Here is a 144,179-nt window from a genome sequence, read left to right as displayed (position 1 = left end):
AATGGCCTTACAATAGCCCTGCCTGTTGCCTTTACAGCCGCAGTGAGGCCAACCGGGGAAAGTCTTAATCTCTGCTTCAAATTAAAGGGACTCCTCTGAATTAATTATGTTGCCAGGAATGCACTGCCTGATACGAGGGGATGTATAGCACTCTTCAGCCCTCAGCAGCTGTGATTAGCTGGGGCTTGAAGTGTCCTGTCACAATATTTCATCCTGCTCCCCCGCTGCCCCCTCCCCACCGGCAGGGTTGCCACATGGCCTGTCTTGTGCTGCCTTTTCAAGCCCTGTGCCAATCATGCAGCAAAGATGCCCCAGATAGGGTGACAGATGGAGCCGGGGTAGTTCGAGGCTAGACTGGAGCCTGGAGCACTCACTTATGGCTCAATTCACCACAGATTTACCATACGGAGCAGCAAGGCAAGAGAAGGATCTCCCAGCTGGGCTCCCTGCACCGGGCAGGGCAGCCCACCTGTATCCCAGCCCCACGCATGCACGGGCACATCCCGACGGAATCTGCTCGGTGGCCTGATTAGAAACCTCTGACAGTGAGCCTCAGGGGTGCTGTGAATGAAGAAAGAGCCTGTCCTGTGAGAGTGAGGTTTTCCTCTGCTGTGAGGGGTAGGTTTGCAGATATGTAAGGAAAAACATATGCTTGTTAGAGGGTCATCGGCATCCCCACGCCTACGCAGTCATGAGATTCTTCTAGCCTTGAACATAAAGGCAGTTCCAGCCTGGCAACCTCTTCCCAGCCAGAAAATTTTTATTCCAGTAACAGGAGAGAGAGCTACAAATGAAAGAAGATAATAGCTCTATTTTTTGTTTGATAACATTCCAATGTGAAGACAGAAAGATTACTGCCAAATTTATTGCAAATAGATTAATCAAGGCATATTGTTGAGAGGCAGCACAGTGTAAAATGGAAATCTCCTAAACTAGGCAATTCCAAAGTCTGTGCTAGAGAATTCCTGGAAAAGAGAAACCCTTCAACGTCCCCACTGACGTCCATGGCATTGCAGCTAGCACTAACTCTGCACAAGGTCCAGTTTTGCCCTTGGTGCAAGACTGAGCTCCTCTATAGCCTGCCAGTCACTGCTGAGGACACTGCCAGGGCGTTGCCACCCTGTTTTCAACAAATGTCCCCTTAATGGTCACATGCATGATAAATTTTTCTCCCTGAGCAGTATGAGAGACAAATCCTTTTGGCTGCTCCAATCTTTGTGTTTGTCCAGCTGCCCAGTGTTAGAAGCTGCAACTCCCACATGGACAAATAAGATGTTTTCTGCCTTTGCTGGATACCTGGACTGCTTTAACAAAGGCTGGTGTTGCTTCTGTGAGATCTTGCTATGCAAATTACCTAGTGCAAATTACATCTCCTGATACTTCTGCATGCTATTCCTGCTCTATAAATCTCACAGAACTTTGCACTAAAAATACAGAAGCTTAATGGACTGGTTTGCATATAGAAAAAGTGAGTCATGGGCCAGCAGAATCAGCAACAAATGAATGGTTGGATCTTGCAGGCCATTCTTCAGGCTCATGCTTGCTAAACCCTTATAAGCATTAAAGTTTCATGCATTCTCTTTCTACTTGATGCCTACTATTTTTATTTTGAGACATCTGTTTTTGACTGCATGTTGCTTCCTGCCCTTATTGGTACTACATGGGGGTAAGTCAGGATGGCACTTATATTTGCCCAAGTGATATTAAAACACATCTCTTTGTGCTTTCTCTGAGTACTTTAGGAAAATCCTGACTACATCCCAATGATTAATGCTGACATTCCCCACTCAAAGCACGTTTGGATTTGTTGAAGATCCCTGTTCACCAGGGCAAGGCTATTAGGATCCCCGAGGTGTCTGTATGTGAGTAGGTCTCCGCGATGTGGTGCCTCCTTTGTTGGTTAAGCCCATTGCTTTCTACAGATTTGCTAATCTTGGAAAAACTGTCAGGATACTGTCAGGATACAGATCACCGTGGCCTCCGTCCAGCATGCAAATGCATGGATATGTTTTTGCCCTCTGGCCAGGAGTGCTGTATCAAGCAGCCTGTGACGCTCACAGTGTGCTCAGCAGGTGCTAAGCATGGGTCAGGTGTACCATATGCCATATGGTCTGCTTAGAACAGTGTATCTTTCAAGTTCTTTAAATTGTAGGCAAGGTAAGATAAAGTGAGTAAAAACGCGTGTACAGAGCAGGCTGGGGAATATGCACCAGTAACACAGAAGTTATTCCTTATCATGTGAAATGACTGAGAGTGGTGAAGTAAACCCAGGACTGTCTACTTGACTCCAAAAAGGTTATGGTGGTGAAAGGTTTGGGAGTGAGGGGTGTTTGCTCCTTTGCTTGGAGAGGAAACTATGCAAGAGATCTGTGCAAAAGCAACAGATGAGACAGTTCCTTTTTAAATGCTTAGCCTTTGGGAGCCACCGCGTGTAGAAATCAATCAAATTCCCATTTAATGATTAGCCAGAAGGCTGGTGAGAGGAATATATGCATACTTTAAAGCAATCTACATGGGAAAAGGAAATGAAACAGTTTTAAGTGTTTGAGGTTTTTATACATCCTCTCCACAACACATACGTTTGCAAAATGGATTTCCTTAAGAATCTCTGTGTTTTGTCAGGAGCTAATGTGAAGTACAGAGATATGATTTTTGTAAAGTTACATGCACCATGGTACATGGGAAGAGGCAAGCATATTTACAGGACCAATGGGGATTTGTAACTACTATGTTTGTGGGCTCACTTGTGGCAACTGCACTGGCAAATGACTGCATGTGCAATTTATCATTTGTGTGCATATTTGCTGTCATTGCAGGCAGAAATTTGGCATGCAACTGTGCTTGTTTGTGCAGACACAACTATGCCTTGCCTTTCTATGGTACTAAAACACCACTCTTTTCTTCATCTTGATCTGAAGTGACTGTCCCGTGCACATTAAGGTAGTGAGATCACCGGTCCAGCCACGTACACCTTAGGACACTTTATATACATACGTGTGTAAAGTCCCTGCTTTACTCAGAAATGTAGGCCTTCTTCACCACACAGGGAAAAAGGTAAAATCGTGATGTATTGGTCTTTTCTGCCCCTCCAGATTGTTTACGCTGCTCTCCCTCCAGGACAAAACTCTGAAACGACTGGTGTGTAAAAGAGGAGAATGGGCGAACCACGTGCCAGGCTACTGGAGGCCTCTCCTTTTCATACCCTGTAATTTTGCAGGGGATTGTTTCAGCAGCGAAGGTATAATGCAGCCATCCGGGGAGTCCTGCCCTTTGAAGTCGGGTGTTTTGTTCTGAAATCAGCCAAAGTTCAAGCTCATACGTGTGCGGAGCAGCGGTGGGGGAGGCAGGGGCGGCCTTTCTGACAATGCCGCATTTCAGAGCACGCGCTGCCAACTGTTGCCAAAGGCACACATATATGTCGATATCGCTGCTCCTCGGCCCCGGCGCTGCCTTCCTCATTGTTCCGTGCAGGCAGGCGGCAGGCCCCAGCTGACAGCTGTGCATTGCGTGTATCGCTAACAGCTGCCTTTTCCTGGGGGGAAATTAAAAGATTAGGGGGATGTGGGCACGTGCTGGCTTCTGGAGATGGAGACAATGCTTGATTTAGGGTGGAACTTGTCTGCAACGGCCGACAAAGGAGGGAGGCTGGAGGGAGGCGAAGGGTCAGAGGGGCTCTTGCTTTGCGGGCGACAAAAGGAGGGAGGAAGGAGAGGAGGAGGAGGAGGAGGAGGAGGAGGAGGAGAAGTGAAAAGCGGCTGCGGCAGGGCTCTGAAAAGGCTGCCTTGGTCCAGCAACAGCTGCTCCCACACAAGAAATTTGAGACGGTCCTTTCACAAACACAACGGCTGGCAGAAGAATAGGGAGGCCACACTTCACCAAAAATGAATCGTTTGCAATTGAAAAGGGGGACTGAGAGCTCCTAGTGTTTTTAAAGGTCTGCATCTAGATGACTAAGAAATGATTAGTCAAAGTACACCACAGAACAGCAGAAAAGTGTGCCACAGACCAGAAGGGGAAGTAAATCCCTGCCCTGCTATTAAAAGTTTATGCAACAGCTATGCTCCACAATAAGCATTATGGAGGAAAGCATCCACGTACGTATTTGACTATGTATATATCAACTGTGGCATTTTGCCAGGCTGCTGGCCTTGAGCTGGAATTTAGTTTGTTGGTACGGTTGGAGCAGTTTGTTTGAAATCACTATGACATGCACCTGCTTGAGAAATGACAGGACCACTCGCATCAGGAGACAGCAGAGCTGCACTGAACCTGGTGCTGATTTCCCTCCCTGTATGATCACTGCCCCAGATACTGCTTGCAAAAATTCCTGCCAGGAGGGGCTTCTCATAACTTTATCAATACTTCTGTGTTGGCTAAGAAAACAAAACAAGCCCCCGCACAGGGAGTGGAAATACGTTCACACAAGAAAGGCCTCTCAGAGCATCATCCTTATTGCTTCCCAAGGTCAGGGTATGCCCTCTCTGTGCTAGATATTAGCTTTAATTAATGACAAATAAATATTAGTGCAGTCCTTTTCCAGATGGTTTCAGCTAGTCAGTAAAATTGGCAGGTACTCTTTTTACTTTACCATTACCCTCCTTCCCCATGAGGCTTTTTGGCAGTGTGGTGCTTGAATATCACTATGAAATCTGTGAGTATGTGTTTACTAAATTTATGGAGAGAGTGATGCAGATTTTTAAGGTCAGCCTCTGCAGCAGCACTCAAGCTTTCTGCAATAGAGTCAGCAGCCTTTGCACAATTCAGTGGCAAGTTGTTATGTGGTTGACTTTGTGATGGGTCATGTTATGGTCAAAGAAGGAAGTAACTGAAAGAGATAATGCTGTACATTAGAGATGGTAATTTGAAGAATATGGGCCAGGCAGCAAAAGAACAAAAATGGTAGGGAATTTGTGAGTGCTTTGTACTTTAAAGATTACTTTGCAATTGACAAAAGCAAAAGAAAAAAAAGCTGGCTGATGATGGCCCTGTAGTTATTAACACACCTCCAGGTAGCTAAGGTAATTTACTTGAAATCTGTGGTGCTTTGAATACAGAAGAGTGACTGAAATAGAGTGGGATGCCAGTTTGTGGTGTATTGTTCATGGTCTGGCTGCTGACAGGGACAGCTCCTTGGCTCTGTTCTGTTCCATTGCGCAGAGAAAGGTGTGGTTCACTGGACAGCCCACTCTTCCCCAAAACTAATTTTCTGTCTTTTTTTTTTTGGGGGGGGGGAAACACTGGGAATGATATAGACTGGTTTAAACTGGTTAGATGACACTGATCTAAAAGGCCCCTTTTAACAGCAGATGTTGGATTGTCATTGGTGTGATATAGTGTGACACCTTCAGGGCAGACATTTTTGTAGTCACCGTGTAGAACAGGATTACAGTCCTGCCTGGAAGGTGTAGAAAGGACTGGCATAAGTGTAAGAATTCTGTATATCATGTTGACACATCCAACATATCAGGAAAAAAAATATTTTTGTTTCATGGGATTACCTTTTTGTTATCAAATAGAAGCAATTGTTTTATTTACAGCACATATTCAAGCCCTCCAGTTGCACTTTAGACTTTTCCCAGTTTTCTGTAAAAAAATTCAATATAGGTTAACCCAGGAAAAACACATACATTTTTTTCATTTGGATTATGCCTTTTTTTTTCTCTGAGCAATTTTCACTTTTTCAAAGTTTAAAACGTGGGATTGGTGCTAAAATATCAGAGAAACCATATTCTACCTAATTATTATAATCTTCTCCCCAGAACAGAAGGACAGAAATTTAGATGATAAAACAACATGGGACCATGTCTGAAAAAATGGAATATAAAGTACAGAAAAATGTGCAAAGGATGGAAAAATAATGCACAGAGAAACTCTGTAAGGATATACATCTTGATCTTATTTGAACTAGAAATGCAAGAATGTCCTTTGATAATTATATAGCACAGGCTTCTCTTTAGCCAAAAAGTTACAGCTGGTGAGACAGCAGTGATGGCAGTGGAAACAACCCAATGTAAAACAGGTGTAAGATGATAGTCTGGACCATAGTCATTGTGTAGTAAAACTTGAATCACTCTTGGGCATACAGCACAGGTGTCAAACTAATCTTTGGCAGCTTGCCAGAAGCACAGCTATGTCAGATTTTTGTCATAGGGGATATAATCTATCATTTCAAACAAGCAAAGAAAATAGTTCAAGAGTTAAGAGGTTAATCTTCATGAAGTTAACCTGGGGAAATACTGGTTGTGCTAGTGTCCTACCTAGCTGTCAAGGGCTGAGGCTGTACTTTGCCATCCTTGGTGCCTGCACACTGTTCCTGTGCTGTCCTGCTCAAAGAACACACAGGCAACTTCTCAAAAGTTAAAGCAGGGGCCAGTCTTCTGCAAAACATTAGGAGGAGAAAAAAACCTGCTTAAATAACACAAGCTGCAGAAAGGACAGGGGATTTAGAATATGATGAAAATTGTCTGATTTAGTAGTAAGTGTAAAAAATGCAGTTAGCCAAATGCCTTGCTCTTACCTAGCAAGGGACTCCTGTCTGGGACATTGTGTAGCAGTCACACCTCCTTGTTTGGTTACAACAATAATCACTCACACCCCACACCACCCCACAAAGAAAACCCCCCAAAAACCCAACCCAAAACCAACCTAAATGAAGAATTCACAGAGAAAAATATGGAGAACAAAAACATTGCTGGCATTTATGAGGACTCTTTTGCCATTTAGAGGGAAAAAAAGGGATAATAGAACTGTTTCTATACAAAAGTAAGTGGTAATGCCAGTTCACAAGGCAGCATCTTTTAATTGGTTGCTTACTGGATTTTATGACAGTGTGTTGTTCATAAAGTGCAACTTGAACAACTGCTCAGATTGTACTGTTCACCTTGTACAATATGAAGGGGCATGAAATGCAAGCCCAAAGCTGCTACCTTTGGAACAATTAGTTTTTGAAAAAGGAATGAGGAGTCTCACTGTGTTTACTGCTGTCTCTATACAACAGATCAAGTTAAACCCTCAGTACCAGCAGTCCATGTTCAGCCAGAAAAGAAGGTGGGAAGTGAAAAATGGTAACAATTTCATTAAAACTTAAAAATTACTATTAGGTGTTCTTTTTAGAAGAACTGTGTCAGGATGAGAGTGTGCAGGTTGGGGACTGGAACTAATGTACACATTGTACACAGCTACGTTTTGTGTCTTGTCTCCAGAAGTGCTTTCAGCTACTTAATTCTTTTTGAAGTACCAGTCTCAAGTCCCCAGGTCACTTCTTTGCTTTGTTCCCAGGGCTGCCCATTAATCTATGATGATCTGCAACAGAACCTCTGTTTTGATGTGTTCAAACATACTGTACGTCTGTACTTTTACTTTCCCCTTTCTAATGATACACACCACACATACCAGTCTCGATTTAAGGAGCTTGAGGTACAAACTGCAATCACCATGCAATATTTCCTCCATATGCTACTACATGAAAAATGTAGAGAAGCCTTTGTTTCATGTGAAGTTAATTTTCCTATGGACTAGGTTAACTCCTTAGTAGATGACATTACTGCATTACTGCCTCAAAAGCAGTCCTGGTAATTAGGAGCAGACAGTTCTTTACAACGTGCTGCAGAGACAGCAGCAATTCATCAGAGACATTTGCAAATTGTGGCACTGTGTGCTCTTTGCACAAAAGGCACAGCTGCCTGCAGATAACATCAGTTCAGCAGCGATGGGGTCCCATTTGTTTTTCCCTCTGTCTCCTGCTGTCTCGTTTGGGGTGAATATCAGCTGGCTCAATCTGCTCAATCTCCAGGCTGGTTTTCTGGGAGGCACAATTCATTGAGCTGAGGAGCAGTGCACTTGTTTGTCTTGCTGATTTGGGCAAGCATTGCCTGAAGGGAATTCACCTACATCTTAGCTACAGGCTCTGGAGAGCTGTGAAAAACAGTGGCACACACATGCACAGAACCTTTCAGGGATGCCTCAGTGTCTCACATTACTCATACTTGCAGGTACTTGCAGCCGTGGATTGAGCATTTGTTACGGCTAGGGCCATAGACACTATGAACCTTCAGTGGTGGCTGCCAAGGTAGTGAGAATTGCTTAATGTGTGGTCTTCCCTGGATTTTTTGCTTTCAATATATGTCACATAATGTGACAGAATGCATTGTTATGTGGACTTTGCCTGGTGCTTTGTGGGTAGTTACAATGGCCACATCTGTGAAGATCCTTGCATGCTACCTTTGTTCTTTTCAGCTTGAGGAGAAGACGAAAAGTCAGAAAGGAGGAAAGCAAGTTGAAACGTGTGTGGTTTTGGCAGTGCAAATTATTCTGTTTTCCAGCTGGATTTGTGCATGTTTGGGATAGCATGTTGTACAGCAGTGGTTGTCCTCAGGACAACAGAGTAGTGAACATTCAAAACAGAAAATACCAACTTTACAGCAAATCTAGCCTGATGCTACATTTCCCAGCACAGACAACAGAAGTGAGTGCAGACTCCTTCCCATTCTTCTATTCTTCTTTGGAAAGGTGAGTGGGGACTCTGGGACCAGGCAAGCACATTCCACTTATGCTGAGTCTACTGGATGCTGAGAACATGTGTTATCTGACATCAAATATCACTGTGCATTTTCACACTGGTAGCTTCTTTCTTTAAATGTCCAAAAGCCAGAATTTGATCTGTGACCAAAACAAACCAGCCTGGAGGGCACGATGCTGCTCACTGGGACTTGGTATCCCAGGGCAGTGGAAGGCACAGACTGAGGTCTGGCCCAGGACAGACCCGGTTCTGTGCTTGCCCACCCAGTGCCACACTGCTGCAGTGTAAGCTGCACACTCACTCAAGTGCTTCTGGTTGTGTAGTACCCTGATCTGTCCTTTGAACACCCACTGTCCATAATACTTTTTCAGTGAGTCTGGAGGAACTCTGATGACTCAGTTTCAGTGGAAACTAACTAACTGTTGTAACTATGATAAGCATCTTTATGAGTATAGTACCTGCTTGAACTTGCTACAGGTACAACTACCCACTTCTACTCAATCATGGATAAGAAAGAAAGATCCCTCAAAGAGAAAACCCAGTACTCATCCTGCAAAAACCAGATGCCAGTTATAACATATGCAGAACTACTGTGCGCGGAAGTGATAAATCATCTCTGGTGAGGCAAGCTTTGGGGTTTCCGTGAGTTTCCCCACAAGAAACCCTGCAGTTGCTATACGACCATGGGGAGAGGGGGGAAAACCAACCCATATTCAATAATAATTTTCTACTTCTGGATCATGTAACACCAGTTTATATGTTTTATGGCAATGTGACAATAGGACCTGTCATCCTGTATCTACTGTACAGCAGTATCGTGTCCTCAGCTTACTGCATTTCAGCAAGGTGATGGGGTGGCTCAATGATCTGATTTAAAAGACTTTTCTTTGGTGACAGAATTCTAGTTGTGACTCAAATAACCAGTCAGCCCCCAGATTTATTTACCAAAATTTTGTGTTGACTTTTACATATCTAAAACATTGTATGTGAGACATATCAGTGGGCTGCGCTGCTAAATTTTTGAATAAGGAAGGAAGAAAAGAGCAGGTGAGAAAAAAAAAACAAGTTTACAGTTGTGATAAGGAAAAAAAATGTGTAATCCCCAGCTCTCAAATGTGGACCAAATGTACTGGGAAACACCAAACTCGTTTTCATCACCCCCTCCTGCTGGGAAAAGGAGATGGTGGCTGACATTCTCTGCATCCTCTGAAAGGCATTGAGATCCTTACTCTTGTGAGTCTGAAGAAGATGAGGCCTCAAGTGAACTGTGTGTGCTGTGTCAGACAGCTCAGTTAGCTCCACGTACAGCTGCTGGAAAATCCTTCCTCTATCCTGACTTAAATATGACTCCTTGGATGAGCCTGAACACTTGACACGGGCTCAAAGGACTTTGTGTGGGAAGACAAAATCCCCTGCCTGGGTACTACTAGGCTAGGGACTTGCCCAGGATTTCCTGCCTTCATTTTCCATGAGTGCATGACCTAATAAATACATTGCACATGTGTATATCCTGATCTCTTCCCTCAATCCCTGCCCCAGGTCAATTTCAACACTTTCTGAAAGGAAATATTGACAATGTCTTGGTAAGCATGAAAAATTGTTTTCTTTCTGAAATTTTGCTCTTGTCTTTCCAGAATCCAGAATCAGGGTTAAAAAAAAAAAAAAGTACAGCATTCTCTCAACTTATGCAATGCTTGGAATAAAATTTCTCTCCTCTGGTTTTGTCAGAAGAAAAAACTTTTGTGTCCATTGTCCCAAACCTGCTGCAATGTTTTGTTTTTTTCTCTGCAGAAGCTTAAGCACAGGTGTGAGAAACTGTTCATTACTGAATGAACTGTGGCTTAAGTGAAGAAGAGGAAAAGCAAAGATGAGGAATGTGCAGAAGAAAAGGCACAAACTCTGTCTTGGATAATTTGAACTTGCCCTGGTCATCCTGCTGTTTGCAGCAGGCCTGGTGACCAAGTGTGTTGGCTGCATTTCAGTTTGTGGGCCAGCAGCAGTTTTGTCCCTTCCCTCTTCTCATGTGTGGCCCTGGTGCAGTGTGACAGTGTGACTATCCATGCTAGCTTTTGTGTTCCCAGTGTGTGTGTGTGTGCGTGTGCAGGTGGAGTGTGTGTGCATGTAGTGAGGTGGTGCCTGCAACTGAGCAGAGGAAAGACAGATGAAAGTGGTTATGGGCACTCCTCTGACCCTCCAGAACCCTGCTGTGCTGCTGCACTGCCTCCGTGGCTGGGATCCAGCAGAGCTGTCCTGAATGCCCTTTGCCTCCAGTGTGTGGTGGCTTGCATCTCTGCTCTGCAGGAATGCTTCAGCCTGCAGCCCTGGGGCTCTGCTGGCAGGCAAAGCTGGAGCACAGGAGGAAGGAAGGCTAGCACAAGCTGTTGGGAGGAGAGGGGAAAGCATACTCTGAGGTGCTGTCATGATGGCTGTGTACACCCTGGAAAAGTGGGAGAAAAAAAAAGTGGAAAAACTGGTGACGGGGAAGGGAGCTTGCACACTCCCATATGCAAACGTATGTTTGGTAAAGCTCAGGGAATGTCAAGTTCAGAGATTGCAACATTATCCGAATACAGCCACATACACATAGTAGTATGCCCTAAAACAACATGAGAAATGACTTATCATTAATTACCATTACAGACCAGGAATGAATGACTCTACATATCTGGGAATTCCCTTTTTTCTCCAGAGTCGTCCCTACATTTCCTTCAGCAGCTCAGCGTGTCCTTCCTTCACTTGCCCCAAGTACTTTTCCATGAACTTGAAAGTCCTGCTCAGTAATTGCTCTGTCTGGTTGGGCAAGGCAGCTCTGCAGAGCCCCAGGCCTGTGAGTGGTGGAGGTTTGTGGGGTGGTGCTCTGCAGCAGGGGTTGCATTAGCTGTGTTTGTAGCACGCCACACCCTGTCTAATCCAGCGGGGACAAGCAAAGCTTGGGGCCCCTGGACAGCAGCCTCTGACCCTGCAGCACTTTCTGTGTTACTGGGGTAGTAAACAAAGTCACACTAACATCAATTTCTGCACATCAGAAGTTGATGTCTCTGCTCCCGCTAAGCTGTGGGTTCAAGCCTGTTCATTGCTGGCAGTCAGCAAACTGATGTTTTTCTTCCCACTTTTTTTACACACCTGAAAGATCTGCTACTTTTTAGCTGAGGTGTAGCCCTCTTTCAATGTGAGCGACACAAATCCTCACCAGGCCATGACACAAATCCTCGCCAGGCCGCGCTGAGGTTTCCAGATTAGTGTTAATGCTTTCCATAGGAGTGCCGTGTTCCGGGGTGGGTAGGGGAAGACCTGTTAGTGCACTGTTTTTCTTAGTCACTTTCAGAAGACAGGGCTGAAACTAGGTAAAGGTTCACGCTTGGACCAACCCTTGAGGCTGGAGCTCCTCTCTGACTGTGTCAATGCCCGTGAGTCACCCTTGAAGCGGTGCAATCCTTGTTCTCAGGGTGTCACAGGATCTTGCCTGCACTTAGATTTACTGACAAATGGACCTGAATCCTGCCCCAGGTAGGGAAAACAATTTTTAGCCACACTTCTGGTTCACTGAAGGGAAGGACTGATTGCAGTGAAACTGGGATGCCGTCAATTTTTTTCTGGCCAAAGGCTGAGCTCTGACATGAGTGAATATCCGCCCCAGGTGGAGGGCATGGCAGCCTGAGCCTCCTTTGTTGCAAGTGCTGTGAGTGAGGGCAGCAAGACCTAAAAGGAAATGGTCTGATCTGGCTTTGCCTTTGTTTCTGCCCAGAGCTGTGAGTCAGAAACTAAAAGCTTGGTCTGGTTGTAAAACAGAATGTGTTCTGTGTAAAGATACAGCTCCCAAACACTTTGTGTTTAGCCATAGAGAACTGCCTGACTAGAAAACTGAAGACAGGTTTGGGAATAGGAGCTACAAGAGGAAGTATTAGTGAGACATTGTGGGTTTACACATGTCAGGACAGTGGCAAAGGCAGGGATATTGGCTGAAAAGCAAATGCATGCAGTACTAGTGGAGCAACAGTGGACATACACAAACAAGGAGTCCTTTCCATGTATGATTCAAGCAATGTAGATGATGCCTTTTCCCTGGTCTTAAAAAACTGAGAGCCAGCCGTGGTTAGGGGATAAGGATTTTTACCTCAGTATTTAATAAGGATCCTTATTGGTGCACCATGTCACCAAGGTGGGATGCACTGCAATGCACACACACAATATATCGTGTACACAATTTATAGACTCACAAATTAGCATACCTAACAGAGATGCCTGCCTGGATGAATGGTGTGATATTCCACTATCCATGGAATTCCCCACTGGATGCACCAAATCTCTGGTTTGCAGGTTGTGTTCTAGAGAGGACCTTGGTTTCCCAGGAGTCCTCAAGTAGTGTAGGGGTTTCCAGCCTCCTACTACAAGGCCTCTAGGATGTTTGGTCTCCTGGCCTAACAAAATACTAGGGATATGCTAAGTTATCAGACTTAAGGAGTTGCAAAAGTATGCATGCTAAGAATACTAAGGATACATGAAAGTTATATAAAAGGTATATAATAGAAATGGCAAAAAACTAACCTTGGCATCATAGAGATCTCCCTTCTTTTGCTGACCTGTTTAATACTCCTGAGCCTTCCCTCTTTGCAGTGAACTCAAAACCAGTGTGTGGGTGATGACCAGTACTGTCCCCACGAGAGGGTTCACAGAAGAGATGGAGAAGGGGCAGAGATATCCTCAGCATCCAGGAAAAAAAATTTGAGCTTTCTTAGTAGAAAAGCGGAGGTCATGGAAGAATAAAAGGAGCTGCATATAATAGAAGAGCGCCATGATGTTATGTGGTATTTAAGAAAAATGATCACAGCATCTGTCTTCTTCGATAGAGTGGAGCATAGGAGATATGGAAATCAAGAGTAGCTAGAGAGGCCTATGATGTAGACAGAAAGAAAAGGGGTCTGAGTGACAGGCTTAGCAGCAGAGCATTGGAGAGGTCCTTGCATTTACCTCTTAATGTTACAGCAATGGCCAGACCCCTCAGGGAAGGCATTTGGACAGGAGAGGTGAGGCAGGTCAGTGAAACATCACTGCAGCATGGTAGATGACAGCAGAACTTTCCTAGTCCCACACAGGCAGCATTTGACATTAATGTGGCATTTCCCCTCCTGGATGGGGCTACCGCACTGCCTGGGGAGTGAGGACCAAGAGGTCTTTTGACTTTCTCTCCTGATGATCTGTCTGCCCCCACAGCACCCCATGCTTACTTTCAGAGTGTGAAGAGATTGAATATGCAGTGTAGGTGCAAGGTACTGGAGAGAGAAGGGCTGGGAGTGGGGCCCAGAAAGAAAGTTCCATGCCCTCCCAACCTCTGCCCTGTACTCTGTGTATCAGAATACAGGTGTCTTTTCTTTTCTTTTTCTTTTCTTTTCTTTTCTTTTCTTTTCTTTTCTTTTCTTTTCTTTTCTTTTCTTTTCTTTTCTTTTCTTTTCTTTTCTTTTCTTTTCTTTTCTTTTCTTTTCTTTTCTTTTCTTTTCTTTTCTTTTCTTTTCTTTTCTTTTCTTTTCTTTTCTTTTCTTTTCCTTTCCTTTCCTTTTTTTTTTTCTTTTCTTTTCTTTTCTTTTCTTTTCTTTTCTTCTTTTTTTCTTTTCTTTTTTTTCTCTTCTCTTCTCTTCTCTTCTCTTCTCTTCTCTTCTCTTCTCTTCTCTTCTCTTCTCTTCTCTTCTCTTTTCTCTCTTTCTTTCTTTGATTGTTATTTTTTTGTTTTGGTTTTGGTTTTAGTTTTTGGTCTTTGGTTTGTTTTTGGTTTTAGTGGGATGTGGGGGTTTTTGTGTGTTTTTGTTGTTGTTGTTGTTATAATTCTACCAGGCAACTCATTGTCATGTGTTGTAGTTTCCAGTTCATCCTTTGGAGAGAGAACTGCTTTACACCAGTGAGGCAGTTTGATAACCTTGAGGTGTTCTCCATGTCAGCCTCCAGATCTTCAAATCCCTGTGAAAATAAAACAGTGAGAGGAAGGTTGTGCGTGGGATAAGGTAATAGAATATTTTCAGAGTTGCTGAAACCAGCTTCCCTAGCAGCAGAAACTTTGTGGAGTTTTCTGTAGTTGATGGTTGTTCATGAGGTAATGCAATGGTATATTTATTTGTAAAAGCAGATAAGGACAAACATTTTAAATCTCTTGTATATTAATTGTTTTGCCAAATGTAATGTGCTTCAAAGCAGAAGAGTGACTAAAGTGTCAGGTGCAGCCCTTATTAGTTGGCATATTAATTATAAATTATCCTTGAGAAGGAGAGTGTGTTTGGCAAGGAGTGGCCTCAGTTTGGTCACATCCTCATCTTATGAATTCACCAGCACTGCTATGAGCTGAGGAGAACATTAATAAAGCAGGAAGCCTCCTCTGCTTTGAGATCCAGAATGTACTTCAAGGACATTTTTAAATCAAAATGCCAGTATGAGTCATATTTTCATCAGCCAGGCATTCATCACCAGGGTTTACCCTGAAGTACTATTAGTTATAGTTGGAAACACTACCAATTTAATAATAAATTACATTCCTTATGATGAAATTCTAAAGAGCACAGTAATTTTCTTCAGAATACTTGGATGAAATATTATTTTCCATCAATAGGTTCCTACCTTTTTCAGAGTTAGTATGTCTTCATCCTCCTTGTTTCCATATAATAGAGCTGTAAAAATAGACAAATGCTGCTTGGTACGCCCGACTGCAGCCAATGTTTTACAAAATCACTACAGACTTAGAATGACACATAAACTTCTACTGTTATGCAAGAGATGTTTTGATGAAACATTTAAGAGTGAACTGAATGTTCAGGGCTAAGAAATGTCCACCAAAGGACCGACTTTAGAACACAGTTTCTTATATAATTACTTTAATAAGAGGGAACTATGGGTTCCAGCTGAGGACTAAGCTTTTAGCCACACTAGATAACACTGGGGTATTGTCCTCAGTAGTAAAGGGTGCTTGGTTCAGTGATACAAAATATTGCAGATTGCTAAACATCATTTTGGGCTGCTTTGTTCAAGATTCAGACTCACCTTAAAATATACCCTAATAACTTAAGGGGCTTAACAAAAACTCAGAGCAAAGCCAATAAAAATTCCTAGGATGCCAGCTGAGTAAGAATTTGAAGTTGATTAATATTTCTTTAGAAGGACACATTTTTTCCCACACAGTGGTAGAGCAGCAGCCTATCAATGTAAAATCATGAATGCCATTATCCTTTGGAAACTACAGTTATCACCCACTAAAAAAAGAGAAAGATTCTATGTGGTAGTACTGAGATTGAATTTGTAATAAATGATATACATATTTGTTTGAAGTGATCTCAGAAACTACCAAGCATATCCTGGCATGATGTATTAAATTCTGCATTTCAGAGAAAGTTGAAACATACCAGTAAGAGGTTCTCCATTTCCTTTCTTTTATCACCTGCTAATGGTTTGAGGTAAGACCTTATTGAGGTGAATCATAGGAGAACACATCTCTCAAGTTGTTTTTAAGGTTGTTTACAGACCTAGCATTAATTGTGGTATTGATTTGCTCCCTCTTCTTTCCTTAATGCTGTCTATATAGTCTAGAGACTGAAGAAGCAGCTTTATTTAAGTTAAAGCTTAGCTTTTAAGTGGAATATGTTGTTTATCAGAAGATCATCACCATGTTTTTTTCAGTGAATGTGCTTACTGCAGGCCTTAGGAATGTGCAGATACATGGAAGCAAAATCCATGTGTGCCTTTGTTTTGGCCAACAAAGGCATTATCAGCCTCTCTTCTGCAAAAATATTCTGAAATCTGTATCAGAGGAGTAAAAGGCAGAGGTGCTAACCACATTTATTTTGTGGGATTTTTTTGTTTTGTTTTTATGTTTTTGGTTTTGGTTTTGTTTGTTTGTTTGGTTTTGGTTGGTTTTTTAAAATCTCTTGTAATGTATGGATCTTTGTGTAATTATGTTATTATTACTAAAACACTTGCAAAAATTCCTGATCTTGGTCAGGCTAAAAGCAGAGTGGTGCATGAAAGCTTTTTATTCTCTTTTGCACTCACATATTTCTCCATGCAACTCCCCCCCCCCCCCCTTTTTTTTTTTATAGCCTTTGTACAATGGTAACTGTGCTGCTTTCCATCTGAGGTGGGCCATGCCATATTTGGCCTTGTTCTACTCTGTTTGAATGCCTCAATAATGTGGTACAAGAATATTGCTAGGAGTTGCCTGGGAAGCAGTTCTGTGACTCTTTTCCCATCTTGTTCACAAATATGTCACAAATACCCCAAAGGATTTCATAATTGTTTTCAAATAGATGCACAATTATGGTTCTAACACAATCATTAGATTACAATAGTTTATTGTCAAGGTGTTAGTTTATAAAGCAAATATACCAGGTTTGTGATTAAACTCCACCTTTGCAGTCAGATCTGGGCTGTAACACTGACAGGTTAAATGCCCAGAGACCTCCTGAAAGGTGATTTGGTACATAATGGTACAAATGAAGACCTACCTAACTTTGCCATCAGGAGTTTAACTGCTGTTATATCAGTAGCAGTGCTCTTAATCTCACATCTAGTTGCAGACAGAGACATAGTTTCTCACCACCCCTGTTGTGGAGTTGTGTCAGAGGCAGTGTATTTTACTGGCAGAACTCCAGGTGAACTCTGCTGGTTATCAGGATCTGCTTCTGGAGCAGTGCACTAGCAGTATTCTGATCCCTTTTGTGCTCCTCTCAATGCCCAGTCAAAACCCTCTGTTGTACATAACATGTGATTCTCTCACACATAGTCATATAAATGTTGTTTTTCCAAGCTTGACATTTCACACTGCTGAGGAGAGTCAGGGGGACAAAATATGTTATCCACTCCGCATCCCTATAAAATCTCATTTTAGCTTTGAGGAATTGTCTGCTTTGTCCTGTTGGTTTATCTCTATTGCTCCAGAGTGAGGGTGATCAGCAGAGAGACTGCTGTGTTCCAGCACTGCTCACTCTTTATGGGTTTCCACTTCCTTTGCATTGTTTTTCCCTTGGAGCTTAAAGTGTACAGGTTTTTTTTTTTTTTTCTTTCTTAGTTACTTGCAGCCTATTTCTACATTGATTTCAAGAAATAGGGAAAAATGCTAAATAATCACCAGAAAGAAAAGTCCTTTGTGATTTTTTTCTTCATGTAATAAAATTTAAATTGCATGCAATATGTTGCTGCATAGCTTAATTTTTATATGTATTAAGCACAAAATAGATGAGTCATTTTTTTAGGACCCTCAGAATGCCAGAAACATGCTTGTGTCCCTCACACAATCTCCCTGGCTAAGCATAGGAGGTGTTGCAGTGGTGGGGCTCATCATCCTTGGAATGATCAGGTGCTGGGATGCTTTGCTATGACCTTCAGTCTCCTGGGCAGGCAGTGGAGAAGATGATGTGAAAAGCAGCAGTGCACTGCTGGCAGCCAGGGTACCTGCAAAAAAGAAGACCTGTGAAAGGAGAATCTTCCCAAGGACTTTTTTTATTCCTGCTTGTTGCAAGAGTCCCTGCCTGCTTGGAAAACCAGCTTCTGGTGTACAGGCCTGGAAATGTTTGCCCTGGGATGAGATCTGCAGGGCCTGGAGCATAGAACCTTGCTTAACACATTAATTTTTTCTTTCATGGCATGAAGAAAAGAAATACCTGTGATTGCTGGTGACTGCTGAGAGTTCCTGTTAATTTCAGTCTACAAGTCATACTATGAGAGAACCTGATGACATCTCCCATTCCTTAAGTATAGTATTATTAAAGGTCAAAAGGATAGCAGTTTTAGCTTGGACTTCACCAAAGGGAAATATTACAAGATCTTATATGAAGAGCAAAGGTTTCCAATCATTAAAGGGAAGAAAGAAGAGAACAATTTTAAAATAGTGTCTACACGGTTGGGGGAGAAAAAGAAAATCAACTCTTTACTTGATGTTCATTAGAAATGATAAGTAACTCTAATGGGAAAATAGGAGGTTCATCATCTAGCTCCATCAAGTAGAGAGTTTGGTCATGCCTATTTCCTCTCCTTGAGTGGTCCATCTGTGAATAGTTTACTTGCTGGTGATTAAACTTAAATAGGAGAAGTGAGTGATCTTGTGGAAGTGAACATGCTCAGCTCCTCCCCTAGGGCATGCTGAATTGTAGTATATTTCATTTTGGTGTAAGAAAGAGAGCCAAAGAAGTAACATAAATAAATCCACACTGTACCCCACTTCAGCATTAAGACCTGCAGTGGTGGGGACAGATGTTCTTGTCCTTTGCTTTGCTGTTATAAGAAGTTTTAAAGGTTAGTCTGGGATGGAGTACTGAGGCATCTAAACTCACTGTGGGCAGAGGCTACAGCAGAGTAGGGCTGCAGATGATAGCCTACTCCTTCCTGGAGGCATTGGAAGGACCAGGACAAGGGTGCCCCTCCTGGACCTGTCCACTGAAAGGGACTTCAGCAGTGATTGCTACAAGCAAGACCTCTTGCAGATTTTGGCAGTCTCTTGCTGTAGGAGGCCTGGGTGAGATTTGTTTCAACAGCTGATGTACATAACCCTTAGCAGAGACACAGGCCCAAGTGACTTCTGTTTCTGTCTTTGCCAAGGTTCCTGCTTGCTTAACACAGCAAGTGACTTTTCCTCCATGCCTTCCTTGATTAGGCTTTACTGCTGAGACATTTTGCCAGCCAACTGCCAAACTTCAACTTCTTTCTCTAATCTTTCAAATTCCTCTGTAATCAGCCTTGGAGATCTGTTCATAAGCAACTTTGGATTTTTTGCAGCACAAAAAGGAGACTCCAACCCTCAACACAATTCCCTTCATTCAGAAAACTTCAGTTGTTTGATGTTAGCTGAAGAGGTTGCTTAGCATTTTCTTCCCAAACAAGTTGCTTTTCTCTCCCTCTCTGCTTATTTTTCATAATAAAAAATGGGCAAGTGTCACTGACAAAAGACTGAGGGTAAAAATAGTGCTGGGACTGAACTGTATAATGAGTGAGTGAGGCATACACTGGTATCTGAAGTTACAAGTTGCCTTGGGTATCTCTTCCAGGAAAGAAGAATTTAAGTTTCCCCACTTCTGAACTTTGCTCTTATGTAAGCACTGATTTCCCACAAAAAAGGAAATTCATGAAATGAGAAAACCTCAGATGTGACGGCTGTGAAGAGCCGGAAGCACTGTTACTAGAAATCTGATGAGTGATAACAGCACAAGGGTCGAATGCTTGGGGTAGGCGTGCTCAGTGTTACGCTGGTTTTATAATTTCTCTGAGTGGAACTGGGGAATTGATGCTGCTCTCATCTCTGTAGTGTCTGTATGCTTCAATTTGCTCTTTCTGTGGGTGTGGGGGAGCTCCTCTGTGAAGAGGACAGTTGTGCTATGTTTATTAGCATTGCCTGAATGTGAAAGAAGCGTGGGGCTGCTTGCTGGGTCTGGGAGCTGGTGCAAACTCAGTATTGCTACTCCAATGAATCATGCTGTGCACTGGAGCTGTTACCATGCTGGGAATAATTTATACAGATCAGGTAGAAAGTTGTGTTTTGTGTTAGTTACTGACTTGTGAAGTGCATTTGGCCAGGGGATTTTCTTTTTTTTTTTTCCCCCAAGCTGAAAATAGTTGCGGTTATATTAGGGCTGTGTAAACTTTCTCAGATTTCTCTGATCCGTAAAAATTAATTCTGTTGGCTTGTGTGTCCACAGCTGTTAGGCAGGCCCTCTTTGGCATGGATTTAGTGGTTTGCTTGAATAAACCAGCAAGGCAGGAAACAGGCATTTGAAGCAGTGGTTTACTGACAGTGAATGCTGTTGAGGGGGAAGAAGAGAGGAGCAAAGATGCAAGCTTTCCAGAAGTGGCTTTCCTGCGCAGACTTATCATCCCCTGAGAGCAGGACTGTAGTCTGTAGTTTCAGGCTGACTGTCTTGCAGTATGGGCTTTAACAGGCAGTTTTTAAAACTCTGGCATGGAGCATTGCAGTCTCTGAATACAACTCATTGGGAATAGATTTTATGTTTGTTTGTTAGCTTCTTCTTTTCTTAGTAATCCTGCCATTCGCCTAGACTCGCTCCATAAAAATCAGGGACATGGCACAGTCCCATCCAAAGCAAAAAACTTCAAATATGTTGTTTGGGACTCAGAGACTTAAATCTGAACCAGACGTGATCTTCTATAAAAAATTTCTGCAGATCTTTAATTACTCAGTTTAGATTGATAGTATCTGTTTGTGTCATATGTGAGGTTTAGCTCAACTAAATAGAACAAGCCCAACAATTTTAGACAAACGCAGTGCTAAATGAACATCTTGTCCATTCAATTTTTTTTCTTTTATTGTTTGTTATTCTAGACACAAGCACTGGAGTGAAGGTTACAAAATCACTCAGGACATGCCAAACAATTATAGTCTAATCATAGTAGAATAGCTGGGCAGTGGTGTTCATCAGTTAAACAAATGAAACAACATTTTCACTTGCACGTTCAAGTAAAAATTTGTTATAGACACTGAGATCTTGTCTGAAGGGCAGAAAAAGCAGGTGTCTTTCTTTTTTTTTTCTTTTGTACAAATGAACAAAACAAGACTAAATTCCTCTGAAAAAATTAAAGATTATAGAAACAAACACACAAATCATTTTAGTACACTGTGTTCTTTTTTATTTTCTTCATTTCAAACATAGTTATCATGCTTGTCTTTACTCATAACTAATGGGCATCTACATTTGTTTTTCTCAAATAGGTTTCCTTTCAATGTAACCTGCTGCACTGTGTAGATTTTTTTTCCTCAGATTGTCTCCTGCACCTTTTCTGGTTTGAGGCAAAAATTTACATAACTCTTTGATTCTGGAAAGAAGTAGTTTTTGCAAAATTACTAATGATCCCTGATAGAATATTATTCAAGTAATGCTTGGATTGAATCTTCTGCAGGGATGTAGTTGTTACTTTAATGACATCTTCAAAACATAAATGATGTGAGAGCCCTGCCTACTGTGAAGACTGTCTCCTTTCAAGATATACACTGTCTTTGGCATTCATTAATATGCACTTGCACTTGCAGATGAAATGTTTAAATGTTTGATGGTAGTCCTCTGTATATTTGGAGCAGTTTTTGTGGATGTATATTTAGCATGTAACTGAATTGTTGATATTTGCATTTTAAAAGAACGTATTTGGATGGTGCTTTTCTCATCAGTTAAAATATTAACTTTGTATTGGTATGAGAACATTTTCTAGTACCTTCTTTTTGTGCTGTACCTTAAATCACCTTTTCTCTCCCACATCACAGTGACATTTGATAGATATGACACTGTGCATAGCGTAGAGTACTTGGGGAGAGGTTTTGGGGGACTGCTGAGTTAATAAATGGTGTCCAGGGAGGACACATTCCCCCAGCAGAACCTTGTGGAAGAGGCTGTTTTGTGTTCACAGCTCCACAGCCCAGGAATCCAATGGGGATGAAAAGTCCCAGAGATCCCAGAGGAGGAAGGGCTCCAAACCCAGCCCAGGGTGCTCTGGGGAGGAAAGACCCACCCTGTGCTGGGAAGGCAGCTGAAGATTTAGCCAGAGCTTGGACCTGGTGGTCCATGAGCAGCTTCATGATGGGGAGAAGCCCCACAAGTGCTTGGAGTGTGGGAAGAGCTTCAGCCAGAGCAACAACCTGATCTGCCACCATCACATCCACACTGGAGAGAGGCCCTATGAGTGTGGGCAGTGTGTGAAGGGCTGACCTGACTGTCCACCAGATGATCCACACTGGACAGAAGCCCTATGAGTGTCCTGAGAGTGGGAAGAGGTTTTGGAGCAGCCCAAATCTCCTCCTGCAGAAGTGGATTCACACAGAGGAGAAGCCCTTCTGCTGCCCCAGCTGTGGGAAGGTTTTCCAGCAAAACTCCAAACTTGTCACCCACCAGCACATCCAAAGCTGAGTGGACCTCCCCCCAGCCCACGGAGTTTCTGACCCTTTGAAACCCATGGGACCGCAGGGCTATGCTGGGCCAAAGGGGGATTTTGGCCCCAGTGGGCTTTTCTGTTGCTGTTGGTGGCTGGAACAAATAAAGGGCTGAAGCTGACCCAAAAGCTGGATGGGGGGCAGGGGGGGAAGCTGTGCTGGGTTGCGACCCTCCCCGAGGGCACAGCTGGATCTTGGCAGGTTCATTAATGCTGATGAGCAGAGCTGGCGTGGAGGGGGCTGTCCTACTGTTTATTGGCCATGGAGATGGCAAAGGCACTGGGATGGGACACATGGCCCAGCACCACTGGGGTCCCCTGAATGATACTGAGTCCTGTCAGTGAATGGCAGTCCTGTTGGTGACAGGAGGTTTGGTTGGTGACACTGGGTCCCATCAATGACACAAGACATGCTCGGTGACACTGGGTCCTGTCAGTGTCTGGTGGTTTGACAGGAAATATGTTTTCTGGGATGCTGTGGTTAGGCCAATGGATGCTCAGATTTCAATATTGGCACCTAATGTGGCCATTGGGACATTGGATCCACCTCTGAGCACACGGGGTTAAAGCAGGGCTCTCCCCTGGGAGGCTCTCTTGGGTTCCGGTCGGTGAAGGGTTCAGAGCTCCCCTGCCCGGCTGCGGGCTGGGCGGGGCAGGGGAAGCCATGCGGCCGGGTGAGGTAGGCCCAGGGGCCCTGGACAGAAAGGAGGGGAACGCCCCTGCAGGATGGAAGGGTGCACAGTGACACAGGATTTGTCTGGGGTGACACTGAGTCCCGTTGGTGGTATGAGGTTGACACAAGGTCCCTTCAGCAACACTAGGTCCTGTCAGCGACACTGGATCCCTTCTGGGGATACCTGGGTCTGGTTGGTGACACTGGGTGAGTGCTGCCATCTCCTCACATCCCTTCCCACGAGGAGCAGGCCAAGTCCCCACCAGTGCCACCAGTGCCACACTGTGTCCTTGCTGCTGTGTCCCCACTAAATACCCTTAGCAAGGGCAAAGGATCCCAGTGATGGCGCGGCTCAGGATCAGCATGTGGATGTCATGCGTGCCTGCGGGGCTCACCGTACCTCAGCCTGTACCCCAGAACACCCCAGGATCCCCCAGGGAACCCCCAGTCCCCCTCCCTGCTGTACACTTGTAGGTGTTGATGGCCTCGAGGTTCATGAGGTGCTGGATCACGTGGAACTTGTAGCAGATCCTCTTGCCCCCAGCACACTCTGCACATCCTCTGCCATGTGCAGCGCGTTCCTGCACGAGTTCTGTTTCAGCCCTGTGGGGACACAGACAGGGACACACTAACCCTCTCCAGACTCCCCAGTAACCCTGGGGACAGTTCCACTCACCTGCCCTTGTTCTTGATGCAGCCAAGGTACAGGCAGGTATGTAGCCGCAGTGTGATCTCTATCACCATGTCTGCCAGCTTCCTCTGCACCAGCTGGTTCCGGGCCAGCGGCCCCCAAACAGCTTCCTGCAGGCCTGGGCAGGGGGGCAGTGAGGTTTGGGGGGCTGAGGGGTGGTGGGACGGCTCAAAGCACCTCCAGACCCCCGTTATCCATCGAGCACGTATTGCTGCACAGTCTCCAGAGTCCAGGGAGGGACACCCTTAATCGGGAGGGTTGCCTTTCTGTGTGGGTGGGTACTGTGGCCTCTTCACCTTATCAGTGGGATGATCAGGGGCCAGGTGGCACAGCCAACAATGTGTCTGGCAGCACACACAGCTCCCTCCTGTGCTGGTGCTGTGCCAGCGGATTGCCCTGCTCGATGAGGAGCCTGGCATCCCGCCCTGCAGAGCTGTGGGACAAAGTCCCTAAGACTGGAAAGCAAGACCTACTGCTGTGACACAATTTGAAGACTGCTGTTTTCTGTGATAGTTTCTTTCCCAGGGGTATTTCTAAGGTGCTGTCTCAATTTAAATTGATTTCCTTAACTGTCCCAAAGTTTTATAAACTGTGATTAGCAAATCCTCTCATCCTGGCAGGCAGTGATATTGCAGCAGAAGAAACTGATGGTGAAGGAAGTGATTTGCCCAGGGTTACAATGCCAGTGTCAGAATTTGTGTGTGAATTTGGACTCTGCAAACCACCTCCTCCCACTGAGGATGGCCAAGTAGAGATAGCATCTGTGCCTTAGGAACAACATTACTTTCCCAGTAGCAGGGCTGGGATCTGGGCTAAGTACATCCCAAGTGATACACTTTGCTTCAGGCCCATTTTGCCAGGGGATGAGTTTCCTTCTTAGTGTGACCACCTCTATTCTGCTTGACATGTCTTTTAAATCAAAAGAGGGAAGAAGAATGAGATTTCTCTTGTGGCACAAAGACGTGAGTTTCAGAACTTGTCAGAAAATATCTTTTGCCCCAAACTCTAAAGATACATCATTTTGCAGCTGTTTCAAGAGATTAGAGCAAATGTTTTGTGGGAATGTCTACTTAGATATGGCATTTCAAATGAAACCTAGAATGTCCTCTTTGATAATTTTAGCTTTTGTCTTCCCATCTGGAAAATGCAATTTCTCAGTGGTATTAACTGCAGTTGCACGAAACTCACTGGACTGGTGTTGACTTGCATTTACTGAAGATGTCTGGATTAATATTCAAGGAGTAGCTGAAAGTGTGACTTTTTTATTTTGTTGCCGTGTACATTGGTAAGATTTGTCTGGATAGCTGTATTTGCAGACTTGTCTTATTTCTGTATATCTTTAAAGACGCATTACTTTTATAACTTAAATGGGGAAAAACTCACAGAGTGGATTTTTCTGGCGTATCTAACTGTATAATAAACCAGGTGTTTTCCTGTTGCATGGTTATCATCACAAGTTGCTCCCCTTGCTGACACAATGGCACTGGCAAAAGTTTTGATGTGCAGCCTTTTTTTGCACCCAGCCTTTTTTGCCCTTGCCTGCTCTCTGCGTGAAGCAGCAGATCAGCTCATATCACATTGAAGACAGTCAGACTCCTGCTCTGGCAGCTGTCAGATGTCTACTGGTTTTACTGGATCCAGCTGTCAGATAAAGGCAATTAATTATTCTTAAGTGGTTAAATGACAACTGTAGTCCCTTGTCCCACCTGCTGTATGAAGCTTTCTGTTTAGGAAAAATTATTTCATTAATTTGTTCTGTGCAGCATAGAGAAATCTGGGGTGTAAGTACTGCTGTGTTGTGTAATTCACACAGATAATGCAATGTTCTTAGGGAATCCTTACTGGTGAGGTCATGCCATGGAAGAAAGCAAAAGTTAAATGGGGTTGCCTCACCTCTGTTCCTTCCATGGGAAGGCCATGGAAGAAATCCTCTATAGCTGTGCTGAGGCACATGGAGGACAGGGAGGTGATTCAAGGCTGCCAGCATGGCTTCACCAAGGGCAAGTCCTGCCTGACCAACTCCGTGGCCTCCTGTGATGGAGTGGCTCCATCAGTGGACAAGTGAAAGGCCACAGATGTCATTTATCTGGACTTCTGTAAAGACTTTGACACATTCCCCCTTGACATCCTTCTCTGTAAACTGGAGAAGTGGAGAGAGATGGATTTGATGGGTGGACTGTTCGGTGGATGAGAAATTGATTGGACAGTCACATCCAGGGGGTAGTGGTCAATACCTCAGAGTTCTAATGGAGATTACTGACAAGTGGTATCCTTAAGGAGTCTGTATGGGGACCAGTGCTATTTTATCTCTTCATCAATGACATGGACAGAGGGATTGAGTGCACCCTCAGCAAATTTTTAGATTACACCAAGCTGAATGGTGCAGCTGAAGGATGACACACCTGAAGGATGGGATGCCATCCAGAGGGACCTGGAGAAGCTGAAGAAGTGGGCCCATGAGAATCTCCTGAGGTTTAACAAGACCAAGTACAAGGTGCTGTACCTGGGTTGTGGAGACCCCCAGTATCAGCACAGGCTGGGACAGATGGAGAGCAGCCCTGGGGAGAAAGACTTGGGGGTGCTGGTGCGTGAGAGGCTGCACATGACCCAGCCATGGGCACTCCCAGCCCAGAGAGCCAAACGTGTCCTGGGCTGCATCCAGAGCAGCGTGGGCAGCAGGGGAGGGAGGGGATTCTGCCCCTCTGCTCCCCTGTGCCCCTACCTAGAATGCTGTGTGCAGCTCTGGGGCTCCCAACATTAGAAGGATATAGATGTGTTGCAGCAGGTTCAGAGGAAGGGTCACAGAAATGATCAGAGGCCTGAAACAGCTTCGCTGTGAGGAAAGGCTGAGAGAGTTGGCATTGTTCAGCCTGGAGAAGAGAAAGCTCTGGGGAGACCTTGTTGTGGACTTTCAGTATTTTAAGGGGGCTTATGTGAAAAATGGGGTGAAGCTTTTCAACAGGACTTGTAGCAGTAGGCCAAGGGGTAATGGTTTTAAACTAAAAGACGGTAGATTTGTATAAGTTGTAAGGAGGAAATTATAACTATGAGAGTGGTAAAACACTGGAACAGGTGGTCCAGAGTGGTGTCAGATGCCACATCCCCTGGGAACATTTCAGGTCAGATTGGATGGGGCTCTGAGTGAGCTGAAAGTGTCCCTTCTTATTCCAGGGGGGCTTAAAGATCCCTTAAAAGATCCCTTCCAACTGAAAGTATTATATAATGCTATGAGTCTGTGTTTTGTTATTTTTCACTATAAACATTGAATACCATATCTGAAGCCTGCCTTGAATATGAAAAGTTTGATTTTGTCAGAAAATATCTGGGGACTGGGTGTCCCAGCCCACTGCTGCATCAGAGCTAGCAAACCTAAGATAATTCACACACATTTTACAGGCAGTTTCCTGAAAAATGGTGGAGAGAGGTTTTCTGTTGTGTACTGCATCTAGCTGAACACTTGCAGATTGATTAAAATCTTCCCCTTGGAGATGACACTGCATATGAGACTCCCTGTCTGCTTCTGCTTTGAAGGTAACTGCTCAAACCTGCTTTATTTAAAAATGAGGATTTGCTCTGGGCAACATTAGAATGTAAGTGTTTTTTCTAACTCCTGAAATGTAATCCATTTGCTTTTAGCCATCAGTTGAATCCTGCTGCTCACTGTGTAGAGATGATGAACTTAAATGCAGGAAATGAATGTGCTGGTACCAGACCACTTTTAGTCCTGACATTTTTTTAAAAATACCTATTCCAAGTAGTTTCCTGCTGTCTCCTTTGTTTTCTGAACCCTGACACAGAGTTCACTATAAGATGTATTCTCTAATAAGAGATTGATTAAAAGTCTCTCTCTCTGCAGGAACAAAGACAAGTAGTTTATTTTCCTCTGGACCATTTCTGTCCTGTCCGTCAGTATTTGATAGCTTTCATGCCTGGGAGCTGTGCTGCTTTGGAGGAGAGTAGCTGCAAGCTGGTTTTGACTCTGGGGGATTTTCTCCACCCTTCCCTGCAGAAGGAGTGAAGGGGGTCTGTGCTCCTTGCTGGAACTTCTCAAACTGTGCAGGAAATGATTCCTCTTCCCCTTGAGTGCAGCTCTCTGATGTGGGTAGGGGGCTCTTGTTTTCCTAGTGCTGTTTTGCTGCTAAGACATCTTGATAAGAGGGAAGGAGAGGGGAAGCTTCAGAAAGAACAACACCACAGCAACAACCAACAACCAACAAAACCAACAATAATAGTAATTATAAAAAATCTTCCTAAGCCTTCTAATTTTTCTCTTTTAATATAACAAAAATTCTCATGGTAGTTGTTTGTTTCCTGCTTTTTCAGGAAATAACTTGTTTGTATGCTTGTGACTCTTTATACTTGTGGCTCTTTGTACATGCCACTGTATGGTTTCTAGTGTTCTTTATGATATACAATCTATTATTTATCATGATTACATTTCTAGTCTTTATTCTCTTCTTTTTTACACTGATTCATCAAGATACCTGTACTTCCTGTATGTTCTATTTCAAGCCTCTTCCAGAAATACCGGCATGCTCTTCAATACATAGGCTAGATTATGTCCTGATGATACTGAAGTAAAAACTGAGTTGTTTTCACTTCCCACTTGAGCAGAACAGCAGGTGACCTCTGGTCATACTGTTCTCCAGTTCTGTATTAGGGAAAAAATATAGTTATTAGCACTTGGGGCAGGCAGTTTAAAATCAAATGTGTATAATTAAGGTCAGCACTGAGTCAGCCTTGAAGGCTGTGATTCAGCTGTGATGCCCTGTGCCTTGCAGAGTGCAGCCCCATGCCGAGCTATCCCTCTCTGTGGCTGCCAAGCTGAGCCCCTGTGGGGGTGAGGGCAGGGCACAGCTATGCGTGGTGGCTGTGTCTGCATTTGTGAGCTATACAAGGAGTATATGTAAGGAATGCTCCCAGGAGCTGGAACCTGGCAATCTCTGAAATTGCTAAAACACTTGGAGTTTCAACCCCTGTCAGAGAGAACTCTCCTAGAAAATTGCCAGGCACTTAACTTGAAATTTCAAATTTGGCACTTTGTGCTGAAGATTGGCCATTCACATGCTTGATTTAATCAAGTAGCTGCAGCTACTGTCTTTTGCCTTTTGCTGATAAACAGGCAGGCCCAATACTGGTGGCAAAGTGTCAGGAGATCTGAGATGCCCTCCAATAGCACGTTCTTTGTCAGAAATGCACACACCACAGCTCTCTAATTAGTTAGGAAGATTAGGGAAAGGCAGTTTGACTTCCTCATAAAATCCAAAATAAAAATCGGGCAGGGATAGGGAAGTGTCTGTTGCCTTTTAGACACAAGAGCCACTGCCACAGGGCATGGTGGGACACAGCAGACACAGGGCAGTGCCCTGTAGAGGGCCCCATGGCCCTCTGTGCAGGGTGGGGTGGGACCTGGCCAAGGGGTCACCGTGGGGCCTTTCAGGAGCACAGGCAGTGTACAGGCACAGGGGTAAGGCAGGTGGGATCACTGCCTTGGAGCAGATTTTGGCTGCGCTGGACATCCAGCAGGGGAAATCCAGCAGGGACACTCCATCAGAGAGTTTTAATGATGCCGCTGCCATCAGCAGCATTTCCTGTGAGTGCGCTACCTGACTCCCTGCATCTGGGCGAACCAGCTGTCTTTCCTCCTCCTTTCTGGGGCTGTTTTGTTGACAGTGATCTCTGATGAGTATGGTACTCATGAGGCTACAGTCAGTCCATCTGCTTTAATGAAGACCATCTTCCTTTGTCCTCTTCTGAACATTATCAACCTCTTTCCCATGGTGAAATGGCTTTCTTTTGGGTTTTCTCTTGCTCGGCAGGGGAGGGAAGATCTACGCATGCATCAGAATTTTTCTCAGTTCCAAGTGAAATATGACCACTGGTGAATGTCTTTTGCCTTATAGAAGTTCATTGTGCGGGTACATTGTACATAAATACAGGATGAATACATAAAAGTGCTGGAGAACTACAGCCCAAATAAATAAGGTCCATCCAAACAAATGGTCTTTGGTTTGGATGGGCTTTATATGTGCCCTGTCCATGATGGAGAGTATTCTTGGTGTAATAATGAAAAGAGCAACATCAAGAGTAATGTGGCAGTGAATGGTATGCCTTGTGGTTAGAATTCAATTTACAGTGTTTGTATTTTGTTTGGCATGAAAAAAAGAAACAGAAGGCTGCTTTGGGTATTCCAGTACAAGTTGGAAAGTAAGCAGGCTACACTTCCTACCCAAAACAAACAAACAAAAATACCTGCAAAAATAAAGAGGTTTTCTATGAGATGCCACAGAAAACCAGTCTAACTTTTTGGAAGCTGAGCTATTTAAATCAAATTACTTTTGGCAGTGTCATAGCTATGTATGAAACTGCCAATAAATGACAGAAAAAAACCCACCCTGAGTTAATTTTGCTTTTATAAAGTTTATAAATATGTGTAATGGTTTAAGTTGCAAAGCTCTTGCTGTTGTCAGCTGTTTGTTCCTCAGTGCATAAATTTTACTATAATTAACACATGAATTTTTATCTCATTACACTTCAACATAAGTGTAAAATCTTGGTTTTCTGTAATGTTTTGTTCCTGGAACATATAGTTCTTTCAACACTTTCATTATAATATAATTGGTTACTTACTGTTGCAATAGAATTTCATAGTGCTTAGAAATGGGGTAAATCATCAATAACTTTTGAGAGAACCTGATTTAAAAATAATCTGTTAAAAAACTTTACTAAGTATGTTAATAGGCTTTCCCTAGTGGATGACTGTTTTTTTCTGTTTTGTCACACTTACCTGAATTTTTCTAGCTACAGAAACACTCAATCTCCTACCAGTTAGAGACCATTATAAATACTATCTTCTAGAAAAATAGCCTGTGAACAGATTCTGTCATAGAATAGACAGGAATATGGATTTTCTCCTGTATGGATTGAAAGAGGCTATGTTCTAACTCACTGGTTTATTACAGTCTGACTTTTTATAAGAGGATTTCTTGGATGTAACCTATCGTTTTTATTCTCTTTTCCTCCCCCTTTACTCTTTTCCAACCTTCAGGCAATATTGAATGAAAAAACTTCTTCTTTCATGTGTGTTTTTGCCAGCCCTGACACTGAACTCTGGTTTTCAATGGTTGTCTTGCAGCTATAACTGGTATAGAGACTACAGAAGGTGATATTTTGGTGGTTTGTTTGTTTTGTAGTTTTGGTTAGTTTTGTTTGGGTTTTTTCCCCACTTGGTTCATTTGCAGTGTCTTGAGCTCCCAGTATCAAGCAGTGGCCTCCCTAAATGTGGGAAACCCTTTATTGATAGTATACATGCTGCAGAAACACTGATAAAAACATTACCCAAGCACTGATTCAGGGTGTACCCACTTACTGTTTAGTCTTTGTAGTATTGAGAGTATTGAGCTTTTGAGATGATGTAGTGCAGCTAGACCTATCTGTCTGTAGTTCCTATAGGGACTCATCTGTCCCTTTTGAGAATCCAGACACAGTACTGTGTGCCTTCACTGGCCATCAAAATACTATAATCAAGGATAGGGGTAAGCAGAAAGCTCACTGATGGTGCTCTGTTACAAAAAAAAAAAAAAAAAAAAAATTTTTTTTTGTTTAATTTTTTTTCTTAAAATAAACGTGCTTTTATTTGCTTGTTGACTGGTACATCCTAAGCAAAACTGAAGGCTTTTGAAAAATAAGGTAAATATATTAGACTGCTCTTCAAGAGGGTATTTATTAATAAATTGCTAAAAGCTTTTAGGGAGAAACTGTACTAAGCTACTAATGACTTTTCAGAATTCTCTTGTGACATTTTTCTTGGTAATAGTTTTCCCTCTCTCTTTCTTTCCGCTCCACAGTAAAGTAGTTTATTTGAGAGCTCCCCTTGACATTATGCCTTTACCATATTTGAGAGCCCATCACACACAATCTGGGGGCAAGCTCTGCTAGGGGTGGTCACTCAAAGGCACAGTCCCTCTTGCTGTGTTTCAAGCATTGCAATATGCAGACTGCTGTCCCAGTTTAGGGTGCTCCATGCAGATGGGGAAGGGGAACTGTGAGGTTGAGTTTTTGTCTTACCAATTTCCAGTCTAAACAGGAGAGCAGAGGGTGGTGCTCTAAGGACTAGTGCACTTACCCTTGAGCAGAAGAAGAGGAAAGATGGTGAAAGAGAGCATTTTATCTCAGAGTGCAGGTTTGGAACTATTTATAACTACTTTAGGAGTGGATAAGCAAGAGGGGATGATAAGACCCTAAAAAACTCTGCTCCAGGTGCTGTGATAATAAAACCCCAAACAGGATATGTGGCAAATATAGGGGAAAAAACCCTCCAAACCAACAAACCACAAACTGGAGACTAAAAGGTAAGTTTCAGTGGCAACAGTTCCTGTAAGAAGAGATAGCAACACACATGACACATGTAGATAGCAGGTTTTATGGACTAGAAAAAGCTTTGAAGGAAACACCAAAAAAAATATAAAAGGGCGGGGGGAATAAATAGAGAGAAAAAAGACCTTATTTGATTCCTAAGTTCCTTAAGCAGTAACCACATCCTCTCTCTCTCCCAGCTGCTTTTCTTTAACCACCCAGCCAGTGCTGCTCATATGGGCAGCGCTCACACTGAGAGTGAGAACTTGTCACTTGGCCATGATGAGGAAACACTTCCTCCTGACCTTTCCCTTTGTGTGTTTTCATAATTTATGGCTGCAAAGTTTGTTCAGCTGTTAGACTGGGGTCAGTGTACCACCTTCTAGTTCAGTTATGTCTTAAATCTGGCAGACCGAGGACAGACCTGATGTATGCAAGAAGCCAGGACAGGGAACATTGCCCTCCTCATCCACCCACACAAGTGGTTTTGGGCATAAGATGAAGAAAAAGAGTCCTTAGAGCTGAGTTGTGTGCTGGTCTTTCCAGGTACAGGGCGGGCCCATGAAAAGCTTTCTAATCGCCAAAATTGTTAAAGTCAATATGCCACAACATCCCCTCTGCTCCCTTAGAAGTGTCCGCTGGAAGAAAGGACTACAATCAGACCACAGGTGCAGGTGTTGTGAGTGAAGGCAAATACTTTGAAGATGAGGGTCTGCCCCTGGGAAGGGAGGGTCTGCTGGCAGCAGCATCCTCTGGGCAGCCTCTGCTCACCCTGCAAGATCCTCCCTGAGAGGAGCACTGCTAGTGCTGGGGTTTGTATTTTGGAGACTGTCAGAGGTTCTATCCCAGGTATGAGAGAGAGACAGCAGCTGTAGATCTTGCACAGAAAATCCCATAAGGATAGGACCCTGCTTCCCTGGATTGAAACTGGTGATTGCTCTAATTAGTAGAAGAAGCCAGTGCCAATTTGTCACCTTAAATGGGTCTTCAGCAAGTGGTGTTATTTGCAGCTGAATTGGTTAAAGTTCCTTCCTTTGCTCTGCTGAGAACTGAGAATTGAGTTGGCTACCCAATGCAGCTAACTTTTTAAGGGATTTGCACAAATGCCTAGTAATGCAACCAGAAAAATTGTCTGAAAGGTGACAAAATTAGATGACATATTTGTTTGCAGAAATGTATGGGAACTTAGAGCATCTTTTAGGGAAAAAATATATAACATCCCCCCCTGCCTTTTGTTGTTTCTACTCAGCTTATTTTACTTTCTTGCGAATGTTCCTTTACCTCTTAGTAATTTTCCCTTTACCCTTCTTTGTTACAATATTTGGTCTGATTATCTTCTTAAATAATAGTTTTAAAACACAGCTAAGTAAAGGATATTTTCTGTATTGTCAAGGAATAGACAAGATTGAGATAAAATGATCCAGGAATCATATGAAAAAAAAGCTAGATATTTTCCAAGGTTGCCCCCTTGCAAGTCAGTTTTTAAGTGCTAGTTTCAGGATCTGCTGTGTACTTAGATTGCCTGCATTTGGGGAGGAGAGGACTGCTGTTGTTCAAAGGGAATCTATTGGGTAATATACGTGGAAAACCCACCACAATACATCTTTTTCCCTACCAAGATGAGAAGGAGGGGGTTACAGCAAATATCACGGAAGGAGCTTGCTGCTTGTATGAGACAAAAGAGAACCAGCTGGGATGCTGGAGCTTGGAGGGTGCAAGTGGCAAATCTAATTGATGTGGCATGGCAAAAAGCAAATGCCTACATGAACAATGGCTTGTGCCCTGGTTGATGTCAGAAAGTTTGCATCAGTGTTAGCACTAGTGGGAAATATGTAGCTAATTTCTTTCGTCAGGATGGAATCAAAGCCTACAGAAATCTGGGTTTGGAATCCAGAGAAAATGCTGTTATTTTTAGGGGAGTGGGGTTCAACTGAGAGCGTGAAAGCTTAGCAGTGTCCTCACAGGTTATCCAAGCATCTGATAGAAAAGTGGCTGTCATGCCCTCTGTACAGGGTAACCTTTGTCTCAGATGTGCTTTTGTTAAACAGTAATTGTGGATGAAACAAAAACAAACCTCTGCATTCTCCTCTCTCTATCTATTGGTTCTGTCACATGCCCAAACAGGTAAAACAGTGCTTAGCAAGCTGGCTGCACTTTGATTTTGCTGCACTTACCCAGGATCTGAGAAAACACATAACAGTTTTGACTGCAAAGGTCAGTTGCATATTTCTGGGAATACTGCTTTGGTTTTAAAATGCAGCCTTTCCAAGTGGGTCAAGCAAAAATATCTTTGATGGAGCAAATCACTCCCAGATACACTTGTGACTGGAATTTATTCACTGCAATTTAAGGTTTTTGAATAAGTTGAATAATTTTTTTTAATAAGTTGTGTGGGATATTAGTAAAATACTAGTTAAAAAATAAAAATGTGATCAAGCTTCACAGATTAATAACATCCTGAAAACTTTTCCTTCTAACTCCCCTTTTTTAAAGTAACAAGTTCCTCTGTGATATTTGTAATAAAACCCACAAAACCCCATGAATATTTAGCCCTGATGAATAATCTTCCCACAGAAGGGGATTTTCTCTTGTGTTTTTTTCAATAGATTCTCAGTCTGTTTTTTTTAAACACCTCTGCAAGTTTTTCTTTTAAGTCTGAAGATTTTTCATGAGCTTGCAGGTGGTTTAGAAAAGACAGTGCTCTGCTTTTAGGTTTTTTTTCCTGTTTCTAACATGAAAAAGTCTCTAGGATATTCTTTAACTAGTTTTCTTGTAACTAAGGAGAGGTTTGTGTGAGAAATAAAGAACATCAAAAGGAAGCAGAAGCAGAACAGGACAATCCCCTCTCTTGCCCAGCTGTGATGCTGTGCCTGATGCACCCCAGGACAGAGTTGGCCCTCCTGGCTGCTGGGGCACTGTTGACTTGTGTTCAACTTGCCCTTGATCAGGACCCCGAGGTCCCTTTCCACTCCACTGCTCTCCAGTCTCTCATTCCCCAGTCTGTCCATACAACCAGGGTTGCCCTGTTCCAGGTGCAGAATCTGGCTCTTGTTTTTGTCAAACTTCACATGGGTGATGATTGCCCAGCTCTCTGCAGGGCCTCTCTGTCTTCAAATATCATTGTCAAATTTACTGTACTTTTGAGTGCTATGTCCAAGTCATTTATGAAGATGTTGAAGAGCAGAGGGCTGAGGATGAAGCCCTGTGGAACCCCACTAGTGACAGGTCACACCAGTCTGATGTCACCCCATTCACTGCAGCCCTTTGTGCCTGACCCATGAGCCAGCTGCTCACCCACTACATGATGTGTTTATCCAGCTGTGGGCTGGACATTTTCTCCAGAAGGGTCCTGAGAGGGACAGTATTGAAAGTTTTACTGAAATCCAAAAATACTACATCAGCTGGCTTCCCTTCATCAACTAGGTGGGCTACATTGTCAAAAAAGCAAATTGAGTTGTCAAGTAGGACTTCCCTCTCTTGAAGCCATGCTGGCTGTGACTGATGACTGCATTGTCTTCCAGGTGTTTTTCAATAACTACCAGAATCATTTTCTCTATGATTTTACCAGCCACTGAAATGATATTGCTCTCTTTATGTTGAAGCTTTTCTGGAAGTTTCACTCCTGTCACCAGAGATTTTTAAACTAGTCTTTTTGGTGAGCACTGTGATCAAGAGAGTCAGCAATTACCACTTCACTCATGAGACCTCCTGTATTAACAGGAAGCAAATCAAGGAGGGCAGCTTTCCTTATGGGTTGTCTCCCATAGCACCTGTACCATGAAGTTATCATATGTTTTAGAAACGTTACCAAGTGTTTTAGAAATCTTCTGGTCCTGTTTGTGCCAGCTGTGTGGTGCCAGCTGCCTTAACATATGACAAGTTGAAGTCTTCCATAAGGACAAGGGTCATTGATTTGGAGGCAACCTTCAGTTTCTTAAAGAGTAATTCATTGGTATTACTGTTGTGCCTGGGTGGCCGATAGTAAACTGCCAGTTTACTGTCCTGCTTGGTGTCTGTGGATATGCACTCACATTTTTGTGCAACCTGGAGATTTAACTCACTTTCAGTAACACTTAGGATATGCTTCTCAGCACAAAAAATATTATTTATACAGTTCCTTTTCAAAGGAAAAGTCCTGGCAAAAGTAGATAGACTTTGATCAATCTGTGAATTGCTGCATGTTTTTGGAAGGGGTCATATAAAATAATGTTTACAGAGTGGTCAGTGTTTCTGTATGTTCCTTATTTTATGCTGTAGAGGTTATATGGAGCTATTTATATTTTTTCTTTATTTTTTTAGTTTTAGTTTTCTGATAGACTGAATTAGTTTCCTTTGTGAAACAATGGTGACAGGAAGAAGAGTCATCCTTATAACCTGCATCCCAGGTCCTTAACCCTCTCAGAAACTATAAAACTGAGCAGTAAGGGTCTGTTATGCTTCAACTCTGTAAGTCCTCAGATGCCCTTCCTGCAGCTTCATTCCTATGGCAAACTAAAGTGAACTGTTCATACAGCAGGCTACAGTCTTCAAAGCATGATTGTGTAAGAATGTAATTTAGACTTTTCCCAGGACCTCTGCCATCCCTCCAGCACTTAGAAGGGGACCAGATTTCAGGGTGACATCACTTTGATGCCTCCCATGTGAAGGAGTAGGGGAAGAGAGGTTCGGGGATTTCTGTGCTCACTGATCTGTGCAAGTATCTTGTCCTGCTTGGCTGGTCTTCCTATCATACCCTCCTCTGCAGTTTTATTTAAATTCTATTCCTTCTTTAGTAAGAAAGTGCCATCCAGCTGGAGCAGACCATATGGACATATACCACTTGCCCAGCACTGTGGTCAACTCCTGCATTCTGCTGCATGATTTTGGTTTGTTACAAGATGAGGGTTGCTCTGGTTCCTTTGCAGATATCTTCATGCCACAGCCATTTGCAGAGCTGTGATCCAGTAACTTTAACAGAAACAGCAGGAAGATGTTGCAGGGTTAAACAAAATCAATAGTACATGCTGCATAAAGACACCGTGACATCTGCACAGCCTGACAGAGTTCAAGCAGTGTATCCACATTTCGGTAAACACTGGGTTCAGTCAAGTGGGTTTTTCTTTGCTGAACTGTACTTCCATATAGCACTTCTCCTTGTGTTCCTCCCTCCCAAGTGCCATTCAGGACTGGAGCGTTGGCAGCTTGCTCCAGGATTGTATTAGCTGTGCTTAGCTACGGCAGGTGCCATGACCAGCTTGCTCCCCTGTCTGATCAATATGACTCCAGGCACAAATAAGAGACGTCTGTTATAGAAAGCAGCTGCATTAAGAAATTTACACATATATTTCAAGGTTTAGAATAATGTCAGAGATGAAGCACTTGTCCTTTTTATAAATTAGCTGAAAAAGTATTTTCTGCTAAGGTTCCGATTGCAGTCTTTTGCTTCATAGTCTGTAGGGCTGTGAAATGCTAGCTGGCATTTTGCCACAATCCTGAAATGTGACTTGTCCTTATTAATTCGGTGTTCAAGGACAAGAAAGTAGGATTTCTTGGATTCACAGATCACCGGAAGAAAAAGGTACTTTGCTCTGAAAATTGAAAGGAGTCTTGGTCTTCTGGGAGCTGCCTTTAGGGTGTTGTATATTTGCAGATGTACATGTAAAGCTAGGAGGAATTTCCCTTCTCTGTAGTTAGTAGGATAGTAAATTTTTCAGTGACCTGTATTAATAAACCCTCAAAGGTGTTTGTTACTAAAAAAAGTTCCATTGATCAGCATCTTCAAAGACAAGAAATTCAAAGATTATGACTGACTCTCTCCTTGAATGAATCATTTGCTGAAAGTTTGAAGTATAATGCAATTCCATCTACCATATTGTAATACTTAATTCCAGGGGCTAACTCACTACCTTTAATCAGACAGAGTCAAATCTTGCTCTTTCAAGAAGTGCATTTATGTTGCTAGATCCTTGGCTTGTGCACATCAAAGAACACCTGTAGCAGAGGGGAAAGGATCTAGTCTGCTTTTTTTGCCTTCAGAAGAAGACAGTAAAAGGTGAACAAATCTAAGTCATTAAGTGTGCCTGGCATTTCTGAGGACAGAGCCCCAAGCGTTTATTCTTATGGGTGCATGCTACCATTGTAATACTTTTTCATTACAAATTAAGTAATGCAGTATTAGTAAATACGTGGTTAATACCATCCAAGTCTTTCAATTGTAAAGCCTGTCACAGTTTGTTATAGACTTTTTCTTAAAGGTTTGACTGATTCCTCCTCCTTATACTTAAAGGTAAAATTGGTGCTGTCAAACTTTAAGCATAATACAATCCTGGAGCAAGTCAGAAGTTAGGTTACATCCACATGTCTTTCACAGCACCTGAACTTTTTATTTGGGTGGTTGGTTTTTTTTGGTTTTTTTCAGGCTGTATGGAGGCTTTCTGCAGACCCATATTAAATGCATACACCAGAGGTTACACCAACTAAGAAAGGATTGAGTGCAAGCGGAAACCATGTTTTTTAGAGTAGGGAGAGAAAACTTACCCCATGTTAAAGTTAATACTTCAAAAGGCTGAAGTGCTATTCAAATGAAGAAAATGAAAAAGATCATAAGCCCTGGCAGGTTCAATGTCTAAATACAATTATCTGTCAAAAAAAGAGTTTGAGAAAGTTAACAGACATAATAAATCTCTCTTCAAAGGCATCAAGAATGGGAACCATGCCAGAGAGTTCGTAGGGCCAAATAGATGATACAGGTATCAAAGGAGGAGTTAGGTAAGAAGAAGCTGTTGCAGAACAAGTAAACAAAGCCTTCAGAGTAGAAAAAGCCAAGGAGATTCCCATCTTGGAGCTTTTCTTTGTGACAGGCTAATCAGATGACCATCCCAAAATTAAAATTATTGAACTGTAACATAATACTAGAAGCAGATGGCATTGACTTAAGAGTTTTAGAGGTATTAAGAGGTGAAACATCTCAATGATTTTCACTGGTGTGTGAAACAGTGCAACTTGCTCTGCACTGTTTTCATAGCTGGTAAATGTGACACCAGACTAAAATTTCCAGCATTTCAGCTGAGGTCTCAGGGAGGTAGGGGCATGTAAAAATAAAGTGCATAGTAGAAAAACTGTTAGAAATAGTAAGAAAGGAATGGAAAGAGTGAACACAGACAAATAGGATGTGTTTGCAAAGAGTTAATACTAACTTGTGCAGAGGGAAGTCCTACCGACCTATGTGCTCTTTGAAGTGATTTGCCAAAACATGTCAGCTATGAGAGCCCCTTTGATACAAACTACCCAGATTTCTGAAAGGCTTTTGGCAAAATTCCTTCAGCAAGGTCTTTGAAATGCACTAGATAAACAGTCTATATGTACAAGGGAAAGCACAGATGAAAAATAAGCTGAAGGGTAGTAACCACGCTGGGGAGGCAGAGAATGGTGAGCTCTCCTGCTGGGGCAGGGACAGTAACGGAACTCCATGATGAGTTAGTGCTAGGATCTGGGATGTCCATGTTCTGTGGTACTATCCTTAATAAAATAATGACCACAAGTGGGAAGAGGATATTCTGCTACATAAAATTCTGACCTAACATAGTACTGATACTTCTATGTTAAGGTAGGCTCTTCTCCATTGTCTGTCAACCAGGTTGTAGCTGCTGACAGAGGTACCTAATTAGAGATCTATAAGACAGATGTTACGAACTGCCACTAAGCTTCTCAGTATAAGCTTTTGAATGTTGGGTGCCTTAGAGGTGAGCAGTGGGCATTCACGAGTCCTAAAAAGGCTCTGTGACTCTCTGTGTAAATGTTTCCTTAGAATGAGCAGTGCAACTATGTCTTAATCCATGGATCCGTAACAGATTTAGCAAAAGAGACACTCTCTCTACAGCTTCCTGTTCACACCATTTCGTCAGAAGTCAGGTGGAATAATTTTAGGCTATTCTCTTTGACATGTACAGATTCATAGTTTTACATTAATTGATAATGAAGAATTTTATGAAGCTCTGAGCTGTGTTCCTTTAATAGTGAGGTCTGACACATGAGGACATGTTACCAATCAGAGTGCTTTTTGGTTGGGACTTTGGTAGCTAAAGTTCTGGTTTTGTGCCAAGGAATCTGCTTGACTCATTTCATGTGTCTGCAGTGTCAATTTGTCTTTCTCTTTTATTGATTCAGTTTTTTATTCTACTCTTAATCTTTGCTGGTGGGACATTTGTTCTCCAGATCCCTCCATCATGCTGCAAAAAATGCTCTACTGGACTGTGATGTATTTTCTTGTTATTTTGGACAGAGAGCTGTGACAACTGTTTTTAAGCTTACAGACACTGCACTCCAAAGAGACCTGGGCAAGCAGAAGTACCCTAGCAGGTTCAAGACAAGAGCAGCAATGGCTGAAGTCAGTCTATACTCAGTTTATACTCAGTTCAGCTTGCAATGCCCTGGCCTTCAGTGAGTGCTTTGCATTTCTTCAGGAGGTTTCACTCCAGAAGTGAGGTTAATTTTGTATATGCCCTCTTACCTGGACAAACTTTTCATGGTTGCATTATCAAAGTACAGTTCTGATGCTTTTTGGCAACATTGTTGTTCCTCGCAGTATTTTGATGGGAGATTCATTATCATGCTAAATTTTCAAACCAAGATGAATCTATGTCTGATGAACTTACACAGAATATGCAAGGGATGACACTGTAACAAGTTTCTTTTTGTTTTCTGACTTAATGTTAGTGGATATCAGCGTGGAAAGTCATAAAGCTGAATAACATTAGAAATTTAAAATTGAGTTGGGAAAGACCTGAAGACTGTAGGCTACCCTAATGCAACAACAAAGGTATCAGTGGAATTGAAACCGTAAACTCCACTGTTGATTTTGTTTGTGTGTAGATATTAAATTACACAAAATTGCATAACAGTAGCAGTGTTATTTACAAAACTGTAGCTGCATTTGGAACAGATTTTGCATTTGAAGTAAATTGTTTAACAGAACAAATTGTCCCTGCAAAGCCACAAGTATTAATATTGTAATGATGTTCTTATTGGATAAGCTATTTCATGTAGATGACACACAGCCACTGCAACAGATACTCTCTGGCTTTCTGTCAGTAACATGGAAGGAAGAAGCTGAATAGCAGTCATAAATTTTCCTACAGAAGCTTTCTTTCTATAAAAAACAGTCTACCACTTGATAAAACTGAGATTATTGGTAATGGAATATTACAAATATTCCACAGTTAGGGGCCTCTTCAAACTCAAGGTTCAGTTTATATTTCTGCCACAGACTATTTCATAAGACCATATCTGACTTTTGAAAAAGTTGTCCTGCTACTCTAATTGAGGAGCACTGAAACAAAAGTTTGGAGCTTCTGCTATCACATTGTTGAATGTTTAAATCAGTACTGTCCACTTTTTAATATCTCACCTGTACTGTCTGTGCATTACTTCTTTATTTGAACAGCTAATTGGAATATTTACCTTCCTCTACTCCAGATTCCTGTCTGTCTGTCCATCTGTCTCTGTCTGTCTCTCCCTCCTTCCCCCTCCTGCAGAGCTCAGGAGATCTTAAAAGGCCTGTAAAAGTCTAAGTTCTCCCAAAGTTTCCACCTTCTTCCACTGAGATTGTGCAAAACTGAATATCTAATACCCATGAGGACCTAGCTGAACACTGCAGGGCTAGGGACAGTATTTACAGTGTTGTGCATCACAAAGGCTCTTCAGTGGCACTGCAAGACTGCTGCATGGATCTTTAAAAATAACTACAACAGTCAAGGAAAAGTTCTTTGGATTCTCTTCTCAAGTGGTTGCTACTTGCTGCTGTACAAATAACTGAAAATGATCTTTGATACTCACTTTACATTAATTTCATTACTAGAGGGACAATAACTCATGTATGAGAGAAATAAATATTGGGATACCTAAGTAATGGACAGGATGTCTTCTGATTCACATTTCCAAAAATTCTTAGCAGGTTTGATAGGAAGAACTTTATTACTTTGAGGCATGATGTGACAATGAGTCACTAAGCAGCAGCCCCAGGAAACCATAGGGAAGAATGATTTGGTATTGACATAATTATAGAAACTGCATGGCAGAGAGAGTTGTTTGTACCAGTGGTAAAAGTGCAAATCTGAAGAAAGGAGGAAGGCAAAAAGTCATGAAACAAATAGGAAAAATTATCAGTCCTTTAAAATAACTTTTACCAATGGACCAAGGTTTGCTGTATCATTGGCGGTTATTTTACATTCAGCCTTTCTGCTGTGACATTGCTATTTATTTCACCTGGGATTTCAAATGTAGTTTTTTCCCATCTGGGGTCAGACCAGTATGTGAGCACATGTATGGAAGAGATGGAAAGATCACCTTAACTGACATCCTGATAAACACCTCAGCAGTGTAATTGGAACAATGTTATGCACATAATGTGTATCATATTTTTGGCTCTCATTAGTGAGATCAGAGAATATTTACATTGTTTACTACTCAGATTGGTCTTGCCTGCCTCTGTAACAATTCTGAATAGACATTTGCAAACATATTTTCTTCTTTGTGGCTATGTGGTTGTTAAATTAATCAAAACCGTTTAAACAAACTTTTTATTTTAAGCAAAAGTTTTCAAACCAGATGGCCTTAGATGAGGTGCTTAAATGTTGTGGACTATTCTGCAGGTGTCTCTTCTGTTTTTAAGGTGGAGAATCCTGAGAAGGTATACCTAGAAGTATTCAGAAGCAGCTACTCCTAGCTGCTTTCCACACCTTTTCAAGTACTGTTCACCACCTCTTCTGCAGTGGCAGCAGAAAAACTGTACTCTGCTCAGCAAGAGTACAGTAACTGCACAACCCACCTCAATCAACAGTTTAAATGAACATGATGCAAACTGGAGTGGTTAAAATATGAGCAAAAATCCTGACTTTTCTACTCTTCCTATGGGAATAGTAGCAAAATCACTTTAGCCTAGTGTAGTGTGCAGTGCAGTTAGATGCAGAGGTTTATTTAGAACAATCCTCTTCTACTGCCAGTTCCCCTCTATTCAACCAGGCAATTTTAATATAGAAAATGAAGTGGTTAATGGAACATTTGGAAGAATGTTTCCCTATTTACGCAGCTACAACTGCAACAGAACTGTCTCCATGATATGTGATTGGTGGAGGAGGCCAGCCTGGAAATGTGTGCTGCTGTTTATAGTGATTCCAGCAGCTGGAAAGTGCCTGTGGAGCCTCCAGAGTGTGCAGTGCCAGACCAGCATACTGATCCTTTTGTCTGTGTGTCCCCTGGGCTTGTGGTGTGGCCTGAGGTAGTGCTTCTCTCCTTGTCGAGAGACTAAGGACTTCATGAAGCTGGCATGAGACCAGGGGGAGACTGGGCCACCATTATATCTATTAATGTTCTGAGAGAATAAATGAATTCAAACTTGTGCAGGACAGTGAGGTCAGGGAAGGTATCTTTCACTAGCCATGTTGAGTGTGGAGGTGTCAGCCATGTTGATATGGCTCTTTTTGAGCTGCTGAATGTACTGTGGACATCAATGTTCACAAAATTAGAAAAAGAAACATCTTATTGGCCAGTTAACAAGTTCCTGTCCTGTATGGCTTCTGCCTCCAGAAAGCACCACAGAAATGAGAGAGTGTACAAGGAACACCATATGGTATTAATACCATGTGATAGATATTAAAATGATGCTGGGGGAGAAAAAGGCTATTTTCTGATAGCTCATCCCTTATATATTCCTTTGTGTTTGATTTTCATTAAATTGAGAAATTTCATATAAAAAAACAGCTCTGTGGAACTTAAGAAAATAAAAAGCAATATATAGACTTGTGTTCTTGCCAGGTCTCTGCCCTCTGCTTCTTGGTGATAATGCTATTTTCCAAACACCTACCTGAGCTGTACCTGTTTTCTATTTCTGAGAAAAAATATTGGTGAAACAAGTACTATTATAAAATATGTTTGTTTCTTAAAAGTTCACTACTGATCAAATCTTATTGAGACAAAGGGTAGCCTGAGTTCTATCCTTCTATAAAGAACTTCCAAGAAAAGATACCAGGTCCTATTTGTTTACAGAGAGCTCCAGTCTGTAGTTTCAGCTATAGGTTAGGGTTACACTGAAGCAGTTTTTGCTGCCCTCTCATCTGTGTTTGAAAACCAATATAGCACCAGAGCAGATGAGGTCAAATACACGTATCAGCTATATCCAACCCAGTCAAATTTCCTCATTCTTTTGTCTGTGAATTTGAGTGAAGCTTCCTCTGGAAAGACTTGTTTCTTGCTCCCTGGCTAAGTTCTCTGTCAAATAAATAGTGATGTCCTGGATGTGTAGAAAAGCAAAATTTTCATGTGCCTTTGCCAACTTTTGATAATTTACCACATCTGAATCCACTGTGCTCTCACACAAAGAAGTTCTGAATCTAAACAGCAATGCTAGGAGCCTTTTTTCAACTACTATAGCATTGCCATGAATTTGCTTGTTTTAATAAAACCTGTGAGCTACTAACTATTACATCCAATGCAAATGACTCAATCAGACAGCAACATTTTCTCTGCTAGTGTTTCATCAGATTCCTAATGAGCTGGTTGTTTAAATGATGATTTTCTGTAACACCTTTCTGAAGAAGGCAAAGAGGAACTGAATTTCAGATGCAGTGATTAACCACAGCAGGGTACACCAAAACACTATACCCTGCCAAACAATGACTCAGGATTTGCATGAATTTGCAGCTTGTATAAGAGTCAGAACCCGATTGTAGGAAATTTGGTAGCTGCAATCTGAGAAGGGGATTACGAAGCTGGCTTGTTATTGTAAACCTATCTAATGGCTATCTGTCTGTTCTCCCTTCCCCTGTGCCCTCCTGCATGTACACACCCACACACAGGACATGTGACAGTGTGATCAAATAGCAGTTTGTGGACTACCCTGCCGTGCTGTGCTGGTCACCACATTCCTGTCCTGGTGCTTTACAGACTTACTGAAAGTCCTGAAAGCCTTTCCAGCCCTGTTAGCTAACAGGTGAAATGACTAACGTGTCTGGCCCATCTACGCTCTGAGCAGTTCAGTGTGCCCAGCCTGGGCAAAATTAAGGTAAAAATGCCTTCTCAGATGCCTAAGGGGGAAACAGAAGGAACTCTCCGTGGAGCAAAAGTGCTCCAAGGAGAAGCAGTGGTTGAGGGTCACATTTTCTTTGCAACATGGAGGATATTTCATGTTCTGTGCTGGGGCTGAACCCTGAATGGCTGGACCATTCTGCTGAAACTTGCTGCATCTTACTTTCTCTTGGGGTTACATGACATCACCATCCTAATTTTGTCAAAACCATTGCTGAGGACAAAGTCAGAAACTGGAATCATAGTAGATCGGATTTCAGTGTTGAACTATTTAAGTTCTACCCAAAGATTTGTAAACTTGGGTTGCTCACTTTAACTCTCTCTAAGGCTGGTTTTAACATGCTTCTGTGAGTGATCTTAATTCAGCATATAGTCCCTCTGGGTGAGAGGTTGTTTCAGAAAGTTTACTGGACATGGTTTTACAGATTATTAATGGTGTAAAAGTTCATCCCTATCAAGGTGTTTATGGGAATCACAGCAGGCTAGCTGCCCACAACAATGAAATGAGAACCTCAGTACATCCTGTTGCTTGATCTACATCCTGTATTAAAGGGAGCTGAGAAATAAGGGTGCATCAGGCAGGGCCACGGCTTTGAGTTTGAGGATGTCTGTCTGCTGCTCAGCAGGCTGGATCTGAGTTGTGCATGTTTATTGTGTTGGATAACAAACAGGGGTCTATTTTTGTGTCTGTAGTATAGCCATGCTCTGGACCAGTTTTAGGGAATCCAGATCCTTAACGCTGAAATACCTACAGTAGTAACAAGGTTTCTCTAGAGCCCCTCAGTAATAATGTTGGCAGTTAAAATTTTCACTGAGAGACATTCACCCATCATGTGGTTCACAGACTATTTTGTAGAAGGGCTAAATATGCTTCCGAGTCATACCACAGACACATGGAGAAGAAAAGAGATGCCTTTTAAATGCTCAGTTTTTCTAGCCAATTTGAGCAGTTATGTCTTGCACCTTTGCTATGCTGACATAAAGTGTCCATTTTCATTTCATTCCTTGATACCTTAATGCAGTAAAATACATGTTACACTCTCAGCTGGCCTGTTACTGTACAGAGAGCAGGGATGAGTTATCTTGCTAGCTGCCAGTCTGGAGGCTTCAGAGGGAGAAGGTTTCCTGATTTGCTCTTAAGGATTTAAACATGTTACATCTTCAAAGTTTAAACAGCGAGTGTTTATAACAAGACAATTTAATGGATTTGAGCTTTACTCTGAGTTGTGTAACAGGTAAAATTAAAGTTCAGGGCTTATCTAGAGGTTTGGCTCAGAAAGAGATTCATTAAAAAAGCTTGTTTACATAATTGTGGCTTCCAGGACTAACTTCCCCTGTAAATACAGTGTGATCAGAAAGCTCTCCAGCTCAGGAATGGCTGCTTTCCAATCCCACTCCACAATGTGGAGTGCCAGTAGTCTGTCCTTCAGCTCTGGCTTAATGCACTGGGGGCATCAGAGGTCAATAAGAGAAAAGGCCAGTTGTGGGAGAGCTGGATTTTGGCGGGTGGACATGGGAGTCTGAGATTTCATTCCCTCCATGCAGTCATCCTGTGCTATCTGACATGCTAATGAGCCTTGTCTGGGGGCCTCCCAGTTGCTCCCAGAAGGGCACAGAGGTCTTGCACCATCTGTCAGCCTATTCAGACATCTCAGAGAACCCTCCAAAGCCTAAAAAATTATTAGGTAACTCTGTTTCTGTAACAAGACCCAGAGTATGTAAGGTGCATTCTGGAGTTTGAAAGTCTAACATGTCCTTGTTTACACAGAGCCACAAAAAATTAGCAACTTATGCACTTGAACTTAGATAATGTCTGTACTGTATTTCTTATGCACAAATGCTGCACATTCACATGCTCACATTTCCCTTTAAGGTTAGCACATAATGAATGCTTGTCACAGGTGCAATAATTTTTGACACTTACAACAAATTTGCAATGATAAAATATATCCAAAACCAACAAAACACTTCCAGTACATAACACTTCTAATGAAATACTTCATAACGGTAAATACTTGATAACTTTCAAATACAAATGAACACAGCATTTTACCTCCACCACTGAGAAAATGTTGACCTTTGAAATCTAGCTGTTCTTTTTTCCCTCTCTCCCTCTCTCTCTCTTTTCTTCTATGACAATGTAATTTTGCAAAGTGTGTTTCTTAGCAGTATAAAAACCAATTCATCTTTTTGAGGCAAACAGAATGTGGGGACTTCTTTGCAGAGTGCCTCTATCCTGATGGTAGAAATGGAGTTATGAAAGACCTTACAACCCACGATTACCTGTAAAATCACTTTCCTTCTTCTCAGATGTGTTGTATCAAATCTGAATGCCATAAAATGCAACACATTTATTTTGGGAAAAATGTCAGAAAACAGCTGGCAGCAGTGATTTCTGCTGTAAGTTAACAAATACAAAGTCCTGTGAAATTTCACGAGGGTACGTGAAACATTATTAGGTTAAAATGGGTAGTAATAAAAAAATCTGCAAGGTACTTTTCCCTGTGATGAATTACTATCCAGGTACTGTGCATGAATAATGAATGGTTAGCTTGGAAACAGAGCTGAGAAACCTTCTCTATGACATTTTACATGGGTTTTCCTTCTACGGCCTGCATCACTCCTCACCAATGCTTTTCTTCTTTTCTTTTAATTCTGACAAAAGGAAAGCTGATAGAATGACAACATCATAAATGTAGCATGATGCACACAGTTATTTTCCTCCCAGTACATGACATATCTCACAGGGATAGTAAATCCCACCTACTTTTAGACTGTATCTCACCAGAGCCCATTGCCAGGACAAGAATGCTGTAGTTATGCTGTGCTAGTGATGTGGCTGGTGTGTGCTTACGGGAGAAGCATAAAAACTACAGATTGCAAAATTAGGTGTGAAACCATTTAAGATGTTAACTGCTAAATGTACATTAGCAGGGTAATCTCAATAAAAATAAGCCTTTTTGCCACACCTTAGAGGTCCTGTGTTCCTCAGCAAATACAGGGGATAATGCTTTAATTATGTGTCCTACCCAAAGTGCATGCAGCATGGTTTCTTGCATTTTATGTGTCTGCTTATGGCAACCTTTACCTTCCTCCAGTTTTTCTGTCACTTTGTCACAAGCAAATATCTGTTCCCTCCATTCCTGAGGGCATACACAGATTGAAAGAGGTGCAAAGTCATCCTGCTTTAGTTCAGATTTACTGTGTAGTGGCTAGAAACAGGATAGTTGATAACAATTTATGATTAAGAGATTCCTGAAGAAAATGGCCATCTTTCCCTATAGAACTTGGTGCTGATTATGAATTTGAAAAGTGTTTTGTTCAAAAGTACATTGTTTTTTATGAGGAAGGGTATTCAGATTCATTACACTTCTGATACTTTTTTCTGTTAGTTGCATCAAATTACAGAATTTGCTAGCGTTAGCCAGTGTCATGTGTCATGCCTTTTTATTTCACCATGTTTTCAGATGGGTAAGTGGGGTTGGTTCAGCTGATTTAACCTGCTGAACTTCTCATTTTGCTCATGAGGAGGCCGGGGCCTAAGGTATGTGGAAGATCTGCAGTCTGTGACCCATCCTCAAGCATACCTGCTCCCTCTTATCTTCTGACAAAACTATGTATTAAAAGCAGGGAAAAGTCACTGCATGAAGCTTGGGTATAGAATTATAAGGACCATTTAATTTGCAGTACAGTGCTTGGCTTTCTAAGGGATCAAAATCTTTCATTTCAGTGAAGAACACAAAGTGTGAAGTGACTAGCCTTTGAAAATGAAGCCATTTGTTCCGTTTCAGATACTGTTATTATTCTTCCATGCTAATGGCATTTCTTCTTTAGCCACCTGTTAGAAGAGCCAGGAATACACATAGCATTTTCATTTGGTGCAACCACTATCAACGGGCCCCATTGTTCCAAAAATGGATGATTTCTTCTTTATCAGCTACCCTGCAAATAAACACTGAGAAGTGGTGCAGAGGTACAACTGGGAAATTATTTCTTTGGCACATCCAAAATTAACACTTAAATAATTGTTTTCTTCTTCTCTAAACTGTCTTGGTTTTATGACCCAGCATTTTGCATTTTCTTTTAAAATGGGTGAAAATAGGACAGTCAGAAAAACTAATCACCATGAATTTTTAACTCAGCAAAGCATTATGCATGATTGATGTGAAAATGACAGCTTAAAGGATTTGTTTTTTTTAAAGACAAGTGTGGGTATCAAAGTAAAGAACGTTTCCAAAGAGGTTTCAGCTCTTTTGTCCCTAGGAAGAAACATTTATACTCTCAGTCTCAGCCCAACTTTGCTGAAAGGAGGGTGTCTGCACCAACCCAGTGCCAGAGAAATTATGAAGTGCCTCAGTCACTTGCAGGTTGCTTTATAAAGATTATCACACTGGTAAAGAAGGGAAGAAATTCTGACTGGAGGAGGGGCAAAAAGAAGCAGGCTTCACTGCTTCAGTGCTTCAGCATCTGAGTTACTGCATGGATTTCCACTGACTTTACTTGGTACCTTGGCATGGGGATTACCTTTGGCCCATGGTTCTATAAATGCTTAAAGAATTTTTAGTCCCTAAATTAAATGTTGAAGGAATACTTAGTTTTCTTCCTCCTAGCATAGTGAATAAATTGATATTATTGGTTCTCAGTTGTATGTAGAAACTGTAGATATTATATAGCATAATCTTCTATTCATTTCAAGCAACCAAACAATAGAGGTGAAAAGTATTCTTTTAGTGGTTGGTTCAAAAGGAAGATACTCATACCTTTGGTACATGCTAGTTGGGGAAACACAAGAGGATGTGTGGGGCGCAGTGCTATGGGTTTTTTTTGGCATAAAAGGCATATTGCTACTAGGAAAAGGAGGGAATAGGGAATCAGAAGGCAGCATGTAACATGCACCTATTTGAGAGCTCACTGGCTTTTGATTCCTCCCATTTATATTTTGCTTCTAGATTACAACACATATTTTGCTTCTAGAAAAGCAACACACATTTTATCATTTCCACTACCCCCCAAATTTGGGAATGCCAGAGAAACAGGTGGCAGGGAGACATGTCAGGATGGCTACCATGATGACTACATTTACCTAGCTGAAGTCAAGTGAAGCAGTTCTTCTCATGTGCCAAGGACTGAGGCATGGCCATTGAATCCAGTGTGCCGGGGCATCACTGCAGGGCTTAAGCAAGAAGGAACTTTGCTATCTCAGCCCTGCATGGGGCAGGAGCTGTGGCAGGAGGGGCACTCTGTCTGCAGTGGCCATCTTATATCCCCACTGCAAAATCCAGGGGCTGCCCAGGAGCCGATGGGATCTTCTCCTCTGGCCTTGGGATTGGCAAGGTGCATTGGGTCACCCTGTGATAAGACCAAGGGGACATGATGCTCCCTATTAGTGCTGCTGTGCTTTAATTAGCCTCACTGGTGACTTCTGTGGGGACTTGCTGCCTTTTGAACACCCCATGGCTGGTTCATGTCGGTGTTGGATTTGGGAACTTATTACTGCTTATTAATCTGCAAAGTAAATCACATCCTGGTGTATGGTTACACTCACTATATTATGAAACATTCTTTTTTATGAGATTCAAAACATGCATATTTTTCATTAAGGTAACTGTTACATTAGATAAAAAACTATTTTGTTTCAATGAGCTACACCTGGTACTTCATACTTATTTAGAGCTTTTTCCCAGTATAAGATTAGCTGCACATATACAGTGCCTCCTGAGACTCTTAAAGAAACATTAAAAACATAAAAATAACAGTTCCTAGGGGGCACACAGAAGCATACTGCATTCAGCCCTCCCCTCAATTTTCTTTTAAGGGGTCTTCACTGTTAATAAGATTTTTCTCTAATGAACTGTCAGGGCTAGACTCTGCTTGTCTATGCAGATGACTAAATGAGGAGCAGATTTTAATAATTTTGATGGAGATGGAAATACATTTATTCCTTCTCATCTACTTGGTCTCAGTTGTCAAAGTGACAGCAAATATTTCTGAAAGATTTTACTGGGTTTCACCTGAATGACAAGTGATACCTCAGCCCAGACCATTTATGTTTGCAAGAAGGAAGTGGTTCACATCAGACAGAAATGTGGATATGAGTAAGGCAGATACAGAGCTTTGCCAAGCCAGGACAAGAACAGTGGTGAGTGCCACATGCCAGCCTTATGTGCTGTTTCACCATCTTAGGTGCTGCCAGCTGTCTCCCTGCTTATGGCATGATGGGAGCAGCAATAGTTTGTTGGCTGTCACTCAATGAGACTGTGCTTTTATCACTAGCCAGGCCATAAGGTTGGAAATAACTTTAAAAATACCTCGTACAGAGCTGTCAGTGCTCATCCATTTTAGTGGTGCCACATCACAGGCAGTATAAGCCTAATGGGCTCACAGCATTCTCCTTCTGCCCTGAATGAAGAGAAGCCTCTTGCCTTGCTAGCTGTGTGGCTCCTGCAGGAAATAACAAGAAAGGCATGGAAAACGTCATTTGCACAGTCACATTTTGCATATGGAGTGCAGGCACCATCTCTGTTGGTATGAGCCTGCTCTGCTGCACAGTTTCCTGAGGAGGAGGCAGGGTGACCAGTGAGCCAGCTTTTGGAATCACGTGCACTAGGTCAACAGCTCTCCAGGGCTTCTATAAACATGGGCATTTGGGCATATTGCCATTCCTGTTTGGCCTCTCTTGCAAAGCTTCCTGACTTTGCAGGACACAGGGAGTCAGATTGCTATGAGTGCTTGTGCAACTCAGGGAAAGCACCTGAATTAGACCCACAGGCTGTCGTAACTGCTTTGAAATCAGCTGACGTCTTCTTCCAGACTCTTCGCACACAACTTTTTTCTCTAATAGGCAGTGATGTTAAGTAAGGAAAACAAGTGGTTACAGACCAGACCAAGAGATGAACTCCAGATGAGCCTGGAATTGTTTCTACTTAAGTTCCCAGCCCTAGTGCTTGCGCTGATTTCCCTGGGAGCACTCAGAGCATTTAGATCTGACCAGCAGAAGGGAAAAATTGCTAGTGTCATCTTAATTTACTTTTGGCCTTGACCCTTTAAGCCTAACAAACAAACAAACAGGCAAACAAACAGGCAAACAAACAGGCAAACAAACAATTCCCCGAACCCCCACACCAGGAAAAAAGGTAGTAGAAATATTCAGACTCCAAACATAAATGTAAACTTTTCTTTGCATGCTGGTGAAAAGGAATTCTCTTCAGGGACATAGAGCCAGAAAACATTCAAAGGATGTCATCAAAGAGAGTGGCTTGAGGAAACTCACCTGCCACGTTTGATGTTTCTTGTCAAACACAGACACATTTGAAGTGTCAGGGAAAAGTGTGATGTGATGTGATGTGATGTGATGTGATGTGATGTGATGGACAGGGCCTGCAACCTCATGCCTGCAGACCTGCAGGTACAGGGGCCAGCAGCTGCCAACTCTACCCTCCTCTACTCTGGCTTCCCATCTGGTCAGAAATTGCCACCCAAGTCTTCCCATAAAAGACTGCTCTGGAATTCACGGCTGGAAGTGGGAATCCTAGGGAGGTGGTGTTTCTGATTCAAAGCACCAGGGGGTGCTGAAAAAAATTCTGTGTAGGGCTGAGGGAAAGGAAGGGTGTAAGGGAAATCTCTGACCTGACAATCCACTGCCTCTGACTGCGTGTGCATTTAGGGAAAGCAAAACACCAAACTATTTAGTTTCCATGTTATCTGCAAGGACTTCTGCCAACCAGGTGTCAGAAAAGACCCCTCTAGTGTAAATGTGACACACCTACCAGCTGACATCTGCTTCAGTAAAGGAAGGTTGTGTTCAAACACAAGTGGGCATGCACTAATTTGAAATCAAATCTTTGAAGCTTGGAGCCTACACACCTGTGATTAGTTTAACTCTAGGTCATGAAGTTTGGGGTACAGGATTTCTTTTCCTAATGCCATGCCTAAAATCACTGCTGATGTACTGTGCAGAGGAGTATGAATGAAACCTGAAGGCTCTGAGTCTTCATTTTTATGTTTGCAAGGTACTTGAATGAGATTATATAATATGGCATATGTGGCTGTCTGCTTTACACTTGGAACTTCAGGTAATTTATGGTCATGAAAATATTTCTTAACAAATCCTTGCAAAGGGAAGCAGTGGTATTTTTAGCTTTTAGAAAAACATGTAAGGCCTACTTTTTTTTTTTTCCATTTTTAATGTTCATGAGCATTTGCTTAATCCATGTAGAAGGTGTCTTTCAAGTTTCTTTTTTTTCCCCTTTTCTTCATTTACTTTTACTTTGAATGGGGATTTCCATGTTCCTGCAATTATGTACTGTTTCTAAAACATTTTAAGCAAAGCTTTCTAAAACAACTCCTGAGAATAAAAGCTATAGGGTTATGAGGGGCAAATTTGGAAGGAGGATACAAAGATATATTTACTCACACTTATGATGTCAAAAGTCAGACTAAGAAGCAGATTTTTGGAAGTGTTCAAAGATCTAACAGATCTAAAAGTTTGGGAAGAGCAGCTTTAACAAAATGTTTGATCATCTCTGAACTGACTAATCTTTGGACTTGGAAGTTCTTGGAACTATTGCTTCCAATAAATATTAATTACAAAAAGATTTCTATATCTGATTTATTTAATAAAGATGAAAAACAGCTGATGGCTTAGCACTTAAAAATTTCAGAACGAGCTGCTAAGGGACTATTTGCACAGTAATTGAAAATAATTATGAGTGTGTGCTTGCATTGCTTATTATTGCTTTTATGGTAAGGAGTAGTATTAACATGTTTCTTATTATTAAACTAGAGAGCTGGCCCCACAATTAATGCACTTCCACTGCCTGAGATCTCTGTGGCCACCTGCTGTAAGCCAATGTATGAGTTCAGGAATTATTACAGGACTCAGAGTATTAGCCTTGGGCTAAGAAGCCTGTCAGAGCATGATTAAATGTTCCTTTAATTTTCTGTCTTTTAACAAAAGGCGTGTTTCTGTGCAATCCATCTGTAAGAGCAGGGCTTGTGCCTTTGACATCTGTGAAATCTGCAGCTGTCAGAATCTTTCTTTCTTGTGGATTTCCAAGTTGGGGAAAAAGAATAATGCTGGATTTTCTGTCAAAAGACTGGGTATTTTGCTGTGAAATGTAGGCCTGAGTAGTATTTTATTAGCTTACAGCATTTAAAAAAAAAAGCCTGTGTATGCATTCTCTTTTGCCTGCACAAGATGTCTGTGTCCTGTGGCACTGATTTCATGATGATTCCCTTGCCCTGATGGCAAGTGATCGTAGAGACCCACAGGAACACCTTAGATATGTGCCTCTAAATCAACATTTCCCATAATTGTTAGTGGCTTATCATGCTGGAAACTTGGGAATGTCTGCCCTGGTTCCTCTGGATGCCCTGCATCTGGATCCCCACTGAGACAGGGAAAGCACTGAGTTCACAACATCGCTCCTGGGATGCCCAGTTGCAAGCTGAGTTTTTGGCATGGAAATGTAATCCTGTTTCTCTGCATACACTTTGTGCCTTCCCCTCATGTGATGATCACAGGTTTGTGATGAACAGCAGCTCCATGTAGTAAACTGCACTGATCGCAACTTAATGCTTATTCAAACTGGGACTATGCCATAGTAAAAGTAAATCTTCCTCTCTGCAGGGAGACAGATGATTTTAGAAATATACTATTATTTTTATTTTCATGTGGAAGGTTAATTCAAAGAAAGTAAACAATTTTAATCACTTGAAATATAAATACTCTATTTTCAAACATAAAATCTCCTGTACTATCACTGGCAGACCATACACTTCACTTTGTAATTAGGCGATAGTTGTCCAAAAGGTTTTCCCTTCACTAAGCACTGTGATCTGCAGCCAAACACCTTCATTTCTTATATTGGAACATTTTAAGGAGCTTGGTGATTTCACCTGGAGTTCAAATGGCAATCCTCTGTGCCACATATTCACAGGCACATTGCTGGTACTCCATGAGTAGGAGGCTTGAAGGAATAGGGTGGCAGTGGAACAGGGTGGCAGCATGCCCTTCAGAGGGGAGTGTGCTGGCAGATTGTCCAGGCCAGCTGGAGAGCACTCTCTGTACTCATTCTGGCATTCAGTTTCAGGAGCTTAGAGATAAACAAGATCAAATAAAAATCAGTTTTTATTTATTTCTGCAACCTGCAGTGATGTTTTATTCTCTAAACCTGTTTTAATTCTGTTTTTGTTTCTTTTCCTGAGTCAAGAAGCATTTGCCATGGCCATGTGCTGTTGAGGGGAAAGGAGGTAGATTGCCTCCCTCTTGGCACTGTATGTGCCAAGGCATGTGCACGGCAAAGCAGTTTGAAATGGGAGTTTGAAAAAACAGTATTGTCTTACTTCTCTGTGCAGTCAGTAAAAAAAATCAGATAGAATGACAGAATAGTTTGGGTTAAAAGAGACCTTAATGATCATCTAGTCCAACCCCACTGCCATAGGAAGGAGCATCTTCCACTAAACCAGGTTGTTCAGAGCCCCGTCTAACCTGGCCTTGAACATCTCCAGGGATGGGACATCCACAACTTCTCTGTGTGTGCCAGTGCCTCTCCAACACAACATTAGAGAATTTGTTCTGAAAGTTTTATCTAATCTAATCTAACCTAACCTAAGGTGAAATCGCCTTCTTTCACCATTATAGGTTTTGTTGAATGCAATCTCTAAAGCCAATTATTTGTAATAAACAAATAGCAGAATTACCGAAGTTCTAACAAGCTTCAAATGTTAAATCAAACTGATACTGTCAAGAAGTAACAGCTCTCTAAACTGACATGCATTCTAATTAATTGTGATTGTTGTATTAAGAGAAGACAATGCATTCATTTTTACTTCTAAAATCTTGAAGAATGTGTAGTCAGTGTAAGTACAGCAGAGTATGTTACTACCATTGTCAAAGATAAAAGTGATGCTGCTCTTGATTTGATGGAGTGCTTTTCAGGATTATTGAAAAGGGGTCCATTTATCCAGCAACAAAATGCAGTACTTTCTAGGACAAAAGGTGACCACTATGACTGCTAAAGGGAACATGGTTTGGGTGCTTCAGGAAATCAGCCCTTGAGGGAAATCAGACCTATACCACACTTTCTTTACCTCATTACTCCCAGGTGCAATATCAGCACCTGAATAGACAGAAATCTTTCTGTCAGGGTCAGGGTCTAGACCACAAAGTGAAGAAGTTTTCTGCACACAGTTGACTGTGCAGGAAAAACACAAGTCAGATGACAGGATAGTTTCCAAAGTGGCACATGGCCAGGTTGCTGGAGTTAATAAACTTACTTTGGCTAGAGAAGAAAAAGCACTACAGGAACCTTTAAAGGAAGTATTTATTCATTAATTGCCTGAATTCCCCTGTTGCTGCATGATGGCAGATGGCAGTGCAGGGGACAAGCCTGCCACGTGTTGCCCGTACGGCACGGCCAGCCTAGCTGGTGCCTTCCAGAGAGGAGCTGCCCCTTCACCCCGCTTCTCAGGCAGCTGTCAAAGCTGTTAAGTGTTTCAGTTCACCAGCAGAGTTTCTGAGGTATGGACAGGTATTTTTCAATCAGTTTCCAGGGATGCAGGACCACTTGCTTCCCAGCAATAGAAAGGTTCTGTACCTGGCACTTTTAGAGATGCGATTTTTGACCTTTATGAGGGGACACTGGCAAAACATTACTTTGGTATTCAGATAAAAGCTATTTAGACAAACTAATAATTGCAGGGCCTTGGTATTTTGCTCAGCCTGCTTATTTTTCTATAGTCCAAAGAGGAATGACCAGAAATCAAGCCTTTAAAAAATATTATTCAGGAAATGGGAGCATATAAATTAAATATAACTAACACAAGGACATGAAAGTAGTTATCTAATAAAACCCAATTTTTGGTGTGAGCAAATAATAAATAGGCCCTCTTGCAAATCTGAAGAAGGTGACAAGAAATCAAATTTTTTTTTCATTTATAATAAGCTCATAAAGTTCACTGCTCCTGACAACTAAACTGATTTTTCTTGTGAGGAACACTGTGATATTTATTTAGGTGGTAATTTTAGCACATGTGCAGACAAGTACTATTGAAAAATAGAAATGGCAGGCTGTATTTTTTTTTGTTAGCATGAAAATACATAAACAGGAAAAAAAAGTTAAACATTCCCCTGGTTAGCAAAAACCCCACTCCTTTCTATACTGAAGAAAAATGACATGTATATGTTTCTTGAAGTCTTACCACAGCAGATGAATTTGCAATTTCTAGTCTTGAAACTTTTAATTCCCCATTTGCAGGGAGACGGAAGATATCAATTTGCTTCTTTTCAGAAGTGCACCAGAGCTGTTCTCAGGCTGTGTTTGATGTCTGTTTATCTACCAGTCTCCTAAAAAAGCACAATCCACTTCAGCTGGACTGAGGTTTGCAAATGAGCACTCCCTTTGGAGCATCAGGCCTGTTTTCAATTGACTTATGCTTTAGAGACACAGTCAGTCAGAAGGCACAGCTTTAAAGTCCCTAACCACATCAGAAGGAGACTAAATACATGTACATAGTTTTAGCACTTTTGTGAGATGCACAGACTTTTGATAGTGCCAGACAGCTTCCCTTTTACGCTCTGGCTCACCAGCCCAATTTGGATCAGCAGGTATGTATGATGAACAAAAATGCCACAAGGCTAGTTTGGCTTTCTTGGACTAGTATGGTTTTGAAGTTGATGGGAAGATTTTTTGCATGGTGAGATGCCGTCATGTCTTTTGTGTGGTGTAGGGCAAGGAAGGGCTGATGTGGGAGGGAGAAGAACCAATTGACCAAAGTATATTGGGGTAGAAGTGAACTGTATTTTATGTCTGAGGACTACTTGATGTGAAAGATGGGAAAAGTACCCAAGAACACAGGTCCTTTTCTCATGGAATTTCAGTTGAGAGGGATGAAAGATCAAAGAACAACAACATGCTAATATTTGTGGTGAGAATGTTTGGTACAAGACTGACTTATAGGGGAGGTAGGAAAATAATGCAAAGCCAGCAGGCTTTTGGACAGCCAGACAATAGTGTGCTTGGAAAATACACAAGAATGATCACATAGAAAATTTGTTTAAAGGTGAAAATAAAAATGCTAGTGAGAGTTAATAAGACAAATATAATAATATAATAATATATAATAAATATAAATATAATATAATATAAATAATATAAATATAAGAAAAATATAATGCTGATTCAACCTGTGGCAGTTTGGGAGGCTGGAAGTTGTAGCAACTAAATAAATCTAAATATTTACTATGAAATTGGAGATAGAAGAGATGCAAATGTTCAGGCTACTAAGAATAGGTATGAGGGAAAAGCACAAAGAGTTAGGGATGAATTGAAGGTGGTCAAGTGTGGACTGAAATGAGAGTATTGAGCAGACTTCTATAAGGGCAGTGCTAGTAACAGGCAGAGTGAGAGAAGTTGTAACCCATCACTGGGTGGAAAGGGAAAGCTAGATGGTGCTAACAAGGCTAAAATGTCTGATGCTTGTTATGGTTTACTTTTTACCAGAAAGGCCAGCTGACTCAGCAGTAGAGAAGTAAGAGTTAAGGACAGACTAAAACAGAAAATATTTAGGTAAGGCAGAGATTTCCAGTTTGTCTGGACCTGACTTGAACCTGAGGACTGGCTGTGCCCAGCCTTGAGCCGCACCTTCAGGAGTGTCTGTCCTTTTTGCAGAAGGCAGGGGGCTCTAACAGGTAATGAAAGTCCACAGCTTTAAAAAAAAACCACAAATGAAGAGGAGACTGATGTTATCGGCTCTGACTACAATTTCACTTCCTAGAAAAGTGCTGGAACAAATACTCAGACTGAAATACCAAGAAGATAAATACGGGATGAACAACAGACAAAATGAATGTTCTCAGGACAAACGATTTCAAATCTGTCTAATTTTCTGCCCTGGCAGGATGTCAGGCTCTGACTGCACAGCAGTCAGTTTTCTTGATCTCTCAGTAGGACTGAGAGGTGACAAGCAGGTGACATCCTGATAGACAAGTTGAAGGGACAGAATCTGGAAAAATGACTCCAAAGGGAGTATTCAGCTAGGAAGCCAAGTTCTAAGTGTATTGATTAGCTGCATTGTGTCAAGCCAGAAGGTGTGATATTGTTGCAGCCCACCCTTCTTTGCATTCTCTCAGTGTTTTTCCAAATCACTTGTAAAGTCAAGTCAAGAGCATGTTGGACAGGTTCAATTAATATTCCAGTGAGAAGAGTCAGAATTCCACCTAGGAATGTGGTTAGAGCTTGCTATGATTGTGGTAAACTGGATGTGGTTTTGAAAAATAATATGCAGTTTATTAAGGGAACTGCAGCAGAAAACCTTTGGAAGGAGTCATATGGAATAAATCCAGTATTTATATCACATGAGTAAAACCAGTTACAAAAAAATTCTTTGGAAAAGTCCTATCTTTTACAGCAGATCACACACTGAAGATGAGTCAACGATGTCACCCTGTTGTATAAAAGGTAAACATCCCATGGAGATATCTGACCACATCTGTTTGTTTTAAGATGCATTGTGTTCAACCCACAGCTGTCCTGAATTAGACACTGGACTTCCAGAAATAGATAACTATCTAAATAAAATCCAAAGTAAAGAAATTAGAAATAACACATGTGAGGACAAATTTATGGTACTGGAAACTGTAAAGTGAAAAAAGACCGAAGGAAGAGTAGATAATGATCCTCAAGCACAGAGTGTATGTATCTTCATAAAAGAGGGTATTTTTTCTTTAGAATAAGAAAGAATTGTGCTAGAAAACACGTTAAAATTGTAGTAGACAATTGACAGGAACAACTGCTAGCAAAGTCTTACTGCCAGTATGAGAGAGGAGTTGCATGGGGTATTAAAGAATGTCACAAATCTCTTTGTGCCTGGAAAAAGAGAGGAGATGGTCTGCAAGATCAATTAATACCTCTGAAACAAATGAAACAAATTTGTGAACTCAAACTGTGGATTGACAGATAAATACACACAGTTTCTTCATTATCAGAAGACAGAAGATAGCCCCTTCACTAGAAACTTCTTTTTGACATCACTTGCAGCCTTTTTCTCTATGTTAAGAATTTTCCAACCATATGACTCTAAAGAAAAGTAAAACAGATAGAGGCTTTCCAAAGGTTTTTCACTTACCTGTTTAATCATCCTTCTTTCTGTGTTTGGAGACTATATGGACACCACACGAGTATGAGAATTTGTACTCTGCAACCTCATTGTTGTTTTCCGGAGGTTCCCTGCTGACTGCAGGATATAGTAAAATGGTTTACTGGTTTATGTATTCTTACAGAAAGACATAAATGAGATAATATGTATAACAGGCTGTGTGCTCAGAGCTATGAATAGCAGATTTGCTGACTAATAAGTTTTCAGCTACTCTTGTCTTGATGAACCAGAATAAATCAGATTAACCCAGAAATTTTGCTATACCTCTAGATTCAGCTATTAATACTTACATTTCCACATTATCACTAAGTTTCAATGAAAAGCACAGATAGAAAAAGTATGAAATGTGGGCTTAACATATGAGAAGTTGATGTGCTGTATCCCCAGGTCATCAAAACACTATAGGATTTGCAGGTCTAGTGATTAAAAGTGTTCGATAAAGGCAGAGGTCAATCTTTCATAGGCTTTCAGAGCATCACTTCTGAAACTAGACTGGTTGGTTATCTTATCTGATTTTTACAGATTTGGTTGTGCTACTCATGAAAGTTTGCACTAGGCTAAGACAGATGTACAGATTATTTTTATTTTCTTTATTAGAGGACAAAATATTGAGACAGACTTAGCCTGTTTTTCCAAGACATTCCCCACCTGAAACAGCTCCCCTTCTGGCTCTTGCTGAGGAATTGGGAGATCAGAGTGAGCAGGGTCATGCTTATTTATGCTGAATTTAAACCTCAGATAGCTTCTGTGTGCAAAACCATCAAGTTCCTGTCCATTCCAAGTCTGATGGGTTTTTTCCTGCACCTCTCTTTTTTTCTTAGGAGAGGTATAGAAAAGATTTTATAAAAGAACAAGGAACTTCAAGTGTTTTCTCCCTGACTCTTACTCTCAGCAGGGCTTCTCCTTCCTTGTGAGCAACTATGAGGATTCCTTCTGAATTGCATAATGTGTTACCTAGGCCTTGGTTCAGCTGATAACTAGGGTAAGGTCACTGGAAGGCTCCCAGAAGGCTTGCTTAGAGGAAGTCTTTGCTGTGCTAATACAGTTCCAAGCAGCTGCAGATTTAATTAGAAAATTTGCAAGGGAGCTGTTATTTCTAGTGGAAATAGTTCATTAGCCCCATGAAGACAATTGTCAAGTAAAGCTGTCCTGAAGATGTGTTTCCTGTCAATTCAATAAGCATCTTTAAATTCTTGGAGATGGTTACAGTTTTATTTACAAGCTATTGCATCCCTTGCAGTCAAAGGGATGGTGTGGTAGGTGTGGTCTAGTGCCTATGAAAAATTTCTGTCTTTACCTCAGGTCAAGTAATGAGATATGTATATTAAATAAGCAAGATAATTTATCTTAGGGGCAGTTGCAGCATGAGTTGCAGCAAACAGGAAGAGTTTGGACTAAGCTGTCATAAATTGAACAACCTCTCTCATCAAAGCCTATGAATTTTATTGGTGCAATTAATTGCTTTGGAATACATAGCCTTGCTGTTATGAGTAAAATGAGGTCAATATTTCATCTAGGACACCGAGATCTTGTGTTTTTGAGATGGGTTTAAAACATGTAGCAAGTTTGCCCTTTCTGATTTGACTTGTGTTGAAGCTCAGTTCGAAGTCCAGTACTGTAAAGAGGTTCATTTATGTTATTGTCCTGTGGCTGACAACCAAAAACTAAAAAAAGACTATGCAGACAGGAATATGTACATTCTTAAAAAGAATATATCTATGCTGCAAGGAGTTTTCATTAAGTACTTTGCCTTTGTTATCTAGGGAGAGCCCTGATCTGCTTCCCATGGCAGATCATTAGAGTTTAGTTCTGCTGCAGCATAGGGGCTTAATCCTAAACCACTAATCTCCCTAACCTCCCCTCAGATAAATTTAAACTGAAAAAGAACAAAGAACACAGGCCAAAAAGTATGTGAGTAGGAGTGGAGGTTAATAGCTGGGTGCACTTACGATTGCAAAGCAATCATATAGACTGGCTTGCACAAGAGAGATGTCCTAGTAAATTTTAAGTTAGCCTCAAAATTTTCTTAAGGGTGACTAAACATGGAAATCTGATTTTTTCATTTTAGCTCTACTTACTGTTATCTTCGGTCACTTTGCTATGCTGTTACATGGTGTGGGTGATGCAATTGGAATTGCATCAGGATCACATGAGGCAGGAGATGCAGCAGGCACACACACTGTAGGAAAAGAGGGTTGGACTGAGTCATGCTGTGTACTATCTTCTGCATGGGAATGGCAGGGCTGAGCACCAGCCCCAGGCCTGGCCCTCCTGCAGCTCCAGGTCATCTTCCCTAAAGACAACCAAGTTCACACATACCCTTCCCAGCAGCCTGTCAGGGCTGTGAAATCTGAAGTGTTTCATGAGTCATCAGCACCCAATCCACTCAAAACTTAACTTCCCCTGAGAGCTTTAGGACTCTGAAAGACAAAATACCATGGGTAGCACTCCATGCTGCCATGGTTAATGACCTCTTTTTCTATCAATATTCATTTGCATCATAGTTCTTGTAGGAGTTTGGTGAAGTTCAGGTAGATAATTGAGAACTTGGAGGACTTAAGTCTATGGAATGAATGGGCTGGTTGCAGGCTGAAAGGAGCTATAGGAAACATGTTTCCTGAAATATATATTTAAAGGGGGAAAAAAGAAGTGTGAATTCTTGAGATGGAAAGGAAATCACAATTCCACAATCAGTTTGGAAGTTATCCAGTGGAATATAACAATAAAGTTCAAGGAATCATCAAAAAGTCCATTATATTTGTTATTAACTATAAGGAAAAATATTTTGCTGTTTTATAGCTCTGAGGGGAAGCATTAGCACTTTACATACAACACCAGACAGACACTTACTAAAGGCTGTGAAAGGAGTGGGCCACATCCTCATTAACACTGGCAGGTGGGTGAGGAGGTGGTGGCCATGGCAAGCCCAGGCAGCTCCTTCACTGACGATGGGTTAATCCCAAAGAGGAAGGCTCAGCAAAGAGCTTCCAACCAACATGTCAGCCCATAGCAACTGCAGGCAAATTATAAAGCTGGGATGGAAGACAGAAGTTTCAACAGAAGAGGCATCATCCATCTGGGCAATGTTAAGCCATAGTGGCTTGGAATGTCCTAAAAGGATAGATAAAATGATAGCTGTAACATTTGTAAAGAAGAAAAGCTAAGTATTTCTGAATCCATTAATATCTTGCCAAGATAAAGGAGGAAGAGCCAAGTTTGGTAACATGAAAAAAGAAATCTTTTTTTTTTTTTTTTTTTTTTTTTTTTTTTTTTTACTAGAGAGGGCCCTTTTAGGAAAATGAAATTGCTTTCAAGGACAGATTTGTTAAGATCTGTGTGTTTAAAATAGGGTTTTGGGGTTGTTGTATTTTGATGGGTTTGTTTTTGGCTTTGTTATTTTGTGGGTGGATTTTTGTTTAAAAGCCTTTTAAAGCATATGGCTTTTACACTATATAGATTATCTGTTTTGAAAATTTTCTTAAGACATAATCAGAAGTCCAAATGTCAAAAATTAAACATGTTTTGTGAAGTAAAAAAAAAAAAAAAAAGGATTTTACTTTTAATTTTAGTTGCTCTAGTTTGGTATTTTCCACACTATCTGTTCATGAATTTTTCAAGATTTTAATTTTCTGCTTCCATTTCTGGCCAGGGAACTTCTTGATGTCTCAAAATCTTGTTGTCTCAAAAGAGCTGTAGGCATGCACTTGTGCTGCTAGAAAATTTTGTTGCCTTTAATAACAGCATGAAATACTGTTACAGTGTGAAATATTGTAACAGGGAACAGGAGAATTACACTATGCAAAATTTTAGATTTCTGCAAGGGCAAAGGAGACAAAGTGACAATCTGTAGTTTTAAAGATGAGGGAAAAAACATATTTTATCTGTTTAGTTTTGGATAGACTGGAGAGAAAGTTTGAGTGAGAATGGGAAAACACATACACAGACATGACTTGTCTGTGTAAAATAAACCCTGTAAGGCGCTTGATGCTGAAAAGTTTTGCTATAAGGAATGTGCTATCAGACTACAGGTTGTGAAGAATTCTTTCACACCCTTGTGAAGCTGCTGCTGCTAGGTGCCACCAAAAGGAGAAGCTGGAATAGACTCTTCTTCTCTGTCAGGCTGAGTGTGGCCTGTAACAAATAGAGAAGATACATATCATAAAGGTCAGTTTCACTGTGGACACTGCTTTTTAAATGGACTAATTACTTCAGCAGCCCAAGGAACAAACATTTTGATAATTCAGCCCTTCAATCTGGGCCTCCTGCAACAGCAGCAGTCCTCCCTCTGTCTTTGTGTGGTCTCTGGCTCTCTCCTACCAGACCACATTGACTTTTTGTGATCAATCCATTAATCACTGCATATGTTGTACAATATTCTTATCAGCTTGAGAAGCAGCACAGCTTTTTCCAGGAAGCGCTTTGGAGGGGCCCCACATTCCATGTGTAGTCTCCTAGTACCAATATGCTCTGGTATGGAATGACATCAAACAAACTAGTGATTTCCTTGGAATGTGTCCCGGAAACTTGAGTTCTTGATGGCATCTGACATCCCATTTGCCTTGAAGTTAATATTTTGATGATGTCTAGCCTGGCTCTACCTTTATATAATTATAAGCTATGGATTTTAAGCTGTCTAAAAGAGATTAAACTGTTTTCCAACCAGCTGCTGCAGTCTGATGCTTGGCATATGGGTAATGGATAGAGTTACTAATTTGGAAATATGTGTAAAATCAGTAAACACCTTCTTAGAAAAAAGGGTAGAGAGATCAGTGAATTTTTCAGAAAACTAGGAGACAAATGCTGTTTTCTGGTAGCCATAAAAATTTTAAAGAGGAACATTTACTTCTTGCTCTCAATTTAAATTTCCATTGCATATAGCACCAGCATTGAGGGGGGACAGAAAAAAAAGCTGCTGCAGGGCTATAAGGCCATACCTACACCTTGCATAACTTGTAAAGCATCTCTCAAATCAGTGGAAGGCTGCCATCTCACGTGAAATGAAGTTCTGTCACACAGTCATGAGATTTTCCTGCTCTTGCAAGGGTTTCATGGTCATTGTGTGTATGCTGGTTATTTAAAATACAGGTATGACTCTCCCTTAGTTGATACTACAGCATCTCCAGCACTCGATTCTGAAAGCCATTCTTGGTGCAACAGTCATATCTGCAGAGTCTGGAACCACTTTCTATCAAATATTTTGTGCTTCTGTTTTCTGGGGGTGGGAGGGGTGGGCTCTGCATGCTTGGAAAGCAGCATTGCCTTCCCAGGGTGAGTTTCTGGGTTGGCTGCCACAGCTGGTGAAATGCAGCCGCTGGGTGGGCTGGCACCAAAGCCAGGCATGTCAGGTAGGATACTGCCTGGTGCTCTGGCACAGCTGTCTCACAGTTTCTGTTGATGTCTTCAGAAGGACTCATATTGCTAGTTCAGAACACTCAGCATAGTTTGGAAAAGTGCTGTTCTACTCCAGAACTAGGTCACTGGGGGAAATGAGAGCAAACAGAAAAGATCAGTTTCTCAGAGGGGTGATTTCTGTAAAGGCAGTACGTGGTCTGTTTTGAAATGGCTTAGGAGAATTATTTATGCCTGTTGAGCACTACAAGCAGGTCATCATTTGCAACACATTTAAGCTTTACAAGTGACTGACAGATCGTGCTGTGACCCAGTTAGGAAAAATATAATCTCCGGTACCTGATGGTAGTTTAAATAGTTCAACACTTCAATATGAGCAATATTTTTCTTTCCTTATTAAAATATGAGTTGGCACTCACAGCTTTTCTGAGGTTCCCTGTCCCACCCTATTTCCAAAGTATTGTTTGAAGGTAGTTGCCGACAAAATGTCTGGAGAAGTTAAAATATTTTATTATCTTATTAGAGAGGAAGGAGATAAAAATGTGTTGGATGCCTGCTGGAGAGCCACCTAAACTAGGAGTTTCTTCCTGTATGCCTCCCCAAGAGGTATCCTGTGTTATGACCGTGGTATTTTCACTTCATTCTTTGTGACCTTGTCATTTGAAGGCAGGTCTGAGTCAAGGCCTTGGAGTTTAATTTGTCTGACTAATAGGTAATCCAAATCTAGTCAGCTTGAATGAAACCATAAACTAGTTGAAGCAATACTCCCACTCCCAGTCTGTTCATTGTCCTTCACAAAGACATTGAAAACCAAAAAAAACCCTGCACAAACTAAAAGAAAACCATCTCATTGGAGGAAAATAAGAGAAGGGATGTGAGGAGCCCTACAGACCTGCATTGATGGTGACGTCTTGTATGTTCTGAAAATTCAGGTTGCAGTTCACAGTCTGCAGGTGACCCTATGCTGCTCATCCCTGCTGCAGGCAGAACACCTGGACTCTCTGCCCATCCAGGTGTGCAGGCCACATCTGCACCTCAGTGCTGAGGTTCATGTGTGATGAGGTGAGAACTGACAGTCCCAGACCCAAAACCCTTGTCCATGCATCTGATGGTTCACAGAAATGGAAAGCTGACCACAGCAAGATAGATATTTTAGAAACATAGGAATTGCTGCAGCAGTTACCAAAGCTTCTGAAGGCTGACTAAAAATCTTTGTGTAGGTTGAAATAATGACACTATGTCATACTGAATGGAAGGACAGAGGGAAAAAGTAATTTTATTTATTTCCAGTAGACATTGTTGAAAAGGTCCCATGAATAGAGATGGTGTTTCCTTTATAGCACTTACAGCTAAATTAAGCTAAACTTAGATAATGAGGGTATTTCTTCTCTATTTGGGGTGTAAAAAGCATGTCTATTTAACATTTTAAAATAAAAAATGGCATCAAAACACCAATTTGTGAATTATGCTACTCTGGAATTGTGCCTTTTACTTCAATGGGAAATTAAATGTGATGTTAGAATTAATACTTATTAAAAAATCTGAATGTTAACAGTCATAAATATCCTATTGTTAAGAGAGCTGCAGAAAATTTCAGTGGTTTGTCTAAGGGATTCAATTAAGAGATCTGAAGTGCAACAAATGAATAAAAGAAAAGTAAGAGTCTGTAGATACAGGGGCACTCTGAAATTTACCTCCGAAGATGCAGAGACACATAACTGAAATTATTTCTATCACCTACTGTGTCTGAGAAGTTTATCATTAAAATAAGTTTTTCTGCAAACTCTGTATACCAGGGTGTGATATTGCTGGTTCTGATCCTCATTTCAACTGTCAATTAAAAGGAATTCTAGTCAGCGTCTTGTAAAATATATGCAAAAGTGAAATGAGACTTGTGGTTTCTGCTGTTGTAAAATTTCCTTGACTTTTATTAACTCTTTTACCAAGGCCTTTCACTCACTACTACCTGAATTAATGGGAAAATGTTACACATACTGTTTGAATAGTGTTTCAGGAGTCATGTTTAGACCTTTTCCATATGCAAATCTTTCCTGTACATCAGTGTGATTGTCAAGCTCCTACTGGTTTGCATAAGAGCTGTTTGATAAGACTGTGAAATATGGTATTTCAGTATTTTGGATTTTTCTTCTGTTGAAGTGACCAGGTGGAAAAACAGCTTTTTTCTCTGTAGGTGCTGACTGAGCTCTGGAGAAGAAAGTTGCTACAGACAGATGCTTATCTCACAGGTACCCCTGCCCATGGCTTCAACCCTGGGAGCACATGGGGCACCTCAATTTTCATCCACATCAAGTTCTGCTGTATGCAATTTATGACAGTAACTTCTGCTAGGGCCACAAGGAAGAAGAGAATCTGCACTGTGCAGGAACTCATGCCCCCCTCCTAAGTGTGTCAGTCTTGGCAGCCCAGATGTCATTCAGATGGAAATACACCAGTGGCAGCTGTGTGAACTAGTCCTTGGTGACTGAAGGGCTGCACACCTGAACTAGTGGCAGATTGTCATACTGTAAGCTAGGTTTTCAGTCTGTCCTTTAAAGATTATGATCATTGACATCATTCAGTTGTGTACACCCTAAGGAATACATTAAAAAAATTGGGGAAGATTAATTTACCTTTTTAGGAGTGAATCTGCATGGATTAATTGACTTCACTGGAATTTTTGTTCCTCTGCAACAAGCTGAGGGAAATAACATGGTTGTATGAATCAGCTGCAGCTGGACTAAAAATGAAAAATAAATCTCTGCTGTATTACAGGTTCCAGGCTGCAAGAGCCAACAAACATTTTCAGTATAGCTCATCCTTGTTCTCCTGGCACCAAACAACTCCTAAAAATCCAGATGCTGCAGCTCAATCCAGCCTGCTTCTGGAATGAAGCCAAAACTCTCTTTTCAGATTGAAAAGTTCCTGTTAATTTTGAAGGCTATCCCATACACATTGTAGACCACCAGAAGAAGTAAACCTTGCCTGTAGAAATCCATAGGATCACTAGGTTCTCAACTGATGCTGATTTCTCCATTAAATGTCATTGATCTTGGAGGGTCACTAAATCCTAGAATCATTAAGGTTGGAAAAGATCTTTAAGATCAGCTAGTCCAGTCATTGACCTAGCATGACCACCATGTTCACCATTAAACCATGTCCTCATGTTCCGTATCCATGTGTTTTTTGAACACTTCCATGGATGGTGACCCCACCATAGGCTCTGAGCAGCCTATTCTAATAATTGAGAATCCTTTCTATGGAAAAATTTTTTCCAATATTTGATGTAAAACCACCCCAGTTTAAGTATGGTGTTCTATCCATAGGTCCCTTTCTTGGCTGTGGACCCAAGGAGAAATCAGATATTTTTGTCTGTCAAAGAGGTATCAGGGGTATGACAGCTGAGGGGCAGAACTGACAACATGCATACTGACAAGATAATTTTAATGGCCTTTTTTCACTCGGGTTGAAGAACTCAAATTTGTAGTTGACTGTTTTGCTTTGTGCCTGAGTAGACATACTAGGGATTGAGGAGGGATACCCTGAGTATGCCAAGGAGGGACTGCTGTGGGTCTGCCAAAAAGAATCTGCTCTACACTAGTGCACATTTCTATATGGAACTCTCTTCTCTGTCAAAGTACAGGATACCTTCTCACCACCACTGTTCAGGGGGAAAGCAACTTCTGCTACATGACTATTTTTTTTTGTCTTTTCAGCTGTATCACATTTCCTTCACTTGCAATATGCTCTTTTATTCTTCTGTGAGGCTTCTGTAAATTTCACATTAAAAATATATTTAATTTCCCTTCCATATATGAAACAGCTAAAAAAATTATTTTAGCTTCTATTATTTGCACTTGCTAATGAAAATTTTCCCTTAAGTTCCCAGTAAGTGTGATAGTTCTTGATGGTAATGCTTGGCTACAAAGGTTTTGAGAATAGGATATTGCTGTCTGGTGAGTGAATAGGAGCTCCTGAAGAGATACTGCAGACTCAATGGTCAATGCCTGCAAACATTTCCTTGGCTTAATCATTTTTTAACCAATGTATTTCCTGGGTGTTGCTGCTTTTTCAGTTAGGTATGCAAAACAAGAACAACAAGGATGTGTTATTTAAGTATTTTAACAGCGCTATATATAGGCTTTCTGCATCTATTAATGGGAACAGATGTATTGCAAATGAAGTTTGAGAAAAGCTGTATGAGCTATGAAAAAGAGAAATCTTTTAATTAATTGTAAATTTTTCTTAGTTGTGTTTAGATGATACTTTTTTGAAGGGTCTCAATAACTCAAGTAAATAGAGATAAAAATGCTTGACTGCACTTCTACATGTACAAAATGTTGTATTTGTAGTGACTGCAAATACCTCTCCTAGGTTTTTCCTTACTTGCCTTTGAGAATAACCAATTTTTTAATGCTGTGGCATGGTTCACAGGAAGGGCATTACCTTCAAGCTGGTGACATAATTCACTTGCCTAAGGTCTTAATATTTCTTGCCAAATGAAAACATTCAGTCCTCTACAATTTTATGAGAGATGAAAATTACAAATTTTTCATTTTTCAGTATTAAGAAGGAGATGTTGCTCACGCAGGGAACACATACATTTAAAAGAAATAATCCATGATGACATTAACCTAGTCATCCATTGCTACTGCTGAACTGAAGACCTGGACCAAAACTCAGTATTTGGTCCTTTCATACTACTTTTGCAGGGATAGCTGCTCATTCAGTTAGGTTTCAAAGTAAAAAAACAAGTGAGTTAGGATCTTCTAAAGCAGTATAGGAGCTTGCATAAAGGCATGTATACTACTGCATCTGCCTATTGCCAAAGAAGAAGGTATTAGGTATTGTGGAGACCCACTTTCTCTTGCTAACTTTCAGTCAAATTTTATATTATGTTCTGATTGAAAGAAACATTCTCTCTTCTTAACTCAAGTTAATGAGTTTGTGCAAAACTTTGTTTCATTCTGAAAGCTTTGATAAAAAGAAAACATGAAAGATTATTCCAGGGATTAATGAATTTGTGGTGCGAGAAACTCAGATTCTCCCTCCAATCGAGATGAGAGCCAGGTACACACTGGTGTGGAAATACGGCCCTGTGATTGCAGGACCTGAGTGTGCTGTCTGCAGAGTATTGAAAAATACCCAAGAAGTAGTCTAGACACATAGATGTTTGTTCTAAAACATCATTCTGAGTCTGGACTCCTCTAAGTATGTGACACACAAACATTTAGGGTCTGAATCATGAAAATGCTGAAATCGCAGGTATTGCAGAGGGATTGCATCTTTTGCTGGATATTTTCTTACCTAGAGAAATCTCCTGAGCTCTTCCTGCACCAAAAGTACGCATGGGCACCCAGGAATAGCCTGGGAAGGGGGTCTCTGCTTGTTCTACCAGCAGTTTATTATGTAGGTTGTGGAGCTCCTCCCAACACCCTTGTGGCTGTGAATACTTTGAAATACTGTGCCTGGCATGACAAAGGCTCACCTTTTTGTTTCATCCAAGTTACTCAGTGAGTGTTACATGGCTGTCCTTGTCCTGCTGGATGAGGGAGCATTTCTGGGAGTGTCACGTGCCAGAGCAGAGCAGTGGAAGTTAGCTCATGGCAGCAGAGACACATGAAGTGCAGAAAGACTTGTTTTATGATCCCTTTGTACCAGTTAGTGAGAGCAATGCATGCAATTGCCTCTTATCTCGACCTCTTCTGGTTATTACAAAACACCTTTTCTGAGAGCTCTGAGAAAGCTGGAGTCTGCAGTGCTAATTTTATTAAGCCTTTCCTTAGGAGCTAATTGAACTGGGAAAGGCTGATGCTTTGTTGAGCACTCTGCCCCAAAATGCAGAGACTGTTGAGCAGAGACCACACAGTGATGTGGCTTGGTGAGTCAAGAGTCAGTCAAATCATAATTTATGAAATGAATACAGCCAGGTAACATAAAGGTAATATCTATGCTGAGATGGGTGATTTTGCACAGCTTCAGCCCAGGCTACCTAAACCTCCCTGTAAAATGCTTGGAAACCTCTCTTCCAAGCAGACTGCAAGATTTTTAAACAGCTTGTGGATCCAAGTTGCTTGTCAGACTGAAAGTTCTAGGAAAACACATATAGTAAAATGAGATAAATCTGTAATACATGAGTTTACAAAAAATTAAGACCAAAAAGCAACATTTGTTAAGGAAATTATTTTGAGATATCTCTGTAATCTGGAGTTTGAGGGAGGAAATAAAAGAGGTAGAAATTAATCCAACCTTTAACACAGTCTCTGGTCATAACCTCTTTTTAGCTGAAGCAAATGAAAACATACCATTGTCTAGTGAGCCAGGGAGCTCCTGGACACAGAGGCATTTCAGGTATTTTACAGGACTTTCAGCATTAAAGAATTTTGTGTTAAAGGTAACATCTGAAGACTACCTTTTGTTTTATGAGTTAGTGTGAGTTCTCAAGCTCTTCTGAAGAGCTGACTTTGTCCTTCCCTTTAGAAAACCACAGACCCAGGAACTATTGTATCCATCTACAGGTGAATTTATTTTGTTTTGTCATTAATGCAAAGCCTCTTTAAAAGTTAAAAGTTCGATGTCACTTTTAGCCCTTTAGAACAAACTCACTCCTATGGGAAATGAAAACCTTTTTAACTCAGTTCCCCACAAATTCCCAGTTAGCTTTCTTTTACCTCACCTCTACTTCATTCCTGCACCAAATGGGTGATGAGTGAGACTTGCTCTTTTCCAGCATGTTCCAAGTTGTGCACAATATAAAATTCTTAACCCAGAAATGTTAAGTGTGCACCCACATTGCCATGTGCCATGTCAGTTTTGACAAAGCTGTACAGACCTTTTGGGATGTAGCTATTGCAACACTCTGCTGAAAAAAAAGAAGAATATTTAATGTAATGTGTAATGTCACTTGGGCCATTGAGTTTTTATAGTAAAATGTGATTCCATCAATTAAAGGCAGGATATAAAGGAAGATGTGTTAGTACTTCTATTTAAATACAGACTGTTCCTTGCTGTTTTCCTATAACAACTTCAAATATGCCTTCCATTTCCAAGGTCTCTAACTATAGGCTGTCATTAACAAGAGTTGAGAAAATAAATATTGACGGATCAGGATGAGCAAGCTTTGAAGACCAGGACCTGGTGACTAAGTACTTAAAACTACAACAATGTCCACAGCTTCCTGATTTGTGAAGTATCTCAAAGCACAAAAACACAAAAACAGGGAAAAGGAGCTCTTTGTACCTCCTTTTATTTACTCATCCAGGATGGTCTCTGCTAGGTATGCACAGGAGTACCTGTGTACTTATCACACACACACAGTCTAAATGTCCTTAACACTTTTTTTTAAGACTCTGGTGTGAATGAGCAAGATTTCTCTCTCCTCACTGATAACAGAGGCTTACTGGCTGCTGTCCAGGACTTTTGGAGGAAGTGGTTTTATGAGACACCTGGTTTCCTGCCCAACACTCTGGCAAGACTCCAGTCCCTGCAACTGAATCTCCAAGATGTATTTGGAAAGAAAATTCTCACTTTTATTCTAGCAATGCATTTGCTTTGATTTCTGCTTGTCATTAGGTTTGCTACATGTGGTGGAAATTTGTCAAACACTTAATGCAATTTCCTTCAGTGCTGGCTTATAACTCTCTGTGATTTTAGCTTCCCCCACTAGTATTGCAGCTGGACATCAAGGGCTTCTTCTTTGGTTTTCTTGTCTTAATTAGTTTTAAACTCTACCTTGCTTGCTATTTTTGCTCTGTTGATATCTTTTTAGCATTTCCAGAATAGCGCTGAGTAGCTGAAATTTCCTAGTAAAATACAGGCCTTGTTGGTGAAATATAGATATTGCTGGCTACACCATTTTTTATTGGTTCCATTACTAGAAATAACACTAAAAAGCAGCGGAAGAATGCAGCCCAGGTTTTTCTCAGAGCAAAGGCTGCTCTGGGGTTGCTTTGCACCTCCCAGCCTGCCCGCAGATGATGATTGAAACCAGGACTTGTTAGGGAAGGGTGGTGACTGGTGCTGCTTTGAGAGCACTGGCGTGTGCGTGCTCCCTGCAGAGGGAACAGGCCTTCCCCATGGTGATATCTCAGTGAATTTGAATTTTGCTGGGGATTTGGTGAATCCCCAGCAGCTCTCCCACTGCTTGGTGTCATGCTGGAAAGATATGTGCAGTGATAACCACCAGTGAGATTTCTTTCCATTTGCAGGGATCAGTGAGATTTGTCTTCTCTGGATATTTTAATAATAATTTGATCTTTTCTACGGTGTGTTTTTTTTTCCCCTCTACACTAAATTAAAGTGGTACGGTCAAGTTGTATTTTAAGCATTGTTTCTTTATTTGATCATCTCCTATCATTTTGTTATTTTTCAGTTTCCTAGTTGCAGCACAGGATTTAAAGTTAGACAAATAAAAGAAGTATAGGGGTAAAATTTACCATTACTGAATAATGCTTTTTTGAATTGCAATTCTGTGAAACTCAGTGAGTTAAAATGTTTGTTTCTCTAACCAAATAACATGCTAGGCTTTCTACTGAAAGGACCAATAACAATTGCATTTCCATGAAAAGAATTATTTAATATAAATGCATCCTTGTAGTGAGAGGCTCTTCAGTGCTTTACATTTCATTACCAACAGAAACATTTCAGGAAGGATATATTGTATTAGCACATGATGAACAGAAATAATGTCATACTGTTCCTAAGGTAAGACTGAATTCAGGAGTAAAGTTAATTTGCAAATACACAAACTCCAGAACAAATGATGTTTTACAGCGTTTTCCCTAGATAATGCAGGAAATAGCACATTGGAAATCTTATGCATCTCCATGGTAGCAGGCAGTTGCTCATCTTTACGAGTTTCAACATCTCTGACACAAGTACTTTTCCAGGAAAAATTGATGTGCCTGAAATGTGTATTGACCTCACATTAATTAAGTGCTCTGACAAGCTCCATGAACCAATGACGCCAATGACAGTGCCAAAACTTAAGGATGTTTAGGGATTAAATCTATGGATTGCATAAAACCAAAAAATGTTATGCTAGTATATTTGGACTAGGTTGAGTGCTGAGATTAAATATTCTTGATGTGGCCATTCACTGCCTTCCTCATACCTTCAGCACAATCTTTACACCATCTTTAATGTCTGTATAGGTAACAACAGTAAGTAACTATGGCATTTATTAATATATATTAGTTGAATCACATGACAACTTAAGTTCAAAGTCCTTGGAAAATATGTATAATTATTAATTTCAAGTAGTAATAATAAAATAGTTTATGTTTGTGCCTTTGTAAATGTGCTCATTTCTGTGCAGGGTACAGTGGTTTCCAGATGGGGAAAGTTTTTAGCAAATTTGAGATTTCCTTACTTTGTACCATCTATCTAGAAATGTTATGTTGTAAAGCTTAGGAAACATCCCCAAAATAAGTTTGTTTGCTTCCACTTAAAACCTTCTTTCTTCCCAAACCCCTGAACTCCGAAAACAAAACAAAACATGGGTCCAGTGATCAAAGATATCATGAGTCTTCAGATTTTCTGTTCTTTCCATACATATCTTCCCCTTTGATTACTATGTTTCTTTCCACTTGAACAGGACCAATATTAATTTAATTAATTTATAGGGTCAGGTAAATTGTGGAGTCTATAGCTCTCTGCCCCTTAAAAAAAGTTTTACAATGGAAAATGATCACTACATGGTGATTTTCTCAGTTTTTTCCTGAATAACATCAGCCAGCCCAAGTTCCCCTTCAGCTGTTTTGTTTCTCTGTTGTCATGGGCTCTACCACTCCCCAGGACTGCCCTTAGGAGTCAGAAAAACAGCTTAATCTTTCTAAGTTAATGAACATGTTGTTACCAGTACATCATGTAACAGCTCCAACTCTCCACGCTGAGATTGTTTATAAGCATTTACTGATATGAGGTGCTGCTTTCTGATCTCTTTCTTCTAGTAAAAAAACAAAGAAACCAGCTGTGGAAATGATACTTGAATGTGATTTGGGAGATAAAAGTCTGATGAGGAAAGTTGCTCTGGAGAATATCTACTGTGGGACGAGTGGAAAGCCTCCCTCACATGGAAACAGTTCAGAAAAGTTGATTTTAGCCCAGGAAGAACAGTCAGCAGGGGACTTATCTTTCTGAAGAAGGTAAATGATCTAAAGAGGAGGTTTGACTCTGAACAAAACACAGCCTGGATGTTCCTGCATCAAGCCTCCATGAAGCAGATACCCATTTCTTCAGCCCTAATAATAGAACCAGCTGATTATCCTATGGTCTAGCTTTTTATTATTAAACTATTATGCTGTGCAAAGACCTACAAGATGAGTAGCAGAAGCAAAAACAACCTACATCTAATTTATTATACACAACTCTGGCACAGGCCACAAGACTGGCTTAGTCTTGAGCAGCACTTCAAACCCATAAAGACTAAAATCTTCAGCTGGAAGTTGCACAAGCCCCTCAAAAAGAGAATTGGGGCTTTCAGACCCGCACTGTTTTGGCACAGGATGAGAGAGTATTTAGTAAGGAAGAGTAGGAACATTGTTACAACAAGCCAGGCCACCTGGTCCTTTGGACAGAATTGTACTCTGTGGGATGTTTTTCCCATGGATTCAGCTCTCTTGCAGACTCAATCAGGTGGCAAGTTGGGTAGGTCCATGGAGAAAACAGGTTATAGCCCTATTCTGAGTTAAAACTGAAAGGGTAGTGCTAAAAAGAGCAATGTTTCTGGATACAATTGCTTCACTTACTCACAGTAACTAGTGTTTGTGCTGCCTTTTCATGGCAAAAAAAAAAACCAAACCAAACAAAAAAACCAACCAAAAAAAGAGCAGATTGTGGTAACAGTGAACACAGTGGACAAGAATCAGTTAACTTATTTTCCTTTGCTGCAAGGTAGAGAATTTTACAGATTATTTTAAAAGCAGAGGCAGTGCTGCATGCAGCACTGGAAAGTAAAGGATTCTTTCCTTCAATATCTTTACCAATTGCAGATTAACTTTATGTTTTTCCATCTTGCCATAATGATGGCTTAAATCTATGGTAGAAGGGGTGAAGTAATTATGTGTTCTAAAATGTTAGCAACTTTTTTAATAAACTCATTTTTCTTTTACTTTTTGTATTTATTTTGCAAACATGGAATACCTGTGAATTCATCTTTCTTCAAAAATGAACCTGGTGCAAAAAGTTGGTGGTTATGCATTATCTACAAGTGATCCATCGCTACAAAATTAGAGGGAAAGCAACTGTTTCATCCTTTATCAGAAACCTTTTGTCAGCGTTGAAATATAATGCAGTTTCCACCAGGTTTTTAGAAGAGGTCTGAACAGAGCACAACATAGGTTCATATTTTCAAGTAGTCAGTTCACATGAAGAAGCTAAGAGGTGAATCAGAACTTCCTGTAATGATTAATGGATAACAGAGAGCTCTGGTTCTCAATTAGATTGCTCTTTTATGCCCCTTTTCTTCTCCCTCTGATTAATTACAGTTTCCTGAAAACATTACTCTCTTCTTGGAAATTCAAGAGATAACTGGTCAGCAACATCATGTGAGATTGTTGTAACATCATGCTTCAATTCACAAAGAAATGGGAAGCATTGAGTGTTTATGTTCATTTTTTTGCAGTGAATATTTTCTGACCCAAATTATCTGTTGTCTGTATTATCCTACATCTCCTTGAATACTATGAACATGTTCACACCCTTAGGTTTGTGCCTAGTCCATTTTACCCAATATGCCCAACTATCTACTTGTAGTTTCCTCATCCCAGCCATCATAAATAATGATACCTTTTCAGAGGAGTCTGAAGAAAAAAGAGTATCAGGAAATGTCCACTGCCATACCAGTGTGGAATAGTGTAATGGCCAGGACTTTTCCAAAAGTAATGAACTATATTTTTTAGCTTTTACTTGTTGGAATTAATTTCCCCTTGCATTTGTCCTTCCCTTCTTCTTCTGTGGGATACTGAAATTCCAATGAGTAAGCTCAGAGCTGTGTCCCTGTGGTATGCTGCCATGCTATGTAACTATATTGTGCTGCTCAGAGGAGGGAGGAGTGCACTGTCTGCTATCTTATTATTATTACATATATGTTGAGGTCTATCTGATAATTTCTGAAACAGACAGAAGCCTGTCATTGACAAAAAATTTTATAACTCTTTATTTAGGCCTTAAACAATGAAGAGTCTGTCTAAAGAGAGATTGGTCAAGTGGTTCACAGCTATCAGAGATAAGTCATGTCTGTGAGTTAGATCCATGTTACCCTTTTATTCCTGGTGGCATGAGTGCTTCCAGAATATGTCATCTCTCATACCCCTGTAAAGCATTGCAGTTGGTGCTGTAACCAAGGAGGGTCCTCAAGGCAGAGAGAGTGAGCATTCCATGGTGAGTGGTGGGCAGTGGGAAGAGACTGCCCTGCCTCTAAGTGCTCTGATGGCTCAGTGTGCCCATGGGAAGAGCCTGGGGACCTCCAGTATCCAGGCCATGCTGCCAAGGGCTCTCCTACAAACTTTCTCTGAAAGCAAAACCAGTATGCAACATACTGGTGAGGACAGGGATGCAGCATTATATGCCTCAGAATGAACCACATGGATTTGCACCACAACTAGGTTATAACACTTCCTTTTGGAAATAAATACTTTGCTCCAAGAAATGCTAGGTTTCCATAGAAGAAGAAAAATAAATTGTGCATGTAAGGTAGGACAAGAGGAAAGAATTTGACAGTCAAATTGTTTCAAAAAATTGTTTCAAAGAATTGTGTTTCATTCATGAGAATGCTGTTCATATGATAAGGAAAAAGTCTAGAAATAAAAATCAATATTTTAAATTCTGTGTCAGAGCTGTGATTCCTTGTCAGAGTTCAGAGTGTGGCAGCTACTCCTTGCTAGCTACTCCTGTATGTGTTCCTACAACACGGTAATTGTTCAGGAATGAATGGCTCAGAGGAATGGGTGAAGCACCTTGCATTTTGTGAACAGTGTTGCCAGGCAGAAGCATGAACCAAGGTCATGCTTTGGGCTAGTGAAGCCACTGAGAGCTGCTATCACAGCTGATATTACAGGATGTTGTTCAGTTACTTTTAAGTCTTGATTTCCTAATGGATCACTTTCATTTTTAGTAATGGTCTCCTTTCTTCTTAGGCCAGGTCCCATTAATATGCAGGAAGTAGAGGATCACTGTAAAAGCTGGAGAGACTTCAGTTTCCAAATAGGGGAAAATGAAATTCCCTTGCATGCTAAATAAAGACAGAAGCCACAGGGTTCTGCACCACAGTCTCTTAGGCTCACTTATGAACCACTGGTTTTGCCAAAGCAGGCCCTTCAAATTGCAGCTCACACAAATACATTTCCCTAGCTGGAGGACTCAAATCTGAAACATAAAAGTGCAAGGCTAGAAAAAAACCCTCCAGGGATCATGCAAGTTGATGTGTAACCTGACAAGTAATTAACTTTTTCAAAGAACACTATCCACTATAGGAATCTTTGAGCTTCACTACCATATTTAAATACCCTTTTTCTACTCTCCCATGCTCTAACTTAAGCCTATTTTTCTCCTGGTAGTTGTCACAGTGGACACCCATACCAGATGATTACCAACAGTTACATGATTCTAAGACATGAGCTGAGATGGCTACTTGTAGTAGAAAAATAAGAAATGTAGTATTTAAAAATATCACGTTTAATTTCAAACCTCCATAACTCCAGATCCTTTATCATTATACTAATGACCAACCATTTACTACATGTTTCAAGCTTGTGCATTTCATTTCTTTAACTGCAGGCCCTTGCAGTTCTCTTTGCTGAGTTTTTTCACATTGATTTCGAATGACCTCACCTGTTTCTTGGGATCATTTTGAGCTCTAGTCCTTTCTTTGAAAAAGCTTACATTCCTCCTGTGCTCATTTTTTTTGGAAACTGTGACAAACGCTGCTGAGTAGGACTGCAACACACAAGCTGTTAATGAAAGCTGCCATGACAAGATGCAGGACCAGCCACTATCAGACTTGCCCATCTCTATGCCTGTGCCATACAGATTTCTGCAACCTGAACTCTTCAGTGTCAAGCAATGTGCAGACACTAAATAAAACAACTTTGTAGACTGAAAGAACTTGCTTTTTAAGTAGAAAACAAAGGCAACACACTGATGAAGCAAACTACAAGGGTTGCACAAAATGAAATTTTCAGCTTGTAAAATGGTTTCCAAATAATTGCATGCTTTGTAGGGAGAGTGCTGCTTAATGAAGAGATTTGAAATTATGTGGCTGTTCAACTTGAGAAATGGCAGTGAGAGGAGAAAGACATTTTCCTATGGAAGAAGTTTTCTATCAATTTCAGGCATGGTGCAAAAGAAAATATTCCCACTTGGCAAGTAGAAGAATTATATTCTCCTTGGGAAAAGAAATAAATCAGGACTGGGTGTGTCAGCTATGGTCTTTGCTACATGAAAAGGAACAGAAGTTTCTCTGCTGCTTTTGAATAGAAAACTTGATGAAATGTTATACATTCATTGCTGGAACTTGTTAGATTTTACAGAAGGAAAGTAAGTGATAAATAGTAGAGATGGTCAGTATCATTTTAGTTCTGGAGTTTGTTTTGAGTATCTAGTTCAATAGGGGGAAAAACAGTCATGGGTCTGACAATCAACTTCTCATGCCAAAATGTACCTGCATCCTTTTTCTGTAGGTTTGGGAAATGTAATTTGTTGAGTTCTAGCAAAAACGCATAGCATGGAATTATTACCTTTTGCAGTATTGCAATATAAAATAAAATCCTGTCCCTGCATTAAATATGAGGAAGGGCACAAAGTCCCAGAATTCAAAAAAAGCTGAGTGGACCACTCATTCACACCATGGTGATATATGGCCCTGGACTTAAAAATGAAAGAGCATTTGGGATAGGTATGTATGTGGCATAACAAATAACACTTGCTACTATCATTCTGCTGAGATCCACTAGTCCAATATAATATTAGATTTGGAGATGTTGCCCTGTGAATCAGGAGAATTACTCAGTTTGAACAGCAGACTGAAGCCCAGATCATGACTGGGGAAAAAGCTACTGGTTATAGTAGTTATTATTTTGCTGGAATGACCCACGTGAAGAGGGAATGACAGTATTATTGAAAATTATGCATAGACTGTGTTGGATTAAATGTTCTGCTTGAGAATTACTTGTTTTCCTGACTGAAGTTCTTCATATTTCCTGGATGATGCAGCACACTGCATGAGGCATTCTGTCTTATGCAACTTCATGTCACATTACACAGCTGATGCAGCCTTATGTAATTATGCTGGCATATGCTGAAAGTTAAACAAGAGGAAACACGTGTTTCTAAATATTGTAGTAGAAATAATCTTCCTTTTTTTCCTGCAGTTGTGTTGGTTGGCAGAGAACAAAGATCTAGACTTTTTTATGACAAAGCTGTAAGATGTGGGAAGTGATGACATTGGGCTGACTGGGCAATTATGCATTCATGGCCAGACTGAAGCAGGGGAATGCTTTACCCAGCAGTGTTGAGAGATCAGTACCACTGAGACTGCTGTTGTTTTTCCAAGTCTCATAAAAGGGGAAAAATTCCTACTTGCTAGGCAGGACCTCAATGCCTGTGTTTGACCCAGGGCCCTATTTTAAGACCATGCATTATAAAAGCTTCATTGATTACCAATTTAGTTACATTTCTGTAGAAGACACTCTGCATGTGTCTAAGTATTTCTATACTACTCAGTATGTTTTCTGCCACTGTCTGTTCCCTTGACTGTCTTTCATTCCTGACCACTTACTGGCTCTCTCTGGAACACCTGACGATGGGTGCTTCTGCCTTTGTTCTCTTTTGTACAGGAAAAAAAAATGCCGAAGTTAGAAGACAAGCAATCTTGTAGCAGCAACAAACTGTTCTGTAATCTTTTCCCCTTCATATCCACCCCCCTCCTTATCACTCTTAGATATGGATGCTCTTCCAGGAGAAAAGAAGGAAGCCATGTGACTTGCTCATTCAAGAGGCTAAGTGAAATGCAGGACATCGATCAAGAAATTAATCTGAATGATTACTGGAGAAGGTATTCAGTCACACATCATGCGAGGTGTTGTTTTTCACAGTTTGTAATATCAGTGATCCAGGTACTTCATAAAAGTACTGATGAAATCCCTGTGTTTTTTCTTGAAAATTCTAGTTTGAGATTCACTTACCCAGCTGGGGAAGGACATATGAAACTAAATTATAATATAAAGGCTAATTAGTGTTGTGCTGCGTAGCTTCAGGAGTGGCAGGGTTGCATACCTTTCTTTGAAAGGGTACATTATCACCTGACATTTTTAGTCACTTGGGTTTGTGGAGTTCTCAAACACGCTACATATAAGGAAACAGCAAGTTACATAACTAAATCTCAAGAGTCAGTGGTATATAATACACAGGCATCCTACAAAGATCCCTTTCAGGGCCAGATATTTCAGGGTCAGACTGGTACATATGGCTGCCGGGATTCAGCTCAGGCAGGGAGTCATAGGACTTCCATGCCATGCAAAGTTCAGGCAGCCTGTATTTAGGCCAGACTCTAAAAGAATAATGTAAGAATTACCACTGTTTGTAAACCTGCTTCAAACAGGTGTAAACATATGTATTGGGACCATGTATGTTACTTTCCCCTTTCAGCATAACAATGCCTGCTTGCAAGTTCTTATCCATCTTGCTCTCATAAAATTCCCTGCCGTAACTACAGCCCTAAATGATGCGTTGATACCTATCTATCCCAAGTACTCTTCCTACTTCTCCTCCAGCTGCTCACCTTGCAAAACATTTAACTCCACAGTGCTTCTTATGACAGCAGCCTTGAGACAGGGAGTATCCCAGGGTGTGGGAGGACTGTGGCCCTTTCTCCCACTGTGCTGCCTGGCATGCAGCTGCCAGCTTTCCTCTCCCACTTAACCAAAGATAAATGTTTAGTAGCTCAAATCTCATTGAAAAAATGCCTAACAATAATGCCAAAATCTAAATATTTCTTTAAGAGGGCACTTTTCCTGGATAAGGGAGCCCTGCTATACCCCTGCATTCCAATGCTTAAATCCTTAGTCCTCTCTTAGTGCTACTCTTTCCTTTCTGCTGGAATACCCATATAAGTCATACTACTAGGCTCCTCTCTAAGGGCATTGTTAACAAATTGGGACATAAAGCCTGCATAAAGCATAGTCAAAATTAAAATTTCTGTCTTGTATGAGGCAGGATTGAATTTCCATACAAAACAAAGGGGATCAAGTGCAGCCTCAGCAAATCTGCAGCTGCACATGAGTGGTGCAGTCACACCTGAAAGATGGGATGCCATCCAGAGGGACCTGGAAAGGCTTGAGAGGTGGGCCTAAGTGAATCTCATGAAGAAGACTCAGTGAATCTCATTAAGTTTAAGAACACTAAGTGCAAGGTGCTGCATCTGATTTGGGGCAAAACCTGCTATCAGCACAGGCTGGGGGTGAGCAGATGGAGAGCAGCCCTGTGAGAAAGACTTGGGGGTGCTGGTGGGTGAGAGGCTGGACATGACCCAGCCATGGGCACTCCCAGCCCAGAGAGCCAAACGTGTCCTGGGCTGCATCCAGAGCAGCGTGGGCAGCAGGGGAGGGAGGGGATTCTGCCCCTCTGCTGTGCTCTGGTGAGAGCCCACCTGGAACCCTGCATCCAGCTCTGGGGTCCCAGCACAGGGAGGACATGGACCTGCTGGAGTGAGTACAGAGGAGGCCATCAAGGTGACTGGAGGGATGGAGCATCTCTCCTGTGAGGAAAGACTGAGAGAGTTGGGATTGTTCAGCCTGGAAGAAAGAAGTTGGGGTGATGTAATTGTGGCCTTCCAATTTCTGAAGGGAGCCTAAAGAAACATAGAGAGGAACTTTATTATCCTTTTTACAGAGGATATAGTGACAAGATAAGGGGGAATGGCCTTAAGTTGAAGTAGGGTAGCTTTCAATTAGGTATTAGGGAAAAGTTCTTTCCTGTGAGGGCGGTGCTGGAACAGCTTGCCCAGAGAAGCTGCGGATGGCCCATCCCTGGAGGCGTTCAAGGTCAGATTGGATGGTGTCCTGAGTGACAAGCCACCTTTCACCTGGTCCAGTGAAAGGTGTCCCTAACCTCAGCAGGGGAGTTGGAAATAGATGACTTTTAAGGTCCATTTCAACCCAGATGGTTCTATGATTCTACGAAAAAGTGGAAAAAAATGATTACTGTGGAGCAAAAAGTTCTGAATGAGTGATTCATAATTAATATGCTTCACTTACATCTGTTGAAAGTGTAACAACACATTTTGAGTAATTTCAAAAATTAAACTACACTTCCTAAGAGATTTCTTTTCTCTGAGCATTTGCTGTTCACGTGTCTTGTGTCCTAATTTCTCCCATGAAAGACTGTAAAGCTCCATTTCCCCAGGTTCCAAGAGGCCTTCTCTCCCTCTTTGGTTGATGTTTATGAATGTTTTTGATTTTCTCAAAATGGCATTTTCTCTTGAAAATAGAATTCCTGTTTGTGTCTACCAGTCATCCTCCCAGGCACTTTCAGAGTCTTTACCCACAGCCTTTTTTACCTTTCTGTCTCACTGCCTCTTAGTCTTGTGCACAGTTTTGTTTGAGGATGTATCTTGCTAAACCCCAAGAGTCATGTATCTACTATCCTGAAGGAGGAAATCACATCTCCCTCCTACTGATGTTACTGGGTGCTGCATTCAGTGTTCTTACAGCATCAGTTCACACAGTTCAACTGCATCTTACAGTTGAACTGTAAGATTCAGTGTTCCACTAGCAGGTCTGAATGCTTTCACCTGCCTCTCTTAATTCAGAAAAAAGGTGCAATGTGTGTCTTTCAGGACTGAAGGTGCATATATTAGCAATAAAAATAAAGTTTGAGTCTCCCATTCCCTTCAATCTTTCCACTTCAGCTTGATTTTTTTCCCCCCCGGTTACATCTGGTTTCCATTTTAGGGGACTGTAAAAAGAGGCTGGGTGTGTACCCAAGCACACATCCAGTTCTCTGGTAGCCCCCCACAGCCTGAAAACCCACAAGGCCAGTTCAGCTTTCTGTTCAGAGCCTGAACAAGTCAGCTTTGCTCAGGGACAGGGTGATGGAGCTATAGCTCTCTGTCCCTGAGCAGCTGGGTGGGACAGGTTTAGTGTGCTACAGGCATGTGGTCACACTTAACCTCTGTCCCTGGCATCTCAACTCTTCGACTCTGAGCATTGCCACAATCTCGTGCAAAGTCTCTCAGCAGGACCTGCAGGGGTGAGCTGGGAGGCCCAAGGGCATGTCCCTGTGCAATCTGGGGTAGGCAGGGACTATTATGGGCAGCCCAAAATCAGGTTTGTCTGCAGATGGCAAAAAGGTTTGTGCTCTTTGGCTCTGTATGTCACCTGCCAGCTAGCAAATATGCACTGCATGGTATTAATTTCACTGCTTAGGTTGGGATGTAGGACTTTTTTCCCTCCTGGTGTGCTGGCTTTGCTTGCAACCAGGGACTATACCACCCAATGAGATCCCACTGTAGTTTGTAGGTGATGCCTGGGTCACCCAACACAACAGAAAACTGGATTGGGAAACCCCATTTGATGGTATTCTCTGCAATCACATCTGTTTGTGACATGTTGATAAACTGACTATTTCTGCTTCTGTTACTTATCTGACATGTTTAGAACCGACAGATTTCTTGTTTCGGCTCCTTTTTCAGCTCTCAGAAGTACATGGAAACCATTTCACTCTCTGGCTCTGAAATTCCCACAGCTGCTTCTAATTACTCATTGTTTTCCTAAAAGTTATTTTTCAGATTGTGTTTTATTTCATCGTATGATATTCACACCAAATTCAAAATTAATTAAAACTTCCACCCTCAAATAATTTGAAATAGATTACATTCTAGGTTTTGTTGCACCAATATTGTATGTCTAGTCTCCTGCAAAACCTAGTATAAATTCCAAGACGTGTTCATCCTGACATTAACTGGAAATATTTCTATGTCCCATGTATAAAATGAACATTTTCATCTGATCACACAGGATTTAGTAAACCAATCTCCACAGGTCACAGGTGGGAAAATGACCCCATTTTTCTCCTCTATTTACTTTGCATTACACAGAAACCTGTAAATAAAATAAACAAAACCTGTAGCAGATAGTTGTGTTCTCACCTCTATCTCTCTGGGCTCATTACTCTTTCACTCTGTTAATTAATGTAATTAATTATAATTAGAGTAGTTTTCAAATTATACATCAAATAGTGCATCTGCCAGAATTCTTGAATCTCCAATGGCCTTGTCTTTACTTTGCTGATACCAAAAGTTGCTGTGCAGGCCATGTAGTAGGTACCATTGGGTGCGTAATCCCTTAGAACACCTTAGCAACATCTGGATTCAATATCAATATCTGATATTGAATTGTGGGAGCTCCTGGGGCTACTACTGGCAGGCTTCTCCATACAAGCCCTTGGAGAACTGGGTGGCCATATGAATACATCATGGTGTGGGCACTTTTATTTGAAATTTAAGTTCATTTGATATACAGTGTGTTTTGCAGAACTTGGTGATTTTCTTTCCTCTTGCAGCTGTTGCTCACTTATCCATCAGCATTAGCTGCATTTCCACCAGCATTAGCTGCATCCTTGGGCCCCCATGAGAGTTCTGTCATCTCTTGGGGTACTTCTCAAGACAGTACTCAGGGTTGCTGCTTTTCTGGACACTAGCTTTCCCCATTTCTGGGCACATGCTGCTGGTCATCTTCTGCTTCACTCCAATTTCTCTTCTAGTTACATAGTGTTTAATTGAAGAAAAGGATCTGGAATGAGGATGGCCAAGAAAATTCAGAGCAAAAATATGAATAGCCTGATTCAGAAAGGATCCAAGAAAATCACTGAGTTGGGATCCCATGCTCTTGCTTAGCAATTGTTCAATTCAAACACATTTTGCAAGCTGTTTGACCAAATAATATTTATCTAGAAGGAGAAAAGAGAAATACTCACCGAACAGTTTCACAGCTTCAGCAAGCTCTGAGCAAATGCTGAGTAGCAAAAGTCTGTCTTTTCCTTCAGAAAAAAATGAATCTGATTCCATCAGATCCTCTTCAAATCAGATGTAGACAGTCTGTAGCTAAAACTGTTTTTAATAGTGAAAGAAAAAAAGTAATTGCAGAAGCAGGCGAATATTTCAAGGGTTCATATTCTGCCTCAATTTGCAGAAATTGGTACAGATCTGTCTGTAAGCTCCATGTTTGTCTGACAGTGGCACATGCAATGAACAGATGTTATCTTCTATTGAGGACATATACTTTAAGGAGCAAATTTTAAACAATGGTCTCTTTTTTTTCAGCTGCAAATGTGGGTAGCAGGAATTGCAGAAGACATTTAAGCACAAGACATTTAAGTATGTGATTGTCCCTGCAGACAAAGTACTCAGACACTTAAATTATAGGAATTACTTCATAGTTATTTGTGGATGCAGCAGTGGATAGGTAATGCCTGATAAAAACCAAGATTCTGAGGCTTTATTTTGACTTCATTTGATCATGGAAGGTTCTGTCTCATTTTTACTGATCCCATGTTATCCACTAGTAGATGGAGTTCTGGTAAACATATTGAAAAATAAGCATTATGTAAGTCCTGGCATCAAACAACTAACAAACTTGAACCCACACCATTGCCTTTGTCTTGCAGGAAAACTCAATTATTCTTAATGGCCAGTAAGCTGTATTTGTCTCTCAAGAAAGATAGCCACAGAGGGAGAAGGGGAATGGACCATGTGCATTAACAAAACTACATGTAGCTCAGATATGATACCTGCATGGAATTCCATCCCATTCTCCTGGGATGATTAAAGGACACCGCTTCAGCAGTATTCTGCTTCCTCATATTTATAAATTGGCTACAGCTAAAACTACCTTAAATTCATGTATTCAAAACCACAGTTGTATTCAGGTCTGTGTTTATTAATGGTCCTTACTGTATGGTACACTGCCTTGGTTGTCTTCCTTCACTGCTTTCCTGGTATGTTTTCATTGTTAAATACAAAATGTCCACTAAAGCTGGTGACTGCCCTGGTAACATTTCAGAGAACTGTGTGGAATCCATACCAGAAAAAAAACAACAAACCAAACCAGTTGATTTATTCCAGAGAGGAATCACAGAATCATAGAATTGTCTGGAAGGGACCTAAAGATCACCCCATTTCAATTCCCCTGCCACTGGCAAGGGCACCTTCCACGAGACCAGGTTAGACAAAGCCCCATTCAACCTGGTCTTGGACTCTTTCAGGGATGGGACATCCACTACTTCTTGGCACAATCTGTTCCAGTGATTCATCCCCCTCACAGTGAAGAATTTCTTCCTAAATGAGAAGCAAAGTGATATCACTGGCCACTTGTCCTACAACACAGCAAGGTGCTACATGGCATTTGCAACACAGGTGCACGGACACTTGCTGAGAGTGTCATGGTCCTGTTCTTTATATGAATACCAAGAGAAACCAAGCAGCTCTGTCCTCTGTGAGTTTGCTTTTCTCTGAGGCATTGGTGGATGCACTGTGTTCAGTAAGTATTGCTGGTTCCTTGGCAGGTGGTCCTTTTAAGAACAGGGCTGATATCTTTTGCTAGCAAATGGTATTTATCCTCCAGATGAATGATGGCATGTTGCCCTCACAGACCTCAATGCATAACCTCTACCAGTAGATAATCACCTTCCAGGGTGTTGAATAATGTGTGTGCTGTATGTACTCTAAGACTTATCATTCAATTTGAAAAGAGAAAGCAGGAGGGCTGTGAAAGAGTCCTCTCTGTTCTCCCTGCCTCACCTCACTGACTTAATCCTCTTTGAACTGCATCTTATTTTTTGTCACCAACTAGTTCTTCCTAAGGATTAGCAGAAAATGTATTCTCTATTGACTACGATAGTTTGATGGGGTTGGAAAAAACCTCTACTAAAAAACGTTAGTACAGTAAGTTCAATCAGTGCTAGCAAGAGCAACAGGAGGAAAGAATAAACTCAAGGGAGGTAATGTTTTGGGTAGGTGTTAAAATAGTCTGATCACTAGTGACTCATGGGTAGTGATGTGAAAATTTCCTACTCCTGAAGGTAGAATGAAGCATTAAAATAGCTTTTTATGAGTGCAATGGTTTGTGATCTCAGGGCACATAGCTCAGTGGATATTGACACACTATAAAGTAGAATAATGAATCTGAAGAATTCATAACAGGTGAAGTAAGATTGCACTGATAGGCTACAGCTGTTTTAAGAAGAAAAGTAATGACCCACAAGATGCAGCTTATTTTTCTCATTGCTAAATGTGGCCAGCGCTTTGTTTTGTGAGGACTGTGCTGCTGCCCAGCTTTAACCTCCTTTAATGCTAAACAGAAGTATGAACATCACGGACATGTCGGAAACAGTATGAAGGTGTCAGAAATCAGTCTTGGCATCCATTTGCTTGCCAGCCTACCTCTTGGCTAGGATGTTTTATGCACAGAGAGCAGTGAGCTGGGTAACACACATTGTGTGGTACCCTGGCAGTTGCAGCAGTGTGGTCAGGGCTGGGAGCAATGGGAAGGCAGCTGCAGGGATGACAGGGGTTTTGCAGCAATTCAGCATCCCTCCTATCCTGTCCTGAAGAAGATGTGCAACGTGCATCGGAATAAGGAGTATTCAATGGAGGGACTACATCCTATTTTCCTTGACCTTCTTAGGAAACCTGTCAAGTGTTAAGGTTTTTTCTTTTGGTTTTCCTAGCCATTTTGTACTGTATTCACAGAACAAAGGCAGTATCACGGAATGAGAATAGTAATAAACTAAAGTTATAAGTTATATGCAAGTAATAATTTTATTTTTCTTCAAAGAAAGCTGATTTTGATTCTTCACTTAACATGTTTCAGGTAGTGTTACTGTTGCTCAGGTTACAGAACTTGTGTTGCTTTGTTAAACAAGCCAAATAATACCTCATCTTTTTTTTTTCTGTTAAATGTTTTGAGAAGAAATACATAGATTTATAAGGAAGGTGAAGCTTAACTGACATTCAGTAACATTAACAGTGCAATATACCTGGGCATAAAGTGCTGCTTCAATAAAACTAGTTGCTGTAACAAAGTTTTGTTAATAGAAAGCAATCCTGTAAAACTATGCAATTACACTCAGGAACTTGTCTGGATTTGGAGTTACATTATTGTTCAGGCAAGGGTCTTAATGATGTTCAAAATAAGAATAACTCAAAGCCTATAAAAAAGCTGTCTAGGAGCCTTTTTGATTTCCAATAGGTATTTGCTATGGCAGCTCTCTGGAAACTGCTCTTAGCTTGTGTCTAACAGCTTCTACCACCTGATTGCACCAAGACAGCATGCACAAGTGTATGAACACACACACACACACCCCAATAGTGCACGGAACAGCAAGAGGAAGCAGAGATGCCACAATAAGTCTTAAACTGCAAATGAGACTGCTTTATGATAAACACACTTTACATATAAAACAGCAAAACAGGCAGCAGAACTTTTTTGCAGGGGACAGTGTAATTCATAAATAATGAGTAGAAGAAAACTTAGATGAATGTGTGTGCCTGCACTATGTACCTTTGTCACCTACCTGTGACAAAGGTACATAGGTACAAAGGTATGCATCTCTGTTGACTGCAAAATAAGCCCAGCTGATGTGTCAAGCAGGACAGGGCTGTCTCCATCCCCTCCTTGCTGCACTGTAGCATCTATACCTTGCATAGATATACCTGTCTTACCTTCTCATACTCCATCCCACCCCATTTCTCACACATCTCCATGGCACATCATACAGCTTATCCTGGTTCTGAACTTAGGTGAAAGGAAAACCAAGATACTTCCTGAAATAAAAGACTGCAGCAATTGAAAATGGTAAAGGATGTAGAGAGGAAGCCTTATGAGGAGCAGCTGAGATCACTTGACTTCTTTAGCCTGGAAAAAGGAGATGGAGGGGAGACCTCATTGCAGTCTACAACTTCATCACAATGAGAAGCAGAGGGGCAAGCATTGATCTCTTTTCTCTGGTGACCAGTGACAGGACTTGAGGGAATGGCAGAAGCCGAGTCAGGAGAGCTTTGGGTTGGATATTAGAAAAAGGTTCTTTCCCCAGCGGGTGATTGGGCACTGGAACAGGCTCTCTAGGGAAGTGGTCACAGCATCAGCCTGACAGAGTTCAGTAAGTACTTGCACAATGCTCTCAAGCACATTCCTGGGGTATCCCATGCAGGGCCAGCAGTTGGACTTTGCAGATCACAGAATATTCTAAACTGAAAGGGACTCACAAGGATCATCAGGTCCATATGAAGTGAGTGGTCCATACAGAGATCAAACCCACAATTCTGATGTCATTAGCAACATGCTCTAATCTCAGGGTCATTTCAGTGTTCCTAGTCAGTCCCTTCCAGCTCAGGATACACTAATGGTCCTGCATGCAGATCGTGAGGACGCTGGGGAAGGAAGTCATCTGGACCCTGCAAGGTTTTGGGTATGAACAGATACATTTGGAACCATTAGAGGAATCTTACGTGCAGTCAGGAGTACATGTCTCTGTGTGTTTGGTTATGCCTGAGAGACTCAGGCACAGTCAAAAGAGACACAACAAAAATGCACACAGAAAGAAAAGGCAGTGAGTAAGAGCTGAAAGCTTTGGGTGTGATACCAGACAGAAAAACACTTGAGACTCTCAAAGAACACTTGTCCTCTGGACAAGGAAACTACTGTCTATTTTTGAATTTCTAGTGCCCTAAAAAAATTTTACATTGTCTAGCTTCTTTTAAAATAAATAAGACTGCAACCATATCAAATGTATCATCCAGTTGTCCTGGTGGAATGAGTTTGCAAGAGCTTGAATATCAAGAGCTTGGGTCAGGCGTTCCGATACTGATCAGAGATTATATCTGTTGATACTATAGATTAATTTTATTGAGAAAGTTGACTGCAAATCTCATGGGACAAAGTTTTCATTCAATTTCTTATATATATTACAGCTTTTCATAAGGACTTCCCAGACAAATTTTGTATTTCGAAACTTCCTATCTTTTAATATAACGGAATTAATAAAATTACATAAGGCAGCATTCTCTGTTTGCCTTTCTGATCTTGTCCTCCTTCACCATGAAAAGGTTCATTATACTTTGAGGGTCTTGAAAGTTCTATTTCCTTATAATTACTTTGCTCAGTCTTGCTTCATACAAATCAAGCCTTCTATTGTTCTCAGGGATGCAGATAGTATATTCCAATTTAATGTTTGGTTTTCCAGGCACCAGAGATATTTTTAAAAGAGACAGCAACATTTCAATAGGTGCATTTTTCAGGGCATGCTGTTAAATGCCACCAGACTACTCTGAGCTCTGTAATCTTACTAGCAGAAATTAAAAATAACAGAGCATATTCCATCTGATTGTGTGTTACCACCTGGACATTTAATGATGCTCCCACAAGTTTGTTTCCTGCATCCCTATTTTAGAAGAAGATTACTATAGGGATCATGATATTTGTCCAGATATTCACTTGGGTTTCTGCTCTCACATTTCAGATTCTTTACCACAGAGAGTGAAAGCATGATATTTTAAAATAGTAGAGAATCTGGAACTTGAAAGAAACTTTTATTGTATTTAAAGTCATTTGTATCCAAAGGCCCAAGCTTCTTTAACTCATTACCTGACCTCATTTATGATTATAACCCAGATTTTAAGTCCAGCATGTTCCCAGCTACCTTTCCTCTGTGTTCTTAGCCAGGAGGAAAATGCTTCAGTTCTTTTTCAATTATTATAATTGCCAGATCCTATGTTATTATTGGTTCTTGCTTAGGTAGAACTATTATGTTCTGTGCCTTCATAAAATATTTCAGGCTAATCAAATAATAATGTGGAAAAATAATTTCAAAATAAATCTAAGACAAATATTAACATATAAATCTGCCTTTAAAATCACTCTCCATTTCTCAAGATTCTGTTTTTACTTCTTTGTAAGCTTTTGTGTACTGGACTGATTACCCCAAAAAGTGGTATTTCATATTCAAGAATGTGCTGGTATCATAAAGGTAAAAGGCACAAATCAATCAGGAGAAGAATTAAACCAAATTGACAGTATATACCTAGATTGTATGAGATCAGTGCCAATGATTTAAATATAATGGCATTTTCCAGCCTGTAAGCCAAATGAATACTTTGGAAGGCATGTGTACAGAGTTTGTGTTTACAGTCTACAAAAGGTTAATGTTCCCTGATGACTGTGACTGCTGAGTGAAGGCTGGCAGAACCTACACTCCAAAAGGCAGTCCCAGCATGGACAAAACAAAATGTTCCCATAGTCTGAAGTGAACTTTCTTCTCATGTTGGTGAGCAGCTGGGCAGAGAGCTTAATTAAGAGTCTGCTGCACACCTAAAGTGTACCCTGCAAGTGCACAGTTATCTCACAGGGGCACGCATTGGCATCTTGAGCCAACTGTGATATCAGTGCCATAATTGAAGCCCTCACCTCAGCTCTAGGAAATGCTGTGATAACAGCAGTACATGCTTTTACATGAAATATGCTGTAGCCCTAGTGAATGAACAATCTCTCAAGCCAACGTGATCTGCAAACAATGTGAAGTTGAAGCAGGATCTTTCATGTATTGCCTGCAAGGGAACTTTCCATTTATTTTATGTTGTAAATAGCTTCTCCTTAAATTTCTCCAACCTCTGTTGGAAAAGCTGGTAAGGAGCTCCTGGACCTCAAGACTTGTTAATATTCTTAATGCAGTTAATTCCTGCTAATACATAAGAAGATAAAAAAGGAGTCATAGTGACCTGACTTTTCACACAGAAATAACTGATGATGAGTTTGACTTCTTAATTTAAGCCTGACTGTGAACATCACTGTTTTGTTAAATGTCCATCAGCCCTTGTGGTAATATTGGCCTACCATTTTATTTCTAGGCTCAGTGTACAATGATGCAAAAGCAGAGCAGAGTAAAACAAAGGAGATTTGTTCCTCCAGGTCAATGTGATGGGTCTGTTTAGTATGTAGAAAGAAGCTAATATGGAGAATATCCAAATATAGGGAATATCAAGTATGGAATACCAAAATTTTGTACACACATTGTATATGTATATGTATATGTATATGTATATGTATATGTATATGTATATGTATATGTATATACGAGTATAAAGTGAACTAAAGAAATAAATTAAACCCCTGCTGATTTAGAATATGAAAATATTTGTGAAAGTAGTGTGAAGAACTACAGTGGTGATTAAGTAGCAATTTCCTTTGGTGGGATTTCACATGGGGCTCAAACTCCTTGAATAGTTTAAATTTTCCTCGTGTTCATTTGCATATGGCTACTTAGCCATTTTCAGAGTTTGAGACAAGAACTGTGTCAAGCTTCTCAGCAATTTAAACAAAATGAGCAATGAAGTGGTAGTAGGATGGTGGCTCAGAGGGTTAGTAGCAGCTGAGAGTGGTGTGAAGGGTTCTGAGGGCAGCAAAATGGGAATTTACAGTGATCTCAGTAAGCCATTTAGCTTTTCTGGGCTGGATATTGTATCACATTATCTTCTTACAAAGCCAGATTCAGACATATTTGCTTTATTCACTGGTCAAATTTGGCAGAAGTTTTGCCAGTATTGGAAAGGCGTCGAAAATATTTTTGTGTAGATTTGCAAAAATATGTTTCATTGATACTAATTTTGCTAGGAATGTGTCTACCTCACTGTTTAAGAGACATATCCCATGCAGTTGTATTTTGCTGCTTTGATGGCATATGAAAGATACCCTGGAGTTGCCTGCTCTGGCAGCAATTCCAGGCACAGATATTGTTACCTCTCACTATTTTTAGCATGAATCTAGCAATATGTGGTGTTTTCTTCAGACCTTTAAAATCCTGAAGATTTCTGGAACTTTTGTTTTTAACATGTGCAATGAGAAGCTTAAAAATACAGGTTTGCATGGACCTGAAATGCTTAGCACTTCCATGCATTTTTCAAATTGTTTAGAAGTTAGTGCCCTTACAGGAACGTTGATAAAGTCAAGGCTGTCAGTAATGTGCATTATTTTACTCTGCTGCTCCCTCTTTCCCCCATCATTCTTGGCCATTATTTTACCTTTCTTTTTGGGTACTTTAGGATATTTCCAGTCTAGATTAGATCTATGGCCTGGCAATCTTGTATGAAATTTTAACAAGTTGTGACGTCTTGGAAAGGCCTGGTGAACACTGAAAAAGTTTTGAGCTACTGTATGTTTACCCCATTTGAATGGTCCAAAATTTAAATTTTTCAGAGGGTATGATAATTCATGTCATAGCTGGCAGAGACATACTTGCTGAAAAGATACCTCTCAGTGGGAATAATTGTTGAATTTCAGCACCGTGAAAATGAATGTTTTGTTAAAAAAAATACCAGATCAGATCTGGGCTCTTGATTATAGTTAGTTATAATAAGGCATTATAAAGGCATTATATAGTTAGTTCTAATGCCTTTCAAAAAAGAAACCCAAACACTTTTGACCCCAATTAAAATTTCATATCCATATATATAGGTTGATACTGAATGTGTGACAGATATCAGAGTAGCAATTCAGTAGAGCACTGTAGTTGACTCATATTTGCAACATAGCCTTCAAGCACTCAAAGGTACTGCCACTGCATGTTCCTCTTATGACATTTATAAAACAAGATTTTGTGCTAATGGTTCTGTGTGTGCACAGAACTCTTCAAAATGTGCCTATAACAAGCTTCTCCCTGTATATATGGCTACATAAAATTTATGACTACACAACCCATAAATTTTTCCTCAGGCTGGAAACTATGGTGCAGCATGTGCTCAGAGACAGCAGATCTTATCAGGTAGGATTAGCAGACAGGAGGATGAAAAGCAGTTCTTAGCAAGCTTTACTCACTTCCTGCACATTGCAGATTGCTGCAGGTCAGGAGCAATGACTTGTTATCAGCCAAGGCAGCAGGCACTCTGAGCTGAGTGAAAGAGTTGGGGAAAATTTTATAAATTATATGTTCTCAGAGGACACTTGTAGGGGATCAAACAAACTTGGACAAAAAAGTATTAAAAAGAAATTCCTTCTTTTAATTATGGTGACAGCTGCTGCGGGTAACCAATTAGCTTTACCATAGCATCTGTGAACCTTGGAATGGTGCATTAACTTCTCACAGTCTGTGCTGCACAAACACAAAACAAAACAAAGGCTGCTGTGGCAGGCAGAGTGAACTGCACTGTAGCTCAGCTAGGAGCATCACCTGGCACAGGGTAAAGGTGCATCGTGGGAAGTGCTGACTGTTGCTCAGCTGAAAGCACTTTTTAAACCTTTTCTACTTGCTTATTCAGATGGGAAACACTGTTCCTTTCTCAAAGGAATGAAATCTGACAGGTATGTTAAAAATATTTAATACACAGAGTTAAAATAAACAGGCTTTATATAGAGAATGTAATGGTATAATAATCACAAATAATATATAAATAAAATTGTATCACCAAGAGATGCACTGAACAAAAGAAATCAGATTCAGTCAATTAAACTGCTCCAAATTACAACAGATGTAGTCACAGAGGCATGGTGAGAAAGGAATCCTGTTCCTTATGCCCATTCCAGAAAGGGTAGTGAAGCAACACTTGCTTGTGAGGTTGCTGTAACTGTCCTGGCATCTCTCAAAATCTTAAAGACCACTGTGGAGCTCTTTTCTAACAGATTTCGGTTTTTATCACTTTAGAAGTATAGAAAGTTTTCTGTACTTTGTTAGCTAAAATGAAGTAACATGACTAACATTTCATCAGGGGCAATATCAAGAAATTCACCAGTGCTGGAACACTACATAGGAAAACACAATTGCTCATCCACTGTCCTCTGGATTGATTTCATAATGAGATATCACATGAGAAAGACCAAACCTCTAACAAGTAGCTTGACTTCAGTTCAGAGTAAACACTACAATTATTGAGTGTGATGGAATAACATGGATACTTGTAAAGATGGCCTTGCTAGTAGTATGTGTAAAGAAGCTTTTATTATTAAATTAAATTAAATTAAATTAAATTAAATTAAGCTTGGAGCAGAAAAATGGATTGCTTCTTCTCTGACTCTTCAGCATATAGCACTTTGCATCTGACAGGGCTTTGAAATAATTTATCACATATACTTTGCAAAGCTGAAAACACTACATGCAGGATTTTAAAGGCAATGGGGTTTGTTCTCTTAAAAAGGAAGCTGCAAAATCTAGTAGTGTAATAATGTCCAGTCAAGTGCCACATGGAGGAGAAGGATGTGATTTGAGACAGCCCACACAGCTTCACAAGGGAAGGTCCTGTCTGACCAACCCAGTAGCCTTTTATAGTGGAGTAACTATGTCAGTGGATAAGGGAAGAGCTAAAAGTGTCATTTAGATGGACCTCTATAAGGTCTTTGACATGATCCCCCCCCCCCCCCCCCCCCCTTCTTTCTACATTGAAGAGTGATGGATTCAACAGGTAGACTCTTAGGAGGATTAGGAACTGGTTGTGTGGTCACATCCAGTAGCTAGTGGTCAATGGCTCAGAATCCCAATGTGCATCTGTGATGAGTGGTGGTTCTCAAGGATCCATACTGGGGCCAGTGTTATTTTATCTCTCCATCAATAACACAGATAGAGGGATCATGTGCATGCTCAGCAAGTTTGCAAGTGATATCAAGTGGTGGAGTTGATTCACCTGAAGGACAGTATTTCTTCTAGAGGAATTTCAACAAGCTGGAGAAGTGGGCCCACAGGAATATCATGAGGTTTAAAAAGTCCAAGTGCAAAGTGCTGCATCTGATTTGGGGCAACCCCTGCTATCAGCACAGGCTGGGGGTGAGCAGATTGAGAGCAGCCCTGTGAGAAAGACTTGGGGGTGCTGGTGGGTGAGAGGCTGGACATGACCCAGCCATGGGCACTCCTAGCCCAGAGAGCCAAACGTGTCCTGGGCTGCATCCAGAGCAGCGTGGGCAGCAGGGGAGGGAGGGGATTCTGCCCCTCTGCTCTGCTCTGCTGAGAGCCCACCTGGAACCCTGCATCCAGCTCTGGGGTCCCAGCACAGGAAGGACATGGACCTCTTGGGAGAAAAATCCAGACAAGGCCACCAAGTTGATTGGAGGGCTGGAGCATCTCTCCTGTGAGGAAAGGCTGAGAGAACTGGCTTTTTTTTAGCTAGGAGAAGAGAAGGCTAATTGTGACCTTTCAGTTCCTGGAAGGAACTTATGTGAAAGATAGGGAAAGACTACTTAAAAGAGCAGGTAGTGAAAACAAAAGGGGAATAGGCTCAAATTGAAAAAGTGTAGGCTTAGATTAGATATAAGGAAAAAGTTTTTTACTGGGTGGGTGGTGAATCAGTCAAACAAGTTGCCCAGGGAAGCTGTGGATGCTCTATCAAAGATGTTTAGCCAGGTTGGATGGGGCTCTGAGCAACCTCCTCTAGTGGAAGGGTTGGAACTAAATGATCTTTAAGGTGTCCTACCACTCCACACCATTCTATGATTCTGTGATTTCCTCTCTCCGCCCTGCTACCTCTGGGTTAGGTTATTTCTGCCTAGATGCTTTATATGTATTCAAACTGGAGCTCATATGGCCTCACTTCCATAGTTTTGTTAAGTCTTTACAGAGTTCTTTGCCAATGGCATGGCATTTCCCTACTACAAATAGTTAAGTAGCTTGTTTAGAAACCATCCTTTTTAGAAACTACTCTTCTAAAGTCTTTACCAAAGGTGTTGAATAATCTGGTCCTTGATATTATCCAGCTCCATGGCAAGTTAGCATTAAGCCCTGCCCTTTGCTGCTTACTCTTTTATATAGCCCAAAAGACCACTTCGTCCAAACCCCTAGCAGTTTTGTCTCTTAATAACTTTTATTTTAATCCTATAGAAATTATCTTACCATTTGAGAAGTTTTGACCAACAAGTGTTGTTATACTTATCCATCTACATAGGCATGTGTGCTCTTTTTTGTGTTCTCATTGATGTGGTTTCCTGGAGGATGTGAGTCATCCAAATATAGAACAAACCAGGGCAGAACTTTCTAACCTGGCTGCTGCTGGCATGAGTGTACTGTTATCTCTCCTCAGCAACTTCTTGGTAGTGTGTCTGCAAATGCTCACAACATTTAACAGTGACAGCTTGTAAGTCTGAAAACATCTCAGGGCTTAACATGGCTGGAGCAGAAAGGAATGAGGTTTTTATATTCTTCATGACTGCCTAACAAAAATAAGTGGAGCAAACTTGGGTGCCTTCTGACATACAAAAATTGCCTTGTTCCATCTAAAATTCTTTCCATTTTTCTCTTTTTTTACCTGCTTTTAAGAATGAAGGAGCTGGACAGTTGAATCTTGATTCTTCAATGCCCTGTCAAACTGTATATAGTATCAAGTGATTGTTTTGTGGTGTAAATGGTAACTAGTCTACCTATCCTTTTGGAACGTCATTCAGTTCGTGATGCTACAGTCTGTGAGCTTCCACTCATAACCTAAAAAGTTCAAGCAATGTCTATCTTTCTTTGTATCTGTATTATCCATTGGCTGGTAAACATATTTCTTCCTTCTATTTTGCTTTGCAGATATTTCAATGGAAAGTGATAAAAATTCTAGTTCTTAGAAAACAAAAAACTGCATTTCAGGAATAGAAAAGCGTCAATTTCTGCCTAACAACTTAAAAAAAATTAAGTTAGGTACAAAGAACATGGAGGGCAAACTTCAGTTCTGAATTTAAGCTTCAATGTGTATGCTTTGGGTTAAAAATTGACAAAAAGAAGGGGACATTCTTGACTATAGCACACTGCGAACACTCAGCACTTAGACACTGGAAAAAGATCCATTTACTTTGGCTGTAAACAAAAATGTTAATAGATTTTTACTCCCAATGTGTGTTCTTCATGCAGATTCTAAGGCTGTAGTAAATGCAAGTAGATCTTGAGCATTACTTCTGCAATATGGACTCCAGCAGCTGAAGGATTATTTGTGCATGACCCTTCTCCATCTATTTTGTGTAGTAATTTTGTGGCTGGTTATGAAACTGTGAGTGGTATGGGGTCGTGGCAGTGAAGCAGGGAAGGGGTGTCTGTCAAGGGATCAATGTTCATCCAATTTAATCACTGTCTAGGTTTTAATTCCTGTTTCAAACAAATGAATACGATACTTGGAGTATTTCAATACAGACACTGTGACCTAGTCATTTCAAATCACTTAAGAGGCCTTTTGTGAAACAGTAGAAAAATGACCCACCTTTTCACTCTTGCTGTTACTGGGCAATTTCCACCCTGCAGAAAGGAAATGAATTACAATTACCAGGGCTGGAAGTCATTCAGTAGGACAGAATGCGTAAGCCCAAACTCAATTTAATTTATATAGTGCATGTTTTTCTCCTTCTGTATCTCTGTATCCTACTTTTCTGCTCTTCTCTAAGTATGTGACAGTGGGGTACAGAATTCTAAACCTGCCCTGCTTTATTTTTTTCCTTCCATGTCTGGGTTGTTTGTCCCATAGACACTTAAAAAAACCCCAAAAAACCCCAAATAAATACCCTACAAGAATCAATACCTAGTCCAAGCTCTAATGTTGTCCTGTTAATGGCTAATTAAGCCAAAGGATAAGTAGCAAAAGCAAGTATTAGGAGGGCAAGAACATGCTTCAAAAAGATTTAAAGCCAACTGTAGTTAAGGCAAAACAGCACTTTGAATATGCAGCAGAGCTGAAAATATGAGGATAAACAAGAACAGAGACTGGATTCTGTCATGAGAATATCTGTTTCCATATGCTAGTATTTCATGTGGTGATGAATTGTACAGAAAGTATTGATTTCAGAAGGTCTTTCATACCTTGACTGAGTCCTTCAACAAAAAATATTTGACCTAGTATTTCTGAAAAAAATATATCAGAGATTTTAATTAAAAATTTAAAGAGAATACAGACTGGGATTGTTCATCTACACTCAAACACAGAGAATTTGGCCTGAACTAGTACTTGGACCGTCTGCAATACAGGTGGGAAAAAAAGGACAGTCCTAGTGAGCTGTGCTATAGAAAGGTCTATACCCTGAAGGCTGTCCTTTGCTTTGGCAGTTCTACTGCAGTTTCACTTTTAAAAGGCTCCCACTGGTGATCATCAGTTCCTGCTTAGAAAGCTTAATGCTCTGTCTCTCAAGACGTACGCCCTTGGGAAATTTTGGTGTTATGCTTCTTTGAAGGTCTTGCAGTATCACTAGTATAGCGGGATTCCAGATCTGTTTTCCATTGACAAATTTAACAGTCAGCACCTATTCAAATTTCTGGGATTGAATAAATCTAATGAACCTTTATACAGGTTAATAAAACAAGATGAAATAACTAAGAAAAAGTAAGTAACCCTACTGTAATTTTTCTTGCCTTTTTTTATCTGCAGTTCTTAAAGACTTTGCTATTTACCAAACCAAAGATGTTACTTTTGAAAAGATACCTGCAAGCTGAATTCAATGGCCTTTTGTCAGATCAACTCTCCTCCTGTCTAACGAGGAATCTTTTGTTTGATGCCACAGGTAGCATTCAGCATCACTTCCCAAGGTGGGAAGCTATTCTTTGTGCCCTCAGAAGGGATTCTGTGTTCTTCTAGGATGGCAAGATTACCTGACAGACAGCCATGCAGAAACAAAACACACTGTACTATAAACTGTCCTACTTGGTGATAAATTGTTAGTGACTGACTTTCTGCAGCACACAAAAGACTTTGTCTAATCTTGGCACACATAGGAGGAATTTGTAACCTCATGTTGCAAATATTTGTTGCTTTTCTTCATTGGTGATAAGAAATATACTCAACAGAGGAGACATGGTTTGGGGTTTATGTTGATGGGACATCATTATTACTACACTATTCTCTGACAAATCCAGGATCCTGGACATACAGCAGATAATACATCAGAGGGGCAGAATGAAGGAGGACATGTCCAACTTTTGCCCCACTAAGAGCTGCTTACCTCTGGATCAGCCCAGTGCACAGGCTTGCAGACACAAGGATTCAGTTGGGTCCTGATGACATCAATTTTGTTACTTTACTTTCTCATCATCCTCTATCAGGATTAGACCTCTCTAGGTGGAGTAAGGTCCATGAATTTGCAACCAGCAAAATATGTTATAGCATGAAATGGGAAATGGCTTCAGATGAAAAGTGCATTGTCACCCTAAGCCTACTGAAAGTATTTGTATTATCTGTTAAGTGAAGAAAGCACTCCACCAACATCCATCAATGTCTTTTAATCACAGAATCACAGAATGGTCTGGGTTGGAAGGAACCTTACAGATCCTCTTGTTCCAGCTCCACTGCCATGGACAAGGGACACTTTCCACTAAACCAGGTTGCTCAGAGCCTTGTCCAAACTGGCCTTGAACACTTCCAGGGATGGGGCATCTATGACTTCCCTGGACAGCCTGTTCCAGGGATTCACCACCCTTACGGTATGGAATTTCTTCCTGATATCTAATCTAAACTAACCATCCTTCAACTTAAGACCATTCCCTCTTGTCCTATCACTAATGGAATAGTATCTAATTTCACATCACTTTGAAGATCCAATCAAAAAAACAAGTGTGCAATCGAGGTATTTCAAGCTTAGATCTACTTGGTGAAACATAGTTTCAGATGAAAAGTGTATTGTCGCCCAAACAGAAAAGAGCTGCTTCAAAATTCTAATTTGGCTTTAAAACATAGGCAGCTAGAGAAAAAGCATATGTCTGAGAGTATTTTTCCAAACTAATGATTCAGCTTCTAGCTGACATCTAGAAAAACCTGGTCCAAAAATAACAGGAGAGGATACCCATATAGAGTTCTACTGAAAATTGTTTAATTTCCAAATTAAATCTTCCAATTAGCTCTAGCTATAAGTGTTTTGGTAGAATGTGGTCTATCTTTTAGGATATGTCAGGAATAGTCTAAAAGGATGTTATAGAAAAACTAGAGGTAATGTAACACATCTGTTATGAAACAATAACCCATTGCTGTCTCCTAGAAACAGAACTCCCCAACTGAGTTTTGTCCTACTTTAAAAAAGGCCTTTAAGAAAGCGTAATGATAAAAATGTGACAATGTGTGACAGTTCTTGAGAAAACAAGGAGGAAGGGACACTGGCACTTAGATTTTAGCCATGTAAATATGTTATTCTTGCAAATATTTAACAGATTGTGTCTCTGCAAAAAGCTGGAAATGAAAAGGTAGGGGAGTGAACACAACAGTGCAGAGTAAAGAAACAAGATAAAACATATGCTCTCTATCTCAGTCAAACGTGTAAGAACATTGAATTAAATCTGCAAGATGCTATGGGAAAGGAAGCAGGCTGTAAATGGCTGTTAATTGCAGACTGCTGTTAATTAACAGAAGCATCTCTTTATTCTTGATTTTCATTGCTCTGGCAGACAACTATTTTTGCTTATATATACTTTATATTAGACAAACGTAAAGAACACAGAACAAAATGTCTTTGAGAATAAGTGGGGCAAACTGTATCAGGTTTTCTCTGATTGCCTATTTCTGAAAGTTCTGTGTTGTAACAAACGACATTTCTCCTGTAACAAGACTCTCAGATGAAGAGCCCTTATAGAAGTTGATAAAGAAAAAAGACCCTACGTTTTCTTTCTGGAATTGCAGATGTTATCAATGTGATGAGAATGTGAGAAATACTTCCACCCCAATTCTGACTACGGACGAAGGCACCCAAAAGAAAACTGTGACATCCCAAAGTCTACCCTAGTTGTCTTAATATGTCCATGATGTCCAGTGGATCCAGTAGACATCCCTGGAGCAGGTCTGCCACTGGGGATACAATTGTTTTCCTATTGTTGCAGTATCTTCTGAAGAAGTACACTGAAGAAGGATCATAAACCTGGCAAACTGGTAAGGGGGACTGGTGACTCTCTTTTGCTGACACCAGTCAGCAAAAGAGAACAAACAAAATGAACTCACAGGAACTTCAGAACTCCAGAGAAACTTAAAACAAAATTTAGAGGTAGTGTGTGGAAGCCCCAGATGTATACCTGATATAGTTATGCTGTGTGGGCTCAGGTTACAGTTTGAATTCAACAAGTCTTGCTGATGATCAAGATTTTTTTCTGAACATAGATTAGTCATTTTGGATGTATTTTCAAAATAGTTCATGCTATAGGTAAAAGCAAACACTGACTCAATTAATTCTTTGCTATTCTTTGTACTGTTCTATCTTGGTGTGAAAATAGAATCATCCTGGGTTTTAATTTTCCTCATATTATCGACAGCACTGTGATAAAGCAAAACAATCTGTTATGGTGAATGCTTATAAATGGGGATGAGAATTGAAGTTAAAGAATAGGAATGAACTCTTTTGGGACTCTAATTCTAGAGACATTGTCACAGACAAGGTCTCTTTAATATGTTTCAAAGAATATCTTATTGTTATTTCCTGCCTCTTTGTATCAGTTGAGCTATTTGTGTAGCTTACTTTGAAATTAAATACTGACTGAGTGGCAACCAAGTTCGCAACAGCTGGACAGCCATAGCTGGATAGATTATGTATCACCAGAAATGTTGATGAAATTACTTCACTTTTTTAACAACAGGGCAGCCTGTTTGTAAGCAGGGAGCTAATGGAAATATGAATTGAAGGCTGAAGAAAGTGATAATAACTTACCTAAAAATCGTGCTCTTAGGACTTAATTTCTTGTCAGGTACAAAAAGTTCTGGATTGGGATGCCACAAGATGGAGGAGCAATACAGTGGATGGCTCTGGGACAGGGCGTCCTAGCAATGTAGGCACAGCCAAATTTGCTCGTTGGAAAAGGGCACAAAATAACTCAATCTGATACCTTCAGCAGAGCAGCAAAGTTAGCTTTGTCCCATCACAAGGGAGGAAGCTGACAGGGTCAGTACAGGCTGAAGAGCCCATACTGCACATAAGAGAGTGCAAATCCTCACAGGATTTCTCCACCAGACCACACAGCCACCCTTCCCAAACCCACTGGAAATTACTCTTCTCCTACACCTGCTTACCACCTTGCTCCTCCCACAGGTTTCCATGACCTCCTGACTCCCTGAACCTCCCTGGCAGCTTCGGTGAATGCTGGCTGGGAGGAAGCTGATATCCCTGTTTGTATTGGGAAAGGAAACAGAAAGTACTGGGCTGGTATGGGACATGGCACCCATGCTACAGAGAGCAGAGAAACAAAATAAACAGGACAATCACTGGGCTGTATGTGTGTCCTGCCATCTTTTGCCTTGCCAATGGGATAGAGAACTTGAAATTATGGGAGCAAACATCAGGGCTGGGTTCCCCAGTGCTGTGCACACAAACACACTGCTCGGGTGGCACTCCCCCTCTCCAGCCTGGGAGGGAAAAAAGGCAGCCCAAGGTGTCTGCCTCCTCCAGCCTGCATTTCATCTCACCCAGCTGAGGGGCTTTCTAAGAAGCAACCTCAGAGAGAGAAGGTGTTTAGGAAATGGAACATCAGTTTGAAACTCCAGGATTGATAGGGAAACCAATGACAACTGAAATACTGAGGGAGTAAACAGCAGTTTGGGAGGACAAGCACAAGAGAAACGCTGCAGGGTCATCCTCAAATGGTGCAAAAAGGCAGCAAGTTCTTGCAATCATTTTGATCTACATATAGAAGTCTCTTAGATAAATGGCCTCTATGGTGATCATTCTAATTTTGTTTTTCATGAAAAGCATCTTGTTTCTGAATACACAGTTCTCTCTTGAAGAACTGAACATACCGGACTTCTTTGTAGAGAACATAAAAGTGATTTATTTTTCTGCTTAAATGTAAGTTTTTGCAGGCTGGACCATCTTTTTCTCAGGAGATTTTTTCAGACAAACCCGACCCAAATTATGCTGCCAAGTGTTACAGTAAATCCTAGACTACGTTTGACTGAGGAAAAGTCTGAAATTAAACAGAAGATCTCAAGTGGTGTGGCTAATGACCTGTGCCAGCACTTGATCACATCACCTCTATCAAGGGAGCTGTGTACTTGGTTTTGTGTCCTGCTTAGCATGTGAGAGTGTGTCTTCTCTGGGGCATAACCCCAGTGGCAATACTTATACCCTGCCAACATGCTGAGCTGGGAACAAGAGGAAGTTCCAGGGGAGACTGAACCTATTTTACTTGTCTCTTAAACTGACTAATTTGACAAACTTTATCAATAATCAGAGAAAAAGCCTTTTGCAGTTTTGCCTAAATGATTTCATGATGTTCTTTTAAAATGATATGTCAATGGATAACAGGTCTCATAAAAATTTTAGGAAATACAATTAAGCCAAAAGACCATTTCAACAGAAGTACTGTGGGTTTGGAATGGACAGTCAATTACCTATAAGGTACCTTCTCAGAGATTACCACCATGTTTAAAAAAAAGTATGAGTTTTAGAATACAGTGTAACTCCTGCTGGTACTCCTTTACTGTAGTCTATTGTCCTAAAAGGAAATTAGCAGCTAATAGTTTTGAAACACTATAAAGCCAGTAGGATACAAGTGCAAGAACTGTAATGTATAAAGACCAACTTTTAGATGATAATAACTTGTTCTTGCTGCATCCTTATAATGCAATTTATTTATAGACAGTAAAATTAAAATTTGTTGCAACCAAACTAAAATACAGCTGGTAAAAGCTTCCCCTCCCCATTGTTGTTCTCTCTCTGTCTCTCTCTCTTTCTCTCTTTTTAAATCTTTAAAATATAATCAAGAGACACTGGCATATATTACAAACAATTGTTATTATTGTCTGTCAATATCGAAATGTGTTGGGTTTGTGTGGCCAGATTTTGGTAGCGAGGAGTTACAGGACTGGATTTTGTGAGAAGCTGCCAGAAGCTTCCTTCATGTCTGGCATGGCCAGTGCCAGCTGGCTCCAGATGTCCTCCTGGATGAGGCTGAGGCAATCAAACTTGGTGGTAATGCTTTGGGGATAACACATTTAAGGAAAAGAGAAGTTATTGCACAGATGTAATTGCGGACAGACAAGACTGAAGTGAGAGGATCAAGAGCCCTGCAGACACCAAGGTCGGGGCAGCAGGAGAGGCAGGAGGTGCTCCAGGCACAGAGCTGGGATTCTCCTGCAGCCCCTGGTGCAGCCCACGGTGAAGCAGCTGTGCCCCTGCAGCCCATGGAGGTCCGTGGGGATGCTGAGATCCACCCACAGCCCATGGAGGAGCCCCAGGCTGGAGCAGGTGGATGCCTGAGAGGAGGCTGTGAGCCCTTGGGAGGCCTGTGCTGGACCAGGCTCCTGACAGGGGCCTGAGGGCCAGTGGACAGAGCCCAGGCTGGAACAGATCTCCTGGCAGGACTTGTGACCCTGTGGGGGACCCATGCTGGAGCAGGCTGTGCCTGAAGGACTGCACCTGTGGAACTGCTCCACGTTGGAGCAGTTTGTGGAGAACTGTTTCCATGGGGTGGACTCACATTGGAGAAGTTAATGAAGAATTGTCTCCTATGGGAGAGATTCCATGCTGGAGTGGGGGAAAGACTCTTTTTCCTGAACAGAGGTGATAAACTGACTGACATGTGATGAACTGACTGTACTCCCCATTCCCTGTCTCCCCGCATCACTTGATGGGAGGAGGTAGAGCTTGGGAAGGAGGGAGGGATGGGGGGCAAAGGGTTTGTAAAATTTATTTTGCTTTTCATTATCCTGCTCCGATTTTTTAGTAATTACTTCAATTGATATTCACAGTTCAAATCCATTTTGCCCTTGACAGTATTTGATGAGTGATCTCTCTCTGCCCCTTATCTCAACTCATGGGCCCTTCATTATAGTTTCTCTGCCCTGTCCAGCTGCAGAGGGGAGTTACAGAGCAGCTTTGGTGGGTGCCTGGAATCCAGCCAGGGTCAACCCACTATGGCCTTTTTGGTGCACCAGCTGGGAATTTAACCCAGGTTGCAAGAATGGGAATCTTATATGATACCATTACCATGCAAATTCATTACTACCACAGAATGATTGGGGCTGGAAGGGATGTCTGCAGATTACCTAGTCCAACGCCTCTGTTAAAGCAGGTTTCCCTACAGCAGGTTGCTTTGGCTATCTTCAGATAAATTAGACTTTGTATTCTCTCTGGGCAGTCTGTTCCAAAACTTTATACCCCTCGAAGTGAAGAAGATTTTCCTCTATTCAGATACAAACTTCCTTCAGTTTGTCATGTTGTCCCTTATCCCCTTCCTCAAAAAAATTCTCACTGTCACCATGGTTGGTAATATTTAAGTATAGTGCTTTTCTCTCTCCTAGATTCCGTGCATAATCTAAATGCTGACTTTTCACTCCTATTTCTACCTTTTTGTCCTGTGGATTCCCCTAACTCTATTTCCAAAGATGAAATGGAGACTTCTGTTTTTTCAAAACCACTAAAGCATCACTGCTGTTTATTCAGGTTTTTTAACAGAGAAGGTTTCAATGTAAAATTCTGCATGCCCTAGCAGAATTTCAGAAAAACCTGCTGTGACTAGAGCAAATTTTTAAAGTTGTTATTTATTTAAAATAGGAACAGGAAAAATATGTCCTCCAATCTCAAAGAACTGGGAGAATCCTTACTGCATTTTTCAAGTTTGTGTATCTTTCAGAGTGTTTTATCATCAGATTAGACTCATATTTTAACAGGTGTAGTAGGAGACTGTTGCTGAGAAACTCTATCCTAGTAGAGCATGGTCACTGGGCATATGATCTCTGAAATCTCATTTTCTTTCCTCTGAGGAAGCTACAGAAAGTGTCTCTTGCCAACTATGCTTAAGGTAAACTGACACTGGCAGTTCCACTACAGCTTTCCAAGCTTGCTGGCAAAGAATTGGGAGGGTGAGGGAGCAAAATTTTTTCCAAGCAATGGTACATTTGTGCCCTAGTTATTGCAAGAGTGAACTAGGGGATGACAGTGAGGGATGTTTTCACTGGAGCTGGAGGCTATCTGGAATGGCAAAATTGTTTAAATGCCAATTATTTGCTTCATGAACACCTTTGTGCTTAATTATGACTACAGAGGGGCAGTCAGCTGGGAAGAATGGGTGCAATATATAAAACCTAACTGGAAATTTGTTGTGTTTCTCCTTTTCATTATCTCTATCCTTCTCCTACAGGCACAATATGCTTATCAGATGCCATTTCTGGCAGAATTTATGCTAGTTTTTATCATTTACACTATTAAGAATTTGACCATACACATTTTGTGAAAAACTTCATTTTACAATACTGATACTACTACTCCACTCAAGGCTTACTGTTCTTAATGCTCAATTTTGATGAAGATGTTGTGGTTTTAAGCCCAGCTGGAGATTAAACACCAGACAGACAGTCTCAACCCCATCTTCTGAGAAGAGATTAACTCTATGATGTCTGAAGCAAGGATACATGATCAGAGTGTTATTGCAAATTATGACACTCTTTGGTTCATGTAGGTCTTTGATCAACTTTTTTCACAATGTGCAGGTGATCCTTCTCCTCTGCTCAGCACTGTTAAGGCCACAGTTGAAGCACAATACTTAGTTCTGGGCTCCCCACTACTGGAGAGAGATGGGGCTATTGGAGAGAGTGCAGCCAAAGGCTGCGTTTAGATAACAAAAGAACTGGAGTGTCTTCTGTAAGAGGAAGGTGGAGAGAGCTCAGACTCTTCTGCCTGTGGAAGAGGAGGCTATGGATAGATGTCCTCAAGATGTACAGATATCTGAAGGGATAGTGTGAAGGCAAGGGGAAAAGGCTGTTTCCAGTGGCACTCAGTGACAGGACTAAGGGAACTGGGCACAAACTGAAACATCTAGGGGAGGTTCCTCCTCAACATCAGGAAATACTTGTGTACTACGAGGGTGATCACATACTGGCACAGGTTTCCCAGAAAGCTGCTGTACTCTACTTTCTTGGAGATATTCAAAGCTGTCAGGAGGTGGTCCTGGATAAGATGCTCTATATGAACCTCCTCGAGCATGAACATTTGACAAGTGACCTTGGCAGGTCCCTTCAAACTTGAACCACTCTGTCACCTCATGGACTTTCCCTTCAGTAATGATGGGTGCCTTCTACTCCTTTGAAGGCCCTTGTCAGAACTATGTCAAGATGCCCTGCTGGCACTGAGGAGGTGTCCAGAACTTCTCCTTTATATTGCAAGACTGCATATTGCCAGGCCTTTCAGCTGGGCCACTAGCTTTCCAGCAGAGGACACAACAAGCCTGATCTTAAAACAGCCCCTGATCTTGCTGCTTTTCATCAGCCACAGCCTCTGTGCATGGACTCCAGTGGGCACAAATGTAAGGCATGCAGGCTCCAGAGGGACCTTCATCCTGCTCTAGCAGCTCTGGCATGGGAGAGGGCAGCAGGTCTGGGCACTGAGCAAAGGCAGCACCTTAAGCGCTCCTCCATCCTCTGCCAGGCTGCATGGAGGAAGTGCTAATCTCTTCTCACTGGCATCCAGTGACAGGCCACATAAGGATGGTGCAAAGCTGCATCAGGGGAAGCCTGAACTTGATATTAGGCATCCTTGCTGCTTACATTCAGTGCCAAGTTCCACTCACCCAGCTCATGCCCAGATTCCAGCTGAGCATTTGGTGAGGTTTGAAATGCTGAATGAGGCCATAGGTACTGACACTGAGTGGGGACAGTTGTTTGTAGCAGCTCTTCACGCCCAGTCTCAGAGCTGCTGAAGGATTTTCCCCCTCCCTGCCAGGTTCAAGCATCCAGGACACTCAGGAAGTACAGTCACAGCAGCAGAGGTGGGTTGGAAGGGGACATCTCATTCCGGGAGGCTTTTCTTCCTGAAGGACCCGGGCATTTCCATCACCCCTCTCCAGGTCATCTGGTGGCTATGGTGCCTCTTCCTTTGCTAGTGTGACACCCACTACTGCAGTGGCAGTGAGGCAGTGAGAGGGAACCACTCATCACCAGCTCCCTGCAGGCCACTGCAGCAAATGGAGAGCATGGCCATGGAGCTGGACAACTACTGTCCCAATTTCCTGGACAGCTGGGAGGAGGCCAACTATGTGATGCATTGACTCTACCTGTGCTGCCACCTCTGCATCCTGTGTGGGCAGAGAACAAATCCATGCGCCCCTTCTGCCAGACATGTTCCAGCAGTCTGCATGTCTCTCTTGTCAGGGGAAAGCACTGGGTGTCAAGGAAGCTGTGGGCAAAGGTGACTGTGGTAAAGGATGACACTCTGAGCCAGCCACCCCAGATAGGGTCACAAAAGGCAGCAGTAGACTCCCAGGACTCCCGGTGCCCTGTCTGCCTGGGAGATAACTAAAAGGCAGTCAATGCAGCCTGCTGCATGCACAATTTCTGCTTTGCCTTTATCTGGTGATGGGCTGGGGGAGGGACACCTGCAAGCAGTCTCTGGGGAAGTTGCCATACTCAGTGGGAGGGGGCAGCCATTATGAGGAGTATGTATTTGGCTTTTCTGCCCTCCTGCACAGCAAGATTGCCATGGAGAGGGCCTGCAGCTAATCCTTACAGCTGCACTACAACTTGCACAGGTGGCCCACCAAAAACCACTCCTCAGCTGACAAAATGAGGCTTGTGGGGACTGACATCACACAGAGGCAGTGCACAGAGGCAGGCAGAGCTCCCCTTCCAGCAGGCTCCCACACCAGACGCTTCTCTGGAGATGACCATGCCAGTGTGAGAAGCACTGGGTCAGACCTGCGGCTGCTCCAGACCCAAACGATAGCAGGATGTAGCTGCAGCCCCTCAGCATCCCCCTCTGTTGCTTCCAATAAAGACCATGGTGTGTATGTGTTTCACAAAGCTGTTGATTCTTCAAGAAACATCTGGCATACTTTTTATGGTATTTATGGGCTATCAGAAAACAGTGGCATAACTTCTACTGATTGTGCATGATCTATCTCTGGTTTTATGCTTTTCCTCCTCTCTGTGAATAGGTTGCACTACCCTGCACTTTCATGCCTTTCAGATAGTATGTACTGTCAACACTTAAAACCCTGGCCTTCCTCTCATGCCATAAGCTTCTGGGTGTAGCATTTTCCTTCTTCACAGTATGCCTAAAGTACTGCTTTCCTACTTAAATTTTTCTCAGAACAACTAGGGGAACTTGGACTAGTTTCAGTAATGCACTAGCTGGTACAAAATGTTGTCATGTTAGCAGTAGCAATTCAGGTCACTCACAAAAAGTGCTTGTTCTGGCTCTGTTGCCATTTGCTTTGCCCTCTTATATTGTAGCTTATCAAAAGCCCTTGAAAATGGCAAAGTTTTTTTATTACGAGATTGGACGCCAGGTTATGATTACTGACAGGTACCTGAGTACTTAAGTAAGCACTTCCGAAAAGAACTTACCAGGAGGCAGCTAGGAGGGAAGAAAACACAGATGCTGGGTTCCAGTAAGCCTTCATATTAAAGGATCACGTTCCCTGTAATGGTACTTAACAAGCGTGATTAAAGCCCACATGCAGAACATTCTTTTACAACACAGCATCCCAGCAGAGGATAACTTTGCAAGTGGGCAGTTGTATCCTTTTTTGTAAGCTGGGGACACTGCATGGGAACAGAGGATTGGAAAAAATTCTCCCTGTCATCAGTAATAAATGTGACCCCCTCCTGAATAGATCTGGCTCCTTCTTCTAAGTAAACTTATCACTGCTTTTGCTTGCTATACCTCAGGCTGCAATTGCTATTGTGCTTAGCCAGCTTCTTTGAGCTCTCAACCTCCATTTTATTGCATGATACTTGACGTCTTTCCCAGTCTTAACTATTCTACTAATCTATGTATGTGTAGCACAGCAATGACCCACTGTCCTTTCTGCCTCACAAAATAGCTCTTGCCTACAATGACACCAGGCTGAGCTCATTTTCCTGCTACATGAAATAATTCACTTTTATGATGTTTTAGAGCACTGTAATGAAAGCTTCCTTAAGTAAAGGGCAATAAAGAGATTTGGTGACCAGAGACTTAAACATAGGGCTTGAATAATCTATCTCTTGGTTCCCTCCTTTTCTGGTAGAATGTAAATTGTGCTTCTCTCTCCTCATGCAGCCTGCTCATAAGTAAGTTAAAGTTAGGAGTAAGGGAATGTTTCACCTCCCTTGGGCTCTATGGGCTAGCATAGCCAGTAACAACCTACCTTCAAATTAGAGAAAGGTAAACTGAGGAGGTGCCTCAACACCCTCACAGAGAAGAATTTCCTCCTGGTATGTAACCTGAACCCACCTTCAGACTGACTCCTTTAACTCGCTCTGTTGCAGTCCCTCGGCAGCTCTCCCGCAGGCTGTCTTCGGGCCCTGGCAGGCCGCCATGGCGCTCCCCCTCAGCGCTGCGCCCACCTCCCGCCGCCATGGGTCTCCCCCGCGGCCCTCCCCTCACTTCCCGCCGCCGTGGGGCTCCCCCTCGGCCCTCCGCTCACCTCCCGCCGCCATGGGTCTCCCCCGCGGCCCTCCGATCACCTCCCGCTGCCATGGGGCTCCCCCTCAGAGCTCCGCTCACCTCCCGCCGCCATGGGGCTCCCCCGTGGCCCTCTGCTCACCTCCCGCCGCCATGGGGCTCCCCCTCAGAGCTCCGCTCACCTCCTGCCGCCATGGGGCTCCCCCGTGGCCCTCAGCTCACCTCCCGCCGCCATGGGGCTCCCCCTCAGAGCTCCGCTCACCTCCCGCCGCCATGGGGCTCCCCCGTGGCCCTCAGCTCACCTCCCGCCGCCATGGGGCTCTCCCTCAGCCCTCTGTTTACCCCCTCAGAGCTCCGCTCACCTCCCGCCGCCATGGGGCTCCGTGCCCGGCCCTATTCTCCTCATAGCAGTGTGCTTCTAGAGGGACACGGCACAAGGGGCACTTGCAGGGCTGAGATTTCTCATTTAAAGCATTTGGAGACTAATGATAGGCTGTTCTATGGGAATATTACAGACTCTGGCTGTGATTAGAGACTAACTCTCTTCAGCATATGAAACCTCTCCCTAGTGTTTTTCAGTGAAGCTGGATGTAACACATGAATAAAGTGGTGTCAGCTTGTGTTACATTACCTGATTGCATAGCCATTATCATGCTCTTGCGAATGAAAGTATGGTTGATTGCATGTTCAAGTAATCTCTTGACTCTGTGTTAAGAAGCTGTTGCACCAAACATGGTCTTCACTTGATTGAACATGCTTATTCCTACCTACATCTTAAATGTGAAGGAATGATCAAACATGAAATCTGGAGAATTTTTTTTACACTAATGTTTCAACTTAATTTCTAATCAAAACTTAAACCGACTCACAGATTTCATCTAAAATGTCACTTTTGTTGTTTTCTCGAAGATCTATTTGACAATAGTGTTAGAGTTCTTTGAGCCTAAGATACTTGGCTTCCCTTATCATAAAGCACTCTGCTACTGTTACTGTGCATTTTTGCAGCTTAGCTCTTTGCCCTGCCGTGTGTTGCAGACTAATTCCCGAATATTGCAAAACAAAAGAAGAAAAACATTCTTAAGGCTTTATCTTGACCTGAATGTTCATGCTGACTTATATGATGCAAGTTTTGAGTAATTAATGTACCTTTGACAAAGCGAACACTAGGGTCAAAAAAAGAATCCAATGTAAATGTTGTGATCGTCATACAGTGGCTGCCTCTGGTTAATGTAGCTTCATATTTCATTGTGTCAGGAAGGTTGCAAATAATTTTTTCTCAGAAGGTCAGAGAAAGAGGTGCAGTTTAAAAAAAAAAAAAGTAAACAGTTCCCTGGGAAACTAGTAAGAGAAGGCATATGAAGCCTTAACCTTCAGATGAGCCTTAGACAAGGCACTGCAGGTTTTCCCAGACTGGAAATTCCTCATGAGAGCATTCCTTCTGCAGCTGTAATATCCTTTGGCTGCCTTGTCTCAGTCAAAATGTGGCCAAGGGTTTTTGTTTTCTCTTGTGTTGACTGAGTGGTGTGAGGGTTAGGGAGACAGACACAAATCACAACAGGGAGACAAAATTCTGATCAAATGTTGAGGGATTTTTCCCCCCGTGAGATGATCAAACAATGACAAATGTTGCCCAGAGAGTTTGTGGACTCTCTATCCTTGAGAGTACTCAGAATTCAACTGAATGTGACGGCCTGAGCAGATATGTGGTCAGGTGACCTCCAGAAATCCTTCCCAGCCTGAGCTATTCTCTGAATCTCTGTCTTATAAAGGTGACATGCCATTTTCCGGACACAGAGGGACTTAAATGAGCAAAGGGCGTAAAGAAAGTAAACAATTTCTCATAAGAGATCTGGGAAAATTCAAAAGTGAAAGTCAGGGAAAATCAATTTGTGTGAGACACAAGATCACAAATAGAGACTTGTCTCTTCTATCAACCATAGCCCAATACTCTCATTCCTTTGGTTGATGAGGACTGTGGGGGAAAAAAAGTTTATTAGAAGAGGACAAATTTTTCTCATGGTGTTGTTTGTCAGAACAAAATAATCCTAAAGCTCATCAGTTGTGATATTTACATGCTCTTTTTGTTTCATGTTTGTATGAGTTTTTGGATCATTTAATTGCATGCATAAACTTTAATGCATGGGATCCTCAGTTTTTAACTTGCACAATTATTACTTTCTCCACTCTGCCAGAAAATGTGAAATAGCAGAATAATTTAAATTACAATAAAACTTTTTTCACCTCATCCCTATCTTCCTGTACAGTGTCCAGTCAAAGAAGGCTGAAAATAGCTTTGTTCAGTAAATCTGTTTCTTTAACTAAAATGGATTGTTGTCTGGAGACAAGGAGAGTTTCTCTGAGCTAATGAAAATCTCTCTGTGGTTGGCCTTAGCTTCCATGTGTTCATTTCCTGCAGGGAAAATGCTCAGAACCAAACATGTAAACTGGCATAACTGCACTCTTTGAAAGATCCTCTGTCATTTTCAGTGTCAAAACCGGGTTGTGTTGACAATGTTTCAGTGAATTTTTTGCCCATTTATTAATCAAAAGTCTGATCATATTTGTGCATGTGTCTGTAGACATAGGGACAGTAATTATTTTCTTAGAGCCGTCCAGTTTTCTTGAGCTACACTAAATTGGAAAATTATGTTGAGGAAACAAAGAGAGGGGAATTACAAAAATTAAGATGAACATGTGCCAGAAGAATGTGCTGTCACTCTGCTACAGCAGATTAGCAGCTGTTTTGCCTCCTCCTCCCCCTCAGCCCTTGGGGGATGTACATTACATCTCCAATATTGGCCTCTTCGCCCATCAGGGAGGTCACTGACCTGACCCAGCTTTCACCAGTGTATGCTCACAACATTAAACATTTAACAAGGTGATAAGAGCTCAGGGGATTAGCATTTGGGGGAAAAGGGTATGACCTCTAAAACTAGCTCTTAATTATTAAAAATGGACATAAGCAATCTGTTTCAAAATCTCTATTTGGAAGGAACGGGATATAAAGCAGGTTCTGTTTGTTTTTGCAGGAGGGAGAGGAGAGCACGGATGGGACTTGCAATGGTCTTCTCTCCCTCCTGCAAAATGAAACTCTTAGATCTCTTGGGGGCCAGTGTTAAGTGTTAATGTGAGAAGCAATGAACATTTTTTATTGACTGGGAACTAGTTAGCTACAGATTAATTTAACTACCTGCCTCTTCCCACAGTTGCAGAAAGCTTAATAGCAGGCCTCTCCTAACAGGTATTATTTTCCATACCATTTGTCAGAGACAGGTTTTCTGCATATGTGAATCTACCTAAAGAGTTTCCTGCTCTTAGAATGAATTTCACAGTATATGTGTCTCCTTTCTAGAAAAAGGAGATCGGGAGATTTTATTGAGACCCATTATGTAAAGCAACTTTCTTGTGGTTCATGATGATATTTTTTGTACTATTTTAGTAAAATTTTGGGTCAGTATGGTCTAAAGCAATGTTTGAAAGAACCATGAATACTTTTTTGCACAAAAACACCATAATTGCAAAGCAGAAATAAAAACATGTAACAAGTAAATTATTTTAACAGTGCTTAATATGTACTTGGTCTTTAACATTATGGTGTTTTGATGGTTCATTATTTATAGTTCCAGTTTTCAAGTCTGAAAAAAGACTCCATTGTTATATTTCTGTTAATGTTTACATAATTGCTGATTGAAATAAAGCAATGCATTACCTAAATGTTCTTAAAAAGAATAATGGTGTGCAATTCAATTACCACTGGAAACAAGGTAATTTTTTTTTGACTATATGGGTGTAACTGGGTCCTGTGACAGTTTTTTGAGACTTGCTTATACACTGGGTGCTACTGCCATCCCCCCCCGATTTCTCTGCTAAGCCAACTGGGCCTATGAACAGAGAGGAAGGTGCAGGACATCCTGACATGCCCCTGGTCTGACTGATGGTGTGAGCAAGGGCATGCTGCCACACTGCTCTGCAGAAATAACAGCAAACAGCCTTTGTGATCCTCTGAAGTTTTTTTGCCCCTACTCCAGTTTCCTAAGTACTTGCAGAGTCTCCTGAAATGACTTGTATGCAGCTGTCAGAGATCAAAATTCAGCGTTTTTCCCTCCCTTTATGAAATAAAATGAGTGAATAGTGGGCATTCATAGGGCACAGGCACAAACAGAGGATCTGATATTTGTAATGAAGAGCATTCATTAATCATGCAAAAAATAGTTCCCAGTATTTGTTTATTGATACTTAGAAAAGGTGAAAGCATGTTTTCATGGCTGTGTGCTGGTTTTTTTAAACACACTGATTATTCTACCTGGAGATTTTAATTTTCTTTATGCTTTCATTTTCTGCAAGGCTTTATCTCAACTCCCATGCAATTTCTGTATTACTCTGTTACTAATTTCCTTTTTTGACCTGTCCTAAGGAAATAAAATCTTGGTTTTATTTATGTTTCTGTTCAGTTTCCCCATGGAGTAATTTAATAATATGTCACAAAAAACCCAGGACAGTAGTGGCACAAGTGAAAAATGCATATATACCTTCTGCTTTTTGTCTGTTTTTTGTCGGGGATAATGACTAGATTCAGCTTTTGCTGACTTTATTTTGAAAGAACTTAATGGTTTTGTGTTAGTGGAAATTAACTTGAAATGCAACTAGTATAGTTTGAGAGCAGCAAAATTGCCTAATGTACACATCATTAATGTGAATTTACAGAGAAACTCTGCTTCACAGAAAAGATTAACATTTCAGGGAAATAGCCATCCAGGAATAAACAGCTGGAAACAACCATAAGATGACACACTCCTAGAATTGTGGTTTGGTATTGAGGGGTGTGGGGGTAAGCTGGGGCTTCTGTGACTAGTCAGTGGTTTTTACCATGTGCCAGGAACAAGAGTGGCTTTTACTTCTGTGAGATTTTCACTAATGAATCATCTCTAGGGGTGGTGGTGGCAGGTGAAAGGTAAAACCCAATAAGGCATAAAAATAGCAGTAATGGACAAAACACTTAAGAGAGAAAGAAAATTATGTCTCCCAGCAATATGCACCATCAAGTGGCATGAGTTTTCTTTCTGCTGGGAGCTGCATTCCAAGCAGGTGACACTGAGGCTGGCAGAAATGACTGCCAGAACCAGCCTTGGATGTCAGAAGTCAGGTCAACATGTGGCAGTGTTATGACTGAAGAATGAGACCTGAAGCAAGGCAGGCAGACAACTGGACACTGCAGGAGTTTGAATCACAAACATCTCATTAGTCCATTTTTAAGCAGCATAGCAATTAACAGGCATGAGTGTGTCTAGCATTTTGCTGTCATGGTAGCCCCTGGCAGTTCACCTTTTAGTCAGCTTTGGAAGTGACTCATCCCTAGCATTTGACTGCCAACAAGAAGTCTGTGCTGCCTTACACAAGTATTAGCCCAAATGTCTTACTCTTCCCATCACTAGAGAAGAGTGAGGGTCATCCCAGCTACTTATCCAGCCAAGATACTGTGGGGAGACAAGAACAAAAAGATGGGCCAGGGGCTGTGACCACACACTCGCCTGGCAGTACTGTGCCTGATGTTTTAGGCCTGAGATAAGGAATGCTTTTGTGAAGCCATGGGAAAGGCATTTGAATGTCTTAAATCTAATCTAGTTTGGGAAAAGCAAGATTAGCAGCAGGGCATGTCTTTAACTAGAAGCATGAAAGCTCAAAACTGACAGACCCTTTTGACTTACCCAGTTGGGCATACTACTGCCGGCAACTATGTAAAAACGCAGCCTGTGATCAGCTCGGAGTTATGCCCATCTGTTGGGATAATAGTGGCATTAACCAACTTTCCGTGTGTTTGGATAACACCCAAACACGTTGTGCTCCTCCCTGCAGGGGGCAAACACCAGGCCAAGAGGTGCCTTTTATGGGCAGTCAGGGTAGTTCTGCATGAGACATCTGATCTCCAGGAGGTCCTGTGCGTCTGGTGTAGGGCACTGTTCATTTTGGCCACTGCATTGGGGTGGGGGGAAGTTGAGCACGTGAGTCTGGCTGCCAACAACAGTGATTGTTTTAAGAGCATCTCAGTGTACCAGAATAGAGGCTGTAGGCAAATACTGTCTGCCAGTCTTGCAGTGAGAGAGCCATGCAGCTTACGAACAAAATGAGTCACAGAAAGAGACATACGGCTGAAAACCACAAAAGTTTTTTGTGACTGGTCAGCCAAGAATTCACATAAACCTGAAAAGTAATTGTGCCTACTAGTATAGAGCAAAATGGAAAATAAATACGTGAGTCTTGGGAGTGAAAGAAGCATACGTATTGTACAAGATGTGTCAGTAGTGTTCCCTTTCTTTTTGTGAGATTGATTGCTGCGCTAGCAGAGGGATTGCAAATGGGTCACAATACCCTTAGAGCCCAGGTTTAGTGCAGCCAGGAAAACATGAGTGTCCTAGCATCACCATGCATCCTCAACACACCTGTACACGTGGGACTACAAACTGAGGTGTGAGATGTAGCAGGAAATGTGAGGCGTTGTGACATAAATCAGTAAGTTTTCTTGCAGTAATTGATATAGTTCAGCTGTAAATTTGCTTATTGGGTATTCTGTAAATTTGCTTTGCCTGTACGCTGCTTCTTCTGCTTGCTAAATTGCTTAATGACTTAATGTCTTCTGTTATCAGCTTATAGCTGAGATGTGTATTAATCTAAAGAAAACAGACAATATAGTCAAGTCCTTACTAGATAATGTAAGCAGTGTTTGTCAAGTATAGCTACTATTTTTCTATAATAATTCTTCAAACCTTTAATGTTTTAAGAAAAAACAGCTTGTGTTTTTTATTACTTTGACTAAGAAAACACAATGTATTTGTGCTGGAGCCATCAGTTTCCTAGATTTATCTTGTTGTTCTAAGAAAAAATAAAATACAAGAACTTTTGCTCCTTGGCATTTGAAAAGTGAGATTCAACACACTGATGAAAATGCAGATCTGATTTTCAGGCACTTGTTTCTTAAAATTTAAGTCTGAATGTTTGTACTGTTTTATGTTACTTGTTGGCTTGTAGTCAGCAAAGCTTAAAAAAGAGAAAAAGAGGAGCAGATTTCATAACTGAAGGAACAGCTGCATTGGTTCTCTACTATGGCAAAACTAAGCAAAATACCAGAAAGCACCAGGTAATTTAATAAGGCAATTGCATATGAGGCTTAAGCTAAACATATCAGACAGATATGAATGATGCTATTGTGTTATGCTGCTGGTTTGCTAGGAAAGCAAAGCATATTTTAAAAGACTATGTAATTATAAGGTTCAATTTGATAGAAAAAAAGATTTCAAACCCCCAACACATGAAAATGACTTTGAATTGATTTATAGGATTTAGTATATATTTTTCTAGAGCAGATCAGCTAACTTTTAAGGGTGTATTTCATTCTTCTTTACTTTGGCACATCCAGTGATATTTCACAAATAGGGATAATATTTTCAGTTTGAAGGCTTCTTCCAGAAGAAGGTAAAGGATAGTAATGTCTCTCTTAATCAAATATCTCTTCTGATAGTCCATCTACAGTGATAACTACATAGATTGCAGCATGTGTTTAAGTTGTAGAATTTTGTGTCCATACTAAGCATCAGAGTGAATTCCCTAAAGTGAATTCTGGTTTAATACCTGTGTTTATTTGTACAAACCTTGTCGATGAAATGGTAAATGTATAGCTGACTCTGAAGCGATGGAAACTTTCAGCTGAGTTTTACTTGAGTTCTGTTATTAAAGGAAGAAGTTTAGAAAAATACAAGAAAAAGTCAAAGGTGATGGCTTTCTATACAGAAATACAGACCAACATGTCAAACCAATCATAATACTTTGGTTGAGGTCTATATGTTTTATCTATAGCTAATCCCCTAGACCACTGTAGACTAAAGGAAGCAAATAGAACCCCAAAGGCAAGAAATGTCTGTAAAAGTAAACAGCTTTCAGATGAAGAGAGCAACAGAAGTGCTTTCATTTTTAGAGTTTGTGAAACAGTTTCCACCACTTACACACCTGAGTTTTATTACGTCTGCACTAGATTTCCACAGCTTAAAGTATAATGAAGGTATGAGCAGTTTTGTTTGGTCCAGAGTTAAGAGACTGGACTGCTGTGCCTTGACATGAGCATATCATCACTCCAGACATGAAGAGCAGGGCTCTCTAGGGTTTTTAAAATATGTGAATGTACTTCACTTACTATATAACACTTTGGTGTGTGTTGTATGGTAGGTATCCTTACTGAAAAGGTGCTGGACAGCTTCTTGGAACAGGAATCCACTGAAGATTACTAAATACACTGAGAACATCTCTATTTCAATAAATGGCCCAGGCACATGGTGTTAGGGGCTGGGAGATCATGTGGGGCAAGTTCTGTGCATGCTTTTTCTGTGTTTCTTTTTCTGACTGTTGTCAATACCAATTGCTGCCTGTGATCACCTCTAGCTTCACATGCTGTGACACAATTGCACCTCTACATTAACTGAAACTTTTACTTTCTTCCTCACTGATTAGTCAGATCTATAGGTCTAGTGGAGCTATATAGGAAAATATGAAGGAATTTGGATCTGAAGTAGGTCATGCATGGACAAAGCTGGATACTTCAGAAGGAGAATCTCAAAGTCCATCAAGCTCATTAGGTATTTACAAATGCTAATGAAGAATCGGTAGCCTGAATCATGTCTGTCATCTTGGGATCCACAAACCTGAGCTTCCTAGATAGTCACCTTTATCTGTTATTTTAATCATCTGAGCAGGGGGTCACTGTTCCTTTGTAGAAAAAAATGGGAGAGCATTACTCAATATTTCTAGAATAGCCTTATAATAAAAAAAAACTTGGTTTGGAAGTAGAAGGACAGGGTTAATTTCCTCTTTCCAATCAAAGCATTTAAAAAACACACTGATCTTCTCTCCAGAGTAATAGTTAAACCATCAGCTGATGGGATATTTTTGTTTGGAGGGATCCTTCCTGCTGACATAGTATCCTTCTGCAGGAAGAACAAAAGAGTAAATAGCATAGCAAATGGAAAGCATTATTATTTATCCCAGTGGTTAGCCTGTTCAGCTGAGGCAAGGGAATTTGGCAAATAATCTTAATTATAAGACCAGAATCACATAATCTTTATTACTTTCAGTAAAATCTAAGTCATTTTCATTTGAAGAGTCAAGGTTGGTGCATAGGTGGTAGGTGTGCTAAAGGCTTATCTGGAAGTCTGAAAAAATGGCTTCCCATGGGTTTGGTTCTTCATTGTAGTTGAACAGGAAATAGACAAAAAGCTTCTTGGAATAGATTTTCTCAGATGCATTCAGTGCCCGGGGAATTTTGAGTCAAACAGATAAACACAACCAACATTGGGAAAAGTACAGGCTAGGTTTTCAGGATTGATTTTTTTTCCCTTGTGACATACTTTCCTCCCTGTTTGCATTAGGGTATCAGTATGGAAAAAACAAACACTCTGCAGCTGGTTTTGCATGCAGATCTGAATCCTTCTATGATATCAGAGCTACTGGTGGGATGAAAAAATCCTTGTGCTTGTACAAAGCTATCTCAGATCTGGAACCAGCATTACTGTGTTCACACAGTCCTGTCTGCAGAGTGAGTCTGGTGATGTTGGCACAACATCTAAGCACAGCTGGATCTGTGCTAGTCTATTTACTAATACAAAATATCTACATTAGACCGGAGGTGGGGTGTGGGATGGAGGGTGGAATATTGGAACATAAAGACAATGTGTTAGCTTTAATTCTTGTGAAAAAGTATTGTTGCAATTCTCTTGAAGTGCACTTCAGCAAATGTTCAATAATGTAACTTGGAACTTGACAGTTACATTACTCGCGGTAAAGAAATTGTGGTCTATGTGTACAAACATTCAATTAGTAGTTCACAAGAAGAAATTTTTGATGTGTTTTTTGTTCTACTGAAGGTATGAAAGTCAAAGGAAAGGACATACAATACACTTTCTTTAAAGAATACATCACGACTTACAGCTAAAAAAGTTTCTGGGGAAATTAATTGGAATGTAAGTGCTGCAATCTGCAGGACAGAAGTAAAATTTTGATAGGCTCAAAATTATCTTCTTAATGTTCCAGTTGGGAGAGTTTCCCTCCTGAATAATCAGAGTGTGGTACAAGGCTACTGAGTGTATGAAAGGAAAAATGGTGATGGAACTTGGTTCTGAAATAAGTCATGCATGGGCAAAGCTGGATACCACAGAAAGGAATTCTCAAATTACAGAAAGCTCATTAGGGGTTTGCTAAAACGAATGTAGTAGGGATAGCTTGAGGCTCCTTCAGGATGGTTCATATATCATAACCCTTTGTACCACACCATACAGAATAGCAGAACTACATGTTTGAGCAAGAGGCTGCCTCACAGAAAAGATGCTGGGGGTGCTTGGTCAACAGAGGCTGAACAGGAGCCAGCCATGCCCAGATAGCCAAGAAGGCCAATGGTATCCTGGCCTGTATCAGCAATAGTGCGGCCAGCAGGACAGGGCAGAGACTGCCCCCTTGTACTCAGCATTGGTGAGGTTGCACCCCAAATCCCATGTCCAGTTCTGGGTGCCTCCCTACAAGAAAGACATTGAAGTACTGGAGCATGTCCAGAGAAGGGCAATGGAGCTCATGAAGGGTCTGGAACACAGGTCCTGTGAGGAGCAGATGGGGGAACTGAGGTTGTTTAGCCTGGAGAAAAGGAGGCTCAGGTGGAAACCTTATCACTCTCTACAGCTACCTTATCACCCTCTACCTGAAAGAAGATAGTAATAAGGTGTGAGTCAGTCCCTTCTGCCAAGCAGGAAAGGATAGGAAGAGAGAGGAAATGGCTTCAAGTTGCACCAGAGGATGATTAGATTGGACACAAGGAAAAATTTCTTCACTGGAAGAAGGATTATTAAGTGCTGGAAAGGATTATTAAGCAGTGGATCAGGCTGCCCAGGATGTGATTGAAGGACTAGATGGTGCTAGGCTATCAATTGGACACTATGATCTTGAAGTCTTTTCCATGATTTCATGATTCTATGAAATAACCTGTACTTCTGAAATAGACCTTTGAATTTAAGGTCACAGATGTCATCAGCGTACTGTGCAGCAGTACAGCAGCATCTTAAAATGGCATTATGCTCTGTAGTGTGAAGGATGCTGCTCTTTCTTCTTTGACTAAGGCATCCAGAATGAATGCTGAAAAAAATAATTCATTCAGACATTTTCTCAGGAAAAACTGCTGCTTTACATATCTAGGCATGTCTTCCAGAATACTCAAAATTTGGCACTGACCTTGGCTTTCTGCTTGAACAAAGAAAGATGCTTTTCATTATTCTGCAATCATTATTCTGCCTTTGCTACCACATCACATCTTTACACTCAGACACTGTGAATGTAAATTGACTGTTTTCCATTGGTCGTTTTTGGAAATGTTGTTCATTATTATAAGATTTTTCTTCTATTTTCTTTGCTTTTGCACATAATTTTCTGAGTTCTTTTTTATTCTTTAAACTTACGCCAATAATTTCAGTATTTATATGGTGCATTAAAAACACATTGTTTAATTTAAAAAGGGAAGGTGCAGATACAGACCATTTCTCCATAACTTTCTAATAGTGCTGCTACAAAGAAAATTTACTTTGCCCACAGCCTTTGAGTAGAAAATTTAATTTCTCCTACTCTGTTGGGAGATTTGGGCAGTGCTTGGTGGAGTATTTCAGCATGCATGGTAGCAATCTCACCCTGTACTCACAGTCATGGAACATTTATGTTCTTTCAGTTTTTCAGTCCAGACATGCAATATAGGTAGGGTCCCACACTGGTTTTTGGTCCTCCACCACCTTGTTTTCTTAATGTGCCTGACATTAAACCAACAATTATACAAATCTCAGTAGATACAGGGCCAGTTCTGGCAAATACAACAATGTGGACTCACTTATTCCTCTGTTCTGAAATTTTGATGCTGCTTCATTTTCTTCTGCATGATGCTGACATAATGGTATTTTTGTTTGACTATTGTCAGAGCTGAGTCACAGGGGAGTTAAGCTTAATGAGGTTTAATTAAACTTGGAAAAAGTAACAGAGATAAAATTCTTTTATGTTTCACTTGTAGTGAGAAGGCCTTTTGTGCAAACCAACACCCAATCTCAAACTTCAAAGGCATATTTGGAACAATTATGCACACTAAAAATGGAGAACATAGTCAGCTGTCTTTTATTCCAACATTTCTTCCTTCTGCCACTAGCAATGCTTGTCATTCAACTTAAATGCATTTTTCTTTTATATTTGATACTAGCTCACAGTGTAAAAGCAAATATTCTGCCAGGCAAATTATTTAATGGATAAGAATATTTTCAGTCAATAGGATAAAAGGATGCTCTACTATTTTCCCACATTCATTTAATGTTTTAAGTAAAACATTAGCAGCCTGACAACAGTATTCATAGACAATAGTATTACCAACCTGCTACTTAAATGCTATGATATAAAAGCAAGTGTCCACACGTCACAGTTGAAACAATGCAGCTATTTTTTCACTCACTATTTTTTGTTAGATTTACTTTTTTGTTGAATGGGCTGGTTTATTTTGAAATGCAAGGTGAGAGATCAGATAGGAAGTGCTTGCTCATCTTGATCTCTTTGCCTATCTGACCAGACTTTAAAAAAAATTATGTACAGAATTTACATACAGAATGTAGGTATTTAGCACTGTCCCGTCCACTGCAGGGACTTTAATGGGTTTGATGCTACGACTTTATCAAATGGGATTTGCCAGCCTAATTCCGAATGGGATCAGGATCCCCATTACATTAGCAAGAGATACTGAATTGGTAGTCGATCTTCTCCCAAGAGTGTGGAACACAGCAGGTTTTGAGAAAGGAATTGCAGAGGGAAAATTAGGGAAATCTCATACTGGTTGCTCAAGATACCTCTTATTCACCTGGCTGGAATGACAGATTTTCCTGGGCTAAATGACATTTAAACAGAAAGCTACTCCTAATTATCACCTACTTGATTCTAGCTTTACCTGTTGTGTAATGTCATGGGGAAAAGAAATAAAGTTATATTTTGGTGTGGTTAGGCCCCAGTTCAGCTGTGGTTTGGCCTCCATGAATATTTCACAGAGCTGTAAAACACTGTGCTATGCGCTAGCCTGTATAATGTGAACATAGAGTGTGAGGTATTCTGTGTTTAGTATGTCCCCATTGTCCCCACACTGACTGAGGCTACAATCACCCTTGGGAAGACTTCATTACAAAGGACACCTCCACTTCAGATGCATGCAACTTTAGCCAAAAATCTTCACTGACTGTAGCTTAAAATATATCTGTGGTAGTACATTTTTTTGGCACTGCTTTTAAGTTTTAAGAATTTTTCTTCTTCATGCATAGCACAACTTGTCTCTAGAGAAACATTGCTCCAGAAGGGAAATAATTCTCAACAGATAAGCAATTCCACAGGTATTTATTAGCTATCAACTCAGATAAACTTACATGTGAAGGACGATGAAATCCCACTTTCTACCCTGCCCTTTTTGTTTGTTTATGGGTTCCCAGGCATATTAATTATACTTCATTTGGCTGTGCCCCAGACACTTCTGAACAACAGGGCAGAGGCCACTCAGTTCAATTGCTGTGGCTTATATTTTATTCCTCTGAGAATATTTTTAATTAATATGATGCTTGTTCTTAAGCAAACATGTCAAATTCTCCATCTCACAAACATTTATGAGTGGCACTGCCCCACATGTACCACTGACAGAGATACTTTTTGTTGGCTTTATGTAAATAAACTCTTGCAGTTCTGAGAAGTTAGATGTGCTGCTTGAGTGCTTGAATATAAAGACACACTGGCACCATTGTGAGCTGCTAAATGTGACCTAGTTCAACTTCTTTTACCTGTTTGCAAAGCCAAGCCCCTCAAGAGGGATTTTTGTGAATGGTGTAGTGAGGGGAGCTGTAGAAAGTCATGAGGCTTGCCTGAGAAGAAGAGTGTAAAATGATTTTTGAGGGTTTTACATTAGTTGTGCTTCCAGTTTTTGACTAAACAGTTCAATCTCATGCTTTCTTCCTTCCTCCTTCTCTGTGGAAATAACATCCTGGTAGAAAAGCATTTCACTGATAATCAGCGTTGATACAAACATTTACAAAGTAGCATCTCTTTAAGTATATTTGGATTAAATATATATGAGTGCCTGAGAAAGAAGGGAAAAAAGTAGGTTTTCCAAGGAGCTTTTAGGAGATAATTTTAGAAAATTTTGTTACAAAATTCCCTAACATGGACACCTTTAACAGCTTGGAGGAAGCTTCAGTTGAGTCCTGCTTTCTGGAACGCTTTTACAGATTAGCTCTTTTTTAGGCCAAGGGTCCAAAAACTCTAAAATTGTATTCTTCTCAGTGCATTGTGGTTGGCATCTAGTCTGATTTGTAAATGGCAACTGTATAAACAACACTGATGGTAATACTTACATTTGTGTGATATGTGTCTTGAAAGCTAAATGCTCCAAGATTTCCTTGGTCATATTTACAAACTCAGAGGGCTTTTTTTTTTTTAGTGAAATGTTGAGGTAAAAATAAAAATTTGCCTTTCTGGTCTTTTCTCACTCTTCTCACAGAAGAGATAGAAAATTGGACTGTAAAAAGCTTCAGACCAGCAGTTAAGCAAAAATTATCTGTAATGTGTTGTATAAATGGTACAACACTTAAGTGCTTTGTGAGGCTAAGACCTCACAAAAAATTAAATAGAATATATAAAAAATATAGGCAGCACCATCTTCCTGAGGTGGTTAGAAGTAAGGCAGCAGGTAAGGTAGCTTAGAGTAGGAATTCTGGTAATCACTGCTCCTCAAAATTTTTCAAAATGCATTTTCTATTATCTGATTGACTGTATTATCTATTTCAACATGCATTATCTATTATCTGATTGACTGTAATTTTTCTCTTCTATTTCTTAGATGGTAACTACTCTTTGCATACTTTCTGCTTAGGTTTCTGCTCTGTTTGTACAAATGAATGGCACAGTAAAGGGTATGAAGTGGTTAGGTATTAGTGGTAGCCCTGTAACCCAACATGGCCCATGGACTGGATCCACCCATCCAAACAGCATCTTCCTGTTCATCAGTGGAAACAGAATATCTATGCAAGCAATGGCCACTAACTAGAACAACTTCTCCTCATAAACCACCAAGAAATGCCCAAGGGATTCAGTGTGCAGCTGGTGTGCCTGTGCCACCCTACCATTGAACCTGTGGTAAACAATCTCTGTGAACATTTTGACAGAGAGCAATGTTTGTTGCTATATAGTTAGGAAGATAGAAAGCCTCTGGGTAAGAGAGACCCCAGTATTGATGGAGCTGCTAGGTTGTTCCAGAAACTAGGGGGTCTGAAGGTTTATAAAATGCTCCCCATTTCAGGTATATTCCTTCTGACCTATTTGCATAGTCCAGTGTAGAGAACCACCTCCAATTTCTGTTTCACTAACATGCAAAGCCAATCTTTTCTCAGATGATAAGGTCAGATGATAACAGAATCCCAATTTCCATCATTAGTCCATTTCACATTTCAGTCCCTCTGAGCATGAATGATTCAGATATGCACTGTACCACAGTTAAGGAATTGTAAATTTAAATTGTAATTGTAAAAGGCATGACCTTCCCTATTTCTGGTGGAAGTGCTACATTTACCACACCCTGGTGCCACCTTCAATTTGGCTGTGGCTGTGGCTGTGTTATGCCTGTAATGCACAGCAAACCTCCCACGGGCTGAGAGGTACTTACATCCTTTTTCTGAATCGCTTTCAGCAAAAGGTCTTTTCCTTGTATCAGAATACTGTGATTAATCACTAGTGCATTGTTGTATTGCACTAAATAGTTTGTTTAGTTGTTGTTTTGCACTGGGTGATTGGAAACTTGTACTGACTATGTTATGTCACGCAGATTGTTATTTCCCCTCTCCGATCACATGGTCTTTCCCTCATGTGCCCCTCTGCTGTACCCTCTGGTGGTTTGGCCCGTGGTTACCCCTCCCCTTGCCCCTCCTCAGTGGTATCCCATTGGCTGTGGTCCTCTTCCCCCGCCCCCATTCCTCGGGTATAAAACTCCACTGCAAGAAAGTCACATGCTTTTTCTGACCTGGGTGGTCACTGGAGCCAGAAATGTCTCTTCCCAAGCAAATAAACAGGACACTCGTCCCCACATGGAGAAGAGTGTTTCTCATCTTTTGCTTTGTCCTTGTAAGACCGTGTGGGCCAAGGTCCTAGCTAGCTAGACCACACTAGGAGTGGTCTCATACAACAGCCCAGGATACATGGATTCTTACAGTGCATGACATCCTATTTTCAGCTATTGAATTTTATCCTGTTTTTATCATTTTTTTCCCCTCAGAGTCCTTTCTGTATGATACCCCAGTTTTCACCTGCCTTGGCAATTCCTTCCAGCTCTGTCACCATAACAGCATACCTTGTTGCATTGACATCATGCTCAGGTTTCCTTCCTAAAGTCTTAAATGATGATTATTGAAACTTTAAAATAAAAGTGATGCCAAGATCCTTAAGGAATTCCAGCACTGTTATTCTTCAACCTTCTCTATGCCATGCCCTTTAAAATCAAATTTATATTAATTTTTTAAATTTTCATCATCTCCAATTTTAATTATTTACTACACAAATTTATCCTGGGTACTGTTGATTTCTAGAACACATTTTGCAACATTTTTCTTAAATTAATAATTTAATATTTTCTAATAATTTATTAAAATACATGTAAGGTCTGTCATATTTTGTCATTGTGAACATTTATTACATGTACAAAGCTGCTCTGTGGAGGGATGGTACCTTACCTTGGAGACCTGGCTGAGTCACTCCACAAGTGCAAATAAACCTGACTTCTGCTTATTCCACACTGCCTCATTACAGGTTAATGCAACATGTCTTGGCAGAAACAATACGTGTGGATCTAGAAAATCCTCTCAGACCAAAATAAAATGGTTTTAATTAACATGGCAAAGAATTTCTGTGAATATTTTATCACATAAAAATAGACTTGTTTTGGTTGTGTTTGCCTTCCTTTTATTTAATCCCACTGGAGTATTCTAATAAAAGATGTTTGCTGGCAGCAGTGCAACAGAAAGAATGCATTCTAAACAAATTTGAGAATATTCATATGTAACACGTTTTGAACGTGCAAACGTGTATTTTTGCCATGACTCTGAACCCAGTCTTATTTTAGCAACATGCCTATGCACAACTTCTGAAATAACATCTTTTATGTTCACTGGGACATGAAAACAATATCATGGCTTTTGTGCACTGAAAATGAAGAGCCTTTGTATTAATAATATAGATTATAAACCATTGAAGCCACAACATTGTGTGGTGATTGCTGCTCATGCTTGCCAAGAATTACTTACTTAAGAAGAGTCATGGCTCTGCTCCAAAAGAGTTCTAGAAAAAGAATTAATATAAAATCAGAAATGGAGTAACTTGCAGGAAAAAATGCTAGCTATAATAAATTATTCTGTCTGCTGTAATTCTCAGTTAGGATTTATATGTTCAGTACAGGAAAATTTCTTTGGAAAAGCGTTCAGAATGTATGTATGTCGGCACAAGGCAACATTTTTTCTCCCTTTGTGACAAAATGAGTCCACAACACACAAATTAAATATAGTTTGTTGCAATTTCAGTTGCTTGGTTTCTCAAAGGATATCTCTGAATTTCCTTTATAGGCACACCAAAACATCATTGCAGCTATCAGCTCTGCTCTCAGAATTGTTTTGGTACACACAGTGATACTCTCTGGAAGTACTTTTTAACAACATGAATTATGGAGCCCATGGCAACCCACCAGAAATGCTGTGTTTTGGGCTAGAAGTCAGAATGGAAAGTTTAGAATGCTGCTTTGTGTAAATCATACGTGATTCATCTTGTCTGTGGGTGCCAGTTCCATTTCTACAGATAAAGATAAAACACAGTATAGAAACTTGTTTAGATTTTATTAAGACAATTTAATCAGTTCTGTTATTATGTTTTGAATTTAAACTGCATTGATTTTTCTGGTCTATCGAAATAATGATCACTACATTCTTACTAGTAGTAAGTTGTAGTAGCAAGTTGTCTGTTAAAAAGGAAGGCAAAAATGCCTTTTTAAAATATCTGAAATAGGTTGGTAAGTATTTGCTAAATGAAAACAGATACAGGAGTTGAAATTCTTTTACCATCATTGTTTTGAAAAGTTTTGTCCCTGCTCAGTGGGGCATGTAAGAGGCTGAGGGGGAGGGAACATTTTTTCACAAAGAATTAGGCTGGATTCCCTCTTTTTGTGATTTGCTGTATTGCTTGTTCAGATGAATGGATTGATATTTTTATCAGCATTGGTGTAACCCTGTTGAGAAAGCAATAATAAAAGCAACAATAGGCCAGTTTTTCCCTCTACTATACAGTAAATTAATTCCTGTGGTTAGTCTAAGCCCAGTGTTGGCTACAATTTGTAGTCTAATAAGCTATTCTCGTGGCATGATCCCTCCAGAGTAATAGGCCATGTCCAGTGCCTGCCCAGATGCTCTTACTCAGGCACTGGCAAGTGTTTCTGCCTTCCACATCCTGATGCTCTGCTGGGAGACATGCAAGTGTGTGCAGGCTGTATAGTCACTCTGCCCTTCTGCACAGAGAACAGAACAGAGCAGTTTTGTGGTCACAGGGTGTACACCCAAGTGTGTGCTGATTACTCTGTGTTACTGTGAAGTGCACACAACCACAGAAATGCAGATGTTGAAGGTAGATAAACTATTTAGTTTGAATGGTGGTATATTTTAGCAGTACTTCAAGAAGCAGAAAACAAGGATAAAATTAAAGTAACTTAAACCCAGAAAAACTGACTGAAAGCAAGTGTTTACCATCCTAATTCCAGTTTGGAAATATTATCATCACACATTGCTTCACAAAATATTCACTTGCTTGAAAATCACATCTGACTTTGTTCTTCTCATATTTCTTCACAGAATTGCAAGACTGGAGGAGGTACCTATGACCTTGCCATTGCTTTGTTCCTAAGCATGTGTCACAGACATGGTGTTCCCTATCCTTGCAGCTTTGTCATGGTGACCCTAAGTGCATTAGGGCATCCAATGCGTCTACATTGCAGCTGGCAGCATCAAGATCCTCATGAACAGCACAGACACCTCTGAAGTGTGGGAATCCTTAACTTCCTCTGCCTCCAGCTCCAATGCCAGGAAATGCATCCTGGTAATGTTTTAAATATTGAACCCTTCCCTTCGTGAGTACTCTTTCAGGGATGGGTTTGTCCAAAGCTAGACTATCCTCATCACCAAATCTCCCTTATGCATCAGGGACTTAGTTCTGCCTTCCTGCCACTTCACTTTCTGCAAGTGAAAGTGGTTCTCTCTTTGGTGACACAGTCTGTCCCAGCTCCCCAGTGCACTGCTCCATCTGATGGAGGTAGGACTTGCACACCTCTGCTGTGTCCCACTGACAATTTTCTCTCTCCATTGCCAGTTCTTTTAGTGCTGCTATAGACTGGGTTGCTCTAGAGCATGAAGATTTTGCAATTCAGCTATTTGAGGATTTCCCTCCAGGGCTGTTTTCTCCTCCTGGCTATCAGTTCTTCTCCTTACACAGACTTATGATAATACATTTCTCGCATTTCTCTCTGAATTTCTGAGAGAAAAATCAACCAGCCTGTGCACTGCTGCCTTAGTGGGTGCTTCCCCCACTGCAAGGCACCCAACACCAGCCTTCATGTTTCCTTTTTTCACCCTCACAGGCCCTGCTCCTCCTTCCTGCCTTCCTCACCTAACCCCATACCAAATTTGTCAAAGGTGGTGGTGGGTGGCTGCTGCCTTTGGAGACAGCCTCTGCACAGAAACCTCTGTTCCCATCGGCTCCTGCTGCAGGGTCTCCTTGCAGTAAAGGCATCCTGGGAATCTTGTGGCAGAAGGCTTCCTGTCAGCAGCCAGCTGCCACCATGCTGTGTCCCGGGCACTGGCAAAGGTAGGGTTCTGGTGGGTAAAGCCAGGAGAGTCCTGCAGGAAGGAGGCACTTGTGTTGTCTATTACAACTACCCTCAGAAGTGGAAGTTCTTAAATTGCCAAGGCATTGTAGCACTTTCGAACTTGGATAGTTAGTGTTCATTCTTTGCTGAAGATATTTTCTGTTATTACAGGGTGATTATCTTAACAATTTTGCTTGCAATGTTCTGTTCCATTCTATTTTTCCTGCCCTTAAAAGACAAACAAACTGGATTTCTTTTGGGCTGCTAGTAGTGACTGCACATTCTTATGTACTGTTTATACCACTTATACACCACTACAAAACCCTACCTTTTGATGTGCTATTGATGTTTTAAACCAATTTAAGGTGGGGAAGAACTAGGCTGCTTTCTCTGTCTCCACCAAATCTTCAGATAATTACCAGTACTAGTACAATATTGCCTGGTACTGATGTAACTTATTAGTATAATAATAATTTTGAAAGAACATTTTAAATTACAACATTGCTCTGTTGGTCAAGATGTCCTGCAAAGATAGATTACTGTGTTCCTGCACATCTATTAAAAATGTACTCTTCAGCCAAACTAAAGGCCATTGGAAACAAGTCACATACAAATCTGATTTCAAGCCTGCATAAACCATTCCCTTTCCACTTGCTTAAAATTACATTTTTTTTCTGGGAGCTGACATTGATGGCATATCAGAGTGATCCTGAAACTTATAACTAATCGGAGAATTGGATTTTCTAAAACAAACTAACACAATAAATATGTATGAATTTTGTATTTTCTGCCTCCACCCTTTTGTTCTTATATCTCCTTATACATGCCTGGCTTACAGACTTTTCAGGGAAGAGGAATGTCATTGCAATTATATGTAATGAACATCATACATTTTCACTACCTTTGTGCCAAGATTCAAGTATTCCTCACCTGTATGTTTTAGGCTTACCTGCTCACTCCAGAAGGATAGTTTCTTAAGGAGGTTTATAATTTATTCACTAGATTTATTGTTAGTTCATTCTGCTGAAGTGATCTAGAGTCTTTGAATGCATATCTTGTCAATGTTAGCTGCATTTATATAGATTTATTCCATATATGGTCAAATGGAGGTGGTAGTGTTCATGCTGCTCCACAGAGTGAAATATTACTCTCTCCTGCACTAGTTCTTCAATCAACATTTAAAGAACCATCAATTGGCAACATTGAAATTGAAACTCAGTCTAGGGACAGTAATATACAACCCAGAACATGCCAGTAAAAAACAATCTGGAATCTGGAAAGAGGAGCATGCATTTTTCTGCATGTGTATGGATAGCTAGCCTTGGTGTAAACTGCAAACTTCCCTACATATAATTCAACTTGCAGCTCTCCTTTCTCCCCATGATGGACAGATGATACCATAGCAAAAAAGACAGTTAGACCAGATCTGGTCAAATATCTGCCTTTTGAAAATCTTAGCTCTATCTGCTCTAGCATATAAGGGAAGGTGAAGTCTTAGGTTTTGCACTTCACAATAACCAGAAAATGGCAAAAGCAGCAGCTGATTGTATGATTCTTGAAAAGAATCTGATTGATGATCAAGAATCATTGAATATCCTCAACTGGAGAAGACACACAGGGAAGTCCAATTCCCAGCTCTGTGAAAGATGCTCCAATAATCACACTGTGTGCCTCAGAACATTGTTCAAATGCTTCTTGAACTAGAAAGGTTTGGTTCCGTGACCACTTTCCTGGGAAGACTGTTCTATTACTCAACCACCCTCTGGGTGAAGAACATTTTCTTAATATCCAGCCCAAACCTCCCCTGACATAGCTTTGTGCCATTCCCTTGGGCCCTGCCACTGGGCACCACAGAGAAGAGATCAGTGCCTGCTTGCTCCGGCTCTTCCCCTCACGAGGAAGTTGTACCTGCAAAGAGGTCTGTCCTCAGTCTCCTCCAGGCTGAATAGACCAAGTGTCCTTAGTTGCTTCTTGTAAGTCTTCTACTCCAAACCCTTTCCTGTACTGATGATCCTCCTCTGGATGCTCTCTAAGAGCTTAGTGTCTGTTTTTATATTGTAGCACCCAAAACTGCCCCCAGAACTCGAGATGAAGCTGCCCCAGTGCAGACTAGAGCAGGACAATCCTCTCCCTTGCCCAGCTGGCGCTGCTGTGCCTGATGCACCCCAGGACATGGCTCGGTCTCCTGGCTGCCAGGGCACTGCTGACTCATGTTCAACTTGCCCTCAGCAAAGATCCCCAGGCACCTTTCCATGGCATGTCTCTCCAGTGTCTCCTTCCCCAGCCTGTCTGTACATCCAGAGTTGTATTGTCCCAGGTGCAAACTCCAGTAGTTTTCTTTGTCAAACTTCATAAAGTGAATGGGATGGTGAATGTAAGCAGAGAAAAGTGCCATCTCTGGTCAGCTTTGAGCTGCTTGGGTGGTCATTAGGGAGAAGACAGCAACAGTCCTCCTGGGATGGTAGATGGTATCAGGGAGCAGAATGTTCCCCCTATTATCTACGAGGAGGCAGTCAGAGAACTGCTGAGCTCCTTGGATGTTCGTAAATCCATGGGGACCTGATGGGATCCACCCCAGGGTGATGAGGGAGCTGGCAGATGAGCTTGCAAAGCCTCTGTCCATAATTTACCAACAGTCCTGGCTCACTGGGGAGGTTCCAGATGGCTGGAAGCTGGCCAGTGTGACACCCATTGTACCTTACTCAGTAGTAATGGAGCAGTTTATACTGAGTGTCATCACACAGCCCTTACAGGATGGCCAGGGTATCAGACCCAGCCAACATGAAGGGGTCATGTTTGACCAACCTGGTCTCCTTTTATGACCAAGTGACCTGCCTGATAGATTCAGGAAAGGCTGTGGATGTTGTACCTGGACTTCAGCAAGGCCTTTGACACTGTCTCCCAGAGCACACTCCTGGGAAAGCTGGCAGCCCAGGGCTTGGACAGGAGCAGTCCTTGCTGGGTTAGGAAATGGCTGGATGGCCAGGCCCAGAGAGTTCTGGTGAATGGTGCTGCATCCAGCTGGGGCCAGTCACCAGGGGTGTCCCTCAGGGGACAGTTCTGTTCAATATTTTTACTGACTACATGCATGAGGGTGTTGAGTCTTTCATGGTAAATTTGCAGACAACATTAAGCTGGGAGCATGTGTTGATCTGTTGTGGAGGGTAGGAGGGCTCTGCAGAGACACCTGGAATGGTTGGATGGATGGGCAGAGTCTAACAGGATGAATTTTAATAACTCCAAGTGCCGAGTCCTGCATTTTGGCCACAATAACCCCCTGCAGCGTTATAGGCTGGGGATGGTGTGGCTGGACAGTGCCCAGACAGAAAGAGACCCGGGGGTGCTGGTCCACAGCCGGCTGAACATGAGCCAGCAGAGTGCCCTGGGGGCCAAGAAGGCCAAGGGCATCCTGGCCTGTGTCAGGAATAGTGTGGCCAGCAGGAGCAGGGAGGTGATTCTTCCCCTGTACTCGGCACTGGTGAGGGCACACCTTGAGTGCTGTGTCCAACTCTGGGCCCTCAGTTTGGGAAGGACATTGAGACAGTTGAGTGCATCCAGAGGAGGCAACGAGGCTGGTGAGGGGCTTGGAACACAAACCCTGTGAGGAACGACTGAGGGAGCTGGGGGTGTTTAGCCTGGAGAAAAGGAGACTCAGGGGTTACCTTATTGCTCTCTACAACTCCCTGAAAGGTGGCTGTAGCCAGGTGGGATTGGTCTCTTTCTCCAGACAGCAACCGACAGAACCAGGGGACACAGTCTCAAGCTGCACCAAGGGAAATATATGCTGGATGTTAGGAAAAATTTTTTTTCAGAAAGAGTGATAAAGTTTGGAATGGTCTGCCAGGGGAGGTGGTGGAGTCACCATGTTTAAAAAAATTGGATGTGGCACTCAGTGCCATGGTTTAGTTGAGGTGTTAGGACATGGGTTGGATGCAATGATCTTAAAGGTCTAGTCATTCTGTGATTCTGTGAAAAACCCACAGAAATTAGTTTTTGGGGTTTGGGTTTTTTTTTAATTGTAGTGAATATGGGAAAAGTGAACAAGGAAACAGCTATTTGTTTCTAGGCTCTAATTTCTTAAGGGATATGCTGACCTGGTTTGTATATGCTGTTTTCTATGGCAATTCAGACACCTGGTTGATCACTCAGGACACCCCATATGGCGTGCAATTCAGAGTAAATGATTTTCCAAATGAATTTTTAAATTATCTGAAGATCTTATGCACATGTAATAGATACAAATGGAAAGCCTGTGAGTGCTGAAAACAGAATTCTGCAGAATAACATGCTTCTCTTCTGGCTTTTGAAATTATAAGTGTCATTATAATCTAGTATTTAGCTATATGGGAGGCTATCCATGCTCCTTTCATGAAACATTTGTTCCCCATGGTTTTGCCAAGCCCAGGAGTGAAATTTTAGGATCTGCAGAACTCCTGTCTGAAATGAGTGAATTTTCAAAAGCAGATGGCTTGCAGAGTCTGGATTTCTTTTCAGAAAATTTCCAACTGTAAATATTGTTGCTGTTCCCAAGAATAGGAAGAGGAAATTTTATTTTTCTACATAGAAATTAGAATCAAAATTTATCAGTGTAGACATGACCGTGCCTTGGAGGAGAGATTTATGTGAAAGCAAGAGATCCCTTCATGTCAGGGATGCATCTCATGAAGTCTCATTGGATTTTCTTTTCCAAATTAGCCACGTTAGGAAGATTAGTTTGGTTGATGAATTTGAGAGAATTGCAACATCCAAGCTGTGTTCTGAAACTTCCAGGTATGACCCCTTCTTACAGCTGGAAGGCATGGCTGGAGCACTGAGGTCTTGTCTCTCAGCATCTCAAACGCTCCCTCTGGTGGTGCTGCCTTTGAAGAAGAGGAAGACGTTACCTGATGGGGTGCAGGGGTATGAGTCCTGCAAAGGAGGAAAGCAGGAGATAGCAGAAGGAGGACTGATTTGTGGAATATGATGCTTATAACGGAAGAGAAGCAGGACTCGTTGTAGGACAAGCTGAGGTTTCATGCACAGCTGCACAACAACAGGTCCATACCTCGCAGCAGGGGCCAGAAACCTCAAGAGATAGTCTTGATACAACTGCAAAAAAATTTCCCATTAATAATACTTTACCTGAAAATGCAGTTTTGGACAGCTACATATGTGAAGGTTATAAAACTTCACTGGAGAATTCTTGATCTTATTAAAAACATAATCTGAAAAGTGAATTGTGGGGATTTTTTGTTTGTTAGCTTGGTGGGTTTTTTGCTTGTTTGCTTCTGTAGTTTTCACTTTCCTAGGTAAAAAAGAAGAATTTTCATAAACTATTTGCTTTGTCATACCACGAAATGGATTGTGCCTTGAATCTGCTTGTGTGCTTGACCTTAAAAACAATTCTGTAGTCTATATTTGACACACAAACCCACTTTTTTCCTAAAATGTTTTAAGATAATACATTTTTGCCTTTCACTCTTCAATAGGACAGACTGCCACTGCACATGAAAGGCTGACCTCCCAGCTGTCCATCTTTCCCTATTTCTGTCTAAAATTCTTGGTTCTCTAACACCCAGCTTAAAGGCATCTGGGCATGGTGGTGCTCTTTCCATATTCCAGCAGCTTCATCAGTTGTCTGCCCAAGAGATGGTCCACATTTTATGCAGGTTTTTGAGAGGGACAATGACTGTTATCTCAAGACTCTCATTACTGTGGGATTGCTTAAGATAAAAGAAAATGCATCAACATATGTGGATGGGTATCTAAAACAGAGCTGTATTTCTTTTGGGCTCCCTGTGGGTGACGACAATACTTTTGGAATCCTCTCTGTCAACATCTGGAAGGCTCCACACACAGTGCTGCTCCTGTCTGAATATGCATGTTTGAGAGAACAGGGTGGGTGTGAGCAATTAGGTGAGTGAAATGTGCAAGTCCTGAGCCCTTAGTTACATTCATGGAGCACGTCAAGCTAAAAGAAGATACGGGAGTGTTTGAAAATAAACAGAACATGAGCCAGCAATCAATAACTGCCTGAAATATTAGCTCAGTCAGAATCAGGGTTCTTGGCTAATCTAGGACATGTAACTGGTCTTGAAATGCGTAAAAGACTGCTGTAAAACCAAAGGAACAGTGTGTTTTGCCTGTCCGGGACAGTACAATACTGGAATGACTTGTCTGTGAGATGGTGATGCCTTCATCCCTAGATGTTTTACAGAACAAGTTGGACAAACAGCAGTAAGGAACAGTTTGCATGAATTTGGGACAGCCTTAGACACAGGGAGGAGAAGAACAGCAATATGACCTCATGAGAACATTTGCCCCATTGTTTTTCTCTGATACTGTGGAATTATTACTTTGCTCTTATTTTTGTTTGTCCTTTTCTTGCTACTCTTCCAGATGCTCTCAGATGTGCCTTTGTGCAAGTTTTCTTAGCAAGGATATTTCTGCTGAGTAGGACCTTTGCACTTTGCTGCTATATTGTGAGTAACATTTATGTAGGTATCTTCTGAACACCAAAACCCTCCTGAAAAGTCAGTGACATGTTTTCAATATTTTCTCAAGTATACTGCATGTGTTGTGTGATTTGTTCCTGGTTAGAGTAATTCTACTTCAAGCCAGCCAGCAGGGAAATCTTGAAGGGCCCATTCGTTCTCATTCTGATCTCCTCTAGACCTGGATGGTTGGAGGAAAGCCAATGCAATATAGAGATGTATGTACATGTGTTTGAAATTTCTGTCCAGTGCAGTCAGATATCAGATATAGCAGCTGCCATGCCTACCTGACTAGGAAGTAAGGTTTTGTGTTGCATGCAGACCCTTCATTTCTGATTTAAGATATATTATCAGCAGTATAGGACACTGCAGTGTTACACCTATATTGTGAGCTGCAGAATGAGTCCACGAAACTCTCCAGGGTCACTAAGCAACCTCATTTATTGGAATCCTTGAGACTATGCACATGCTTATAGTTAGGCATATGCCCAAGTGTTTTGGTAGGTAGGAGGGGTAAAAATAATTTTCCAATATTTCCAACTTGACAACAACTGATAAGCATCAGTTTATTTAACAAAAATTAGGTGTGGAGCAAAGAGCTTTGGTAGTATATACCACAGCAGTACTTATGTTGCAATTCTGCTATTGCAACAGATGTTCCAGTTTGTTAAGACCAAGGGATCGATAACTAAATTTACAAAAAAAGGCCAGTTGCTTAGTGATTGGATGTTGTTTTAATGTGCCAAATACTACTGCTTTGGCCAAAACTGATCCTCTGAAACAGTATCTTCCAAAAGCATACCAATAACAGCCTTCTTTTAGTCTCAGACTAGAAGATAAAATAAACCTGCAAAGAATGTTCTTATAACATTGATCTCACTTAGACATCTCTATTTCTGGAAGAATAGTAAGTACTTAAGTCCTGTGTGAAAGTTATTCAGTCAATGCATGCATGAAAAATCAGCAATTGTCTAGGATGTTCTCTATTCCATTTTGAACTTCCCCATAATTTAAGCCAAATGGCACATACAATGCATGTACAATTTCTTTGAATGTTGTTGTGGACCTTGCTGAGAGTAGGCTGTTATTATAATTTGTCCCATACTGCTGGTCCAAAGCATAGAACAAAATAATTATAATGGGTTCAAAATTCTTCAGGTATATTTATAGGATTGTTGGGGCTATATTTATGTAGTTAAGCACAGATGTATTTGTGCCTATATTTAAAGAAAATCATGCTGCACATTACCTATATTTTGGTAATTTAAAATGAATGAATATCTTTGTGAAATCATATGACAGCAGTAAGAGGAACACTTGGTAAAAGTTATCCAGGAATTATATTTGGAAAAGAAGCAGGATCCAATACACACCAGCGAAAAAAATCCTTGTAATTTGAACAAATAAAAGTGTATCTCTGTTCTATTGTATAGGTATTGCATAGTCCATCCCCAATGTATGTTTTCCAGCCTGCTGCTATGTAGCTCCACCAGAGAGCTAGAGAGGCAGCAAATCTCATTCCTTGCTGTCCTTTTCCTGAGTAGCCTGGGCTCACTAGCCTTTGCCAAGTTTGGGTGTCTAGTGCTCACACAGAGGCCATCAGCTCTTCAGGACAGAGGTGCTGTAGCATGTGAGCCTCATGATATACCCAAGGGATATCAAAGGAGGAGGGACTTCCTCTTGCCTGGACTGTTCTTATGGTGACCACTCAACTGCCAGAATCAGATGCAGTGCCCATTAACAGCAATGCAAAGACTTTGCTTGACTTTGGGTCCAGGGTTCATCTAGGAAACAACTTGAGTTGGATGCAATTTAAAAGTGAAGAAAGGTAGAATTGATGAAAAATGGATTAATTTTAAAATTTCTTCAAATAAAAGTAATAAACTGCCATAAAACCTCCTCAAACTAGCAAGTATCAGAGTCAGTCTTTAATTTAGGGCACAGTTGGGTTGTTAATTGGGTTAGCAGTTTGGACAGCCAAATGAAGTGTGACCCATATCTAGTACAGTAGAGTTCAGATTTTGAAAAATTTGCAGTTTTGCCTGACAAATTCCTTCATAGGTATTTAAAGGAACTTTTTCTGAGCATTGAGAACTAAACTCCACTGTGATAGAAGAAAAAAACACATAGAAAGAGAGGGTTCTGTCTGAAATAACTTCTCTTTTTTCCCTTGTGAAGTTCAGCTATGTCATGCTGCTGGATTGCAGTTACACTGAGCTGCCTCAGTGGTAAAATTAGATAACACCTTTACTTTCTCCCTTCTCCATGACATTTTGCACTCAATAACACAGTCACCATCTTGATGTGTCAGTGAGTTTGTGGTAAGAAATTAATTTAATTTTTTTACAAAAGTAAATAGACCTGTCTTATTTGAAAAGTAGATTTTTCCCCCATATGTAATATACTAGAAACATTTCTATGTATTTATTCATTTCACCCACAGGATAGTTAAGCTCCCCACTGTTTGGCCACATTTCACCAAATGTTAGATTATGAGAGATGATTTTACAGGAGTAACTTAGAGTCTGAATGCAATTTCTACAATAAAAATATGTTTTGATTCTTATATTTCCATCACAAGGCTCAGGTGTTTGTGCAAACTGGAGCCTTCTACCATTACATTTGCATTCTTGACAGTCAGTTTCTAAGTTCAGGGTTATTCTTTTCCATTACAGTGTCGGATGTCAAATGTGAACTAAACCCAGGTACACAACCCTGAACTCTTTTTCCTTTTGTCAAATGAGGAGAATGTTGCCAGAAGTTGTAATGGAGGAAAAAAAGCACAACCTAAACATGGCCAAGCCATCAAGCCAAAGTGAAAAAGAATAAAAATATTAGAGGGGATCTCAGGCAGTTTAAACAGTATATGGAGGTCACTCAGTACCACACTCTGTGTCTTCCAAAGATGTAACAGACAAAAAAAGGAAAAAAAGGTGTTTCACCTCTCCCACTTGATGGTTCCCCCTTTAATTACTTCCCCCTTGAGACTTTTCCAGCTCCAAAGGCAGTGCAACTGTGCAGCTTCTACTCAGACCAGCTGATCTTGAGAACATGGGTCCATGTGGGAGCCACATGGGGAGTCACAACTTCATGTAATTCACCTTTCTCCTCCCTAAAACCCATGACCAACCTTGTATTTTTCAATATTCATGTGCTGCCAGGCCCCTTTTAATACATCTGCAAGACTTGTTTAATATCCTGGAGCCAGGATAGAAAACATCATGTTCATGGCAACTGGTTCAGCTTTAAATAGGTTCCAGGGTTTCTTTCCCCTGGTATGCTCCTTCAGCAGGCAAGACGACTCCTGCTCCTCCTGCCAAGCTCTGCCTCTGTGGTGAGGATGTCCTCCTCATGTGCAGCATCTCCCCTTGCTTTCTGCTCACTCAGCTGAGGGACTGAGCAATAATTAACCTGAAAGACCTTTTCTCCATGTCCTATGTTTCCCTTGGCTTTTAAAAGATCTTGTGCTGTGGTTTTTGTCCACTGAATATATTCCTTTAATATCACTTTGGAGTGCTAATTAGAGAAGATTCCTTGCTTAGCCTATATGAATAGGAAGTCATGACCAGCTACAATAGATGTCAGGCAACGCATATTAAAGAGGGATTTTCCCTTCCCCCTGTTGACTGGAAGATGAAATGACAAGTGTTGTAAAGAACTGAGAGGCATCTCCATGGGGTGGCAGACTCAAGACGTGCTCTGGCAGGAGAACGAGTACCAGTGGGAATATGGTGATCAAAATTCCTAATGGACATTCCTGCACAATGGCATCCTTTTCCTTTAGAGTATGGTGAGGCAAAACTAACCCTGCCCAAATACAAGTGCTCTGCTCTAAGTCAAAACACAAGCTAAAAAGCTGAGTACCAGGCAAGGGTATGTAAGATGACTCACTGTGAGAGGGTGTACCCTTAATCTAGATGACTCAGTCCTTGGAGTGCTGGAAGACCTAGGACTTGTTTCTTCCAGAAAACTGTGGAGCAGTAGTCACAATGGTGAAGATACACTGATGACATCTGCCAGTTCAGAAGTGTAGCTTTTGCAGAGGTGCCTGGCTGACAGACAAGACTTGCACTCTTCTAGGTAAGAGCTGGTGTGCCTTTTTTCTTGTCTTCATGCTGGCTCCTCCCTAAAATTATCCTGCTTATACTTCTTCCTGTACAAAATGACTTATGTTCTTCTTGTCTCCTGTTTCAGACAAGCCAAGTCTAAGCAGTAGACAGCCTGTGAAAAGTTGTTGTAATTCATGCCTTTCTGGATATCTTTTTGAACTCATTTCTGGATTTTATGACCAGCTGTTTGTCAGGAATGATGAGGCTGTGCACTTAGAAACACCAGTCCCCTGTAAAGGAACGTAGTGTCCCGTCTTGCATTCCTGCTGGTGACAATGCCAGGTCTGAGCAGGGCTTGCAGACCGCCTCAGCAGTCCTGGCAGATGAGGGACATCCGCAGTGCCGAAATGCTTATCCTGGGCTACAGCTGTGTCATCACAAAGCTGGAATGTACAGTATACGCTTTCCATGGGCATAGCTCTGAGCACAGAAATGTGTATACCATCAACGGCACCTGCCCCTCTATGGAGCAGTTCAGCTGTTGTGATAGCTGATGAGCTAAATTTAAAGTTTGCACATGCTTGATTCAATTTAATACCTTCCAAGGGGAGCTTACAGGGGGAAAAAAATCCAGCTTGGGGAATCTACATTTATGCAGAGTTTTAAAATATTTTTCCTCATTTAAGTTTATGCTTAGCTGGATCTGAAGTTGCACTGTGATTTTATAGTAAAA

At 41.2% G+C, this 144,179-nt stretch overlaps 3 long non-coding RNA genes across 3 annotated transcripts; all 3 read right to left on the bottom strand.

The window, feature by feature from the left end:
* Positions 1-14,209: 14,209 nt before the first annotated feature.
* Positions 14,210-17,825, bottom strand: LOC129132470 (uncharacterized). The gene is made up of 3 exons (XR_008535818.2): positions 17,781-17,825; positions 15,119-15,168; positions 14,210-14,467 (listed from the first exon to the last, which is right to left on the bottom strand). It is a non-coding gene; the product is annotated as an uncharacterized LOC129132470 (long non-coding RNA).
* A 33,674-nt stretch (positions 17,826-51,499) lies between these two features.
* Positions 51,500-63,377, bottom strand: LOC143691946 (uncharacterized). The gene is made up of 4 exons (XR_013179747.1): positions 63,199-63,377; positions 62,427-62,527; positions 60,319-60,426; positions 51,500-51,633 (listed from the first exon to the last, which is right to left on the bottom strand). It is a non-coding gene; the product is annotated as an uncharacterized LOC143691946 (long non-coding RNA).
* A 1,025-nt stretch (positions 63,378-64,402) lies between these two features.
* LOC143691984 (uncharacterized) lies at positions 64,403-113,387 on the bottom strand. The gene is made up of 4 exons (XR_013179815.1): positions 113,321-113,387; positions 99,887-99,921; positions 86,665-86,797; positions 64,403-64,479 (listed from the first exon to the last, which is right to left on the bottom strand). It is a non-coding gene; the product is annotated as an uncharacterized LOC143691984 (long non-coding RNA).
* Between the last annotated feature and the right edge of the window lie 30,792 nt (positions 113,388-144,179).

This window comes from Agelaius phoeniceus, chromosome Z (assembly GCF_051311805.1).
Source record: "Agelaius phoeniceus isolate bAgePho1 chromosome Z, bAgePho1.hap1, whole genome shotgun sequence".
Taxonomy (NCBI): domain Eukaryota; kingdom Metazoa; phylum Chordata; class Aves; order Passeriformes; family Icteridae; genus Agelaius; species Agelaius phoeniceus.
The sequence above is the reverse complement of the archived record's forward strand: the minus strand, read 5'-3'. Positions and strand labels throughout refer to the sequence as shown.